General features: G+C 40.8%; 1 protein-coding gene across 1 annotated transcript; it reads left to right on the top strand.

The window, feature by feature from the left end:
* The first annotated feature begins 16,482 nt into the window (after positions 1 to 16,482).
* Positions 16,483 to 73,745, top strand: OTC (ornithine transcarbamylase). The gene is made up of 10 exons (XM_059049889.2): positions 16,483 to 16,559; positions 23,518 to 23,656; positions 25,386 to 25,467; positions 36,814 to 36,901; positions 57,643 to 57,796; positions 59,866 to 59,988; positions 65,487 to 65,540; positions 65,621 to 65,770; positions 67,667 to 67,804; positions 73,537 to 73,745. Exons 1-10 carry the CDS (start codon positions 16,483 to 16,485, stop codon positions 73,594 to 73,596), a joined length of 1,065 nt encoding a protein of 354 aa, XP_058905872.1. The 3' UTR covers positions 73,597 to 73,745.
* The last annotated feature ends 35,580 nt before the right edge of the window (positions 73,746 to 109,325 follow it).

Below are 109,325 nucleotides of genomic sequence, written 5' to 3'. Positions count from 1 at the left end.
ATGACATCTTCTTATTAGGATAATTTGAAAAGGGTTTGTTTACAAAGGAACACATTTCAAAGGGTTGGAAGGGGGTTGGGGCACAACTACAAGGCATAGTGCAAGGACCCAGGGCTAACAGCAGGGGAACTGTTGCTCTCCCTTGGTCCAAAGAGATGAAGGGTTCATTACAACTTGGAAGGAGAGTTGTGTAAAGTAGGCCATCTTGACAGGAACAGTGAATTTCTATCAAAGAACAGCCAGCCCAAGGCAACCTCATGGGAAACCAGGAGAATAAATCTTCTGACTTCCCTCTACTCCCTCCTTCCACTCTCCAGCTGGGATTCCAATGGCCAAATCCAACCAGAAGCTAGAAGACATGGGAGCTCATTGATGAAGCCCACGCCCAGCAACTTTCCTGGGTAGATATCTCACACTAGAGGCTATCAGCTGGTGCAGAGAATCAGTGGGAAGATTGGGGAATGAGGCTCATTAAAAAAGGCAGACCTAGTAGAGACTGAGGACATGGGGAGGGGGAAGGATAAGCTGGGACAAAGTGAGAGAGTGGCATGGACATATATACAACTACCAAACGTAAAATAGATAGCTAGTGGGAAGCAGCCGCATAGCACAGGGAGATCAGCTCGGTGCTTTGTGACCACCTAGAGGGGTGGGATAGGGAGGGTGAGAGGGAGGGAGATGCAAGAGGGAAGAGATATGGGAACATATGTATATGTATAGCTGATTCACTTTGTTGTAAAGCAGAAACTAACACACCACTGTAAAGCAATTATACTCCAATAAAGATGTTAAAAAAAAAAAGGCAGAGATCAAGGAAAGCTACCCAGCAGGAGCAATCTGACTAGGACACCACTGCTGGATGAAAGCCCTGCTTTCACTATGCTTCTAATCTCGTGCCTTCATCTTTCGGTTGCATCCTTTTTTTTTCTTTTTAATACCTTTATTGGAGTATAATTGCTTTACAATGGTGTGCTAGTTTCTGCCTTATAACAAAGTGAATCAGCTAGACATATACATATATCCCCTCTTGCATCTCCCTCCCCTCACATCCCACCCCTCTAGGTGGTCACAAAGCACCGAGTTGATCCCCCTGTGCTATGCGGCTGCTTCCCACTAGCTATCTATTTTACATTTGGTAGTGTATATATGTCCATGCCACATCAGTTATATTCTTGCGAGCAAAGTCCTCGGTGGGAGCATCCAATAGGCTGAGGTTAGTTCACTTACTAGCTTACCCTCTTTGCCAAGGTGTGGGGACAGGGAATATTGCCTCCTTTGGCTTCCCTGATGGGAACTGGGCTGCTACCTTCTTTTAAGACTCGCACATTTGGGGATTTCTAGATATTCAGAAAGAGCTCAAAAACAAGGCAGTTTTACTGCAATGAGAAGCACACCACAACAAAGAGAAGCCCCTGTTCGCTGCAACGTGAGAAAGCCCACGCGCAGCAGCGAAGACCCAAGGCAGCCAAAAAACAAATAAATTTTAAAAAGACAAAGCAGTTTTCTGTCTCCTCTAAAAAAAGACAAATCTCCATTAACAAGTAACCTCCTAAATATCCGTTAAAATCTGCAACAGCAAGACCGTCAGACAAAACTACAGAGATTTGGTTTTTATTTCCAGTTCTCTGTCTTTTCTCTCTCATTTCCTTCCTTCCCCATTTCCTGATCTTAGGAAGGTCCCTTTATCTCTCTAGATCTTTTTTAAAGTTTTCTTTTAACTTGTTTATTTATTTATTTTCTTTATATTTTTGGCTGCTTCGGGTCTTAGTTGCAGCACGCAGCTCTCTTGTTGAGGTGTGCGAGCTCAGTAGTTGTGGCACACGGGCTTAGTTGCCCTGCAGCATGTGGGATCTTAGTTCCGGGACCAGGGATCGAACCCGCGTTCCCTGCATTGGAAGGCGGATTCTTTACCACTGGACCACCAAGGAAGTCCCTCTCTAGACCCTTATACGAGAAAGCAGGACTAAGATTCTCAAATCTAGTTGGGGGTTCAACTGTTGGGCCGCCAAATAATATAATCAGCCCATCCAAGAGAAGGTCCTAATCAATGTCTTCCTTATAGAACCCCTTGGGCTGCTAATACCTAAACTTCATTGAGCATGTATTTCTCTCAATACAATGTTGGGTGGTTTTTTTGTTTGTTTGTTTTTGCAGCTGCTATGTATATAGGAAGTGTTTATATTTATGTCCGTAAAATGCAGTGTAGCATTTTTTAATGGACAGATTAATAAATGAGGCAGACATAAGAAGCTTCTGCACACTGTGCTTTTTGGTGTGCATTCACAAAGATCATCAATATTTCCTCTGAGAAGCCCACTCACATTTTTCTCGAAACCTCCTTGTCTCCAGTCTTTAATCTTGTTCCTTCCATGCCCCTAATCATCTGGCCGTACCATTAACTACTGCTCATGAATTGGTATAGTCCCATGCCTCAGGGCTTCTCTCCCTCCAGGTCAAATGCCAGGGAGGTGTAAGGCTTGAAGTTTTGCCTCCTGGGAACATTTCCCTTCTTCACCCCTTGGATTCAGTATAGCTGCTCAATCTACAGTGAATCTTGCATTACTGGATCCAGACCAATCCAAAATTACATTTCTCATCCTTGATCAAGCATCCTTATACTCTGTTCACACACAGATTTCCCAGAGTTGTTCCAATATAAACTAGAAATCCAGGAGTTCTTTGGCCTTCTCTGGCTTTTGACTTTGCCATTGCCAGCCCCCTCCCAGAGTCATCTGAAATCTGACAATCTTGGGGATTGGTGGGGAAGGATGAAGAGAACTGGCTTCATCTGGCAAGGCAACTCCCTCAAGTGAAAAAGCATCTTCAATCAAGAAAAGGACAGTTTCATTAGACAAGCTAGGAAAGATTTCTTGAGCTGGCAAGGGATATTCAATGAGATTTAAGGGTTCAGCATTCTTAGGGTCCTCTAAACCCTCTCATATATTTCCATGTCAATTTTCCAGCATTCAGTCTAACCCAATAATGCCACAATATGCACCTAAAAAAACCTGTCAGGGTTGTGAATACCACTGATACTGTAATTCATCAGCACACAGGATCAGACCAAAGTCTGAGTTTATCTTTGACCGTCTCAGATCAGCTGAGGCAGGTGACTTTTTTCACCATTAAGCTATTCATTATAAGAAGCAGCCATCTCATTGGCCATCACTGAACTCTTAATGCCCTTCATACTGTTCTCCTTAAATCATATTCTCAATCAGCATTCGAGGTGACCATAAGCAATGGTTTAAGCAGCTGTTTTGCCACTGTATTTCTAAGGGGGAGTTTTAATGTCATTCAACCATTCCCAATTTTATCACTTTTCCTGAGGGTCAGTTGCCTGCAGCTCACTTTGTGGTACCAATTTCTGAATCAGTCAGAGTTCTTGGGGTAAAAAAAAAAAAAAAAGACTGGGAAATCATCAGGAAACTCATAGAATTGACAGTCTGGAGAGGAATGCTTGGATAAGGTAGGGAAAGTAGGGAGGCAAGGCAGCCACCGTTGGGCCTAGTCACCATGGCAAAAGTTTACCAGTCACTGGACACAGTCAGAAATGCTGGTAGATTACAGCACTATAAATCTCACCTCCCAGGTTCTTTTTCTTTAGTCCTTCAAGATTCAAAGCCCCAGGTGAGAGCATCTGCTGGATCATGTGCCCATGACCTACCTGGCTTTTGCAGGGGGTGGAGAGAGGGAGGGAAGGTTTTTACACTAAGGCTCTACACTAATACTCACACAATGAGAAATGAAGAGGGTTTGGGATGCTGAGTAGTGAAAATCCCTCCTTGTCTGTCAATCAGTCGTGGAAAGAGCTTTCACTAAGAGTCCAGAAGCTATTTTCTATCTCTCACTCCCTCACTTGCTTTCTCTCTCTTTATTCCCTCCCTTACCAGATTTTGAGAAAATCAGTGTACCTCTCTGGTCCTCTGGAGGAGAGAGTTGGACTAAGATATTTATGGTTCATCTATGTCTAACACTCTATGATCTCAGACCTCTCACGAATCTAGTAAAAAAGGTATTATGCTTACATTAAAAGTTTAATAAATGCAGAATCTAACATCTTTTCTCTAATGAGTAATTTATTTTATTTTATTTTATTTTTTTGCGGTACGTGGGCCTCTCACCGTTGTGGCCTCTCCCGTTGCGGAGCACAGGCTCTGGACGCACAGGCTCAGCGGCCATGGCTCACGGGCCCAGCCGCTCCGCGGCATGTGGGATCTTCCCGGACCGGGGCACGAACCCATGTCCCCTGCATCGGCAGGCGGACTCTCAACCACTGAGCCACCAGGGAAGCCCTCTAATGAGTAATTTTAAATGATCACTTTTGACCCAGTTTCTCATTGTATATGAAATTTCTACAAATGTCAGCAAATTATAATATTTATGGAATTCCTCCCATAATATTAGATATTGAAGTATTTTGACCTTACTTGCCTTTTGACATTTCATGTTGATTTCAACAGCTCCCTCAGTACCCACGCCCACTAAGTTAAAATGCATGTAAAAATCAAGGTGAACCATAGGGAGAACAGTGATAAAGGAAGTTAATATTCCAAGAGGCCTTAGGGTCTTATCAAGGTTGATGCATCAGTTTTACTTTAAATCTCTTATCTATCTAATTATTTCACCACTTTGATTAAATGAAACTAAAATTGGTATTGATGAAAAGAGAAAGCACAATCAAAGAAGCAGATAAGCAAATAACTGAACGCAAATAACCTTTAATTATCCTCACTTAATAAAGTTAAGGAATAGTGTCAGGTGCCAACATTACTTTGTCAAATCAAAGGGCAGTGTCGGGATAAAAACAAAAAATTACAGAATGTTTTGAAAATTGTAGTCAATTTCAAAATTGTTAAACACTTTTATATGAATTTGGTTTCAAAACAACCCTGTATCCTGGGTCATGAATATGTTCACACCCTCTAATGAAAACCCAATTCTTTGAATCACTCCATATGTGTTACTCATTTGTAGAGTCCTACTAAAGTCCCCTAGCTTCCCCAAACACAAAGAAATAGGTGGGCTTCCAGGTATGGCAGTTATACCTGGCTAGTTTAAACTACTATATATAAAATAGGTAACCAACAAGGACCTACTGTAGAGCATAGGGCACTATATTCAATATCTTGTAATAACCTATAATGGAATAGAATCTGAAAAAGAATATATATATATGTATATGAATCACTTTGCTGTACACCTGAAACTAACACAACATTATAAACCAACTATACGTCAATAAATTAAAAAAAAATGCTGTCCTATATGGAATCATAATAGGAAAACTAGCAAACAGCTTTTTTTTTTTTTGGCTGCATTCGGTCTTCGTTGCTATGCGCAGGCTTTCTCAAGTTGCAGCGAGTGGGGGCTACTCTTCGTTGCGGTGTGCAGGCTTCTTTTTTTTTTTTTGCCTTTTAAACATCTTTATTTGAGTATAACTGTTTTACAATAGTCTGTTAGTTTCTCCTTTACAACAAAGTGAATCAGTTATACATATACATATGTTCCCATATCTCTTCCCTCTTGCGTCACCCTCCCTCCCACCCTCCCTATCCCACCCCTCTAGGTGGTCGCAAAGCACAGAGGTGATCTCCCTGTGCTATGTGGCAGCTTCCCACTAGCTATCTAATTTACTTTTGGTAGTGTGTATATGTCCCTGCCACTCTCACATCGTCACAGCTTACCCTTCCCCCTCCCCATATCCTCAAGTCCATGGTCTAGTAGGTCTGTGTTTTATTCCAGTCCTACCACTAATCTCTTCATGACATTTTTTTTTTCTTAGATTCCATATATATGTGTTAGCATACGGTATTTGTTTTTTTTCCTTCTGACTTACTTCACTCTGTATGACAGACTCCAGGTCTATCCACCTCATTACAAATAACTCAGTTTCATTTCTTTTTATGGCTGAGTAATATTCCATTGTATATATGTGCCACATCTTTATCCATTCATCTGTTGATGGGCACTTAGGTTGCTTCCATGTCCTGGCTATCATAAATAGAGCTGCAATAAACATTTTGGTACATGACTATTTTTGAATTAGGGAAGGATTATACAGTGGAGAAAAGACAGCCTCTTCAATAAGTGGTGCTGGGAAAACTGGACAGCTACCTGTAGAAGTATGAAATTAGAACACTCCCTAACACCACACACAAAAATAAACTCAAAATGGGTTAAAGACCTAAATGTAAGGCCAGACACTATCAAACTCTTAGGGGAAAACATAGGCAGAACACTCTATGACATAAACCACAGCAAGATCCTTTTTGAGCCATCTCCTAGAGAAATGGAAATAAAAACAAAAATAAACAAATGGGATCTAATGAAACTTAAAAGCTTTTGCACAGCAAAGGATACCATAAACAAGACCAAAAGACAACCCTCAGAATGGGAGAAAATATTTGCAAATGAAGCAACTGACAAAGGATTAATATCCAAAATTTATAAGCAACTCATGCAGCTCAATAACAAAAAAACAAACAACCCAATCCAAAAATGGGCAGAAGAACTAAATAGACATTTCTCCAAAGAAGATATACAGATTGCCAACAAACACATGAAAGAATGCTCAACATCATTAATCATTAGAGAAATGCAAATCAAAACTACAATGAGATATCACCTCACACTGGTCAGATTGGCCACCATCAAAAACTCTAGAAACAATAAATGCTGGAGAGGGTGTGGAGAAAAGGGAACTCTCTTGCACTGCTGGTGGGAATGTAAATTGATACAGCCACTATGGAGAACAGTATGGAGGTTCCTTAGAAAACTACAAATAGAACTACCATATGACCCCACAATCCCACTACCGGGCTTCTCATTGTGGTAGCTTCTCTTGTTGCAGAGCATGGGCTGCAGGCACGTGGGATTCAGTAGTTGTGGCACGTGGGCTCAGCAGTTGTGGCACGCAGGCTCAGTAGTTGTGGTGGCTTAGTTGCTCCGCGGCATGTGGGATCTTCCTGGACCAGGGACCAATCCCATGTCCCCTGCATTGGCAGGTGGATTCTTAACCACTGCGCCACCAGGGAAGTCCTAGCAAATAGCTTTTGCTTTAAGTTGATTAAACAGTTTCTTCTAAACTCAATAATGCGTTTACTCTTTGGCCTCTCCTAAACCAAGGTTACCCAGGTTATTTATCCTCTCTGTCCAGTGTCCTGCTGCTATGACGCAGGGTGCATAGGAACAAACACTGGGTAGTGATATAAACTAACAAATACATGCAGAAGAGATGTGAACAGCACATTCATTGCAGACAAAGATCTTGCAGGTGACGGAAGAGTCAGTAATGTCATTACTAATATCATCGTGATCATTAGAAGATGATCATGATGTGTTATTCTCATATGGACTTTGCAAAATGGATTTGCTCATGTCTCCGGAGTCATTTTATGTTCCATTGATTAGGGACACCTACTTTAGAAAATGATTGGATTGTTTTCATGTCCCTCGTGGCTTTGAACAAACAGGCTATAGTTGTAAATTTTAACTTGCAAAAAGAGTAGGGACCATAGTAGCAGAGATTTTATGATCAATTTTTATTATACTGTTTTGTTATACTGAAAGGCAATAATGACTTTTGGCATTTATAGAGTCCTTTGTATTTTCAAAGCACTTAGTAATCATTAATTTCTTTATCTCGTTTCCATCTCAAATGAGATAGGTTGGTTAGCATGGCAGGGTTTCAGAAGGAAAATACAGACAATAAAAGATTAGAAACTTGAAAAGTTAGGTAGTTGAAGTACTGAGGGTGAATAAGTCCCTGGTTTTTCCATCATTTAGGGGGAAAAGGAAAAGAGAGAAGAAAATACATCATAGGTCCTCACTGAGAAACATTGTTTTTGTTTCTTTCTTATTTCTGATTAGAGGACAATGATGAAAAAAGCAGGGCACCGCAACACTTCTATTTCTAGGAAAGTGACTATAATAAGCCAACAACTGGGACAGGCATGGGGGCTCTCACCACGTGTACTGATGCTCGTAACTGATAAAAGCTAACATTTATTGAACACTGAGCCAGGTACTGTGCTACAGCACTCTATATCCATTACCACACTTCATCTAAACAACAAAGCCATGAGATAGGGGCTGCTAGTACCACCATTTAAAAGAAGAGGAAACTGAGGATTAGAGAGGTTGAGGAATTTGCTCACAATAAACAGTAATGGAATGACTCCCACATCGCTGGATTCATTCTTCCATTGCTTTCCAGGTGATTTGCTTATTCCTTAATAGTAACACACTGTAACAATTGAGGATGACCTGGGAATCCATGAACTCCCTGGTTCTGTGGAAGAAAGGATGCCGAACTCCAGTTAGAGAATGCAGGAGGATGAAATTGGTAATGGTGAGTGCCCAGTCCACACGACCCAGACTCCAAATTTTCAGAAAAGTTCCAGGAAAAGGGCTTGTTTCTCTCTTGTTTTGGAGACAAGATTCCCATAGTTTATCTTCTGGACCCTGAGGAGGTCCCATCTTTATAAGCCATAGAGTTGTTACCAGTGGAGCACCCTTAAGAGAAGAAGGCTGTGTGTTCTTGTTTGCTTAAGGTGAGGGCAGAGCCCTTGCTTAGCAGATGTGGTCAAATACAACAATCATAAGCAGGTCAAGAGGACTTTCCAAGTAGTATCTAGAGAGAGGCACCCACCACAAAGATGATTGTAGCTTTCACCAAGAACTAGAAATAAGCAGGAAAGGCATTCACTAAACTGTGACTTTTGAGAACATACAGTATATGTGTCCCAGGCTCAAGGGGAAAATATTGCTATGGAAATTATTATTGGGACAGTGCTTCTAAACCAAGCCCTGGGCAGCAGTAAACAATGCCCACAGCCTCACAGGGCCCTCACGTCACTCAGACTCTAGAAGTATCTGGCAGTCCCAGGGAGCATCAGGGATGATTGTTGAGACAGTGGTGAACTTTGAACCTCTGTGATTTCCCTGTTTGCTTAATGCCTGATAGCCTCTGATCTGCTAATAAATCTCCTTTATGCACAGCTTGACCTCTGTGCTTCCAAGGGGAGGGATTGGAATCAGCCTATGGGGGAAGAGATGGGTGTAGGATTCTGGGTGGGAGCTTGAGCAAACAAAACTGTACTCAAGAAAGATAACCTCGCCTTTTGCAACTCATCTGCCTCTGCCATAAAGGTTGGATAATATTTATTTAGCCTTTTTCTACCTCCTAAATTGTGTGTGAATTTCCCAATCTTGTTTTCTAACGCTGACATTTACCAGAACACAAAATAAAAAGCCTCAGGTTTGAAAACTTGAGATTTTTGTCCCTATCTAAGCTCTGAAAAATTCTAGGCTCTGCTTAAAATCAACAGCTGCCAGAGTAGATGATTAACAGAAGAATGACTTCGATGGAAACGTGGTTTATATGACAACAGAGAAGAGAGATTACCCTTGAATGTGATGATCAGCATTTCACGCTCTAGTTCAGATTTTGGTCTTCATGTAGGACCCTGTCTACCTTCTTCATATGCCTCAGTTGAAAGGGTAGGGTGGGAAAGGGGGTGGAGAGGGGATCAGAGGTAGTCTTCACTAATTTCACAATTTCCCCTAGGGCCTGAATGTTTGAACAAATACTTAGCAGTGACATAGCAAGAAAACAACCCCGAATCAATATTTTGACAAAGTCCCATCACCATCTGTTAATTAAAAAGTAATTTTCAGATTATCAGGAGCTCTGTAGTTGACATATTTACAAGTGGAGAGGAATATAATAGTAGCCAGCTGATGGGTGATTTACTTCACTATCCTAATTCTAATTTATTTTCTTTTGTCAATTCCCATGCAGATCCAAGCCACATAAGAATACATTCTTACAACAGGATGCAGGTTTATAGCTTATGAAGCACTCCAGGGACATTAATACAAAAGGATTTTTTTGATTTTTCAGCAAATTAGATATGACCTAGAACATAGAGAGCTCTTAAGAAAAAGGAAATTGGACATTCTTATGCCCCAACCGCCCCCCAAAAACCTAAACCTAAACCTCATACCTTAGACAGAACTTAACTCAAAATGGATCATAGATCTAAATATAACTTGTAAGGCTATAAAATTTTCAGAAGACATAGGAGAAACTCTTTGTGATCTTGGGTTAGCAGAGAGTTCATAGATATAACATCAACAGTGTAATCCACAAAAAGAACTTGATCCAAATTTAAAACTTTTGCTCTGCAAGAGAATGAAGAGACAAGTTATAGTCTGGAAGAAAATATTTGCAAATCACATATCCAATAAAGGTCTTATATCCAGAACATATAAAGAACTCTCAAAACTAAAAAAATAAGAAAACAAACAACCCACTTAAAAAATAAAGTAGGTCAAATAGGCATATGAAAAGATGCTCATTTTGCTAATTATTAGAGAAATACAAATCAAAACTACCTCACACCAGTCAGAATGGCCATCATTAAAATGTCTACAAATAATAAATGCTGGAGAGGGTATGGAGAAAAGGGAACCCTCTTACACTGTTGGTGGGAATGTGAATTGGTGCAGCTACTATGGAAAACAGTATGGAGGTTCCTCAAAAAACTAAAAATAGAGTTGCCATATGATCCAGCAGCAATCCCACTCCTGGGCATATACGCAGACAAAACTCTAATTCGAAAAGATACATGCACCCCAATGTTCATAGCAGCACTATTCACAATAGCCAAGACATGGAAACATCTTAAATGTCCATTAACAGATGAATGGATAAAGAAGATGTGGTACATATATACAATGGAATACTTCTCAGCCATTAAAAAGAATGAAATAATGCCATTTGCAGCAACATGGATGGACCTAGAGATTGTCATACTGAGTGAAGTAAGTCAGACAGAGAAAGAGAAGTATCGTATGATATTGCTTATATGCAGAATCTAAAAAAAAATGTTACAAATGAACATATTTACAAAACAGAAACAGACTCACAGATAGAGAGAACAGACTTTTGGTTGCCAAGGGGGAGGTGGGGCGGGGGAGGAATGGATTGGGAGTTTGGGATTAGAGGATTATATATAGAATGGATAAACAACAAGGTCCTATAGTATAGCACAGGGAACTATATTCAGTATCCTGTGATAAACCATAATGGAAAAGAATATGAAAAAGAATATGTATATGTACAATTGAATCACTTTGCCATGCAGTAATTAACACAACATTGTGAATCAACTATACTTTAATAAAATTTTAAAAATAAATAAATAAATAAATAAAGTAGGCCAAATTATTAACAGATATTTCACCAAAGAAGATATATGTATGGCACATGGAAAGATGCTTGGCATCATTAGCATTTAGGGAAATGCAAATTAAAACCACAATTAGAAACCACTACATACCCATCTGTGTGGCAACTATGAAAAATACAGACAATACCAAGTGCTGACAAGGCTGCAGAGTAACTGGAGCTCTCATGCATTCCTGGGGGAACTGCAAAATGGCACAGCAACTCTGGAAAATATTTTGGCAGTTTTTTCAAAAGTTAAACATGTACTTACCTTATAATCCAGCCATTCTACTCCTAAATATTTACCCTAGAAATAAAATTTACATTCACACAAAAACCCATACTTAAATGCTTGTAGCAACTCTGTGTATAAGTTCCAAAACCAGGAAACAACCCAAATGTCCCTTAATGGGGAATGGATAAACAAACTGATATAGCCACACAATGAAATACTAGTCAGCAATAAAAAGGAACAAACTAATGATAAACACAGCAATACAGATGACTCTCAAAGGCATTATGCTGAATGAAAGAAACCAGTCTCAAAAGATTACATAATGTACGATTCCATTCATGTTACATTCTGGAAATGGCAAAAGTATAAGGAGAAAGATCAATATGCCAGGAATTAGGGGTGAGAGGAGGGTGTGACTACAAAAGGATTTAAGGGAGAGTTCTGGGGGGACATGGAACTGTTTTGTATCCTGATTGTGGTGGTGGTTACACGAATCTATACATGTGTTATAACTCATAGCACCATACACACAAAAGTTATTTACTGTATGCTAATTTAAAAACAACAAAGCATATCATATGTATTCGTTTAACCAAAAGAAAACAAATAAAGAAGAGAAAAAGAATATTGCTTTCATTTGCAGATAAGGAAACGGACTTGCCCAAGGTCATTCAACCAATGAATGATAGGTTCTGAAATAGAACCCACACCTTTGAAATACATCCTTTCCCTGTTGTTACAGGAGAAATAAACCTTCAAAAACCTAAGCCAAATTTTGTATTAGTTAGCATGCATTTGGTTGCAAGTAACAAAAATCCCAATTCAGAGTGACTTACACAAAAAGAACATTTATTATTTTACATAACAAGGTGTCCACTGGTAGGGAGAGTCATGAGGTTCATTGCTTTTACAACTCAATGATGTAATAAATGACCAACATTCCTTCCTTCTTTCACTCTGCCAAACCACAGTTCCATTCTAAGGCTGCTTCTCCTCATGGTCACAGGATGTCTACTGGTTTCAGACAGAGATACATGCTTCTTTATTCATATCCAGTGGAAGACAGACTACTGGCAACAATCCCACAGAGCTTGTAACTAATGTGTGTACCGCATGCAAATGCTGTGGATTCTTAGGATCTTAAAGACTCCAGACAACCAGATATAAAAAGTATTTATGTAATTAGTAACACTCTGAAATAAAGAGCTTCTCACTGCAGTAACAGCCATATGTCTTATTTGTACAGAGCTCAAATTTGCATTAGATCCTTGGCAATAGCTATGTCAAGGCTCTTAGACACTGTACCTCATGTTTCGTTAGCATGTTAAAAGTTTCCCAAGCAGTGTAATAGCCCATTTTTATAAAACCTTTAGTTGGACAGATGAGGACTCTGAGGGTCTTAGAGGAGTCAAGTCACTTGGCAATTCACCATCAGTTAGCGACTCAGCCGGAGATCCTATTTGATCTTCAAATGTCCTTCCCATTTCCTTTACATAACATTGATTCCCTCTTCAGTGCTTAGATTTCACTAGGGAACCACAGTAGCAATCTCAAAGAAATATTGCAAGTTCATATATGATGTTTACAAGCTCTAAATGTCAGAAAACGATCATTTTTCTATATCCCCAATGGTGACATTTGGCTATTTGGAATTTTAGACTCAAGTGTGATAGAATAAACTTGAAATCATTAACTTTTCCATCTCCCTTCCCTCACCATCCAACCAATTGTCCCAATAGGTGGATTCTAATTCCTAAATCTCTCTTGCATCCATCCCTACTTTTCTATTTCCACAGCCCCAGTATGCTCTCAGGCCCTTATTATAACACAGTAACTTCTGCCTCTTTGCCTCCATTTTCTCCCCACTGCACTTTTTACACAGTGGTGCTGGATTAAGGTTTTCAAGACACAATGCAGATAATGACATATGTCCCTTTGTCTGCCCCAGCTCTAAAACTTTAATAATCTTCCTTTAACTATAGATTAAATTCGTAACTCCATAATCTGGATTTCAAGGCCCTCAACAATCTGGTTCCATTATTCATTTCCAATCTCGAGAGAATCCTCCTTTCTGGGTGGGAGTCGTTATGTCAGGAAATTTTTTAAAAAATATTTATTTATTTTTTAGTTTTGGCTGTGTTGGGTCTTCGTTGCTGCGTGCGGGCTTTCTCTAGTTGCGGCGTGCGGGCTTCTCATTGTGGTGGCTTCTCTTGCTGTGGAGCACAGGCTCTAGGCGTGCGGGCTTCAGTAGTTGTGGCATACAGGCTCAGTAGTTGTGGCTCGTGGGCTCTAGAGTGCAGGCTCAGTAGTTGTGGTGCATGGGCCTAGTTGCTTGGCGGCATGTGGGATCTTCCCAGACCAGGGCTTGAGCCTGTGTCCCCTGCATTAGCAGGTGGATTCTTAACCACTTACCACCCGGGAAGTCCCTTATGTAGGAAATTTTTTTAAAAAGTGGCAGGTATGTAGGTGAAGACCGAATGCCAAGGAGATACAGACAGGACATGGACACTCATGGTTTTGTGCTTTTCACAGTGGTCTTGGTGGTGGCAGGGCTTCATTTAAATGGTCAATGATAGAGTGAATCCACCCCTCCAAATGTTGTTACCCCACACACCCTATTTGTTCCTTCCTCTGGGTCTACTCACAGCTTCCATCCTTTGCTGTAATATCGTTTGTAACCCCCTCCAGTTTTGACAATTCCCTAATTCTTCCCAATTCATCAAGGACCAGTGCCACTGCCTTCAGGAACCCCATCTAATCCCCAACCCCCATTGATGGAAGCTGGGTGATAGACACTCCAAGCTGGAGGTCCCATAGGGCCTGAAGCAAGGGAGCAGGGAACAAGCCCTACCCTCTTGGTTAGGATGCACAGGGTCAGGGGACAGAGACAGAAGTTGCGCTCTGGAGTCATTCCAAATGGTGAACTCCATGTGAGAAAGGACTCACCATTTCTGGTTATCACTGTATCCCTCAGAGCCTGCCCAGCACAGAGCCCCATCCTACTGTTGTTGGTGGCAGAGAAAAATGAGTAAATGAAGGGCTGGGTGAACAAAGGAAAGTAGGTCGGGAGCCAAAGCAGGCAGTTGAAGTGGAATTAAAGGAGTCATGGGGCGGGTCCATAAGAGCACCTGGACAAATTCTGAGGACTAATGGGAAACCCTGTATGGTGTTTTTCCACCTGTAACCCAGATGTCCATTGAGATAGTTTGTCTTTTGAGATTTAGTGAAATTACCTTTAAGCTCATACCACTTGTGGTGTGGTGCCCTCTCTTGCAATCTCTCTGGGGGTTATGGGGGAGGTAAGTTTTTCTTAGTCCCTTCTGGGGAACTGAGCTCTCACCTCCATAGAATGACGAGGGTTTATGAGTCACTTTGGTATCTCAGCAGTGCTGCCCACATTCCCCACCACACCACGGCAGACACTTCTTGATTTTTCCCCGAGTGTTGTTCAGATGAGTTGTTTGTGTGGGTAGCACATTTGACTGAAGATGTGGGCTTTATATTAGCATTCAGTTGAATGCAGTTTATCCTCTTCTCTTCTAGTCTCCCTGCAAACATCCAGTTTCCTTCCCTGTATTAGGTAGAGCGGATTTACTCTAAAACCTATCCAACAACTGGCCCGTTTTGCCTCTTCAACGATGCTTTAAGGTGATCTTCTCAAACAAAGCTGCCGTCTCTTCTCCCATGTGGAGCATTCATTCTCCACCTTCTCAGCCCTGTACCTCTGCGAGCAGTCTGCTTGGAATAGTCTTTCCAGAACAGATTTGCCAGAGGTTTGGAAATTGCAGTCTTTCCCTCTCTTTATCCCACCTCATCCTATGTGAGTAGAAGGGAATCGTGTCAATAAATTTCCCTGCTGATATTAATTATGACATCACGACCATCCCTGCCCCTGAAGTGGCCATAGTTGGCTTTTAAATGACACATTTTTTTTTCATTCCACAAACATCTAGCAAGTGCTTACCTTGCCCTCCCACCCTCCCCACTTAGAGTTCTCTCCCTTCCCTGTGATGTGGAGGTGCTTTATCTGGACCTCCCCTATGGGCTTGTATTATGGATATTTATTTACAGATCTATGACCCTTACTGAACTGTAAACTCTGCAAAGGTGAGATCATCTTCCTTCCCTGAAATTCCAGCCTAGCCCAGTATCCGACACAGAAGAGATTTTGAAAATATCTGATCTCTAACTGTGGATGAATGAATGAGTGTGAAGCTTTGGATGGCCCCTTAGTGATCCGGAGAGGCTGCCAGGGGAGGAACATTTGGTACCCCACCTCCCCGCTTCTGCTGAGTACGGGTTTCTGCTGGAATTAATAGGCAACCCCTTATTTATTGAAGACCTACTATGTGCAAGGCACAATGGGAGCTCCAGGACAGAGATCTTTTTACTCCATCTCCATCCCCACTCCAGCTTTTTGCCACACACACACACACACACACACACACACACACACACACACAGGTACCTTCCAGGGCACATCTTTCTATTTGTTTTTGTAGAAAGGCTGGGACTTGGAGGAAAATGATATCACTGGAAATACTCAGGGATGATCTGGGGTTTTGCACTGCCAATTCGCATTTTTGGAATGAGTTATTTATACGTACCTTCACAGCAGCCAGCACTGCAGTGTCTTGCATATATTATAAACCCAACGAGTACTTGTCAATTGATTTTGTACAAGTATGTGACAGCATAAATATATTATGAAAAATGAGGGGTCTGAGCACCAAAAGAGTCAGGATTCCTTCTCCAAGAAAAACAAAACAAAAACCAAAACAAAGAAAACCCCACAGTGGTGGATGGAGCTTGGATTAAAGTTCAAATGCTCCTGGACCCTGCCCTGCAGTATCTCTAACCAGGGGAATTTGATAAGGTAGTTGAAGGGTGATATTACCTTTGCTCTCTCACTGTAATCAAAAGGACTCTTCGCTTTCAGGTGGACCCCACTGGCTACCTTGGTGCGGCGTGTTCAAGAGCACAGAATCATCCTTTTCACTATCAAAAGAATATGCTGTTTAATTTGAGGATCCTGTTGAACAAGGCAGCTCTTAGAAACAGTCACAGTTTCACGGTTCGAAATTATCGGTAAGTGATGGCCAGAGATTTGAGTCTGACTTAGGAACCGTGGTGATAAATGAAACTCTATTCTGCAGAGAAGTGCAGCCTCCTAAGGCCTCTTTCTGCAGGGTATAGTGCCAGGTTCTACCCTTGTTGGAGAGAGTTGTCTCTAATTCCAGCTGAGCTTTCATTTCTCAGTCCTCTGTAATCAGATTTCAGGGGGCTCTGGGAGGTGACGGCGGGGTGGGGGGAGACTAACCGTGGCACGTATAACAGACTAAATGTTCTGGACATCTTCCATTTGTGTACATTCTAAAGGAGAAACTGGCTGAAGGAAATGAGGGGAACTAATTTCCACAGGGCCTTCAGCTTGTATTTGGGTTTGCCTGAAAACAATATATCATTCTGGGCCATGGGGATTGATTCGATCTTTAAAAATACAGACTCCAGAAGAACGACTACATAAATATTTACAAAGCTGCATCCTCCTCACAGCCAACTGGCCATGCCTGCGGTGGAAGGTGGTGTGGAGTGTGTCCCTGGGGAAGAGGACAAGGGTGATGGGTTAATTGGGGAAGCAAGGCCATCAAATCTGGACACTGTTGCCAGAAAGCTTCTAGTGTAACTGCCTGTTAACAATCAGAATTTTCCCAGTGCCTCTTGACAACCGAAACCAACCTCAAAATGACCTCAATGACTCTTAAAGTTAGAAGCTTCTAGTCTGAAGTTTTCTCCTACTGTTAGGAAGTGGCCCTGTGATTGTGGCCCTGGGCCTCTCTTCTCTGGGCCGCCTGACAGCTCTGGACTCTACCATTAGCACCACTCAGAAGCCAGAACAACATTGTAAATGATATTGTAAAGTTGGGACCTCAGAGCCACAGAATAATGCCTTCTCCTATTTTACAGATAAGGTAAATGAGGCCCGGAGAGATTATGGGGTTTACTAGTTAGTGCCAGAGTTAGACCATATAAACCAAGAATGGGGAGGAAAGCTCAGGTTTAGAGTCTAACGAACTGGGTTCAAGGCCTGGCACTACCACTCGCTGGTTATATAACCTTGAGCAAGTCACTAAACTTTTCTGTGATGTTGCTTCACTTATAAAATGGGAGAAAGAGTAATACCTGTTCTGCCTACATCACAGGGTGGTTCAATCATTTATTTAATAAATACTTATTGAGCACCTACTTTGTGCCACGCCCTAAGCAAGGTGTTGGAGATACAGTGGTAAATAAGGTAAATAAGTTATTTCATTCCAGACACATGAAGTCACAGTCTAGCAATAATCAGTGAGATAATGTGTGTGAAAACTGTCAAGTGACAGGCAAATGTTCATTATTTTATCATTCCATCCCACTGAGTTAAATCAGATAAAAGTGCGATGAAATTTCATTCCACAGTTTTTAACAAAGACTCATCACTGAGCTGGAAATAATCAACTGAATGAATAACCAAAGCTTGGAGCTTAAACTTACACTCTTCTTTGAAAATCACAGTGATGACTGATTTTTTTTTTTAACCATTATTACAGGTTAAATTTTTGCAAGTAAAACCTCTTCCAAATATTTAGGCATTTTTTGGTATTTACTAAGATTCTATCTTCTCTATCCAGTAGCCAGACTATGATTCTGAAAATCCCGGCTAGCCATCTCTCACAGTGAATGGGGACTGAGGCAAAAGCATGGCTAAATCAGCCCAAATCCATACCTTCTATTTGAAAAATATGAAAGCCTTGAATCACCCATGTCATTAGAAACTACAGAGCATGAGTCTCTATTGAAAAATGGCATAACACTGAAATGGTGTCCTTTTCAGGTGGCATGAGTATTTTTCTTTCCTGCTCTTTTCGTTAGCCACCCTACCTGCCAGCTCGATGATTTCAGAATTGCTGATCTCTAATAAGACCTATAATCTTTGATGACCCCTTAACAATAGAGAAAATCTCCCCATTATCTCTGCCTGTATGGTACTTTTACTTTGATTTTCAGCTTTCTGCAGAGATTCGGGTTCTTCCGCATCCCCCCACCCCCCCATTCCCCCCTCCCCTCCCCTGTCTCTTTTGGGAAAGGCGGAGGGTGCTTGTTACATACCATGTGAGTGTAGCACTAGAGAATAGTAGGAAATATGTGGTTAGGGTTTGGCAATGCCACAAAATAGGGACTGCACAGTTTTGAAGCGAGCAGCCATATCACATGGGCATGATAAAATGACTGCTCAAGTGAGGCTGAAGCCATCTACACAGGCTCCCGGATCAATCATTTTTAGTCAGTTTTTTTTTTCTTTTTTTTACAAAATCAATAGGATCAGACACCAAGACTGCCGAGAACACCCAATCCATAGGCTTTTCATCTCACAAACAAGGCTCTAGAGCCTGGCTGTGTTTGGATAATAGACAGTGTCCTCTGATTTGTTCCTATTAAGGAAACCACTTATAGCTTTTAAAGAAACCACTAAAATAATATCTTTCTTTATCAGAGAAGACCAATTTGCAAGTGCAGTTCAATTTCATCTCACAAATAGAAATTTATTCAGAGAATATTGAGCTAAGCCACCCAATTCTGTGGAGGTTATGGATTGGAGCCGGAGGTGACTGGTTTTCAGGTATTTCATTCCAGGACTCTCTAAGGGCTTACAGAACTCATTAAGTCCCAGTCATCCCACACACATGCCGATCTATACATACGTGGACATGCAGACGAAGCAATTACAGGCCATCCACGCTCTTGTGTAGAGGAGAGAAAACAGTCCTCTTTGATTATTCACATTTTCCATCATAATTGAAAATGAATGCCTTTTAAAAAACAGATTTCTTGGGGCTTCCCTGGTGGTGCAGTGGTTAAGAATCCACCTGCCAATGCAGGGGACATGGGTTCGAGCCCTGGTCCGGGAAGATCCCACATGCCGCAGAGCAACTAAGCCCGTGCGCCACAACTACTGAGCCTGCGCTCTAGAGCCCGTGAGCCACAACTAGTGAAGCCCACGTGGCACAACTACTGAAACCCGCGTGCCTAGAGCCCGTGCTCCGCAACAAAGAGTAGTCCCCGCTCACCGCAACTAGAGAAAGCCCGTGAGCAGCAACGAAGACCCAACGCAGCCAAAAATAAATAAATTAATTAAAACAAAACAACAACAACAACAAAACATATTTCTTCACTTCAGAAAATTATACAAGGCATGAGAGCAGGAATGGAATGGGGTCATGATGTTTCCCTTGGCCAACAGTAGAATTGGGGTTTTATTTCTAGTTTGTTATTTTTAGTAATTTTATAATTTAACTAAGATAAAAGAAGTAGAGGCGGCCACAGATTTTCGACAGTTTCGCGTTTCCAGCCCTTTAATAGTAGGTCTGCACGAATCCTCATCCTACTCTGCAATTTTCAGATGAGCGCAAAGTTTCACAGTTTTAGAATACTGACTATCTAAGGTATCTTAGAAACCATCTAGTCATCCAGTTATCAATAGTAATTTATACCACATATGAGCATGTGGCAACAGTAACAAAGGTTGCAAGTATATTTTTATTAATAAATTATTATTATTGTTAATAATAGATAAATTTGGAAATGATTTGTACTTTTATTTTCCAAATCAATAGGATCATATTCAAGCGTTTTGTGAAAAGAGAGTCACTCTCCCTGCCATGCGTTGCAGTACACCTTACTGAGATGGAAAGAAAGGGATGAAATTAAATTTAGGCCACTGAGAATTCAGATGGCTCCAGTATGGCCTGTGGGAAATCTTGTATTTATGAACTTCATGAGTGTTGTGGAAGACAAAGACATGAAAGGTCACTGATTTGTAGTTCATTTTCTTACCTTTTCAGATGAGGAATTAATGCCAAAAATGGAAAGTGATCTTCCCAAGGTCATAGTTGAACTAGGACTCGAATTTGAATATTTAAAACCACTGCTCTTTTCATTCTACTGCTTTGATGACTTCGATCCTTCTAAATTGATCAAATTGGCCAATCTACCCTTGCTCAATATCCCCCCATCCTCCCCCCCAACCTTTTTTTAAAAAGATATAGCCAAAATATCTCAGTAAAGAAGAAAAAAACACCAAGAAAATATACCTTTTTTATCAGTCTGCAATGTTAAAGAAACACCAAAATCTCTACCGTAAGGCCCATTGGCCCTCTCTTATGCTTCCAGAAGCTAAAGTCTTTATCTCAAACTCTCCATGGGGATCAAAATATCATTTAACACTGAATTTTTTCCTACTCTGGCAAAGTCAGTTTCTGACTGACCACATTTTACTCGAATTAAGAACTTTCTCTTCCAACAAAATACAGTTATATAAGGGAACACATCCAGGTCGCCCCTGCTACTCCAAACAATTTACTAGAGTTGGAAAATGCAAACTGTAGCAATGAGAGGTTTCATTCTGCCAATAGAGAATACTCTTCCATTTTCTAGCTAGGAAGATTATTTGATAAAGCTAACGCAAGGGTCTACTATTACCTTGGCCTAACTTCTTAGCATTCAGTGATTTGGGGTCAAGAAATCTCTGTAATTATTTTTTAAAGGGATAAAATGAATGTAACGAACGAGTCTTGCCTTTTTCAAAAGCTCTGCTATAACCGACTGCCATGACAGTTTTTACGGAAAATCTGTATGTGGTTCCCATTGTTTTCTCCAATATTGTATTCTCCCCGTTATGTGTTGGCTGAAGAATGATAATGTGGTTTAGGTCTGGTTTACCAAGGAGACACACTTGAGTACAAAGAGACCAAGCATTTTATGGGAACACTAAAATAGTGATTCTGGCCTTGGTCTGGCTCGTGAGCTAGAGTAGGCTGCTTCCAACTGAAGCACCGGGTCTCGGTGAGAACTTAATAGCCCTTTAGGCCAGCGGTTTTACCTAGCTAACTCGCGTGTGAGTTTGTCACCAGAAAGCAAGAAATGCTTGATACAGACAGGAAAAAAGGGGTCTGTGGAGGAGGCATTTCAACATGGTACAATTGTGGAGGTTTTCTACTTTTCTCTAATTTTTAAGTAGCTTAGGAAAGAGGCGTGGCAACTCCCTTTTGGAGCCAAGGGGAGGTCTATGAGGAGACAGTAAACAGGATAGGAATTTATACTGGAACCATTGTGTTTGCTTCCCTTCCAGTGATAAATTTTCCTGGTTAGCTCTTGATATCTATGAAAAACAACTCTTTTTCCCAAGACAACATTTCCTGCCCCGCCTCCTGGACAGAATTGAGAAAGGTGGTGGCTGCTCTAATGATTTTTCAATGGTGTAAACAGTACGACCCCCTTCACCAGGTGAGATACAGTTTTTTAAAAATGTTCCAGTTAATTACTCCAAACCTCACAGGCTAGTATGACAGATTTACAAGATCTACCTTTCCACTCTTTTTGTCCCCAAGAACCCAGGGGACTTACTCTGTCCAAAAGGGGTTCACGGAAAGAGGTAACCAAAATATTGGTATAGTTCATTATTAATGTACTTCGGATTTGGCCCTCATAGTGCTATGGGCAAAAACTTATCCCACCAGGTCCTCTCATCAGTTTTCCAGGTTTTTGCACTTGACACAGGCTGCTATACATAGGATCCAAGGTTATAATGCTTTTGTTTCACATGCATATGTCCAACCATTGTTCCTAGTAGTGCAAATACAATACTGGAGTGGTTGAGCCCTAGAGGATTTCAGCTTTAGCAACATACTAGACCACAGTCAAGTCTCCTCCATGACCCTTAGGTCTGGTGTTCAGCCTAGGCCACAGGCCATACTTGCTCTTGCCTCAACATTAATTCTGTATGGGGGGCTCTTGGTATCTTTTTTGTCTTCAGACTTTAGTCATGGCATTGAAAATCCATCATGGTGGATCTCTCTAAATTTATGCCCAGAAATCTGCTGAATTTCTTTTTTAAAAAAATTTATTTATTTATTTTATCTTTGGCTGAATTGGGTCTTCGTTGCTGGGCACGGGCTTTTCTCTAGTTGTGGCGAACGGGGGCTACTCTTTGTTGCGGCGCGTGGGCTTCTCATTGCGGTGGCTTCTCTTGTTGCGGAGCATGGGCTCTAGGTGCACGGGCTTCAGTAGTTGTGGCACGAGGGCTCAGTAGTTGTGGCACACGGGCTCAGTAGTTGTGGCATGCAGGCTCAGTAGTTGTGGCTTGCGGGCTCTAGAGCGCAGGCTCAGTAGTTGTGGTGTACGGGCTTAGTTGCTCCGCAGCATGTGGGATCTTCCCAGACCAGGGCTCGAACCCGTGTCCCCTGCACTCGCAGGTGGATTTTTAACCACTGTGCCACCAGGGAAGCCCTGCAGTACATTTTTTAAAGTTAAAAAAAATCATTGTTATTATTACACATGCTTTTACTGAGACTCTTTGAGGGAATAAAATAAGCAGAGGACTTTTTTTCCCCTGAAAGTTAATAGAAAAGCCACAGGGTCCATTGTATCTGACCAGGGACAATAAAGAACAAATCTTCAAGAATAGATCTGAAGGGCAGTAGAGGGAAAAGAATGAAATTGTTTTCTATTGTATGTACATAACCAATTCTGTTTGTACCACTGAATGATTTCAATGATAATAGCTAAAATTTATCAAATACTTATTATATGCCAGACACTGTCTGATTTCCATGTATTAAATCATTTCATCCTTACAACAACCCTATAAGATTATTATACTCATTTTCTAGGTGAGAAATTTAGGTGCAGAGAGAGTTTAGGTAACTTGCCTAACTAATACATAACAAAGCCACTCATATGGTTATTTCCAGCAGAGAAGAATTCAGCCTCTTTCCTCAAATTTTTCTTTTCTCTCAACATTCAGAATACTAGCTACCTAAAATGTAAACCACAGCCATATCAATTTTAGGGCATTAGCACTTTGCAGAGACACATAAGGCTACACATTTGCTATGTTGCTATGTGTTTGCTATGTTTTGTGTCAAGAATTAAACAATGAATTACCATAGGACATAGATTTTGTTTTCTTAAATATATAGTTCTCTTTTTCTTTTTTTCTTTTTTGTAGATGTGGACAACCACTACAAAATAAAGTACAGCTAAAGGGTCGTGACCTCCTCACTCTAAAGAACTTTACAGGAGAAGAAATTAAGTATATGCTATGGCTATCAGCAGATCTGAAATTCAGGATAAAACAGAAAGGAGAGGTATGTAGCATTTCCACATTACCTTCCACTGCTACCAATTAGCCTTTTTAAAGACAGCCTTTCCAGAGAAAGAGGGAAAAGAAAATACATTAAAATTCCTAAACAGTAGCTAAGTAATGAAACTACACAGGCAAGGTAATTGATTATCACTGAGTGTACAGGCATATAGAAAGCATAAAAATCAGTTATTCAATGACAATTCATTGCATTTCTTTCATGTGGAATGTTGAAAGTCATTATTAACTGAATCAGAACCTAAGGAATCATTTCTCTGGAAAGATTTTATTTTATTTTATTTTTTTTATTTATTTATTTTTGCGGTACGCGGGCCTCTCACTGTTGTGGCCTCTCCCGTCGCGGAGCACAGGCTCCGGACACACAGGCTCAGCGGCCATGGCTCACGGGCCCAGCCACTCCGCAGCATGTGGGATCCTCCCGGACCGGGGCACGAACCCGTGTCCCCTGCATCGGCAGGCGGACTCTCAACCACTGCGCCACCAGGGAAGCCCAAAGTATTATGTAACATTTTTTTTTTTGGCGGGATTTTATTTTTATACCTTCTTTCTTTTCTCTGTGTGTTTTCTATCAAATGAAAAATAAGGATGATACATTTTTTTCTAGCAACAAATTTCAACTGTGGATGAATAACAGATATATCATCATTAGGATAATTTCAAAATATTCAGGATGTGTGACAGTGTTAAAAAATGTAGATTAGCAAAGAAACAATTAAATGGTAACCAAGTAGGAGAAGAGATGGGATATGGTGCCTTTCTGGAAGCATCATTCTGCATTTTGAGCAATTTATGTTTGAAACACGCTTAATTAATGCAGCAGCTTCATTTAGACTGCTTAATTGTGGAAGTGTTTTCGTATTCCAAGCTTGTTCAGAAGCATTTGAAAGAGCTGGTTTCAGGTTGAGAAAGTTTTACACAACCTTGATTTTCTTATCTAGTTCACTAGCTCTCCAAGTTCCTAAGAACGAACTGAAAATAGGAGTGACTCCAACTGCTATGGGTTCCTATAGAAGACCTTGAAATAAGGAGAAAATGTCCCCCAAGATCCCAGGCTTTTTGTTCTTCACACTTCGTGGTGAGGAAGGTTAGCTGGCAGGAATGTGTTTGTTCTAGAACTCATCCTATCAGGAAGTCCATCTACGGAAGAGGAAGGAGGTAGAGCTCCACCCTACACCCAAACTCTCCAGATTGTTTCCACATGACTTTTAGAAACAAAGTCTTTGCACTCTCACAAGGATGCGTGATGAAAGTGTAGCTGAAACTCTGGAGCTTCATCTTTAGGAGTCTGAGTACCCCACGTTGTGACAGAGAAGCACATTCCTAGCTGAGAAAACACTTCTGAACCAAGCATCTTCAAGGTCATTGAACACTGGTAGAGGTTTCCACGGATTTAAGAAAGAAGATGGCTCCAGTATGAAATATTAATGAACTTTGGAACAAATGTTCAGGTTGAACCCAGAGCAACTAATACTACTTTCTCATTAAGTGTCAGTAAGCTGTGGGAGTTCCTGTTCCCTTCCCCCATTTGTATACAACATGAAAAAACCACTTGAAATTCACTTTTTAAATAACATCTGAACACTTGTTTGGGAACAGTGTTAATTATTCTACATTTTCTGATAATGTAAAGAATAAGTTTTAAAACATAATCCTTGTTATTGGATATAAAATGTATATTTCATTTTAACTGTATTCTTGTCCTTGACTTTCAGTATTTGCCTTTACTGCAAGGAAAGTCTCTAGGCATGATTTTTGAAAAAAGAAGTACTCGAACAAGATTGTCCACAGAAACAGGTGAGTCCATAGACAAACTTGGACTTGTGTTGAAGAGGGGGCCAGAGGGTGAGGACCTGGGAGGAGTTAGCCCAGTGCGGGGATTTGGTTGTCTCTTTGGCAACAACAAGGGGCAAACATTGTCACTGAGAGTTAGCAGTGCAAGCCTCTGAATGCTCTTTCCAAGTCTCATAGAAGCTGTAAGCAGAAGGATGAGTCTCATCTGTAGGGATTCCATGAGGACTTGGGTAGAAGTCCCAAATACTTCTTCACGTTCAGTACAGAATGTCAGTGGGCATAAATTCTCAGGCCTCCAACTCATGTAAGCAAGAAATGTGTATTTTTCTAACAGGTAAAGAACTTTTCTTTGTTTATATCAATTTTGCTGGATGATGGAAACAATCTCTGCAATGCGCTAGGCAATCCTCAGTTGTTTGTTTACTGTGTCAATTTAGGGTCTCTTCACCTTTGCCCCACAGTCATGGTTAAGTCCTGGAGAGTATCTCAACATCCAGGCATCTAGAGCTGTGGGGATCTGGTCACTGGTCATCAGGACATCTTCATCACATATCTATGCTGAAATCTGCTGAGACTTCTGGACCTTGGACCAGACCTATTTGACCTTGACTGGCTCCCATTTACTATGGAGTTTGCTTTACTTTGATCACAGGATCTGAGATATCTCTTGGTTTGGCTCTCTCAACCTCTTGGCAGCTCTGTACGCCACAGTGGGCACAGAGATATTGCAAGGCTCTCTCTACTCTATCGTTCCTTCCTCTTTCTGGGTGCTAGGGAGTTCTAGAACATTTGCTCCCTCCTAGAATGCTGTCTTGAAAGCAAGACACAGGTGTTCTCAGCTCTGGGGTTCCCCAAACTCATCTGAAATTTCCATCATGCTCCCCACCCTTCAGTCCTTGGCCTGGGGGACAGACAGCAGGGTACAGTGTCAAAAGTCTATTTCTGTTGCTTCTTCGCTCTTGCTCCTTTTCTTCCCCTTCCAGTTCCCAGGTGATAAAGCAAGAGGAAAAACTGGCTCTGACTATCCATGTATTCTTTCAAGTCTGTTGTTTGTGCCTGAAATCCTAAGCTGTTGAAACTCAAAATTTCTTTTTTCTCAAACTATGATCTCTGTAATGAGTTTCAAAAAGTCTGTTTTGTAACTCATAAGCCATACATCACCTCTTGTTTCTCTCTGCATTTCTGCTCCATCAGACCTCCCTTGAATCAATAATATGACTGCCCAAATGGGCAAATGGATAGGACTGAGGAAAAGGTACCACAAACAAAAACATGTTGGTTGATCCTTTGCATATCTTATCCTACTTACAAGCATCAGAGCTTTCTAGGGTTCAGAAGCAAACAACTACTTCATGTAATTCTTGCCTTGTAATGATCTGCAACGAGGTACCTCAAATACATAACAAAATGGAGTTTAGAGTGATCAAGTGACTTGCTAAAAGTTCATGCAGTTAATACAAATTGGCACCAGGATTCAGATCTCAAGTTTACTGTTCTTACTAATGCACTCCCCTTGCCCTTTGAGAGAAGGAAGGAGGAAGAAAGGAAACATATAAGGTGTCATCTTATCTTTAAAGTCCTAGGAAGAAAACTGCTGAGAACATTTTGCTCTTTAAAGCTGGGTTCTTTAAAAGGTCACATTGACATCTGACGTTTAGTAAAGGAAAAATGAATATTGCATAAGCCAGTCAGTAATTAGGAAATTCTGCTCCTTTTCAACACTGGTTATCATCTTTTAAAATCATTAGTACTTAAGAGAGGTGTTCTTTTTTGAAGTCATCGAAAGAATCGATTAATATATAGAAATTTCTCAATTTTAAGTTTCTTTCAGCTTATTTTTTCTTGGCTGTTAGTGTTGTCTACCACGTTTCTCTGTTCAAATGTTATTTTCGATTTAAATATCCCTGAATAAGTGATCAGTTTTGCCATGCACATATCACGTGGTAGTTAAGCTACTAATAAAACCAAGAGTGAAGCTTTAATAAGCTTTTGGGTACAGACCCTGTGCTAAGTGCTCTACATTAATTACATGGATTATCTCACTTAATCCTCATGACAACTCCATGAGGGTGAGACCACTGAGGAAAACAGGCTGAAATAGGTTCAGCAAAAGGCCCACAGACATATAGCTAATAAATGGCAGACCCAGGATTAGAAGCTATTATTAAATGTATTGTTAAGTGTCTAATTTAATTCAGACATTTATTAGCCATGTTTTATTCCAATAAAGCTGTTTCTACAGGTGGCATTAAGCATTTTGTTAAATGATGGTTTTCTATAGAGAAATGCTCTGGGACTTCCTTGGCGGTCCAGGGGTTAAGACTCCACGCTTCCACTGCAGGGGGCACAGGTCTGATCCCTGGTCGGGGGACTAAGATCCTGCATGCCATGCAGTACGGCCAAAAAAAAAAAAAAAAAAAAAAAAGCTCTGAAATCTGCACAAAATTACAAACTATAACAACAAATATATGAGAAAAGGAACATATGACCATAAAAAGTTATGGTTCACAGATTATTCATCACTATCCTCAATAAATACCCATGGGTCTCATTGCATATGGCATCCTGCCAAACTCAACAGTAGGAGAATCAGTCAGAGTAAGCAGCTGATTTAAATGCGTACAGAAATGGTAAACCTCAACCCCCAACATGGCAGAGCATTTCTACTGTGTACATGTGCATCTTAATGGTTGTCGGTTAACACAATTTTTCATCAAAACCTGTTACCTTGGTATTTAGAACGAAAATAGGATGTAATTAAAACTGTCAATTGCTACCCCAGATTTGTGTCAGCCTCTGGGATGGAGTGATCCTCAGAGGACAGTCCTTGAGGCTTCCATCCCAGGCCTGAGTTGCAAAGATACAGCAGCATTTATACTTCTCTCGGGGGGACAAAATAAAATTCTCCACCCAATAAAATAGATAACTAATAAGAACCTACTGGATAGCACGGGGAACTCTACTCAATACTCTGTAATGACCTATATGGGAACAGAATCTAAAAAAGAGTGAATATACGTATATGTATAACTGATTCACTTTGCTGTAGAGCAGAAACTAACACAACATTGTAAATCAACTACACTCCAATAAAAATTAATTAAAAAAATTCTTCACCCAAATCAAGCCATATTAATTGCCCATGTAATATTTTTATTAAAATGTAAGACACCTAGAGAAAAGTGCGCAAATCATTAAGTATACAGTTCAATGAATTATTACAGTAAACATCCTTGTAACTAATACCCAGATAGAGAAACAGGATGTGAATAGCACCCAGAAGCCCTCCCTTGTATCTTCATCCAGTTGCTACTCCCCCTGCCCGACCCCTGCTCTGCCCCAAAGGGTAACCATTATCCTGGTTTCTAACCTCATAGATTAGTTATGCTGTTTTCGAACTTTATAGAAATGGAGTCATTCAGCACATGCTCTTTTGTGTCTGGCTTCTTTTGCTCAGCATTATGTTTGGGAGCTATATCGATGCTGCTGTGTGTGTAGTTGTAGCTTATTAATTCCTCACCCACTCTTTGTGTATGCCTGCCTGCCAAACTGCACAATTCTCCTGTGTGTCTACTGATGATTATACTCTTTTATTGCAAATTAATTGAGCAGATAGGTGGATGCATTTATTAATCTTGGTAAGTGCAGTAGCTGATGGAAAAATGCACAGGGCATCCTAAGAGATGGTTCTTTTCATTATTTAACACTGGTATTTGACTTTCAAGGTGAAATGGAAGCTAGTGCTTTCCAAGCTGTTTCAAATTCATCATCTTTACAGAGGTGGCAATATAAAAAACGTGATACTATGCTGCAGGAATGAAAGTGAAGCACAGAGAGGTTAATAGCTGCCTTAGTTCTACCAGCAAGAGCTCTCAGAGCCTTTACATTTCCAGAGCGTGAATTCTATTTATACCCCTTCTTCCAAAGCTTGCAGAGATCTGTGAGGAAAAGAAACAGTAAAATAAGATGTACTTTTATTTTCCAAGACAGAAATTAAGATACCAACAGGTGAAATCCTTTGTTCAAAAATATCTGGTGTGTACGCATAAACAAAGGAAACAGATAAAAACAAACTCCTCTGGATGAAGAGTGAAGAGAGAGTAGAGACCCATCCAGCTGTCCTCCTTTTCTCAGCAATGGCAGCTCCTGGTGGCTTCTCAGAACCTCTGACACCTTCCAGAACCACTTAATGCCATCCACGTCTGATAAACTGGTGAATGCTTGACCTGTACTTTTGGACTGGGGTCTGAGGCTTCTTTTCCGTCGGTGACCAAAAATTGCAGAGGCAATTCCTTCTTAGTAGCAATGTCCTCCCATTTAATCTCCTTCAAGAACTGCTGAAGGCTTTGTCGACTGAAAAAAATTGCACAACCTAAAAGTTGAGAATTATGTTTTATTCGGTGGACTTGCTGAGGACTTAAGCCTGGGAGGCAGCCTCTCGGGTAGCTCTGAGGGACTGTTCTGAAGAGGTGAGGGAGGAACCAGGATATATAGGATTTGCAACAAAATCCAGGTAGTCGGAACATCAAAAAATTACCATTGATGAAAGGAAACAAAACATCTCAAGTTACTGAATTTAGCACTTTTCTATGTATGGGAAGATGCAAGAGACTGGGCTCCTTGAAATCATTCCTTTGATATGCACCTTAACTATCTAGGGCCAGTATCCCATTCTTTCCCATCCTGAGTCCCCTCAGGGTGCACTGCTGGGGTGGCTGTAGTGACTGAGGGCTTGGCAGTGGGCAGCCTTTTTGTCTCCATCCGGAGTCCCCTCAGGACTCACCCTCAGGGTGGTGGTAGTGGCTGATGATAGCCCACAGCATCATTTGTGTGCTGATAGGGCAGGCAACATTTTTCATTCACAGCTTCGACTCCTATTTCTTAACACTTTTCTGTAACCTCTCTTCCTACCCCTACCTCATAAGTCCAGGCTTGACGGGAATCTTCGTTATAGCACAAAGAGAAAAGGCAACAAACAAATCCTGGGTTGTCACAGCAAAATGACTTCTAGTCAAAGTAAGAGTATGACTTCAAGCAGACTTGCCAGGAGGCCTTAAACTTTCTCTGAAATCTTCCTCCACAGTCCCCAACCCTCAATGGCATTCATCCCTGTGCCAGGCACATAGTAGGTGCACTGTAAATACTTTCTTGATGAATGTGCAGTATTCATTTTTGTTTAGGTGACTTTCCCTGTTTAGAAGTAGATTAAGGGCTCAAGAGTCATTAGTGATTATAATCGTCACTAAATGGCATTAGCTCACTTCACACATAACAGAAAATTCCATTAACAAAATTAGGAGATGTTTGCAAGTGAAAAGAATGGGTCCTCTCTCCAGAGTCAAAATCCTTCCTGCATTTGTTCAGTAAGTATTTGTTGAATACTTACTATGTACCAGTATTTATTCTAGGTTCCTCAGATTGATATATCAGTGGAAAAAAAGAGAGGTAAATCCCTGCTTTCGTGGAGCTGACATTCTAGTTGGTACACAGACAATAAACAATAGACATAATACATTTTAAGTGGATGATATATCACGTTGGAAGGTGAGAAGCGCTCTCAGCAAGGAGAAGACTGCCTGGAAGTGAGGGAGAAACATGTACTCCATTATTTGGACTTTGCCTTTTACTCTGAGTACAATAGGGAAATCTTTGGAGGGTTTTGAACAGAGGAGGAATGTGATCTAACTTGCATTTTCTTTTTTTTTTTTTTTTTTTTTTTTTTTTTTGCGGTACGCGGGCCTCTCACTGCTGCGGCCCCCCCCGCCGCGGAGCACAGGCTCCGGACGCGCAGGCCCAGCGGCCACGGCTCACGGGCCCAGCCGCTCCGCGGCACGCAGGATCCTCCCGGACCGGGGCACAAACCCGTGTCCCCTGCACCGGCAGGCGGACTCTCAACCACCGCGCCACCAGGGAAGCCCCTAACTTGCATTTTCAATGGATCTCTCTGACTGCTCTGTTGAAAATAAACTTCAGGGCTGGGGGTGCAGATGAGATAGAAGCAGGGAAAGCTGTCAATAGGTAGCTATAGTACATAGAGGCTGGGGCCAGGGTGGTGGCAGAGGAAGGGGTAGGAGGGCCAGATTCGGGATATGTTTCGAAGGGAGAGCCAACAACATTCCTGATGTATCAGGTAAGAGAGAGGCATCAAGGATGACTTCAAGGTTTCCGTCTGAGCAACTGGATGCAGCAGGATAGAGCAGGTCAGGCAGGATGGAGGGGAATATCAGGAGTTCAGTTTTGGAAGTATTGAGTTTGAGATGTCTTTTAGACACACAAGCAAAGATGCTGAAGAGGCAGCTGGATATTAGTTTGGAGTAGGGGAGTGAAATTTGATCTAGAATACTTAGGAGTCATCAGCATACAGATGGTATTTAAGGCTATGGGACCAGACACAATTATAAAGGAAATGAGTGTAGATGGAGAGAAGAGGACCAAGGACTAGCCCTGGGGAATGTCGACATTAAGAGGTAAAGGAAAAGAGAAAGAACCAGCAATGGCGATTGAGAAGGAGCCACTACCAAGGCAGACGTAAAAGCAAGAGTGTGCGGTGTCCTGGATGGTGTGTGAAGAAAGTTTATCAAGGACAAGGCGGTGAACAACTCTGTTAATTGCTCCAAGGTCAAGAAAAATAAGAACTGAAATGGCCACTAGATGTAGCAATGTGAAAGTCATTGGTAACCTTGGTGAGGGGAGTTTTGGTGCCATGTTGGGGGGCCAAAGACTTATGGGAATAGATTTGAAGGAAATGAGACGAGGAACTGGAGAGAGAAAGAAAAAAAATAAGAGTTTGGCTGCAAAGAGAGCAAAGAATTAAATGGATACCTGGCAGGGGAAATAAGAACAAGAGAAAGTTTGCATTTCTTAAATTAATGAGTGAAAAAATTAGAATAGCCTATTCAAGATGCAGGTAATGTAAGAGAGAAAGGGAAGAGTTGGTAGAGCAACATTCTTGAGTAGGTGAGGGGGCATGGCTTCTAGTTCATACATGGGGTATGGAAAGTTCATCTATGCTGAACAGGAAGGGAAGCAGAATATATGGGTACAGATGCTGACAAGTACGGAAATGAGGTGATGGAATCTGGAAGTTCTCTGTTACCACTTTTTTCATTGAGGTGGGAAGTAAGATTATCAACCGAGTGCTGGCTCTACTTTCAAAACATATCAAGAATCCAATCATTTTCTCATTGCTTCAGTGGTTACTATGCTGGTCCAAGCTATCAATTCTCAGCCAGATTTTTGCAAGTCTCCTGACTGGTCTCGCTGCTCCTGCCCTTGCCCCACTATGGATGTTCTATTAAAACATATGTCCAATCATGTCATCCTCTGCTCCAACCCTCTGATGGCTTCCCATCTTACTCAGACAAAAGTCAAAGGTGTTGCTTCCTCCCCACCTTCCTTCTGCAGCCTCATCAACTATTACTCTCCTCCTCACACACTCTGTACCTTCCACACTAACTCTGTTGTGCCGTGAATCCACCAGTCATGACTCTTCCTCAGGACCTCAAGACATGGTCTTCCCACTGTCTTGTATGTTTCAATGTGGCTTCCTTGCCACGTTAAAATTATAACTCCTATTCCTTACATTCCCTATCCTCCCTCCCTGTTCTATTTTTCATGCAGCACTTGTCAACATCTAACATACAAGATATTTAATTTACTCATTCAGTTTATTATCTATCTTTCCCCCATTAGAATGAAAGTTCCAAGTAGGCAGGGACTGTACCTTGTTGTTTATAATGCTTTTCACAGTGCCTAGAACAGCACCAGGCACATACTTTTAGAAAGAATGAATAAATTTTCAAACCATGCCATGAGGCTAGGACCTGTTGTGGTCACTCCACAGAGACAAGATGTACCTCCCACCAAAATTTGGTTTGAATGTTGACAGTGAGGATAACATACTTGCACCAAGAGGGTATGAAAAGGTTTATTATTCACATAATGTGGCTTTCTGGGGAGAGTAGGGCTAGCTCCAAAATTGGTCCCAAAGTGGCATTAGAGAGCAGGAAAATTATATGGCTTGTGCTTTTATTGTGGTTGTAGGGTGAGGCTGGGGTGAAGATGCCCGTGCACAGGGCAGGAGGAGAAGGGAGAGTGATGGTGGATAGCAATCAAACATCATAAATTGAGTCAGATTCTTTATTACAAGGCCTATAGCAAGTAGGACTGTTTGTGTGTTTCATGTTCTCTCATTCTACCTGGGATGTAGCACATCAGATCTGCAAGGGATCTTAGGGCTCTAGGCAAACTGCCTGATTTTCAGATGAAGACTGAATCCAGTTCCACTATGTTGTCCTGTCTCTGTAGATCCCAATGTAAGTTGGCTTAGGGGCTGGCTCTCTTAGGAGAAAGCTCTAGGTTCTTAAAAACAATCTTGAACAAGTTTTTAGACTCTTTGACTCTCAAAACTCCTGTCTATAAAATTCTTATAATAATATCTAATATGCTCTTTGTCAGAGTGAAGGATTCAATGGAAGAAAGTTTCTGAAGTGCCAGCACCTGGTAGTGCTCTGTGACTAGTCATTGCTAGAATCAGAACATAGTGGCCTGTAGCTAAAAAACCATTTGGTCGGGGCTTTTTTTTTTTTTTTTTGCGGTACGCGGGCCTCTCACTGTTGTGGCCTCTCCCGTTGCGGAGCGCAGGCTCCGGACGCGCAAGCTCAGCGGCCATGGCTCACGGGCCCAGCTGCTCCGCGGCATGTGGGATCTTCCCGGACCGGGGCACGAACCCGTATCGCCTGCATCGGCAGGTGGACCCCCAACCACTGCGCCACCAGGGAAGCCCTGGTCGGGGCATTTTTAAGAGAATACTTTTAAGTATGAAATAGGTAGAATATAATTATTTTTTAAATGTAGTAACAGAAATGAGAACAATTGTTTTGTTGTGGATTTTCTGTTGTTGTTTTACTTAGGAACGTTTTCAAATGAACAGAAAGTAGAAAGATTAGCATAATGAGCACCCCAATACCCCTTACATCAATCAACCGTTAATATGTTGCCTTCTTTGATTTATCTGTTCATTTTTGTTAGTGAAATTTTTTTTTTTTGGCCACGCAGCGTGGTATGCGGGATCTTAGTTCCCCAACCAGGGATCAAACCCGTGCCCCCTGCAGTGGAAGTGTGGAGTCTTAATCACTGGACTGCCAGAGAAGTCCCAGTTAGTGAAATACTTTAAAGTAAATTAAAGCTACAATGAAATTTTACCTCAAAATATATCAGTATGCATATTTCAAATAAATAAGAATATCTTCTATATAGCTACAATATCATTATCACACCTCTAATAAAAATGACTTGTCAATATCATTTGTTAATATCACCTATCCATATTCAAATTGCATGATTCAAATTGCATTAAGGTTTCAGTGGGCTGTTTCATGAGACTTTGTGTCAAATTCCCCTTCATGAGTCTAAAACTCTTTGTCCCCCAACTCACCATGAGATTAATGATTTCCTCCTTTCTCATGGGAAACAAGTAGGATTAGAAAATTGTGACTGTTGCATATTTTCCAAAAGACAAAGTAGGTATATATTACAATAAGGAGGAAAAAGGTAATGTTTGCAAAATTCCTCAGACAAGTCTCTATCTTGTAATTATACTTATTTGCCTTTACATTGTATATCTAAGAAAGCCTTCCTATTGAACCTGTCTCAAATGAGAAAGTAAAGTTCCGATTGGATGTCACCATTTCCCATAATTTTGCCTCAGGGTATGTGGTAAAAGGGCTCTCCTTGTTATCACAGAGTTTAGCTATGGCTTGGGGCAGGCCCCTCTCTGTGTCATCCTCCCCAGACCAATGGAATGTGCTATGAGGGTGGGGAAGGAGCCATCCTCATCTGCTCAGATGTCTGCAATAATCTCACATCCCATGGAGGGTTGAAAAGTGGTGAGGGCAATATGTGAGTGGTGCTTAGCCCTGTCTTAGTTGGAGGATAAATACAGCAGTTGAATGACCTTCTGATCTTGCTGACTTTTAGTGACCTGAAATTGCCATTTCAATACTCACTTTATTTTCAATTTTTAAAAAATTAAGGGCTTGGGCTTCCCTGGTGGTGCAGTGGTTAAGAATCTGCCTGCCAATGCAGGGGACACGGGTTCAAGTGCTGGTCCGGGAAGATCCCACATGCCACGGAGCAGCTAAGCCTGTGTGCCACAACTACTGAGCCTGCGCTCTAGAGCCCACGAGTCACAACTACTGAGCCCACGTGCCGCAAGTACTGAATCCCGCGCACCTAGAGCCTGTGCTCCACAACAGAGAAGCCACTGCAATGAGAAGCCCATGCACCGCAATGAAGAGAAGCCCCCGCTTGCCACAACTAGAGAAAGCCCGTGCACAACAACGAAGACCCAATGCAGCCAAAAATAAATAAATAAAATAAATTTATTTTAAAAATTAACCTATAATCTATATACTAGAAGATGCACAGATCTTAAGTGTACAGTTCAATAAGTGTTAAAGAATACATATACTCACGTATATGGGTATGTAATGTACAAACTCTGTCAAGGTATAAAGTATTCCTGTAACCCCAGAAAGTTCACCAATGCTCCTTCCCAGCAATCAGCCTCTCCAGAAGCAACTAGTGTTTTAATTTCAGCCACTCTATGTTAGTTTTGCCCATTCTAGATCTTCATATAAATGGAATTATACATTATGTACTCTTTTGTGTTTAGCTTCTTTCATTCAGCATAATGCTTGTGAGATTCATCCATGTTATGTGTATAGTAGTGCATTCCTTTTTATTACTGAATAGTATTCCATTGTAATCCATGATATCCCATACTACAGTTAATTTTCCCATTTTCCTGGCAGACATCATTATATGTTTTAAAGAATAAAAATGAGGTATAGGGGCTTCCCTGGTGGCGCAGTGGTTGAGAATCTGCCTGCCGATGCAGGGGACACGGGTTCGTGCCCCGGTCCGGGAAGATCCCACATGCCGCGGAGCGGCTGGGCCCGTGAGCCATGGCCGCTGAGCCTGCACGTCCGGAGCCTGTGCTCCGCGACGGGAGAGGCCACAACAGTGAGAGGCCCGCGTACCACAAAAAAAAAAAAAAAAAAAAAATGAGGTATAGTCTCCAAATGAGAACATGCCCCATACTGCCCAGATCTGAACAAGAGGGTGGAGAAATGGGCACACATCTGAAGGAGAGTTAAGTGCTGGTACAGAAAATTTCATCTACTTCTCTCCGTTCCTCATTATGCTTTCCCTGGGAATTCCCTATCAGAGAGGCTGGTGAGATTGAAAGATTTTGACTTTTCAATGGAGATGGTGCTGATTGCTCATAATTTTGTTTGCTACTTTCTTTTTCTCAAAATGCCTTTTTTTCTCTCTCTTTTACTGTAGGCTTTGCACTTCTGGGAGGACACCCTTGTTTTCTTACCACACAAGATATTCATCTGGGTGTGAATGAAAGTCTCATGGACACAGCATGGTTTGTAAATCTTCTCTTTGAAGCTTATTTCAGAATTGATGGATAAATGTCAAAAAGAAAATATGCTTCTCTTTAAATAGTGGTTTTCCCTCTCAGCATCCTTTAGACTAGTCTCTGTTTTCCTTCGTTCCCTCTTTACCTGATGATCTGAATGCCTCCCCCTCATCCTCTGGCCACTTTCCATGGGCTAAGATAATATTTTTTCTTAGCAATTTGAAGAGGTTTCTGATTATAAAATTTCAAACTTTGGGAAATTTGGTCATCAGGCATGACATTAAAAAAAATTAATTAATTAATCAATTAATTATTTATTTATGGCTGTGTTGGTCTTCGTTGCTGCACGCAGGCTTTCTCTAGTTGCGGTGAGTGGGGCCTACTCTTCGTCGCGGTGTGCGGGCTTCTAATTGCGGTGGCTTCTCTTGCTGTGGAGCATGGGCTCTAGGCACGCCGGCTTCAGTAGTTGTGGCTCGCGGGCTCTAGAGTGCAGGCTCAGTAGTTGTGGTGCACGGGCTTAGTTGCTCCGCGGCATGTGGGATCTTCCCGGACCAGGGCTCAAACCCGTGTCCCCTGTGTTGGCAGGCGGATTCTTAACCACTGCACCACGAGGGAAGTCCAAGCATGACTCTTATGTTTTACAGTTGAAGAAATGGAGGTCCAGGGAAACTGACATGTTCAATGACCCATAACCTGCTAGCATCAGAGCAGGTAGTGATATTAATAGCTAACATTTATTGAACATTTATTCTGTGTCAGGCATTGTTCTAACTCATTTAATCCTTATAACAGCCCAAACATATTGGCATAAAGAAGTGGAACAACTTAATTAGGGACATACTAGCTTCTATAACACAAAAATCTCAAAATGTCAATGGCTTAACAGAGTGCAAATGTTCCTGATTGATAGGACGGAGTACTGATTATTTGTGTGGCCATTCAGGAACTCTGGATGAGAATGACTCTACCATCTTCAACATGTGGCCTCCAAGGTTATCGTGGGTGTCAGCATCCAGCCAGTAGCTAGGGGAAGAGAGCATGGAGACAGGATGTTTGCTTTAAAGCCACATTAGCAGGGAAGTGGCACAATTGCTTCCACTCACATTCTATCAGCAAGTACTATTAGCTCAGCCCTACCTACATGAAAGTGGAGGTGGGAAAAGGCTCTTAACCACTAAACTATAGTTAGAGACTGAAACACAGGCCCCCTGACTCCCCATGCAGTGCCCTCACTATTGTATCATGTCTGATTGAGAAATATAGAGCAAAAGTCTTTGTTTAAATATTTCCCCCTTGATATCTAAGACTAATGATTATTTTCTGAAAACGATGTGCCATAAAGCAACTCCTTGCAGACACTGGCTGCTTTTTATGGCACCTATCTTAGTATATACTAAAGAATCCACCTCATTTGAATTGCTGAAGAGATTTGAAATAACTCATCTTTAAATTAAGCCTTTTAGTTACGTTATTTCAGATGGGACAATGTTAGTATTAAGAAGTGTTGTGTTCATCTTCTGGATGCAAGGGACAAAAAGAATAAATAAACATAAATGAGTTTTTCTTCCAAATATGCTGCCACTGACTGGAATTATATCTGCCTAATAACTGTTTCCACAAAAGTGAAATATACTTTATTCAAGAGCAAATATTACAAGCTGGTTAGGGGTTGAAGCCAGGGCCACAGCCAGGAAAGAAGTTTCAGAGGGGATCCTCTATATAGGACCCAGTGAATGATGGTGAATGAGTCATGTGTGAACTCGTGGTTGGAAGAAGGTACAGCTGGAGGAACAGATGAACATCCAACAAAGAGCTAAGGAGTGCACACTGGCAGCAAGAAAGAGGTCAGGGCCCAGAAATCAGTGGAGTAGGCAGGACCCCAAAAGCAAGAGACGAATAGCCAAGCATGGGTTGAAAGCCGAGGATGAGTAATAACATATTTTTTCCGTGCTTGCTCTCCACACAATTCGCACTGCAAGTCCTTAGAGGAGCTCTACACAGATCCTAGGAAAAATAATCTGCTCACAAGTCCCAATATGATTGGGACTTTTTAGTCCATATAATTAATTCCATTGCTACATGGATACATAAAATTGGATCCATAGAATTCCTTCTGGTCATTCCATCTTATCCAAAAGACTCAAAGGAAAATAATCATAGCTCCTTCTTAAAGGGTGTATACTATGGATCTCTTGTACTATTATCGCTAAATCTTTGTAAAAACCTTACAGGGACTTCCCTGGCGGTGCAGAGGTTAAGATTCTGCGCTTCTACTGCAGGGGGCACAGGCTCAACCCCTGGTAGGGGAACTAAGATCCCACAAGCCATGCAGCACAGCCAAAAAAAAAAAAAAAAAAAGAACGAAAACTTACAAAGTAAGTATTATTGGCCCAATTATTTTATAGATGATGAAACCATGACTCAGAGAAGTAATGGAGCTTAGCAGCTAAGTCAGCATTTAAATCATGCTGTTTTTTTAAGGCCATGCTGTTTTGGTTTACCCCTACTGTCTCTTTTATACAGTCAATGAGAGTGGCAGTGAAATGAGTTATGGAAAACATTGGCTTGTGTGCTGCAAGGTCCCCAACACCACCCCCATGTATGATGATTCACTAGGAGGGTTCACAGGACTCAGCATATAGTCAGACGCGTGGCTATGATTTATTACAGTGAAAGTATATGAAGCACAATCAACAAAGGGAAAAGGCATGTGAGGAGAAATCTGAAGGAAACCAGGTATAAGCTCCCAAGAGTCCTCTCCCAGTGGAGTCACTCAGGATGCACTTAATTCCCTTAGTAAGGAGTTGTGACAACGTGTGTAAAATGTTATCCATCAGGGATGCTCCTTAGAGACTCAGTACCCAGGGTTTTTATTGGGGGATGGTCACATAGCATGCTCTGTTTGACATGTACCCAAATTCCAGACTCCCAGAAGGAAAGCAGGTGTTCATTTTAAACCATATTGTTTACAAAAAACATTTTAGGCACAGGGAGTTACTCTTATCAGTCCTGGGAATGGTGGAAACCCTCCCCACACTGAAGCTCCCAGACGCCATCCAAGGGCCAATCTTACGCTCAGGCCTTTCAAAGGACACTGGACAGGACTGCTATGTTAACTCTTTTCTGCGTGGCTTGGAAATCAAAAGACTTGAGATCTAGTCCAAACTTTGCCACTTACCTACTCTGTGACCTCCATGGGTGAAAATTTCTCTGGATCTTAGTTTCCTTTTCTATAAAATGAGGGAGTTCCGATGTCGAAGGTCCACTTTCTACTCTCAAATGTAAGCAAACGTATTAAAGTCATAGTCCTTAAACAGAGGTGTGTCCCAGTGTAAACTATGTGTAGACAGATGCAGAGTAATTTGGATCTGGATAGAGATAGAAGGTAGAGAGAGAATTCCAAGGGTTCTAAAGCTAGTTTGAGAATTATGTTGGGGAACCTGTTAAAATGCAAAATTGTATGCCCCACACCCAGGAATTCTAATTCTGCAGGTTAGGGTTCAGTTGGTGTCTGGGAATCTATATTTTAACAAGCTCCTCAAGTGATTCTGCTGCAAGGCGGGCTGGACCACACTTTGAGAGACCCCGAATTGGGAGGTTGTGTAGTAATCCTGGCTGTTGTGCTGTCAATCTATGCTAGTGTGTTAGTAAAGAAGGGACAGCTAGTAAGATATGTATATGGTTTCATGCTAACTGAATGTGAAGGATACACTGAGAGTGCAGGCAAAATGGTTTCAGATTTGTCATTCTTAAAATATATATGCATATATTAGCAGAAGCAGGAAAATGAAAGGAGTTTCTGCTTCGGGAAGAAGGTGATAGACTAGGTATTGGACATATTGCATTAAACGTTGAACCTCCACATAGAAATGTCCACGAGCCACTGGAGATAAGGAATTTGGGTAAAGTTGATAGCTGGAGAAATAGAAGTATAAACTCAGTGGTAGAAAATGAGCTGCAGAGTCTCACTGTGTGAGAATTCCAGAAGGCTGAACCTTGAGGACAGGTGCAGTTACGGAGGGACAGGAGGAAATCGTTAGGGTACAAGGTAAATAAGGTTAGTACAATATCAGAAGAGGCTGGAATGGTAGATGGGGATGTCAGAAAAGGGGTTAGAGTAGCTGTTGTGGAAACATGACTTTCTTTTGTGCATCCCATTCCTGCTTAATCTGCCAAATTCTCTGACAAACAAGATATGGCTGAGATTCAGAAATTCAGTAAATCTAAACTGAAGAAGACAAGAAAAATCCACTGCCTTGCACAGAAGTAACTGAACAGGAGATGCAAGGAAGTGAATCTTAATGACATCTACTCTGCCGATATGTACGGTACAATCCATAGCAATTGCCTCCTTGCTTTTTGTAGACCTTAAACTCTGTAAGATGCAAAGAGATTGGATGATGTTTAAATGATAGTGCTGGCCCTCTTGAATCAAGAGAAAAGTGCACACTTGACACTGATTGACGGCGTTGCTTCTCTGTCTGCCTGTCTCGCTGCTTTGGGGGCCTGGTGGAAAAAAAAAAAAGTAACTACCCAGGGCTTCCCTGGTGGTCCAGTAGTTAAGATGCCATGCTTCCAATGCAGGGGGCATGGGTTCGATCCCTGGTAGGGGAATTAAGATCTCACGTGCTGCGTGGCATTGCCAAAATAAATAAATAAATAAATAATTTTTAAATAAAAAGTGACTATCCATTGGTGAAAAAAGAACTGGATGGGGAATACACTGAATGTGGCAACAGAAAAAAAAAAAGCAAATTGGGCCATTCTCCTGAAACCTGTTAAATGCAGTTTCCAAAATGTCACTTATTTAGTCAAATGACTTAATTATTCATTTATTCAAAAATATTTACTGAATGCTTAGTTTTTCTTCCAGGATTTTAGCACTGAGAATAAAACGCTGATCAAATTAAACAAAATACTTTTTCAAGTGGAAATTATATTCTAGAGGGAGGAGACTTTGACTAAACAAAAAATAAAGCATGAATACAATAGGAGGTTGAAATAAGTGCTATGATGAAGTCAAAGCAGGGTGATCTGTGGGCGGAGTTGGGGGCGCCTTTAGATTGGGTGGTCAGGGAAGGCCTCTCAGAGGAGGTAACAGTGAAGTGGAGAGCTCACTGAAAAGACAGAGCCAGGGATGCCAAGCTGTAGGAAAAGCATCTCAGACAAAAAGCTGCTGGTACAAAAGCTTAAGGTGGGCTTCCCCGGTGGCGCAGTGGTTAGGGATCCGCCTGCCATTGCAGGGGACACGGGTTCGAGCCCTGGTCCAGGAAGATCCCACATGCCGCGGAGCAACTAAGCCCGTGCGCCACAACTACTGAGCCTGCGCTCTAGAGCCCGTGAGCCACGACTACTGAGCCCATGTGCCACAACTACTGAAGCCCGTGCGCCTAGAGCCTGTGCTCCACAACAAGAGAAGCCACCGCAGTGAGAGGCCAATGCACCGCAACGAAGAGTAGACCCCGCTCGCCGCAACTAGAGAACGCCCGCACGCGGCAACAAAGACCCAATGCAGCCAAAAATAAAAAATAAATAAAATAAAATAAAATAATTTATTTCAAAAAAAGAAAAAAAAGCTTAAGGCAAGAACAAACTTGATGCACTCAGGAACAGAAGGACAGCCAGCAATGTTTTTATATCTGCAAAGAAACATACTTTAAACTTGCAAATTTAAAAAAATGTACCCTTACAAGTTGGTCCTGTCTTGGCCACCAAAGGAATGAAAAACCAGATCAAGGAGTAAAAGACCTAAATACACATTCAAAATAAAAGGTATTTCGCTTTTCTTACTTGATTACAATAATAAAACCTGTTCACTCTTCAAAATATAGTAGGGGAATTCTCCTTAGCTAAGTCTCAGTTGAGTATCATGTAATCTGAGGGTACTGGTGGGGAGTGAAGGGGAGCACTGAGATGGAGCTGTCAACTGATATTGTGGAGGAGTTGGTATGTCAGGGCCCCTAAGACAACCCCTGGGTTCAATGATTCATTAGGAGGATTCACAGGACTCAGCATATGGTCATGGCTAAGATTCATTATAAAAAAAGGATACAAAGCAAAACCAGCAAAGAGAAAAGGCACATGGCGCCAAGTCCAGGGGAGACCAGGCACAAGCCTGCAAGGGTCTTCTCCCTGTGGGATCACACAGGACATGCTTAATTCCTCCAGCAATCAGTTGTGGCAACATGTGTGAAATGTTGTCTTCCAGGGAAGCCCATTAGAGACTCAGTGCATAAGATTTTTACTGGAAGCTGCTCACATAGGCACCCTCTGCCTAGCATGAAGCCAAATTCTAGGCTCCCAGAAGGAAAGAGGGTGTTCAGCATAATCCGTAGTGTTTATACAAACAGTTTAGGTAGTGAGCCATCCTTATTATTTCTAGGAGTGGTGGAGACCCTCCCAAAGTGCAAGTGCCAGCTAAGGGCCAACCCTGTAAGCAGGCCTTTTGAAGATAGCCATCTCAGGACTGCTATGTTAGCTCTTTTTTTGCACAACTGGGCTATCATCTCTCTTCTGGATTTTGCTAGATATAATGTAACTAGTAAGGGAGTGTATCCTACACTCATGGGAAGACAGCCCTAAGATTTGAATTGTTTCCTCAGTTCACTGTGGATCCCTGTAGGGCCAGGCTCCCATTGGAGAAAATGAACCACTGCTCACTTCCCTCTTTAGAAAAGTCTCTCTCGGCAACTCTTTTCAGAAGAGATATTTCTTCTAACATATCAGAAGACACAAAAGACATACATATATATTCAGTTAAATTTACTTCAGATTTGAGGGTGTTTTCAGATTTTGTCAATTCTCCGGTGCTCTACTGGGGTTAAGAGTTGGATATTCTATTTTTTTCCTCACTCTGGGCTTGTCTTTTTAGATGTGACACCAGAAGTGACAGTTTAGCATGACTCAGATCACTTATTCTTTGGAAGTTTAAAAACGGATGTATGCTAACACATACATATGGAATGTAAAAAAAAAAAAATGGTCATGAAGAACCTAGGGGCAAGATGGGAATAAAGATGCAGACCTACTAGAGAATGGACTTGAGGACTCGGGGAGGGGGAAGGGTAAGCTGTGACGAAGTGAGAGAGTGGCATGGACATATATACACTACCAAATGTAAAATAGATAGCTCGTGGGAAGCAGCCGCATAGCACAGGGAGATCAGCTCGGTGCTTTGTGATCACCTAGAGGGGTGGGATAGGGAGGGTGGGAGGGAGATGCAAGAGGGAGGGGGGATATAGGGATATATGTATATGTACAGCTGATTCACTTTGTTATAAAGCAGAAACTAACACACCAATGTAAAGCAATTATACTCCAAAAAGATGTAAAAAAAAAAAAGTATTACCATTAAAAAAAAAAAAAGGATGAAACTTAGCAACAGTAGTGGGACATTTTCACTCCAGTTTCAAGGCTTTCTGTTTCTTCCATAATGACAGCTGTTCATGTCTAATACTCTGAGTCCACTATTGAAAGGTGCATAATAGCTTCACAGTCATTTTTACTTTAATACAGTACTTAGTAAAACAGCTTCAGGAACCATGTGTATGAAAGGCACCATATAAAACCAAATAATGTAACATTGTTCTACTCTAATTACGTCCCCTATAGATGTAACTCACTTATGGTACTGATCGCTCAAGTGTTTTCTGCCAGTGTAAAACCAGTAGAAAGGAAAATCAGCATAAACCACTGTGTTAGTTTCCTAGGGCTGCCATACATATTTCCACAAACTTGGTAGCTTAAAAACAACACAGATCTATTCTCTCAAAGTTCTGGAGGCTAGAAGCCCCAAATCCATGTGTCAGCAAGGCCATGCTCTCCCTGAAGGCTGTAGGAGAGAATCCTGCCTTGCTCCTTCCTAGCTTCTGGTGGCTCTCAGCAATCTTTGGCATTCCTTGGTCTGTAGTTGCATCACTCCAATCTCTGCCTCCACCTTTACCTTCTCTGTATATCTCTGTGTATCCTCTCCTCTTCTAAGACGAACAACAGTCATTGTATTAGGGGCCCACCCTACTCCAGTATGACCTCATCTTAACTAACTACATCTTCAAAGACCCTACTTCCAAACAAGGGCTCATTCTGAGTTTCCTGGCAGATAAGAATTTGGGGGACACCATTCAACCCACTACACAAACACATATCCACATGCCCCTGCAGCAACATGGAAGGGTTTCAAATCATTGTCATTCTGAAAGCTCAAATAATGGAAGTTATAAAGGGATTTTTGGATGAGACACGTTTCTTAAGAGTAGCAGTGGGGAAGAAAAAGACTAGGAGTGAACTATTGTTATATTGAAAGGAATGTTTTGAAAAGCTGGAATACTGTTCTTAAGATATTTATACCAATGATATTAAGACCAAAAAAGGTAATCTTACTTAGGTTTCTTGGTAAAATGTTGTAAAATATTGGCACCTAATGGGAAATACGTACTTGATTAGGTACTAATAAATTTGTATCTAATAGGAAATATGATATCTCCAAGAATCTTCACAGAGGCCACCAAGAAACTAGCAGCATGGCAGTTGTAGGTCCTTGGGTAAATGGTAACAAAAGCCAGTTGTTCACAACATGAAATATGATATAGTCATAGTTCAGAGGCAGTTTGCCACAGCGTAAAGAGTAGGGGCTTTGAAGCAGGGTTGGGCTTCAGTTAAAGTCACCGCTCATACCACACTGGCCCTGTGGTTTGGACCAGTTGCTTCTGAAACTTAGCTTTCTCAGTTGTAAAATGGAGATACAAATACGTATCTCAATGAGTTTATATGAGGATAAATCAGATAGTGCTTTTAAAGGACAGGTCCACAGAAGAAACTCAAGTAATGTTGGTTGGATCAAGTTATGGCCTAACTCAATCTCAGGACAAGCTCTGATTCAATTCTGGCCATCTTTGTGATCTCCTAGTCAGCTTATGCTGACCCAACACTGAGATTCCTATGGCACATTTTGAGGAGGTCATTCTGAATGCCATTATGCCCTACCCATTTATCTTTGAGGTCTTCAAAACTAGGAACTAACATATAAGTCAAAAGGCTTCTGCCTTCCTAAATAAATTGCATATGGTAATTTCATTCAACATCCCTGGGCTTCTTCTAACCTTAGCCCATTTGAGAGGAGCCCACCTAGGTGTGCTGAAGGTGTTATCTTGTTTCCTCATCATTCTTCTATTGATATAACTAAAATTATAACCTGTGTAGAGATATCAGAGCACTGGAATATTCTCCCTCCCAGAGGGAGACTCAGTCAGCAAGTTTATTCCTTGGCCAATTTACATTGGGGATAAAGTCTATGTCTTCTCTAGGGCCTTGGCCTGCTTCCATAAAAAGTAAAAATAGGAAATGCCCATTTTTAAATGATTACAGGGTTCTCAATGGTGTCGTTGTGCACAACCAGAAATTCCTCCCACTGTTTGCCAACTAGCTAACTGGTTGGAGATGTCATTGATAACCAACTGGAATTTAGGGGGCACACAGTGATTCAAGGCAGGATGGGGACAAAAGGAAGAATGAATGGGAGGACCCTAAGAGAATACAACTTATGTTTGCTTTTGGCTTTTGCAACACATCTACCATGTTCCAATAGTTTAGGAACTACTCAACTCTTTCTAAGATTATCAGGATTGTTTTGTGATTGCCCATCTCATCAATATCCATGTTTGCTCTTAAGATCTGGCCCAGCACACTATTGGGGTTTGGGGTTTGGGGTTTTGTTTCTTTGTTTTTAGTATCTGTTTACCCAACCACAGACTCTGCGTCAGACCTTCCTGGAGCCATGGGAGACTTTGTTTATGGTATTTATTGTTATGTTTTGCTTTGTTTTCTTTTGGCTTTCTGAGTGTTTTAGTTAATTCCTAAACAAGTTGTGATTTCATACCAAAGGGAAAAATATTAAAGAATAATAGAAACTTGAGGTTTAAAAGATCTTTATGAGCTATTTAGATCAACCATCCTTTTCATGCCTCTTCCACACCATTCCTTCAAAATCATTCTTGAGCCTGCATGAAAATATCCAGTATCAGGGCGCTCTTTATATACAGAGCTATCTTGTTCCATTTTTTTAAACATCTTTATTACAGTATAATTGCTTTACAATGGTATGTTAGTTTCTGCTGTATAACAAAGTGAATCAGCTATACATAAACATATATACCCGTATCTCCTTCCTCTTGCGTCTCTCTCCCACCCTCCCTATCCCACCCCTCTAGGTGGTCACAAAGCACCAAGCTGATCTCCCTATGCTATGTGGCTGCTTCCCACTAGCTATTCATTTTACATTTGGTAGTGTATATATGTCCATGCCGCTCTCTCACTTCGTCCCAGCTTCCCCTTCCCCTTTCCCTTCCCCTTCCTCGTGTCCTCAAGTCCATTCTCTAAAACGTCTGTGTTTTTATTCCTGTCCTGCCCCTAGGTTCTTCAGAACTATATTTTTTTTAGATTCCATATATATGTGCTAGCATATGGTATTTGTTTTTCTCTTTGTGACTTACTTTACTCTGTATGACAGTCTCTAGGTCCATCCACCTCACTATAAATAACTCAACTTCGTTTCTTTTCATGCCTGAGTAATATTCCATTGTATGTTCATTGCGGTTCTTGTTCCATTTTTATACAGTCTGACTTTTCTGACCAGAGTTCATAGAAACTGACTGAAAGTTCTCTTTTAAATTGAGTTAAAAGTGATCTTGCTATGACTCTTCTCAATGTCCCTCTGTTTTTTAGTATCTTCATAAACTCATGCATTTAAATATATTTGAAGGTTTCAATTCATTGCAGTTATTACTCTTATTGGTGCTCAAATTGTCCCATATTTGGCCAATGTGATCTGTCTTCAAGTTGGCTACTGGGTCATTTTGACATAACTCTATTAGTCTTTAATAACTCCATTGCTTTTTCATATGGCAAGATGTTCCAGGCTCATCTTGCACATTTCTTCATTAAGGCCAAGAATTAGCCATTACTCTAAGAAGCCCTATTTCATTTTCAATTACTTTCCAAATTATGTTTGGGAGAAATTTCCTTTTTTGAATGATATGTTTTTTTTCTGGTTATTACAGTCATATTCCTTTTCGTAGAAAATACTAAAAGAGATTTTAAAAATAGCTAGAACCACCAATACTGCCATCATCCAGAAATAATCAATGTTAACATTTTATCTCTTGAACTATCTTTCCATTTAAAGTCCTACATCAGGCTTCTTTTTCTAAACAGTAGGAAAAGAGATGATGGGGGAAAAATAGATGACATTTTAAACACTTAGGCAAAATCAAGTTGAATAAATATTTTAACTTGTTAACTTTTTTTTTTAAAATCCTCATATTGGTAATTAAACATCCAGAGCAAATTGATATGTGTGAGAAACTTTAAATTTGGGTACTTTGGATTTTGCAAAAGCTGTTCTGCTACCATTGTTGACAGATGCCTAAGATTGTCTGCAAAGCTGCAGGAATCCACCGGAAGGCAAAAATAACTCTATATATTCAATGGAAATGAAAAGAGACCAAAATGAAAAGTCATTACAGAGCCAGAGAGTATTTTTAACTTGTCAACCTTTCATTTGTAATACATATAACACAGCTCTTACAATGTTTAAAGCTGGGATGTCAAATTGCTGGAGAGCTATAGAAAGCCCAGATTACTGTTAATGGGCCTGTAAGTCCAGCCTGAGTTACAGGTCTGCCATTGTTCCCAGTGACAAGTCGTTGTTTTTTAAGATCTTTAGTAGACTGGAAGAAGAAAAATAAGAATGGTGATTTCTCTATGACTTATAAACATAAAGCAGAAAGCAACATTATTGACATAATAATATTGTCTATTTAAAGGTCTTTAATATCTTTGTTTCCCCAAGTGATTCCAATGTGAAAACAGCTTAGGAGTTGTTCCTTCCCCCATATCGATTCATTTCACCTGCAGCTTCTGTGGTGAACGACTGAAGTGACATTTTCTATCAAGCTTTGTCATACTCCCTCTTGCTCATAGATGCTTTAATGTCCAAGAGGCTTTTTGTGCTATAGAAATACTCCCTACCCGTTGTACTTTGTTTACAGTCCAATATCTTAGTCTTATGAATTTAGTATTTCTATAAACATAAAAGAGCAAACATTAAAAAAAAGAGCAAACATTCCTCAGTGGTTCTCAAAGTGTGGTCCCCAAATCAGCAGCATAAGCAGTACCCTACAGCTTGTTAGAAATACAAATTCTTCTGGGCCCCAACCCAGACCTACTGAATCAGAAACACAACTGGCTGTGTTCTAATAAGCCCTCCTGGTGATTCTGATGCATGTTTAAGTTTCAGAACGATTGCTTTAAACATTCACACACTACTTATACAACCACTGAATCAAATACATATTAAATGAACAAAACAAGTCTCGTCAACCATTTAAACATTGATTGCAATTTAATCAAATGCTTTAAAACACTTAACTTAATCACAAGCCTAGCATTTCAGATTTTCTTGAACGCTCTAAATATTTTAAAAAGGAAAATATATACATAAAACACCACACTGATTAGAGAGCTGATTAATATTTTAACAATAAAACTGAGCAAAATGCTATTAATATCATAGATTTAATTTTGTTTATATTCTTACCCCTACTTTTATTCTTATTCTTACATGGTCCTGGAATTTAAATGTGTGTGTGTAATTTTACCAGACTGGAAAGAAGAAAAATCATCTCAAGAGGCTAGGAATGTAGGTTTAGTGGATTGCTGACCACTTAATTTTGGTTGGGTTTGGGAACTGCTTGCTAAGTTCAAGATGAATTAAATTCAAGCTGCCATCCACTAGCTTGAATATATTTTTATAACCTAGTTTTCACTTTTAATCACGGGATCTGATATTGGTTTCCTATTGCTGCTTTAACAAATTACCATAAATTTAGTGATTTAAAACAACACAAATTTATTATCTTACACTTCTGCAAGTCAGAGGTCTAAAATGAGCCCATAGAGCTGTGCCCCTTCTGGAGGCTCCAGGAAAGAATCCAACTCCTTGGCCTTTCCAGCCTCCAGAGGCTGCCTGCATCCTTTGGCACATGGTTCCCTTCCTCCATCTTCAAAGCCAGCAACATAGCCAGCATCTTCTCTCACTTCTGACCTACCTCGCTCGCTCTTTTTTTTTTTTTGGCTGCACCGCACAGCTTGTGAGATCTTAGTTCCCTGACCAAGGAATGAACCCGTGCCCCATTCAGTGGAAGCATGGAGCCCTAACCACTAGACCACCAGGGAATCCCCCCTCCTGCGGCTCTCTTATAAGGATCCTCTCTCTTAGATTGGACCCAGCTCAGGATAATCTCCCCATCTCAAGATCCTTAATTTAATCACATCTGCAAAATTTCCTTTGCCACGTAAGGTAACATATACACAGGTTTTGGATATTAGGACATGAACATCCTTGGGGGAGGGGCATTATTCTGTCTACCATAGGATCCTTGTTTCTGTTTTTCATATGGATTTTGATTTATTAAAGAAGTTAAAAGATGGGGTATCCTTCAATCTTTATTTGTTTTCAATCTCTGGCAGTACATGACCCACTGTAATATTTTTATGATATATTAACCTGGCCTGGTTTCCATATTTTGAAATATATGCCTTTCTGATTGGCATTGTTTTATAATTAGTTGGGTCACCAAGAGGTTTCACTTCTAGAGCGACAGGAACGTGAGTTTGAAAATTTAGATTTCTTCTTCAGGACGGTTAACTTATTGTTTTAGAATAAATGGTTGTATCATCTTTCTAATTGGAAATTGTGTGTGGCAATGGGTGCTAGTTAGCTGCAGGATTCCTCTTCTACTTCACTTTACATAAGACCACAAATGCTGATGGGGCCTTGTCCATTCATGTTATAGTTTCTACTATTTCTAGGACTATTTGGTATCTAAGTTGTGCTAATTATTTGTGGCTTACACACATTAGAAATGGCACATATCTATACTTTATGAAAAGAAATACACTTAACAAAAACCCACAAAATATCTATCTGTATCTATACAGTTATATATAAGCACTTTCCTACTTAAGTAAATAAATTTAAATGTACATAGTAATATTCATCTTTCTTTGATGTTACAATTATATTTTTGTATATTTTCTTTATATTAACTCTTTTCTTATGAGCATCATGGCCTTTTATAAGCACAACATGTTTTACTTAATGATTTTCACTATAAATGACCACAACTTGACAAATGGTTAAGCTAGTTCTTTTTCCTCTTAGCACTGCCCCTACTATTTTTAAAATCATTTTTGCTTCCTAGCAACAACAGGGTGTTACAGACCTATACTGATTTTATCCTGCCCAAGGACATGGAATTAACTATCCTCTAATAGTTTCTGGTTCCTTTTTTTTTTTTTCTGGTTCCTTTTTTGGGTATAGAACAATATTAAGACCAAAATTTGGGCACTAGGGATGCTTACAAGTATTGAGGGGAGAGAAGATTATAGCTACTGCTGCTGCCACAGGACTGCTCTTGGTAGTGACTGAGCTGAAAGGAAAATACAGTTGACCCTTGAACAACACAGGGGTTAATCCACATATAACTTACAGTCCACCCTCTGTATCTGCAGTTCCTCAGTATCCATGGATTCAACCAACCATGGACCATGTACTACTGTAGTATTTACTATTGAAATATATCCAACGTTTAGGTGGACCTGTGCAGTTCAAATCCACATTGTTCAAGGGTCAACTGTACTTCTTTTATAAGTGTATGAAATCTTGTTCTTTCCAGTACAACATATCGTGTTGTTATCCCTCACTTTTCCTATAGTATGAGATTTCAGCAACTAAGACTTTCCTCCTCTACACTGATCTATTGTTCCACCCAGCAGCAGAGTATTCCACTCTCCTCCCACCTCCTCACTCTGTTTTCTAGGATAATAGTTCTCACCCTTGTCTTCAGATTGGGATAACCTGGGGAGCTTTAAAAATACTGATGTGATCACTAATTATTAGAGAAATGCAAATCAAAACTACAAAGAGATATCACCTCACACCAGTCAGAATGGTTATCATCAAAAAATCCACAAACAATAAATGCTGGAGAGGATGTAGAGAGAAGGGAACCCTCCTACACTGTTGGTGGAAATGTAAATTGGTACAGTCACTGTGGAGAACAGTACGGAGCTTCCTTAAAAACTAAAAAGAGCTACCATGTGATCCTGCAACCCCACTCCTGGGCATATATCCAGAGAAAAACATGGTCTGAAAGGATACATGCACCCCAGTGTTCATTGCAGCACTGTTTGCAATAGCCAGGACATGTAAGCAACCTAAGTGTCCATCGATAGATGAATGGATAAGGAAGATGTGGTACATATATACAATGGAATATTACGAAGCCATTAAAAAGAATGAACTAATGCCATTTGCAACAACATGGATGGACCTAGAGATTATCATACTGAGTGAACTAAGTCAGACAGAGAAAGAGAAATACCATATGCTGTCACTTATATGCAGAATCTTAAAAAAATGTTACAAATGAACTTATTTACAAAACAGAAACAGACTCACAGACTCAGAGAACGAAGTTATGGTTACCAGCGGGGAAGGGTGGTGGGGAGGGATAGTTAGGGAGTCTGAGATTGACATGTACACACTGCTATATTTTAAATGGATAACCAACAAGGACCTACTGGGTATAGCACAGGGAACTCTGCTCAATATTATGTAACAACCTAAATGGGAAAAGAATTTGAAAAAGAATAGATATATGTATATATAAAAAAAAAGTAAGTATACTTAACCTTTAAAATTATTGTGATAATTAAATCTTATAAAGTATGTAAAGCAATTAGAAAAAAATATTGATGTGACTCACCCACCATAGCTTCTAATTTAAACTTCCAATGGGCAGAATATGGCAACAGGGTTTTTACAGCTTCATAGGTGATACTAATGTGCAGCCAAGGTCAAGAACCTCTGTTCTAGGAGGTGTTGGGCAACCTCAGTAAAGCAGACCAGTCACCATTCCATGAGATCATACCATAGAGGTTCCAGGGTTACCAACTCCACATTATAAACAGGGCAAGTAAACGCATGCTTGCCTTTTGGCTGCTTTGTTCCATAGCTCTTGAGATTGTTCAAGGGAGGGAATGACGACAACTGTCCTTTTTCAATATTCTTGAAAAACTCAAGTGTATCGGGCATTGACTTCTCCAGTTGCTCTCCTAGTGCCTCTCTCTTTCAGCCTCATCCTTCTTTATTCTTTCCTAACCTTGCTCTAATTACTTCAAGGCTTTCAAAAGCCTTGGTTTTCTCATCTATGAGGTTAAGATAACATTTATCTGTGACACACATAGCAAAACTTAACACATCGTAAAGTTCATAAAAACCATAAGAGGTTGGCAGCCCATGGTCCTAGCTCCCTAAAATTATTTGAGAGGCTGCAACTGAAGTCAGATCTGTTTTCTGACTGGGAGATTCCAGAAAGTCAACTGTAATGGTTAATCCAGATTTTTTTTTTATTCTGTCTCTATACACTGTAGGAAGTGATGCATATTTAAAGAAATCCTTTGGGGTCAAACACCCCTCTACCTCTCTCTCTCTCATAGGATTTTAGGTATCATAAAATTAACCAATTCTTCTGAAATAGGAAATTGATCATAATTATAGATCTTATTGAGATATCTACCGTCATCTAAATAACTTTCTCAAGGTGGAGTTAAAAGCCTGCATTCTGTAGTATGAAACATCAGTGTATCTGTATGGTGAAGGGAATCTGTATTGTGATTTTGAAAAAAGGGGAGAAGATCTAAAATTCTTTTAACATAATAGCCTATGTCTAAGGACAGTGGCTCTCAAATTTTGGAAGGTTATCTGAGTTATTTGGGAAACTTGGTAAAAGTACAAAGACCCAGTCTACCCTATTTCAGGAGCTTGGACCTCTGTTGTTTATTAGTTATTCACTTAGTTCTGATATACACCCAAGTTTGGGACCCACTGCCTTAGGACATCAGATAGGTCAGGCTAGCTGGTTACTGTAAAGATGCGGGCCTTAATGGAAGGGAGTAAATTATTCATTTTTCAGGATTTGAGATGCCTTTTTCTTTCAACTGAACTAGAAAGCACTCCTTGCCAATGAGACTGTGGACAAAGTCCTCTGTCTTTGTGGGCTGCCATCTCCTGATCTCTTGATTTTTGCGGGGGAGGGGAGGGGGGCTGGTTAGGTTTTGAAGAAAAGAATGGATGATACTTTCAAAAATATGGTGGCGTCAATTTTCACTTTATTAGGAGTCTCAAACTTTATTTTTTTATTTTTATTTTTTTTTGCGGTACGCAGGCCTCTCACTGTTGTGGCCTCTCCCGTTGCGGAGCACAGGCTCCGGACGCGCAGGCTCAGCGGCCATGGCTCACGGGCCCAGCCGCTCCGCGGCATGTGGGATCCTCCCGGACCGGGGCACGAACCCGTGTCCCCTGCATCAGCAGGAGGACTCTCAACCACTGCGCCACCAGGGAAGCCCCCATTTTTTTTTTTTGCTGTATGCGGGCCTCTCACTCTTGTGGCCTCTCCCGTTGCAGAGCACAGGCTCTGGACGCACAGGCTTAGCGGCCATGGTTCACGGGCCCAGTCGCTCCGCGGCACGTGGGATCTTCCCGGACCGGGGCATGAACCCGTGTCCCCTCCATTGGCAGGCATACTCTCAACCGCTGCGCCACTAGGGAAGCCCCTAAATTTTTTTTTTTTTCAAACTTTAATATGCAAATAAATCACCTGGAAACCTTGTCAAAATACAGATTCTGAGTCAGTAAATCTGGGTGGGGCCTGTGATTCTGCAGTTCTAATAAGCTCCCAGGTGATGCTGATGCTGTTGATTTGAGGAGTGAGGTTCTAGCTTTGGTTCTCGACCTTGGCTGCACATTGGAATTTCCTGGAAAGTTTTTTAAAATGTTGATCTCTAGGTCGCACCCCTAGAGATTCTATTTTCCTGATGAAATTGATAGAGATTATGGCCTGGGCCTCAAGAGTTTTAAAAATTCTCCAGGTGACTTTCATATGCAGCAAAAATGGAAAACCCCGGTCTTAGTCAACCATCAAACGTCACATGTTTTACAAGAGAAACTCTAAAGTGGCTCTTTTATTCACCTCTTTCAAACTACAACGTACAATGTGCTTAGACAGTTCAGAGCACTGGTTTCCAAATCTTGACCCCTCCACTGATGCCCTGCCATGGGAAGTTTTCATCAGAAGTTGTAAAATAAGAAAAATAAAGACAACATAGTGAATTTCAAAAAGCTAAATTAATTCAAGGATCATTTTTGAGATTAGGTCATTCACACCTTTTTTGTTGATAAAATGTCCTCTCTTACTAAATGAATATATTAACATATTATATGTGTTTATTTGCATGTTTCTCACACCCTTAATCTTCTAAACAAAAAGCTGGGAATCATGTTGATCTCCATATGTTTTTAGAAATTTTGCTGATCCATGAAATCTGAAAATCTGGGAACTATGGGCATGAGAAATCTGTGAAAATTTGAAAAAAACCCCTGAGTCTAGAAAATATTGTTACAGGAAATGGTTTTCAATCTTTGATTCTCTAATCCCTGGGAGCAAGGAATTTTTTTAGTGGTCACTGAATTTTATAAGCAGCAACAGTTTTCTACAGAATGAGTAAATAATATGTCTCAGATATATAAGAAGGACTAATTTTCCAAACATATGATGATTAAAATACAAATCTATGAAATCCTTACTAAATACTAGCTCTAGTTTTTATACATTTTCTTTTGAGATGGTAATATCATCTATTACTTTTTGATCTTTTACTATAACAAGATATCATACTATGCATCTTATATAGGTTAGCTCATGAATCCTCACAATAACGCAATGGGATAGATATTGTTATTATGGTTTTACAGATGAAGAAATTAAGTCATAGAGAAATGAAATAACATGTCCAAGGTCACACAGCTAGTAAGTAACTGAACCAAAATTACAAAGGCTAACTGGATACCTTATAATAATGACTCTATATATTTAATATAACTACTATTATGGGAGGCTTTCCCATTTTTTTTTTTTTTTTGCCATTAAAAAGAGTTCCTGGGCTTCCCTCGTGGCACAGTGGTTGAGAGTCCGCCTGCCGATGCAGGGGACGCGGGTTCGTGCCCCGGTCCGGAAGGATCCCACATGCCGTGGAGCAGCTGGGCCCGTGAGCCATCGCCGCTGAGCCTGCGCGTCCAGAGCCTGTGCTCCGCGACGGGAGAGGCCACAGCAGTGAGAGGCCCGCGTCCTGAAAAAAAAAAAAAAAAAAAAAGAGTTCCTTAAAACTAAAATGGTTAGAAGCCTCTGCTGTGGGGTTTCCCTTTAAATAAGAAGAAACCAAGATTTTAAACAAAAGGCCATCCCTGTTATTTTTGTAAGGCTGAAGCTTTAGCTGAGGAACCACCATCACTCTGACACATGACACATAGAGCTTAAAATTTGGATCCCAGTTTCTCATTCCAGGTTTTTGTTTTTGGGGGGTTTTGTGGGTTTTTTTTTTTTTTTTTGCGGTACGCGGGCCTCTCACTGTTGTGGCCTCTCCCGTTGCGGAGCACAGGCTCCGGACGCGCAGGCTCAGCGGCCATGGCTCACGGGCGGGTTTTCCCGGACCGGGGCCCGAACCCGTGTCCCCTGCATCGGCAGGCGGACTCTCAACCACTGCACCACCAGGGAAGCCCTCATTCCAGGTTTTTATCATCTGCAAATTTGAGGCAATGTGTTGTAATGGTAAGAACGTGTTCTTTTGAGTTAAACTGACTTTGGTTTGAATATGAGCTCCTCCAACTTACTTAGCTGTGTGATCTGGGGCAAGTTAACTAAACTTCTGTGTCTCAGGTCCTTCAGCTATAAAATGAGAATAGTTATATCCATCTTTGCTGCCCATCAGAGACGTCCCGTGTCAGGCAGAATGGCCCAGCTCTGGGGCCCTCCTGTGCTCCGTCCTTGGTGGGAACAGCCTGGAGAGAGTGTGGCCTCAGTAGGAATGCTGCAGCAGACTCCAAAGGTGCAGCAGCTGGGGGCTGTCAGCTAATAGCAATCCTTCCAGAAGGTTCTCTCTTGCAAAACAATCTTTGTGTGCACCTCTTTGGCTGCCACACTGCTACCTTCAATTTTATAGTGAAAGTGTATTTTTATTTATTTATTTATTTGTTTATTTTGCGGTACGCGGGCCTCTCACTGTTGTGGCCTCTCCCGTTGCGGAGCACAGGCTCCGGACGCGCAGGCTCAGCGGCCATGGCTCACGGGCCCAGCCGCTCCGCGGCACGTGGGATCCTCCCGGACCGGGGCATGAACCCGCGTCCCCTGCATCGGCAGGCGGACTCTCAACCACTGCGCTACCAGGGAAGTCCGAAAGTGTATATTTGTGGGATGATGTCCCCCTCACAAAATGCTGCAATCCAGTTCATTAATTTTTCTCAGTATATCTTGTTTTTGGTCTTGTCTAACTTTACCAACTGCCACATATCAATTATACTTCATTATCACAACTGCTAGGCTCACAATTCGTTTCTTATCTCCGTAAAAAATAGTAAAATCAGTGGTCATTGGTTAAGACGTCAGTGGAACAACATCTGGCTTCTGGAATGATTACATGTTTATTATTAGCTTTTAAATCTGTCGTGTTGATAGGTAGTTGTAACAGTAAAAATTCTAATGTATTAGCATTTCTTATTACTGTCTAAGACCCTATGTTTAGAAGGAATTATTAAGCATAATCAACTTAGATGAGTTTTTCTTGGTTTGTCACAGTGTGTTGTCTAGCATGACAGATGCAGTGTTGGCACGAGTGTATAAACAATCAGATCTGGACATCCTGGCTAAAGAAGCATCCATCCCAATCATCAATGGGCTGTCAGATTTGTACCATCCTATCCAGATCCTGGCTGATTACCTCACTCTCCAGGTTGGCTTATTTCTTTGCCTCACACAAGAGCAAAATCAATAATTCCTAACTAGTTCTAAACGGAAGCATTTAAATTGTGGTACTGGTGTTTTGTTTTCAAATAATATCTTGCCAAAGAATTATAGCATATGTGTACAACTAGATATCCAAGGAAGACAGGGCACTGCTAAAAACAGATTATAGATACTTCTGTTCTCAAACCTTTGCTTTTTTGGTGCCATATTTAACACAGTGGATGAACAGGGAATGCTGGAGCACAGAGAATAGAAAAATCGTTATGTAATCCATATATATATCAGGCTCTGTGACTTGGCAGTGAAGACTGGTGGAGTGTGCTTTGAATATTCAAAATGGTCAATTACTAAATGACTTTCTGAGGAGGCCATTTTCTATCATTTTAATAAATTGCTTAAGACTGCAGTTAAGAGCATGCAGAATTTATAGAATTGAGGCTCAAATTTAGCCATGTCCCTTCAAATTAAAAACTTGAATAACTTTGAAAGATTCATCCCATTGGGTTTGCCGCAGCCAATCTACACAGTCTTGCCACTGGGAATCCTAACAACCACGGTTTCTGCGTCTATGGACTATTCTGGGGAGACAGGGTAAACTGGATAGGTAGGTCTATCTTCCTCCTCAGTTGAATAAGCTACACACATATACATGTGAGGTTAAACTCAAAATGAAACTCTTTGATGATGAAGGTAAGATTAATGCAGAGAGGATGACACGATGTTAGATACCAAGTGGCTGTTTGTAGTTGTGGCTTTAGATATACGCCAGATAATTTAATGCTTCGCCTTGGGGCTTTATCATTACTAGATTATACATTCATCAGGGAGAGTGAAATGTTCTATTCATCATATTGTCCCCTGCAGGACCTGGTGCAATGCCTTCATAAAGGAACTTCTCAAAGTAGGAGCTGAATGAATAAATAGCAGCTTATTAAGGGTGTGGAATCTAAATCAGATGAACCTGGATTTACATCCAAGCTTAGCCACCCAGTAGTTCTGTGATCTTCAAATTAGTTAGCCTTTCTCTTTTAAAAATCTTATCTTTATAAATATATAAACGTATAAAATATATGAAACCTACAGACACTTCAAGGAAAGGAAAACAAATATCCATGTGCCCATTATACAGTTTTGTCAAATCTTACTTTAGAATTTTTTGTTGTTTTTATTTTTTATTTATTTATTTATTTTTTTTGGTATGCGGGCCTCTCACTGCTGTGGCCTCTCCCGTTGCGGAGCACAGGCTCCGGACGCGCAGGCCTAGCGGCCATGGCTCACGGGCTTAGTTGCTCCGCGGCATGTGGGATCTTCCCGGACCAGGGCACGAACCCGTGTCTCCTGCATCGGCAGGCGGATTCTCAACCACTGCGCCACCAGGGAAGCCCTGTTGTTTTTAAATAAAATGTTACAGATAAGAGTTGAAGTCCACTGTGTAACTATTCCTGATGCCATTTCCTCCAACCCCGCAAAGAAATTTTTATCCTGGTGTTTGTATTTATAATTTCCAAGCATGTTTTTATACTTTAACTGTACATGTCAATATCTATAAACAGCCAAATGTATTAATGGTTTTTTAACTTTATATAAACAGGAACTTACTCAACTACCATGCTACACTGTTCTAGGTGCATTGTGTTTCCCCTTTCTTATACCAACAAGTTTAAGATTCATAAGGGCAGTGATTTTTGTCTCCCTTGTTCATTGTTCTCTCTCCAGGGCCAAGGACAGTGCCTGGACATTGATGGTTCTCAGTTTGTTGAATGAAAGAATAAATACAACAAAGATTCAGATTTGAAATATATGAAAATGAGTCTCCATATGAGTTCATATGATGTCTTGGCTTAAGATATTAGGACATATTGCTATTTTTTTGTGATTGTACCTTCATGTTATTGAACTGCTCTGTAAAATGCAAAAAAATATTAGTAGCTTATTCTTTCCAAGAAACCATTTAAAATTGAGATGTAGACTGTTTCCTTTATTGTAACCCTAATAATTGTTTCACATAAGTGGATTTTCTCCCAGATGTAATCTCCTCCATCCCTTGCCTTTCAGGAACACTACGGCTCTCTGAAAGGCCTTACCCTCAGCTGGATTGGGGATGGGAATAACATCCTGCACTCCATCATGATGAGTGCAGCGAAATTCAGGATGCACCTTCAGGTGGCTACTCCAAAGGTAGGGAAAATTTCTGCCTTGAAACTAACCCCCTTTGAAATCATTCCCAGATGCAATTACCTAGTGAAAAACAAACCTCTCTTCCATTCAAGGAGAGGACAGGTGAGGCCACAAAATTTAGGTTATGTTACTAGCCCTACTATTATAGCTACCCGGCCTCTTGAGTTTCCAATTTCCCATCTCTACAAAAAGAGATAGTCTTGCTTGATGCCTTTCACCCTGTCTGTGTTAAAAGCATGTCTGAATTATCCCTTTGAGTACCCTGAAACCAGCCATTATGATGACTGGCATTCTTGTGCATTGCTACCACAAAGGCTGAAGAAAGTAATGAAATCCAGACAGCGTAGAAATCCCAAAAGGCATGGGGAAGATGCTGCCATTTTATGAGTATTACGATTTGGTAAAAAAAAAAAAAAAATTCACTCTAATGTGAAGGACACAGCAATGGCATGTACACCAGCTTAGTGTTTCAAAACTCAAATCCAGGGGCCCTTCAGCCTTTTAAATCTGAGTCCTGGCTGTGAAGCTACCCCCACTTACTTCCTACCCTGCTATTAATCTCTCACAGGATGTATGGGAAATGTGACTTCTTTTATAGGTCCAAAGTAACACTTTTGATACACGAGAAACTGGTAGTAATTGTTGTCTGTGAGAAGTGAAACTGGGCGATTCAAGGATAGAGGTAGGAGGGAGACTTTATTTCCACAGTATATCCTTTTATGTGGTTTGAATTTCTTAACATGTAAATGTTCTACCTACATATTAAGTCCGTAAATAAATACACCAAAATAAAAAAGTGCAGATCCCCCTAGGAGAAGCCCTATGTTAAGATACTCCCAGCCTCGAGTTTGGGATTAACAGATGCAAACTATTATATATAGGATGGATAAACAACAAGGTCCTACTGTCTAGCACAGGGAACTATATTCAGTATCCTGTGATAAACTATAAGGGAAAAGAATATGAAAAAGAATGTATCAATATATATGTATAACTGAGTCACTTTGCTGTACAGCTGAAATTAACACAACATTGTAAATCAACTATACTTCAATAATTTTTTTAAAAAAAGATACTCCCAGCCTCATACAAAATAAGTAGGCCTTTTAGAGGATAAAAACGAATTCTACAAGAGACTCATACACAAATCAGTCCTGAAGGATCTCCACCGAACCTTTTACATACCCCCTTTCTACTGAATTCTTTTCACCATTCTGTTTCTCATTAGTTACAATTTCCTATCGGGAGTCTTTTGAAGGGAAAGCTCCCCTAAATAGAAGCCATTTCAGAAACTAAGTAAAAGATAGAACTGATCTTCTCATTAAGGGATGATGATTCACAAAATTGTCCACCAGTGTTTCTGACTGAGCATGTGTTTGCTGTTATCTCAGTAGCCACTGCTGTGGTTCACTCTGATAAGCTAAGACATTCAGAGGTGAATATGTGAGGCCTAAAAATTCCTCCTTGCTTCTGCTTCTTGAGTTTAAGAGGGACCCAGGGCTTTCTGGGGACATGGGACTATCAATGCTAAAAGTGGGAGGGTCCCAGGCAAGCTAGGGTGATTTGGTCACCCAAGTGCCATGTCAGGCACTGTCCCACAGAAGGGGGCTGCAGCCTGATCCAACAAGTAAGCTCTGGAGTGTAGGTTATACCCCAGAGCTGTCCCAACCCAAGGCCAAGGAAGATGGGCTTTTATCCTTGGAACCAGTCGTTGGCCAAGGGCAGAGTGGGAGGTAGGGTGGTGAATCCCCTGGCACGTTTGGCAGGAAAAGCAGTCGGAGGCCAGAGGGCCACCTTCTGAAGAAGAGCTGTGACCGTTAGGTGTTAAAAGCACACTGAAATGGGGAGAGGGGGCAAAAGATGTAAAACAGGATCCTCTGAGGGCATCTGGGTAGAGCACTAGCATTGCTGCCTCCTGCCAAAACCAAATAAAACAAATAAGACAAAACAAAACGCCTTTCCCTAGTGTTCTTGCTGAACCAGTTTGAGTCAATGCACCTGCTGCCTTAGTTTCCCAGGACTGCCACAACAAATTCCTACAAACTGTGTGGCTTAAAACAACAGAAATGTATTATCCCACAGCTCTGGAGACTAGAAGTCCAAAGTCAAGGTGCTGGCAAGGCCACAACCCCTCCAAAGCCTCTAGGGGAGGATCCGTCCCTGTCTCTTCCTACTTCTGGTCGCCCCAGGCATTCCTTGGCTTGTGGTGGCATCACTCCAATCTCTGCCTCCACCTTCTTCCCTTTATGTCCGTTGTTTCTTGTCCAAATGTTCCTCTTCTTATGAGGATAGCAGTCATATTAAATTTAGGCCAACCCTAATCCAGTATGACCTCCTTTTAACTAATTACATCTGCAAAAACCCTACTTCTAAAAAAGGTCACATTCTGAGGTTCTGGTGGGGAAGGAATTTTTGGAGGACACTATTCTACCTAATACACTTGCCATAGAAGAAATGTCAGGCATAGGGAGCAGCATATATTGGAAGCCACTCTATTATAGTAAACTTTGGGGATGCAGAGAGCTAACCCTTACAACAGATAATCCTCTTTCATTGAGCATGAACTGGAATAAAGGGTCGGATCTGACGTGTGAATAAGGTAGTTCTTCTTCACTTTACGGGAAGAGTTAGCACATTCTCACTACAAATCTAGCTTGAAGAAGGGCTCTATATTAATGCAAACTCTTACTGCATTTGGGTTTTACAGATAAAACATACATTAACAATAGTTATTCCCTGCTATACGGTGTTTTCAGAAAGGTTTTATTCTGTTGGAGAAATACATGATTTAAACATTTTATTGCATGTCAAAGATGTTTTATTAACATCAAAGGAAAAAAATCCCAATATTACTGAGGAATTTCAGTATTGTTCTTATGCCGAAACTCATTTAAATGATAAAGAGTACTAAAACCTGGTTAAATTTTGGTGGGAGTAACAGTTTTTAAAAGTCTTCTGGAAAGTCTGAAGTGTAGAAGTTGTTCCATCAATTTATAAGTAGACCTATTTCCTTTAAAGATAAAGCTAGGAGACTTAGTGTAAACTTAAGAAGCACTGAAAAGTTTCCAAGGCCACAGTTAATCTATTTCCCCATTCTTCAACCAAGAATAACTTACATGTTCAAGAAAACATAATTTTGTCCTTGATTGTAAAATTGTTCCATAAACTATTGATGGTAATGATTTTAACATTGTTCTAAGTGAATACTTAGACTGAACTGGGTCTGTTAATCACCTTCTTCGTCTGGTTTTAAGATTTATGTAAAAGCCAATGAGTGATTTAGTATTGAAAGCTGAGCTGTGAGTAAAGAATTCCTCTTCGTATTCTCAGTCATGGCCCAGCGCATGCAAGGTTGGGTGATTTTCTAATTTCCAAACCTCTCTGTTGGTTCTCTAAGTGCTTATTGATTCCTTCTCTAAGCATGATTATACTTAGGGAGTATAAAACCTGCTTTCCAAAGGGAAAGCTAAATTTTCAGGGCAGGAGGTACATGGGGTAATATAATAGCCAAGCCTCTGCATTGCTCTTTACCAGTGTGAATGGTCACAACATTAGTTACTAAATTAGCAAGCCTTACTCAATTAATTACCTTCCCCAAATCTCAGTAAACAAAGCTCCAGAATTTATGGCTATTTGAGAATGATACGGCTGCTAAAATGTCTGCAGGTATCATCGTCATCTGATAGTTTCTTTCCTCAAGAATTTTTTAATGAGAGAAGGAACTATTATAGATAATTATCTGCAAATAAACACAATTTCAAATGAATAAATCTGAACATGCCTGCTGTGGGTTGAGTTTCCTGGGAAGCAGATTCTGAGTGTTTGGCATGCAGGATGTGCAGGATGTTTATGACAGCATGCCCTTGAGAAGGGAGGGGAAGGAAGCAGGAGTGGGCAGGAGAAACCGAACTGCGATGCAGGCCCAAGAGCAACCTCAGCTGACCTTATGAAGAATTCTAGATCTGAGATGGCCATTTAGGGCTGTCCCAAGTTGGGAGGATGGAGTCAGGTTTTTATGTCCTCCTGTCAATCAGTCACTGGATGCAGGTGGCCTTGGAAGGGTACGTGACCCTGGGTGAGTCGGCTTCTGTGCAGCTGAGGCAGTGCCCGAAGAGGGCTGACAGCTGAAAGCTATCTTCCGGCGCACATGCAGCAGCTGGGACAGTAAGTCTTTTATTCATGAAGGGGGATGTGGGTGACACATCACTGCACCCATCGCAATGTCCTACTGAGAATTTATAAAACCGAGTCAAAAATAAACTCTAAGAATTCAGAAAAACAAGAAGGATGGAGGATGATGAGAATAATTATGGTGTTTGGACTGACAGGCCTTCCACATGGAGGGTCCAGAGGTGAGGCTGGCCTAGAGTTTTGATAAAGGAGGAGCTGACATGTTCCAATGAAGACGCCCAGAAGGGGACAAAGGGGGAGATGTGCAAGGGTGAAAGGCTGTGATGGCAGAAAAGGGCAAGACGTGTACAAGGATGACAATGAGATTGGCTTTCCTGCAGCAAGATGTTGAGCAAAATTAAAAGAGACAGAAGCAGGAGATGTCGGCGGGGTGCCTTGATACTCTTAATCGGCTTCGACTTAGGAAACAAGTAGTAAACATTGAAAGGCTTCGGAGAAAACAATTCTTTCTGCTGTGTATAGAGCAGATTGGAGGGTGAGGATGGAGGCAGAGGGGTTATCTGTGGGGTCTGGAATAGCTTGGGGGACTTCAGCTGTTCACATAGTGTTGCCCCCCACCTAGGGTTCAGACCAGACTGAGCAAGCGAGGTACCTAGGGTTCAAAATTCGTGTTTGCACGACTGACAGTGAGCGCTTGCCTCACCCAAGTCCCAACAGTGCCCTCACCAAACCAACCCAAACGAATATATTTCAACAGTATACTTCCTGTGTAAAGGCCATTTCAAAGCAAGCTCCCTGCACACAGGACCCTGGCCGGTGAGCGCACAAGAGTAAGATGTGTGCATGTGGGCTCTGAGTATTTAGCTCACGTGGTGAGGGAAGGTTTCTCTGAGGAGGAAACATTTGAGCTGAGACCTGAAAGCATTATCCACGTGGCGTGGGTGGGAAAAAGCATTTCAGACAAAAAAAAAAAAGCATTAAAAAAAAACAGCTTGTGGAGAGACTCTGCAGCTAAAATGCGTTAAGTTGTAGAATTATGTATATAATCCTCTTAAACTCTTAGAGGACAAGAAGAGGTGCTACCAAGAGCTGGAAAGCACCACACCCCATTTGTCTTTATGACGAAAGAGGTCAAAGATAATAAAAGACAAACGGGGCAATTGATTACCCTTTTTAAATTCCCCAAAGGACCATTAAGGTTTGAAATTCTAGATGTCAACATCATATTCTACTGAACATGGTTGAGCTACAATTTAGAGCAAAAACAGGAAGGAGAGCAGGGATGTTGCTGAAGGGAAAATAATGCATGTATAAGAAGGCATTTATAAGAAAACTACCTAAATAACAGTTCATTCTTCCCCCTGCAGGGTTATGAGCCTGATCCCAGCATAATCAAGTTGGCAGAGCAGTATGCCAAGGAGGTATGCTCCTTATATGTAAAGGTGTAACTGTCTTTCCCTGTCCCGTGAAGTTCTTTAACCGGCTTGCTCGTGTATGCCAGAACGGTACCAAGCTGTCACTGATGAACGATCCATTGGAAGCGGCTCGTGGAGGCAATGTATTAATTACAGACACTTGGATAAGTATGGGGCAAGAAGAGGAGAAGAAAAAGCGGCTCCAGGCTTTCCAGGGTTACCAGGTTACAATGAAGGTACAAACTGATGCCTCTCTGAAGGTTCATTAATTCCATTCATAAAGGCCAGAATCATCTAATCACTCATTCACTTTGGGGAGAACAGACTGTCCCTTCATTCCCTATAAAGGACTCGCTGACTGTATCCCCAGTGATTTCTCTCCTCCTGAAGATTAGCTCTGTCCTTTGGAAAGACACTTTTGTCTTGGATGAAGGAATTGAAACCCAAGCAGAAGAGAGAAGCAAGCTTTTCCCTCTCACAGTGGTGGAGGCATCAGAATTCTTTGCCCTTTGTGTCTCTTTGCAGACCTTTTCTGTGTATTTACGTAGTCCTACACACACACACACACACACACACACACACACACACACACACACACACACACCACACACCTCCACCCCTAATGATTTATCATAAATGGTAGATTAGACATATTATTGTGACTTATTTTTTCCACCTAACAAATCTTAGATCTTCTTGTCCATTCATTCAGATATTTTTCATTCTTTTTAATGGCTGCATGGAATTCCAAAGTACGAGTGGAACATATTTTACCTAAAATGTTTCCTGCCTGTTGAAAAATTAGGCTATTTTCAATTATCCCAATTACAAACAATGCTGCAATGAAGATCATTTTATATACATTTCTTTGTGCAGGTATTACTAGAGAATAGAATTCTCCTTCTAGGGAGAAGAATTTCTGGGTGAAGTGGTATATACTTTTTAAAATATGAGAAATGCTGCTAAACTGCCCATCCAAAAAGGATTGACAATTTATACTCCCTCTACACTCTCTCTGTTCTTAGTTGTAATTTACATTTTTAATTTTTAAAAATCTGTATCTCATGCTTTTTAAAATTTGTATTTCTCTGATTACTAATGAAGCTGAACATCTTTTCATGTTTATTGGCCATTTCCATATTGTTTCTATAAACTATAATATTCTTTCATATTATATCACATTATCCTTTGCCTATTTTCTATTGTTTTTTTAACAAAAACAAAAAAAAATTTAGTACAAAGGCAGTAATTTTGAGGTAATAATTTATGAGGGAATGTAGTTTTGAATCTGTACGTGAACGATGAAAATGGATGGGAAAATGTAATTTTCAGGAATTAACTGTTAGAGAAAATTAAAATTACTAGGACGTTTGCATGAAGAATGAACCACCTAGTGCATAGAGCCCATAATCCTGTTTAATGCACTTCTATCTCAGAGCTCTTTTTTTTTTTTTTTTTGTGGTACGCGGGCCTCTCACTGTCATGGCCTCTCCCGTTTTGGAGCACAGGCTCCGGACGCGCAGGCTCAGCGGCCATGGCTCACGGGCCCAGCCGCTCCGCGGCATGTGGGATCCTCCCAAACCGGGGCACGAACCTGTGTCCCCCGCATCGGCAGGCGGACTCTCAACCACTGCGCCACCAGGGAAGCCCTCAGAGCTCTTTTTCAGAATTGTTTTAACTAGTAATGAAGTATGCTTCAAGTGCTAAAGACCATAATTTGGAGATAAGCTAAAAATATAACACTATCATGTAAAGGCAACCTTTAAAATACATTGGGGCATAACTGGTGACTTTTGCTATCAGCCACATATTACCCTAGTAGAGTTCTTTACTGAAGTGTCCATCCATTATCTCACTAGACAGAGTACCAGAAAACTGAGTTAGTGGTTTAATTTGCAGTGGTGATCTCCCAAATTAAAAAAAAAAATGACTAGAAAGTTCCATAAGTTGAAAGTACCATATACATTTCCGATGGGTGCCTTGAGCTTAAACCCTCACTCTGCCCCTTTATCTCTCCCTTTGCATTGACCTTTGACCCCGGGTCAGAGTCAGAGACTCTGACTGTGAAGAAGACAAATGTGATAGCCACATACAAGAGCCAAAACACAGTCTTAACCCCATCTCTTCTTTAGATGGCTAAAGTTGCTGCTCCTGACTGGACATTTTTACACTGCTTGCCCAGAAAGCCAGAAGAAGTGGACGATGAAGTGTTTTATTCTCCACGATCACTTGTATTCCCAGAGGCCGAAAACAGAAAGTGGACAATCATGGTAAGCAAGAAATGGGGACTGGAGGATAGGGAATTCTCTGTGTGGCCCCCTACTCGGTCATTCATGCCTTTTGGTAAATAATAAGCAGCTGGGATTACCCACATACATTACTTGCTCAGATGGCATCTACTTTTTTCTTTCAGAAAGTTCATAATAGATTATTATTGCTTAAAGCATTTACAGTGTATTTTCAATGGTGTAAAACTGACCCCCATCGAAATATATCTATTTTAGTCAAAATTCTTACTGTTCTTGATCAGTGTGAGTACCAGCCACCATTGCCTGCCAACCATGATAAGTTGTATAATTCTTATATAATAATTTTAAAATCCCCTTGTTAATGTTTACAGAAGCCCCTAATACAGTGCCTGGCACAAAGTGGGCCTTCAGAGAAATCTTATTTCCTTTCTTCTCTCTTTCTTCCTTTCATTCCTTGCCTAGATAATTGTTTTGGTTCTCTATTGGCTTTAGCCCCACAGACACGTTTGTTTTTAGGTACAGAACATTTCCAAAATTGCAGCAAGACTAATCTTACAAATTATTAGTCCCTTTAACAAAATGCCACTAGTTTCATCTTCATCACCACTATTCTAGGACATATTAACCTCACATCTCTGCTTTACAATATCCCAAACACCATTGTCTTTTCTGGAAAACGGAATACTCCAGTGCCATAATTTAGTACCACCATCTTTTAGCTTTTAGTGATTTAACTGATCTCAATTACTATACCAGCCAGGGTCTTACTGGCAAACAATAGAGTCCCCTTCAGGTAGAGAAATAAAAAGGAATTTGTTAAAAGACATTAGGCATCTCCCAGAATCTCTGGGGAAAGAGGGTGCAGCGAATCATTCTTGTATACCACATATTCAGAAACAACACAGGCAGGAAAATTGCCCAGCGACACTGGTTCTTTTGTAACCAAAACACCACTGACACAGCCACCCATAGCCTGGTACCTAATGCCCTGGAAACGAAATGCCACATAGTCCATTATAGTTTCCCCCACCTGCATATGAACCAGAAGATCCAATCTCCCAGAGATGGCTTTCACTGCATGTTGTTCACTTATGGCTGCAAGATGCAGCCGAGTGGCATGCCTGCACCCCAGCTACAAGGGAGTCTGGGAAATGTAGTTTATAGCTTTCAGTATATGGAGTTGATAAAAACAAGCTGGAAAGGACTATCTGCTAATTATTTATATAATGTATAAATGGATATAGATAGGGTTATTGTGAGCATTAAATAATGCATGTAAAACATTTAGTATGTTATCTAATGCACTGTAAATATTGTCATTATAATTATCATCACCATTATCATCTTCATTGTTGATCTAATGCAGTGACCAGCAGAGATTTGAGCTCTACTGTAGCTGACTGGAAGACAATCATGACTCCCTTTGCAATGAAAAGTTGTGTATCAGGCCTAAATTTGTCATATCTAACAAGAGGGATGATTTTTTTTTTTTTTTTTTTTTTACTGTACCTTCCAGCTTGCCACCTCAGGACACTAACTTTGGCCAAAATGGCAATTGTCATGTCATTTAGACCAGTGCCTCTGAAGCTTTAATGTCCATTTGAATCACCTAGGGATCTTGTTAAAGTGCAGATTTAGATTTGGTCTGAGATGGGGCCCAAGATTCAGCATTTCTAACAAGCAACCAGGTAATGCAGATGCTGCTGTCCTGTGGACCACATTTTGAGGAGCAAAGATCCAGATGATGAAAAAGGAAATGTGAGCTCTCCAACCATATACCTCAGGAAGAAACATAGCAAAGAATTTGCCTCAGGCTCTATACTTTATCAGAAGTTGACTGAAGTTACAAAGATAAATTTTTTTTCAACCCAAATCTGTTAAAATAGGTCCTTTGTTGAAATTCAGAGGGGGAAACTAAAAGTAAGCTTTCTAAAGTATCATTTATGAAGAGTCTCTGCACATCTGAATTTTTAAAGAGCTTATTATGCATATCTTTCAATTGAATTTACTTAAAAAATTAAGTACTTAATGCATTCACATAATTGAAATGTTTACAAGAGTGTATATATTATACATACACACAGTGAAATCTTATGCCCACCCATTTTCCACCATCTAAGTCCTACCACCATCTCTCCATCTCCCATCTTCCTTTCCCTAATGGGAAAATATATTTTAAAGAAAACAAGAGGCATAGTCATATTAAAATGAAAGTAGAGAATCTAAAATAGAAAGAATACTCGACTGGGAGTGAGGAGACTTGAATTCTATACGTGTCTTTGATGTCACAACTGTCAGCTGTGTCATCTTGGATAAGTGTTATCTCTCTGGGTCCCAGTTTCCTCACATATAAAATAAGCAGATCAAGCCATATAGATGGCAAATGATTTTTAATCTTAGGTCCTCAATCTCATTAACAGGCTACTTAGAGTCCTATGTTCAGAAGGTTCTAAGCCTGCCTGTGGTCTTGGAAGGAAACAGTGGCATAACTGACTAGTGAGACCTGACATGGATTCTGGAAGGGGGTTGGTGACACACATGCTGTCCTCTTTGTGTCTCTGAGCCAGATGATTTGGAAGTCCCATTGAATTAAGTTCATTTCAGCAATCATATACTGAGCATCTACTGTGTGCCAGGCCCTCTGGCAGGCACTGGAGATTAAAAAAAAATGAATACTGTGCATTCCCCACATAGCCTGTACAATTCATAGAAGCATGGCATTTTCAAGAGGAATGAGACCTTAGAGATTGTCTAGTCTAAATTCCTATTTCATAGGCAAAGAAATTATTCTTAGACAGCTTATTTAGAATGGCATTTAGGCTCAGCATTGCTGTGATAGAGTCTTCTGGGATGTTCTAAAGGCACAATACTTGTTTTCCTCTAGAATTGCCCTATCAATACAGTAGCCACTAGGCACATGTGGCTATTTAATTTTTTTTTTTTTTTTTTTTTGGCTGTGTCGTGCAGCGTGTGTGATCTTGGTTCCCTGACCAGGGATCGAACCGGCACCCCCTGCAGTGGAAGCGTGGAGTCTTAACCACTGGACTGCCAGGGTAGTCCCTAAATTTAGACTTAAGCTAATTAAAAGATAACAAAATATTAGATTCAATTTCTCAGACATACTAACCACATTTTAAGTGCTCAAAAGCCACATATGGCTGGTGGCTACACTATTTGTATTGGACAGCACAGACACAGAACATTTCTATCATGGCAGAAAGTCCTATTGGATAGCACTACTGTCTAGAGAATGATTCTCACAAACACAATTTCATTTACAATCAGGACAGAAGAAGGAAGGAAAGATACAATCTATCCTCAGGTTCTGAGGTGCCCATAATGACTAATGTAATAACTAAATAAGGTGAAGGGCTTGTTCTAAAAGCATATAACATTTTTAAAGCAAAAGTGTACTCTTTCAGCACTCACAGTAGCTTTTTAAGGCCTTCGTGCTGGGTGATTTCCAGCAGTGCTGTTCAGAACACTCCAGTAATCACATCATTCTCTCCATAGGGCACAGGCCTTTTGATCTCTCTGTTTAAAACACACACACACACACACACACACACACACACACACACACACACACACACACACGGACATGCACCCTCTCCTTCCCACAAAGCTACCTTTTGTATTTTGTATTTTTCAATAATTACTAAGGCTGTAGGACTCATGAAGAGTCAGGTGGGTTTCTTCCTCTGCCTACAAATTTTACTGTGGAGCTGAAGTAACCTAAAGGGATCCTGCAAAAAATCTGCCACTTCAAAGCACTGCTATCATGATGACCCTTAGATACACAACACTACTGTGAACGTAGTTCATAGTATTTCATCGTCTCTTCTCTCCAAGTTAGGGGTGCCAGATGAAATACAGGATACCCAACTAAATTGGAGTTTCAAATAAACAATAAATAATTGTTTAGTATAGATGTGTCCCATGCAATATTTGGAACATATTTATAGTTTAAGAAAAATTATTGTTTATCTGAAATGCCTATTTATTTATGTATGTACGTATGTATGTGTCTAACTAAATCTGGCAACTCCATTCCTAACTGACTTTCTAAGATGTAATATTTGAAAATAAGTTTGACATATGCAGTGACCATTAAAAACAAAACCAAACCTGAGATGTGATCCCAGGAACCCATAAAAAAGCTTAAAATATTTTCCTGGAACATGTTCTTATCCCAGTGTTTGACCTTTCTATTTTCTCCTTGTCATTCAGATCTCAACTTAAATATCATTCTTTAACAAGATCTTCCCTGGCCACCCTCTCTTAAATGGTTCCCCAGCCTCCTTTATCCTTTTTTTTAATTTTCTAATGACATTTATCACTCCTTGATATTTTCTTTTTTGTTTCTTGCCTGTCCCCTCCCTATAATGAAAACTCCTTCATAAGAGCACTGATCTTGTCTGTAATGTCCTTCATTATACCTAGAAGGGTACCTGACAAATACCCTAAATATGTGCTCAATACATTTTTGTAGCCTGAAGGCAATACAGAGTACTGGTTGATTCTAGAACATAGGCTTTGGAAATCAGGTTAATATTCTGGCTCTCTGTGTGATCTTGGGAAAGTACCATAACTCTTCTAAGCCCAGTTTATTCATATGAAAATGGTGGTCAAGGTCCAGAACAGGCAAGTCCAGATCCACCCCTTACTACCACCACTCAGGAAAATACCTATGCTTCAGTTTCCTCATCTGTATTTTATATCTCTTCCTACCTCACATAGTAGGAATGGATAATAAATAGTACGATGCACATAAAGCAGTCAGCACAGGGCCCAGCACATGGTAACTCTTCAATGAATACTTTCAATGGGCACATTTGAAAGACAAGACCTGCTCTTGCTTGGTCAAAAAGCAAGAGCAAGCGCCTGAAAGGCAGTAAAACTACCTCTTAAGAGTGGAGTCAGAGAAACCTGGGTCCAAACCCAATTCTATACTCTGTTGTTTCCAGGATTGAGTTTCTCATCTATAAGTGATAATAACACAAGCTGCCTTAGAAGGTTGTTGCGTTACACGAGATAATGCACAAACAGTTCTCTCTACCTCACTGTAGCACCTAGCACAGTACCCGGCAAATACTTCTTAACTGATGAACACATGATAAGGCACTTAGTCTGGTACATAGTAAGCACTCAATCAACATTTGTCATCACTGTTTCTGATCTTATTACTATTGTCATTATTGTGGAAGTTGGGAAGAGTAAAGGTGAAAATTCCCATTTGTAGCACTCTTGGTTATAAATACTCTTTCATGAGGACCCAGATTCGGAGAGACATTATTCATTAACCTAAATTATTTACCTTAACTACTCTACATCTGATTTATTCTCAACTTCTCTAGGTTACAAGTAGCCAAACCACAGTGTAAACACAAGGATGGGAGGGATTCTATTTCTCTAAAACCAGCCAATACCTAGGTTTCACTTATGACTACAAAATCCAATCATGGCTACCACCTTGGGATCTCACTTCAGCTCTCTCCCCCACTAGTCCTGGAATGAGGCCTAAATAAGCATGGTGTTTGTGTATGTATTTGGGTCATCCTGATCCCTCCTGACCTCCCTTTATCCAAATAAAAATAAATATTCGTTCAGAACCGTCCCCTTATCATTTCCACGGGAAAACACATTTCAACCATAGGCCTTCAAAGCTGCAACCTGGATCCTCTTCCGTAGGTCCCTAAACAGACTCTTGCTAATGTTTACCCATTTCTTTCTTTCTCTGTGTGTCATCCCAGGCTGTCATGGTGTCCCTGCTGACAGATTACTCGCCTCAGCTCCAGAAGCCAAAGTTTTAATGCCGTGATGCTTCTCAAGAGAGAAACCATGTCCTTCAGTAACAGAATGAGTCAGTTTATGAGGGAAGGAGAAGAGAATCTAAGAAATAAACAAATCTTGATACAGGGTATAGGTGAATGACATATTGCTTTGCCATCGTGAAACCTTCCTGAAGCCCTTAATTTAAGTGCTGATGCACTGTAACACGTGGCTTAACTTGGTTTAAACTCTCTAATTCACAATTTCTGAGTTGCATTTGGGTACCATATTCATAATCATATACATTTGCTTCAACTAAACATAAAATACTGTGTTCATAACACATAATGCCTAAGCCATTAAATGTAATCTATGCTTATTATCTTAATAAATTATCACCCACACTAATTTATAAGTAAACATTTACCAGACAGTCAGCTGCTGGTAGATTTGTGGGCTGTGCTCATATCCCCTAGGACCAACAAGGGAGCCAGATGACCCATCTTGCTTATGTAATACAATTTTCAGGCAAATGGGGTAGACAGACATTCACTTATGGAGGCAAATGATGAAATTCTTAGAAAAACAGCTATAATTATGTCCAAACTCTGGAGGTTTTTCTAGTCATTTGTGGAAGGAGGGTCCTTCAAGAGCACACATCTCTTTTCTGTAATAAATACGTAATGTTACAAGCCTACAGAAGCCTTTGGGAACAAGTGGTAAAACCATGGATACCTAGCTAGGAATATAACATCCATTAGTGACATTTTTGTAGGTTCAAATTCTCCAGCAGGACCAATTTAATTTTTTCACGTTTGTGCTTTGTCATGCATCTAATCACACCACACACTGGATAGTTCCATAAAACTACTACTTGCTACATTTTAGTCCATTTTTTTCCTCTAATTTTTCTTCAAGATAATAAAATTTTTCATTACTGGATTATTATGTAATTAAAGCTAGATGTCTCTTGTGGGTGAACACAATGTGTATTGTTGAATTATTATGATATAATTTGAAATCTTTAGTTCAAATGTTAAATAACTGAAACTTTAAAAAAGTAACATATTTTACAGAGGACAAGAACAGTAATTACCTTTATATTCCATTTCTACTATTGGAAGAATGTTTCCAGGCTGGTTGACTGATATTCTTCAGCAGATAGCTATGGCTTAAATGAGGGAGCATGAGATGAATTACAAATCAGATGTGCAATGAAGATGCAATAAAACATAAATTTAGTAGGGAGATGGGGGAAGGCTCATAATATTACAGGAAAAAAATAAATTTTTCTAGTAAATATCAAAGGTGACTTTCATGTTTATGGTAATTTATTGGGAGCACTTAAGAAAGAAAGAGTGGAGTTTCATGAACTATCTTCTTTCAGCAGAGGATATAAGAACAATTTAACTAGGAGGTGCCATGTGTCTACACACAAAGGACGTAATCCTGAGTGTCACTCCACTTTCTAATTAGTCTCCTATGGTAATGAGCTCTCATCTCTTTACTGGCTATTCTCTGAACCAAATAGAAGGTATAATCTTCTTCCCTCAATCAGAAAGAACTTGTATCATTTTCTTGCCAAAATGTAGTCACCTTACCTCAAAACGCCCCAAAGCTTTCTTTTTTATGAACACACAGATTAACACTGCTTTCAACCTAAGCCTGTAGGAATTTATTTGCTTTCTTTTCATCTTAAGAAGACATTATTTATATTGTCAGGAATAAAGAAAACAGGGAAGGAAGATTTAGTATTGATATTAATTTTTCCAAAGCTATTTTATCTCCTGTTTCTTTTTACCCTTTCCTCCCTCACTCCCTTTCCTATGTAACTACTGTAATGACAGAGATGAACAAAAACTCCAGCAATGACCCTTGGGTTGCTGGTGTAGTAGATCCTATCAACTTAATTAATATAACTAGTCAAAGAGTTCCTTTCTTCCAGGCTTTCTCCACTGTAACACTGGAAGTAAAAACACCATGTGATTACATTGCAATGATTTCCATGTACGGGAAGAATTATCAGTTGTTTTCTTTTTTTCTGCAGTGATGTTTCTAGGAACTTTAGAAAAATAATTAAATGTCAGATATTCGAACAAATATTGTGCTAACAATTTGACTATTGTAACACCCCCAGGCAGAAAGATCTGCATAGATTAGCACGGCAATGCCAACATTAGAGCTCCTACACAAATAAGCTACCCTAGAACTTCAGTTAAAATGGTGAGGGCCTCTTGGTCCAATGCCAAAGTTCCAAGGCAAATCTTCTCAAATGATAAAAAGGAATGAAGAATACATACAGAGAGGGTGTCCAGAACATTCATTTTTGGGCATTTTTGTCTTGGACATTCTCATCAATGGAGATGAGCTGGTGCTACTCAGCAATTTTGTAGGATTGATGACAAATATGAAAGGTCATATCAAAGAATGGAAAACCGGTCAAGTCACAATGATTGGACACCTACAACCAGGAACACTATATACTGACATGCAAGATGTACTCTGTGCAAAGGTCTCAGGTAAAAGGTGTGAGTAAGGGTTAAAACTTGGTCTGCACTTCAGATACCAAGGCTTGTGCCTCCTTATAGGCCTTACAGCCAGAAGGAAGGAATGACATTTTTTGTAAGTTGTCCAGCAAGAGGGGACACTTTTCAGTGTTTGATAAACCTGAATAGGTGCTTTGTTTTAAGTCACACAAAAGGCCAGTATCTGGTCGGGGTAGACCTACTTTCAGTTATTTACATCAGGAATTTTTTTTCAATATCAGCTTGTACTTGATTAAAAGGAGACACACAGGGACACTTCAGTGATACTTTTGCAGTTTTGCCTCAGTTTCTGCCACAGTTTCAACGATATATTGCTTTGTCATTGTGAAACCTTCCTGAAGCCCTTAATTTAAGTGCTGATGCACTGTAATACTGGGAATGGAAATGATAGTATCTGTGCATTTTTGTGTGGCAAACACATGACACAGATCATTGAGGCAGGAATTTGCAATCAACTCTGCAGTTCCTTAATATTTTAAAGTAATTCATCCCTAATAATTATCCAGTAAATTTAATATCAATTATTGATAAAAAGAATCGTGGTCAGAACAAATGGAAGTGCATTCCTTTATATGGACTAAATCTTTTCACAGTTTGAACAGTGCCTGACTTGTATCAATGACACTGGACTTAGTTTCTAATCCATGTTTTTGTGAAACTCATTCCCAGAGGCAATGCAAGTACAACAGCTGCCTTCTGGAGAAAAATCGTTAGGCAAGTGAATTTTTAAACTGGAATGAGGCTTAGAAATGATCCAGATCATCCCTTCATTTTACAAAAGAAGGAAACAGGAAATAACAACAAAATGTTCCTAGGATAGAAAGATATTCTACAGGGAGGAATAATGCATGTGTTCAACACCCCTCTGCAAACTAGCTGGGATCCTACAGATGTAGCCACTTGATTTGATTTACTTCAATGGCTGAATAGGGAACAGGAAACTGGCTGGTCCAGGACTTGGATTCTATGAGGCCAACAGATGAGAGGAGAGTTCACACCTAAGCAGAGATAGATACAGATTTCAGGGATGTGAACAGTGATCCAAAAAGCATTCATGGGGCTTCCCTGGTGGCGCAGTGGTTGAGAGTCTGACTGCCGATGCAGGACACACGGGTTCGTGCCCCGGTCCGGGAGGATCCCACATACCACGAAATGGCTAGGCCCGTGAGCCATCGCCACTGAGCCTGCGCATCCGGAGCTTATGCTCCGCAACGGGAGAGGCCACAACAGTGAGAGGCCCGTGTACCGCAAAAAAAAAAAAAAAGCATTCATGTAGTAGATGCTGTTGGTATCTCAACCAGACGTCTATTAACCTGGGTTCGCCCACCCCCCAGCTGCTGTCAGGGTTGGATACTAATGGCTCACAGCTGCCCCTTTTGCCACCCTCAGCCATCAGGAACCACTTAGCCCAGGAGGTTACACTCTCACCCTCATCCCACTACTGGCAGTCCAAAGTCAATGAGTAACTGATAGAAAGGTGTACAAAAACATGGCTCTCATCCTTCTAGGCAGGACCAACCCTGTGGTGAAATTCATGCTCCAGAGCTTCCCTGGGGATTAGGCTGAAGCCAGTATCTGAGACCACATCCTTGGTTAGCTTCCCCTGATGCTTAACCTCCTTCCCTTGCTTCTCTTCTCCTGAGAGTGCTTCCTCAATAAATCGTTTGCAAAGGAATCCCCAACTCAGGCTCTGCTTCTAGGGAATCTGATCTAAGAAGATCCATGAATAAGACTTTTCAGAGGTCTGTACTGTACTGCTGATCCTTCAGGCATCAAGGGAGGAGTAGGAAGATAAGAGGCCATTAGACAAATGGTGAAGAGCTCGTGCATAAGCAAGCAAAAACTTTTCTGGTTACCAGGATCAGCCTTCCTTAAGAAGGAAGCAGAACATTATAAATAACAAATATTATTGTCTTGTCACATGTTGAAATTCATAATGAGGAATTTATTAGCTGCATGGAATAGGAGACCAATTTGCTTTCCCCAGAGAAGAGTACACCTGAGTTAACTGACAATATTGCAGGTTTATTTCTGTCACAGTTAAACACCTTTATAGGTCGGCAACTCTGGCAGCTGGTCTGCCCTTTGCATTGCCTTCCTCACTTCCCCCAAAGCTTCTTATTCAGCAGGTCTGGATTGGGGCCTCAGAATCTGCATTTTAACATGTTCCCACGGATGCCAATGCTGCCAGTCCAGGGACCACACTTTGAGAATCATTGGTATGAGGTAATTCTAAAGAATTATTTGAGGTGTCTTTATCCCCACATCCATAAAGCACCACCATAAAGCATTTGACATAACCCAGATCCTCTATTAATCTGTCTTTGGAGCCACTGAGGCCTGGGTTTTATCCCTCCTCTGCTATATAAACAGCCATCTAATCCTACTTTCCTTATCTGTAAAATGAGAATAATAATGCCCATCTCACAGTGTTGCTGAAAGGATTAAATGAATTAACATATATAAGAGTATTTGGCTTAAAGCAAGTGCTAAATAAATATTAGCCCCCCTTTTTTTTTGTGGCACTTGGGCATCTCACTGCTGTGGCCTCTCCCGTCGCGGAGCACAGGCTCCGCAGCCATGGCTCACAGGCCCAGCCGCTCCGCGGCATGTGGGATCCTCCCAGACCGGGGCATGAACCCGCGTCCCCTGCATCAGCAGGCCGACTCTCAACCACTGCGCCACCAGGGAAGCCCTTACCCCCATTTTGATTGATTGTTTCTAATACTTTATATTTTTTCTTTGGCCCTTTGTAACAAAATAATTATATCCTGCCATCAGAAACACTCAGTAGAATAGCTTTTTGCCTAAAAAAGGGCAAAGAGTGAGTTTGTCTTCTGAAGTTGGCAGAACCCAGCAGCTGATGCTTCAGTTGAGCCATCTCTTTCTAGAAGCTGCTTTGTGAATACCTATGCTACCCAGGTGAGTGGCCTGGCTCTTTGCCAAACAGAATCATGGAAGCCAACAAGTACAAAAATCTAATCAAAGTTACAACTCTTTTTTAAAAATTTAATTTATTTATTTTTTATACAGCAGGGGTTTTTTGTTGTTGTTGTTGTTGTTGTTGTTTTTGTGGTACGCGGGCCTCTCACTGCTGTGGCCTCTCCCATTGCAGAGCACAGGCTCCGGACGCGCAGGCTCAGCGGCCATGGCTCACGGGCCCAGCCGCTCCGCAGCATGTGGGATCCTCCCGGACCGGGGCACGAACCCGTGTTCCCTGCATTGTCAGGCGGACTCTCAACCACTGCGCCACCAGGGAAGCCCTATACAGCAGGTTTTTTAAAAAGTTTATTTTATTTATTTTTGGCTGCATTGGGTCTTTGTTGCTGTGCGCAGGCTTTCTCTAGTTGCGGGCTTCTCATCGCGGTGGCTTCTCTTATTGTGGAGCACGGGCTCTAGATGTGCAGGCTTCAGTAGTTGTGGCACATGGGCTCAGTAGTTGTGGCTGGCAGGTTCTAGAACACGGGCTCAGTGTTGTGACACATGGGCTTAATTACTCTGCGGCATGTGGGATCTTCCTGGATCTGGGCTCAAACCCATGTCCCCTGCACTGGCAGGCGGATTCTTAACCACTGTGCCACCAGAGAAGTCCCTGCAGGTTCTTATTAGTTATCTATTTTACACATATTACTGTATATATGTCAATCCCAATCTCCCAATTCGTCCCCCCTAGTGGCTGTACCAAGTTACATTCACACCAGCAGTGCAAGAGGGTTCCCTTTCCTCCACACCCTCTCCAGCATTTGTTGTTTGTACATTTTCTGATGATGCCTATTCTAACTGGTGTGAGGTGATACTTCATTGTAGTTTTTTAAAAATTCAATCATTTTATTTTTTTTAACATCTTTATTGGAGTTAATCGCTTTACAATGTTGTGTTAGTTTCTGCTGTATAACAAAGTGAACCAGCTATGCGTATACAAATATCCCCATATCCCCTCCCTCTTGCGTCTCCCTCCCACCCTCCCTATCCCACCCCTCTAGGTGGACACAAAGCACCGAGCTGATCTCTCTGTGCTAAGCGGCTGCTTCCCACTAGCTATCTATTTTACATTTGGTAGTGCATACATGTCCATGCCACTCTCTCACTTCATCCTAGCTTCCCCTTCCCCTTCTGCATGTCCTCAAGTCCATTCTCTATGTCTGTATCTTTATTCCTGTCCTGTCCCTAGGTTCTTCAGAACCATTTTTTTCTTTTTTACATTCCATATATATGTGTTAGCATACGGTATTTGTTTTTCTCTTTCTGACTCACTTCACTCTGTATGACAGACTCTAGGTCCATCCACCTCACTACAAATAACTCAATTTCGTTTCTTTTTACGCCTGAGTAATATTGCATTGCCACATCTTCTTTACCCATTCATCTGTCAATGGACACTTAGGTTGCTTCCATGTCCTGGCTATTGTAAATAGAGCTGCAATGAACATTGTGGTACATGACTCATTTTGAATTATGGTTTTCTCAGGGTATATGCCCAGTAGTGGGATTGCTGGGTTGTATGGTAGTTCTATTTTTAGTTTTTTAGGGAACCTCCATACTGTTCTCCATAGTGGCTGTATCCATTTATATTCCCACCAACAGTGCAAGAGGGTTTCCTTTTCTCCACACCCTCTCCAGCATTTACTGTTTGTAGATTTTTTTATGATGGCCATTCTGACCAGTGTGAGGTGATACCTCATTGTAGTTATGATCTGCATTTCTCTAATAATTAGTGATGTTGAGCAGCTTTTCATGTGTCTCTTGGCCATCTGTGTGTCTTCTTTGGAGAGATGTCTATTTAGGTCTTCTGCCCATTTTTTGATTGGGTTGTTTGTTGTTTTAATATTGAGCTGCATGAACTGTTTATATATTTTGGAGATTACTCTTTTTTTTTTTTTTTTTTTTTTTGCGGTATGTGGGCCTCTCACTGTTGTGGTCTCTCCCATTGCAGAGCACAGGCTCCAGACGGGCAGGCTCAGCGGCCATGGCTCACGGGCCTAGCTGCTCCGCAGCATATGGGATCTTCCTGGACCAGGACACGAACCCGTGTCCCCTGCATCAGCAAGTGGATTCTCAACCACTGCGCCACCCAGGAAGCCCGGAGATTACTCCTTTGTTCGTTGATTTGTTTGCAAATATTTTCTCCCATTCTGAGGGTTGTCTTTAGGTCTTGTTTATCGTTTCCTTTGCTGTGCAAAAGCTTTTAAGTTCCATTACGTCCCATTTGTTTATTTGTTTTTATTTCCATTACTCCGGGAGGTGGGTCAAAAAAGATCTTGCTGTGATTTATGTCAAAGAGTGTTCTTCCTATGTTTTCCTCTAAGGGTTTTATAGTGTCTGGTCTTACATTTAGGTCTTTAATCCATTTTGAGTTTATTTTTATTCATGGTGTTAGGGAGCATTCTAATTTCATTTTTTTACATGTACCTGTCCAGTTTTCCCAGCACCACTTACTGAAGAGACTGTCTTTTCTCCATTGTATATCCTTGCCTCCTTTGTCATAGATTAGTTGACCATAGGTGCGTGGGTTTATCTCTGGGCTTTCTATCCTGTTGCATTGATCTATATTTCTGTTTTTGTGCCAGTACCATATTGTCTTGATTACTACAGCTTTGTAGTATAGTCTGAAGTCAGGGAGGTTGATTCCTCCATCTCTGTTTTTTTCCATCCAGATTGCTTTGGCTATTTGGGGTCTTTTGTGTCTCCATACAAATTTTAAGTTTTTTTGTTTTAGTTCTTTAAAAAATGTCACTGGTTATTTGATAGGAATTGCATTGAATCTGTAGATTGCTTTGGGTAGTCATTTTCACAATATTGATTCTTCTAATCCACAAACATGGTATATCTCTCCATCTGTTTATGTCATATTTGATTTCTTTCATCAGTGTCTTATAGTTTTCTAAGTACAGGTCTTTTACCTCCTTAGGTAGGTTTATCCCTAGGTATTTTATTCTTTTTGTTGAAATGGTGAATGGGATTGTTTCCTTAATTTCTATTTCTGATCTTTCATTGTCAGTGTATAGGAATGCAAGAGATTTCTGTGCATTAATTTTGTATCCTGCAACTTTACCAGATTCATTGATTAGCTCTATTATCTTTCTGGTGGCATCTTTAGGATTATCTATGTATGGTATCATGTCATCTGCAAACAGTGACAGTTTTACTTCTTCTTTTCCAATTTGTATTCCTTTTATTTCTTTTTCTTCTTTGATTGCTGTGGCTAGGATTTCAAAACTATGTTGAATAATAGTGGTGAGAGTGGACATCCTTGTCTTATTCCTGATCTTAGAGGAAATGCTTTCAGTTTTTCACCATTGAGAATGATGTTTCCTGTGGGTTTGTCGTATATGGCCTTTATTATGTTGAGGTAGGTTTCTCTATGCCCACTTTCTGTAGAGTTTTTATCATACATGGGTGTTGAATTTTGTCAAAAGCTTTTTCTGCATCTATTGAGATGATCATATGGTTTTTATTCTTCAATTTGTTAATATGGTATATCACATTCATTGATTTGCATATATTGAAGAATCCTTGCATCCCTAAAGTGACAACTCTTTTGCTTAGGAAAGCATGACGGGAATGTACATTTATGTGAAATAAATCTGAGGCACTTGGCAATTGTCAGACTTGGGGTCTAGCTGATAAAAGGGGAAGGGATTAGGAAGAACTCATCAGGGTTTATTTATCTTTGAGGCTAGAACTGTTTAAAGGAAGAAGTTTTCAAATTGTTCTTAAGGCAGCAGTTCTTAAATGGTTTGTTCTCAGGACCTCTTTATACTCTCATAAATTATAAAGATCTCAAAGATATTTGTTTATATGGTATATATCTATCAGTATATATCACATTAGAAATTAAAACTGAGAGATTTTCAAAATATTTATATATTATTTAAAGCTAACAATAGTAAACCTATAATATTTTATGAAAATAACTATATTTTCCAATACAAAGTTAATGAATAGAGTGGATGACATTGATTTGTATTTTTGCATGCCTGCCTTAATAGAAGACAGCTGTATTCTCATATCTGTTTCTGCTTTCCATCCATGGTACTATGTTGGTTTGAAGTATAGGAAGACTATCCAGCCTCACAGATATAAGTAGTTAAAAAGAGAAGTAGCCTTTTCAAATAATCATGAATATTCTTGGATGTTACACTGAAACTCTACAAGTGATAGCTCCTTAAAGATTAGTTGCAGTGTGGAATCTAAAACCACATCAAGAACTTTTCTACACTGTTACATAAAACTTCACTTTGAATAAATCTTTTGCCTATGTGTGATTCTACATTGGTCATTTGGAAAATATTAGTTCACTGAATTATGCATATCTTCCAAATGATGGCACATTACATTATGTAAAATTTAAAAATCGCATTTGTTAATACCACCACTGCTATGGTCTGAATGTTTGTGTGCCCCCAAAACGCATATGTTAAAATCCTGGCACCCAAAGATTATGGTATTAGGACATGGGATCTTTGGTAAGCACTTAAATCATGAGGGTGCACTTAAGTCATGAGGGTGCACTTAAGTCATGAGGGTAAGCACTTAAGTCATGAATGAGATTAACGTCATATAAAAGGGACTGCCCAGAGTTCCCTAGCCCCTTGCACCCGGTAAGGACACAGCTAGAAGGCGCTATGAACCAGGAATAGGGTCCTCACCAGAACACAACTGTACTGGCACCTTTATCTTGAACTTCCCAACCTCCAGGACTGTGGGAACTAAATGTCTGCTCTTTATAAGTCATCCAGTCTATGGTATTTTGTTTACAGCAGCCCGAATGGGCTAAGACAACCACCTATCTCATTAGAAAAATCTTTTAAGTATTGCCAAGAAGATAAAAATTTTACAAAATTCTAATTTTCTCTTGAAAGCTCATATTTTATCTTTGGCAACAAATTTTGTCAGTTACTTTGCTTGAAGTGAAAGGTTCACCTTGTTCATTTTCAAGATGTCTGCCAAATACCCAAGTCCAAATGACCATAGTTTGTGAGTTTTTTTTTTTTAATTAAAACTTGTGTACCATGCAAGGGGCTTCCCTGGTGGTGCAGTGGTTAAGAATCCGCCTGCCAATGCAGGGGACACTGGTTCGAGCCCTGGTCCGGGAAGATCCCACATGCCGTGGAGCAACTAAGCCTGTGCGCCACAATTACTGAGCCTGTACTCTAGAGCCCGCGAACCACAACTACTGAGCCCACGTGCTGCAGCTACTGAAGCCCGCGTGCCTAGAGCCCATGCTCCACAACAAGAGAAGCCACTGCAATGAGAAGCCTGCGCACCACAACGAAGAGTAGCCCCCACTCGCCACAACTAGAGAAAGACCACGCAGCAATGAAGACCCAACACAGCCAAAAATAAATAAAATAAATAAACGTAAACAAGCAAACAAAAAACTTGTGTACCATGCAAAAGGCAGCTAGTTCAACACACAACTCAAAGAATCGCATATGTTCTTATCTTCAACATATCTTATCATCATATTCTGTTATACAACAGAAAGGCTTAATGCTTACTTCTCATGTCATCACACAGAATATTAGAGACATGTACTCAAGGGTTGAAATTTAATATTAATAATTTTTACTGCTTCATCAAGGACATTAATAAGTGAATGAATCTGGCTTTTAAAAAAAAACCTGCCTGGATGTGATAGTGAAGAATAAAATGACTTTTGGTTCTACTGCCTTGATTTGTGCTATGGTGTCAGCAGTCTTACCCACCATTCCTTTTGTACCATTTGCTGATGCTGCTGGTCCAGGGACCACCCATTGTGAAGCAAGGTCCTATACTGCCTTCAGGGATACAAGGGAGGCCAAGTGGAAAGAACTCTGGAACATCCATTCCTGATTTAACCAGAACAGCTGACTCTACTCTGATTTTATCTGTAATATTTAGTGGTATCCCCCCAAAAGATTCTCATGAAAAATAAAAAGTTTATGACTCACTTCTATAAAGCAAGTCTTGGGTGCACTATGAACAAAAATCCATTTCATTCATCCTATGCATACTGAGCCATCTATTGTTTTGACCCCCAGTTTTGTGCCAGGCACTGTGTTGTATGCTGGGGATATAGTCATTGACAAGACATGATCCCTTCCCTCATGGTGTTTATAGTCTAGTAGGGGAGATAGACAACCGCATGGAAATAGATATTGTGATGGGAGCTGGGAGGGAAACAAACAGGACGCTCTAATAGAGAATAAAGGGACAAAAGGAAGAGTACACATTTGGATCAGTAGTTGTCAAACTTCAGTGAGCATCAGAATCACCTGGAGAGCTAATAAAGAATACAGAGGCTCTGGCTTATGGAAATAGGGAGGGGCCGGGTATCTGTAGTTTTACCAAGTGATTTTCCAAAATTTTAGTAGTGCTGCTATAAATACAGTGCCCAGAGAAAGCCTTTCTGAGAAGGTGACCTTAAAACTGAATCCTAAGTGATGAGAATAATTGGGGGGACCCAGGCTTTTCACTGGATATGCAGCAGATTTGTCTGAGGTGATGGCAGTTCTTCTATAGCTATAGGTTGAGCCACAGGGCTTGTACGTTCATTTACTGCTTAAGTGAGCCCATTCCATTTAATATTATGAAATTATTTTATCCCTGAAGTGAATAACTACAAGTTCCTATGACAAACCTGTTTTATGAGCAGAAGTGATTACACTAGACATTTGATGTTTACAAGTCTTATCATAGAACATCTCTCTGAAGATCTCATCTCACTAACAAGGAACAGAGCACATATAATGTTCAAAAACGTATGTTCTTACCGGCTACTTTTCCAACAGTGCCTTTTCACATGGTCACTAGAATTTAAATGTCCTCTGAGTTCTCTTTGTTATCTTCCTGAGAGTTGTACAAATATGACATTTTGAATTAATTCTCAAAGTGCTTATGCTAATAAGATTAGCTCCCCTCAAGACTTTTCATTAAATATAACTGTAAAAATTACATTTCTTTAACTAAGGTCAGTAAAAGAAATTAAGGTATTTAATTTCTGATCCCCATATAATTAAGTGAAGAATGGAGAAGATTACTCCAGCTAGAGGGAGTAGCGTACAGGTTGGTCCCGAGGTGAAAAAGTGCTTGGCTTCTTCAAGGAACTGGAAGAAGGTGCGTATAGCTAGAGTTTAGTGAGCAAGGGAGAGAGGAGCACAGGACAAGTCTGGAAAGTTCAACAGGGGTTAGCTCATGTAGGCCTTTGAGGCCAAAGCAAGAATTCTGGTTTTTATTCTAAGCACAATGGGAAGCCATTGATAGGACAAATCCATTAGGAGTGTTCTGTGAAGACAGCTATGAGTCGACTGTATTGTAAAATAGTGGCATTGTACATGAATATACTGTTAGCAAGTAATGTTGGTTGAAGCAAGTTATGGCCTAACTCAATCTCAGGACAAGCTCTGATTCAGTTCTGGCCATCTTTGTGATCTCCTAGTCAGCTTATGCCGACCCAACACTGAGATTCCTATGGCACATTTTGAGGAGGTCATTCTGAATGCCATTATGCCCTACCCATTTATCTCTTAGATATTTGGTTGGTATGAGCTCGTCCTCAAAGTCTTCGCAACTGCTGACAAGCCAGTAAAATGGCATTTCCACAGCTTTAAAGCTAGGAACCAAATGGCTGACTGAATATGAGCCATTTAAGAATCTACAAATCTTCAACTTCTTTATAAAAGGAGGATCCTGGAAGACAAATGTTGACAGAGCTAGCTCCAGAATCCTAAGCTCCATTTTATTGGCTCATGTTTCAGTCCATCTTTTTATTTCTCTTTTGTTAATTCTTGCCCTCCTCTGTTTCTCTGTATTCACCTTCCTACTAGTCTTCCAATGTCTTACATTCCCTCAATCTACCTGTCTTCTTCCTGGAGCAAGTGGAACTTGAGATCACATCTTAAGTGCACTATACCCTAAGGGATAAGATGTTAAAAAAAAAAAAGAATATGGGAGATTCAAATGCTCCCTCTCCCCTTATTAGTTGGATGATCTTGGCTACGTCCTATAACATATCTGAGCCTCAGATTCCTCAATAGTAAATGGAGGATAATAACAGTGCCTACTTATAGAAATAAATGGGCAAGTCCAGGGAAAATAGTGCATGGCCTACTACATAGAACATGCTCAGAAATGCTACTAACATATCTTTAAGTTCCTAATTAAATTTTCCATTTATATCGTTATCTCACATTTTGAGCTCTTTCAGTTCAAGGAGTATATAATTTATTTTCAAATCTACCATGCCACTTTTCAGCCTGTTGTCACTCTATAGATAATTTACTGTCTCCTTAATACAACTATGAAATGCCACAGGAGTTCAGAGAAGGGAGAAAATACCTGATAAGGGAACCCCTCAGGTCAGTGGATGGATGTCTATCATTGAAGGCCTGGCAACATTTGATTAGGCAAAGAAAAAGGAGAAGGGCATTCAGGTTGGCAGGTCTGCAAGCAAATGTGTGAGACTGGAATTCTTATTTGATGGTCAGTAAGTAGTCTGTATTGTTTGAAATGGAGGATTTGTGTGTGAAAGTATTTGGAAAAGTATGCTGGTGTAAAACTGAGGAACGCCTTCACCAAAAGGCTACTAATTTTGGAATTTTCCCTGCAGGCTTTGGGGAGCCATTGAATAGTGTGGCAGGAGAGAGGAACATAATGAAAGCAGTGTTTCATCAAGATTGATATGGTGATACTGTGTAGATTTATTTGGGAAACCAGTCTTGTGGCTATTTTGTTCCCTGAACAAGAGCAGCAGTTGTGGAAATGGAAGCCTTCATCCAAGAGAAAACTGACAGAACTTGGCCACTTGAATCTAAAAGTGAAAGAAAGAGAATAAGCTCTTTGAACTTGAAATTATAATGAAACATACAAAAGCAGGTCATTTCACCTCTTTGCCTTAATAGTTTTATCTTTAAAGCAGTGTTAATAAAATATAATCTCTTAGCTTCACAGGGGTGAGAAGAACTTAAGCAAGATACTTGGTGTGAAGCATAAATGATAATAGATGCAAGGACCCCTAGCCATTTACCTAGCACAAGGAAAGCAATTAATAAACATTTGTTCATTTTTAATTATTGTGAATTAAAATAATTTAGAAATAGAGCCCCACAGACAAATCAAGGCAGTTTTATAGGGTAAGAATAGTTAAGGGAAAGGATTAAAGGAGATGATGAATCTATAATTCTTATCTTCAAATCCTGATTTACATATTAATAAATCAGCCATATTTCCTGTCCATGGATCTGAGAGTAGAATAAAGTAGGGAAACTACTTAGTTATAATTATTAATGGCTCTCTTGTCCTTCCTCTTTCATCAGTGAAAGCTCAAAAACAGCAGAACCTTATCGATGTAAACATCGCTGTTTCTCTGACCTAAAAAAGTCCAAGTTGGGGCTTCCCTGGTGGCGCAGGGGTTGAGAGTCCGCCTGCCGATGCAGGGGACGCGGGTTCGTGCCCCGGTCCGGGAGGATCCCACATGCCGCGGAGCGGCTGGGCCCGTGAGCCATGGCCGCTGAGCCTGCGCGTCCGGAGCCTGTGCTCCGCGATGGGAGAGGCCACAGCAGTGAGAGGCCCGTGTACCACACACACACAAAAAAAAGTCCAAGTTGTTTGATAATTAAATTATGAATCCTTTAAATACCACTGAGAAGTTATACACATTTAAGTAAGAATGGACAGTTATTCTCAGTAATAAAATGCATGATCCATTCCTTCCTCTGGAGCTAACCTCTTCTCTGGTCCCTGAAGAGGCCATTTCCCTCTTTGTACCACTTCAATTTGGGCCATAGACTAGACTTTCAGTTTCCAAGAATCATTTCCAGTGCCTTTTCTTTTTTTTTTTTTTTTTTTTTTTTTTTTTTTGCGGTATGCGGGCCTCTCACTGCTGTGGCCTCTCGTTGCGGAGCACAGGCTCCGGACGCGCAGGCCTAGCGGCCATGGCTCACGGGCTTAGTTGCTCCGCGGCATGTGGGATCTTCCCGGACCAGGGCACGAACCCGTGACCCCTGCATCGGCAGGCGGATTCTCAACCACTGCGCCACCAGGGAAGCCCTCCAGTGCCTTTTCTAAGGGCCTTTATAATTATAAAACTTCTTTTGTTATTTCTATAGGTGTGCTTCCAAAGAACCAAGAATACTGTAATAAATAGTCAGTAAAAAAAAATCTACCTCACAACCTTGTGTATCCAGTGGGGTAAAACCATCCTAGGCTCTTTTTTTTTTTTTTTTTTTTTTTTTTTTTTTTTTTTTTTTTTCAGTATGCGGGCCTCTCACTGTTGTGGCCTCTTCCGTTGCAGAGCACAGGCTCCGGACGTGCAGGCTCAGTGGCCATGGCTCACGGGCCCAGCCGCTCCGCGGCACAAACCCGCGTCCCCTGCATAGGCAGGCAGACTCTCAACCACTGTGCCAGCAGGGAAGCCCCGTCCTAAGCTCTTTAAGAGGTTCTGAGAACACTGACATGCCTTTTCCCTGAGTAATAATGGCTCAGTTCGTCTTACTTAAAAGTGGAAAATGCCCACCAGAATGACCAAAATTTAAAGGAATTACGATACCTACTGTCTGTGAGGCCAGGATAGGATAGGGAACTGCTAGAACTCTGACACCTTACTGATGGGAGTGAAAGCTGGTAGTGCAATCACATTACAGAACTATCTGTAATGGGCAATATCTAGCAAAGCTGAACACACATATTTCACTGACACAGCAGTTTCACTCCTGGATATGCACTAATGAGAAATGAGTACTTATGTCCATTAAAAGACATCTTCAAGATTCCACAGCAGCTTTTGTCATAATAGCCCCAACCTGGCAACAACTCTAATATCCATCAACAGTAGAATGGGCCAGTAAATGATAAGATAACCATGCAATGGAATACTATAAAACAGTGAAAATAAATGAAGTACAGTCACCCATAAAAACATGGATGAGTCTCAGACATAATGCAGAGTGGAAGAAACCGGGTACAAAGGAGCTCATGAAGTTTAAGGACAGGCAAAATTAATCTATTGTTATAGAAGTCAGAATAGTGGTTACTTTTATGTGTGGGGGTGGGGTGCTGGCTGGGAAGGAACACGAGGGAGCCCTGGAAATGTTCTATATCTTGACCTGATTGGTGGTCACATGGGTGTATGTAAAAATTTATTAAGCTGTTCTTTCAAAATTTGTGCACTTTGAACTATGTAAATTTCATCTCAATTAAAATTATAAATATTTATATTTTTAAACATTAAAAAAGGTAGGGGAATCCAACACACAGGGATCAGAGTTGTGCAAGATCATCCTTTGCTTGGATTTGGAAATGTATTCCACTACAATGCTTCAACTGCACTGCTTACAAAGGACGAATAACATATTGAAAACATTTTATTTGATTGAAGAAATTGGGCATCTTCTTTATTAGAACGAAGTTCTAAGCCTTCTGAAATTGGTGGATTCATCAACCTTCTGCCCTGCTAAACTATGAGACAAGAGAGGGTTTCAAGATTGAAAAGCCTTTGTTGCTTCCCAATCCTACTGTTAAAACTCCCCCCAAAATGGGACTATTTTGGCTGGGATCCTTATTGTATACCCATCCAAGATATTCAGATTAGCTACAATGTATATAGTACTGTACATGATATTAAGAGGATACAGGCCCTCCTTTTAATGAAGAGACTATAATACATCCTTAAGGAATTTACGTATCTTTTGAAGATGTGTTGTCTTTCAGATAAAAACCCACAGCACTCTCTTCTCATTAAATGGCATCAGCAGTAAATTCTGAAAACAGGTGTTCTTAACTACCCATACCATCCAACGAGTAGACTTGAGAGGGTCCATGAACCCTATGAAATTACACACATTTTTACTTGGCATATTAGTATTCTTTTTTGTGAAGGCAAACAAACCTTCCTGGCAGCCATGAAAATAGACCTCTCTGATCCCCTACTGCAAGGATCATAAGTGACTGATGGTCCCAGCTGCTGCACTCTGAAATATATCATTGTGTAGATACCAAGGCCATGCTTCCCCACAGCCTGCTCCAAGCCAATGATGCAGGACTTCTCTGATGGCACCTCTGGCTCAAGGACTCCCTGATGGTCTTGCAGACTCCTTCAGAACTGTGTTGCAGTCTAAGATGCTTCCACCCAACCTTCCTACTTTCTTCCTCCCTTCTCTCTCTCCTTCACCCAGAGTCAGACCTGCTTTGAAGTATCCAGCCTCCCCCAATTCCCTCCCCATTTTCTGTCTTAGGCACTGTCCCTAAGAAATCTCTTGCATGGCTAGTTCTGTTGTGGCACCTACTTCTTAGAGGACCTGGATTTACATAAGTGGCACCAGGAGTGGTCTCAGAATATAGGCAGTAAGATGTGGAGTTGGAACTCGATCATTCACTTCCCTGCAGGTGAAGATGACACTATCCTGGTTGGTAGGTGAGACACAGATAGTCCTTGGAACAAAGTAACAACTTACCTGCTAAAGATTTCATTGGTGGTGATCCCAGTGGAGGAGTCCAGGGGTCAGGGGCATGCTGGAATACCCCTCCAAAGTAAAAAACAGACCTGAATCTCACATCCCCTACCACAGAGAGGAAGCAGAGCATCTTGTAGGCCTCTTTGGGTCCTAGAGGCAGCCCATTCTACTCCTGGAATATTACTCTGGCATGGAAGACTTCCAGTTTTAAGTAGGGGCCAGAGTAGGAAAGGGTTTTGCAGTAGGTCCAGGTTATGGTACAAGCAACATTGCCACGTGAGCCATACAATCCAGCTGACCTTCTGGATACAATCCAAGGTGTTACAAGCATCAGTGGTGGAAAATGATACAGTGTGGAGCTTCTGGCAAGCTCCAGTGGGAGAAAAACAACGTAGGCCCTCAGAATCTGGAGCAAGGGCATGCCATCCACAGCAGAAAATAATATGCCCTTTAAGAAACAGGTCCTGGTAGCTTAGTGGGCCCCGGTAGAGACAAAATATTTGATCATGAGCATCAACATGCAGCTGGAGCTACACATTATGAGTTGGGTTCTTTCTGAACTGTCAAGTCATAAAGTAAGACAGGCTTAGCATCAGTCCATAACAACATGGAAATGTTACATCCAGTATGGGGCTCAAGCAAGACCAGAGGACACAAGTTAACTGCATGAGCAGGTAGCCCAGATCCCCATCTCACCCATAAGAGTTGTACCAGTGTCCCACCAAGGCTTGAACCTGTAGACACATGGGGGAGGGTTCTCATACAAACAGCTGAAGGAGGAAAATAAAGCTCTTGCTCAGTGTGTGAGGGAAAGCTGAAAATGGATGGTGGTTACATTACATCACATTCGAGAGTGGCCCTGAATGAAAATGGGAGGGATAATCTTCCCAATGGGTGGAGCTGAAGTGGTACATCTGGTCATCCACTTTGTGCGGAAGGAACAGTGGTCTGAGGTAAGAATATTTAGATTCATGGGCAGTGGCCAATGGCGTGGAAGGGAAGATTAGAAAATCAGATACAAGGAGTCCTGGGGTAGAGGCATGTGGATGGAAGTATGGGAGTGGGTATAAAATGTGAAGATCTTTGTATCACACATAAATGTCCACCAGAAATCATCCATCACAGAAGAGGCACCTAACGACGAAGTAGACAAAATGACTCAGCCAGTTGACATCAGCTAGCCTTTGTCATCAGCCACCCCAGAATTGGCACAATGGGCATATTCACATAGTGGCCATGGTTGCCAAGATGGCTACAATAACATGGACTCCCACTTACCGAAGTTGATCTAGTTTACTGGTGCCTCCAAATGTCCAACATGTTGGCAGTAGAGACCCAAACTAAGCTCCCAGACCTGGCACTATCTCTTGGTCACTTGGTATCAAGTCAACAGCAATGAGTCCCTTCCATCTGAGAAGCATCAGTAGCTTGTCCTTGCAGGTACAGATACTTATTCTAGACTCGGGTTTACCTTTCCTGCCTGTAGAGCCTCAGCAAGTACCACAATCCAGGGGATTATGGAAGGCCTGGTCTACAAGCATGGAATCCCATGCAACATGGCATCTGATCAGGGGACACATTTTACAGCAAAGGAGGTGAGGGACTGGGCCCATGACCATGGGCTCCACTGGTTGTATCATGCACCACACCATCCAGAGGCATCCAGCCTCACAGAACACTGGAATGGCTTTTGAAAGGAATAATTAAAGTGCCAGTTTGGGGGCAATGCTCTGAAAGAAGGGGGTGCTCTTGAGGACACAGTATATATATTAAATCAGAGACCTGTATCTGGTGCTGTGTATCCTAGTAGAAAGAATATATGGATCCAGAGACCAAGGGGTAGAATCATGAGTGGTCCCACTTACCACTGGAGGACTCTGTGTTTCCAGCCCCATCAACTCTGGGCATGACAAGGATGGTGGTCATGGTCCTCAAAGAGGGCACACTCTTGCCAGAGGATGTGGGAAAGGGTCCCACTGAACTACAAGCTATGGCTACCACCAGGACACTTTGGACTCCTTGAGCCCAGAGACCAGCAGGCAAGAAGACGAGCCAATTGTGACAAGAGTAATTGGTGCTGATCATCAGGAGGTAATAAGGCTGCTTTTACATTATGGCAGCATGGAGAATGTGTGTGCTACCCAGGTGATACACTTGGGCACCTCTTGGTACTCTCTTACCCAATTATGACTGTGCGTGGGCAAGTGTAGCCACCCCAGCCTCAGAAGGGTATGACTCCCAAGGGCTCAGACCTCCCAGGAATGAAGGTTTGGGTTATATAACACCATCAGGTCAAGCCAGCAAGACCTACAGAGGTGATACCTGAAGGTGAGAGAAATTTAGAATGAATAGGAGAGAGGATGAGCACCAATTGTAGCTCCAAGAGCAACTGCAGCAACAGGGGTTGTAGTTCACCCCACTAACTCCTCTTTCATGAGTTTTCCCCTCAGGAAGAGTGGCCCATTGGAACCACAGAGGATCTATTCCCTGAATTTGTGTCAAGTAGCTCTGTGCAGTGCAAGGAATAGACTGGTGGCCATGAAAATGTCCCTCTGAGACCACTGACTTTTGGGAGTGTAATTGACCAGTAGCCCCAGTGGCTTCCAGCCAGTGAGCGAGTAAGTCAGGGAAACTAAGGCAGGCGTGTTCCTGGAAGACGTGGGACTCTTCTGATGGGCGACTGGTTTTTGTTTTTAATTTTATTTTGATTCTTTTCTCTTTTTAAAAAATTAATTAATTAATTAATTTTTGGCTGCATTAGGTCTTCGCCGCTGCACGCGGGCTCTCTCCAGTTGCAGAGAGCTGGGGCCACTCTTTTTTTTTTTTTTTTTTTTGTGGTACGCGGGCCTCTCACTGTTATGGCCTCTCCCGTTGCAGAGCACAGGCTCTGAATGTGCAGGCCCAGCGGCCATGGCTCACGGGCCCAGCCACTCCGTGGCATGTGGGATGTTCCCGGACCGGGGCACAAACCCGTGTCCCCTGCATCAGCCTGCGGACTTCCAACCACTGCACCACCAGGGAAGCCCAGGGGGCCACTTTTCATTGTGGTGTGCGGGCCTCTCACCCCGGTGGCCTCTCTTGTTGCGGAGCATGGGCTCCAGGCGTGTGGGCTCAGCAGCTGTGGCTCGTGGGCTCCAGAGTGCAGGCTCAGTAGCTGCAGCGCACAGGCCCAGTTGCTCCACGGCATGTGGGATCCTCCCGGAGGGCTCGAACCTGTGTCTCCTGCACTGGCAGGCAGATTCTTAACCACTGTGCCACCAGGGAAGCCCTGATGGGCTTTGGCTCGAGGACTCCCTGAGAGCCTGACTGAACTCTTAAAACAGCACTGAAGTCTAAGATGCTTCCACCTAACCTTCCTTCTTTCCCTCTCTCCTCTACAGGGAGTCAGATCAGATATCCTTCTCAGTCTGAGGGCTCTCCTAGCCTCCCCAGTTCCACACTCCCCTCATTTTTCCTCACAAGCTTACAATATATCTCTTGCATGGCTAATCCCATCTTAGAGGACCTGGATCAACAGAGCTTTCATCAGATACTCAAAAGGTCTGTGACCTAAAAAAGGTTATGACCCATTTGCGAGATGCTGAGTTTGCATTCCTGCCTTAGAAGAACCAGAACAGAATTTAGAAGAGTTCTTGACTCGGATCAATGGTCTCATTCTTGCCCTATCCTTGATCAAGGCAAATAAGATTGTGCTAATGCATCTGGGAAGACGTGTCAAGCTTAGGAATAAGTTTAGGCCCAACAATGATTTCTCTTGCCTCTGGCCAGGCAGGTCACCCTTCTAACAGAATCAGCATTATTATATAAACGACAGGGACTCAGTGGGAATGTCACAAAAGCAATTAGGCTGGAAAAAACAATTTGCCTTAAATTTACTTACTAAAATAATACATTAAAGAGAATTAAAAATCCTCCTGAATCATCCAAGTTGCAGTGCTATCATTCACTCCAAGAACTTGAAGTGTACCACAAACACAAAGGCTTTCTCTATCAGGAAAAATGCAGTGATGAGGGAAGATGATTGCAAAGCATTTCTGGGGAAAATGAAATACATACATTTCAGGTTTTAGACAGTTAGGCTTTTTTATAAAATGTGCATTTCCCAGCCACCGTGGAGCTTTCTCCATGACATTAACCGTGTTCTGCTGACAAGGAGCGGGACAGTATCTACCTAATAGATCTGTTACCCATGGGGGAGTGTTTCAGAGGCTGGTGACATCCTCCTCTCTTCTTGGTGACAGGACTGATTCAGAGTACTCCTCCTTGACCCATTTATTCATGGGTATGTTATCAAGAATAATCTTTTTTTAACATCTTTATTGGAGTATAATTGCTTTACAATGGTGTGTTAGTTTCTGCTTTATAACGAAGTGAATCAGTTATACATATACATATGTTCCCATATCTCTTCCCTCTTGCGTCTCCCTCCCTCCTACCCTCCCTATCCCACCCCTCTAGGTGGACATAAAGCACCGAGCTGATCTCCCTGTGCTATGCGGCTGCTTCCCACTAGCTAGCTATTTTACGTTTGGTAAATGTATTTATGTCCATGCCACTCTCTCACTTAAGCTTTCTATTTCACGGCTTAGAATAAACTGAAGCTAAATTCATACTCTGTCCTCTCCTGTCCCACTCTTGTCCTGGTAATATTTCCTGGGTCTTTGTTCCTCCAAACAGCAAAATAAAAACCTTATTTTCTAAAAGTTCAATGTCTGAAATCCCACCAGATTGCAGCCTAACTTAAAGTAACTGAAGGTATGACTCTCCTATGTGGGGAGAGGAGAGGCTGGAGGTGGAGCCCAGGATATAGTTGGCAGTGAAGCCTTTTTAAAAGCACAGAAAGTCCAAATTATCCTTCCTTGAGAGTGAGGTCTCTGGGGAGCACTCTGGTATTCACACAAGATAGTGTAACTGAGCAGGACCCTACGGAGCCTTCCCAGAGCAGGACTCCTCCCACTCCATGTCCTCCACCTGCCTTTTGTCTGTAGAAAAGCTTTAGGCAAAGAATAAGTTTAATCACTAACACAACATCGTTAATCAACTATACGCCAATGAACATTAATTTAAAATTAAAAAAAGAATAAGTTTAATCAGAGAAGTGAGAAAATGCAGAAAGAAAGGAAGACAATAAAGCAAGACAAAAGAATAATACGTTGGCCATTAAACAAAGTCAAGGACCTTTAGTTCCTCCCCAAGGGCTATAGATAACATTCGGAGCCAAATCCTTTGAGCTGTTTTGCAGACACTGAAACCACCAGGTGGAAGAAGTTAACTGTCTGCTGCCCACAAGCACGCAGACCCCAGACCAGCTGGAACCAGAAGGTTGATGATGTTGACTCCTGATGACCTCACCACCAACCAATCAGAAGAATGTCCACCAGCTGATCACATACCACAGAACCTCCCGCTTCCTCACCCTGTCTTTAAAAACCTTTCCCTGAAAGCGTTTCAGGGAGCTTGGGGAGTTGGGGTCTTTTAAGCACTAGCTGCCCTGGACTCCTTGCTTGGTGCCCTGCAATAAACACTGCACTTTCCTTCACCACAACCTGGTGTCAATAGACTGGCTTTACTGCACACAGGCAAGTCGACCCAGGTTTGGTTCGGTAACAGTATTAAGATGAAGAAACTGCTGGAACATCAGTAGGGTGATCAGATATTCCCCTCATTCTTATATCCGTAGCTGATCCAGTTGCCAAAATCATTTGGGCATTCTTTTAAGCACAAAAATTTACTGGACGTCCACGCCAACTCTGCCATTTAATTAATCAGGAGACCCAATTCACCAAGTGACCCTAGAGCAAGCATCTAATCTCTTGCACCTCAGTTCATCCATTTGTAAAACTAAGATAACATTACTTATCTCTTCCTCATTCCATAGGTTCTGATGAAGGGGAAGGATGATCCAATTTTAATTGAATCAGGTTATAATGGTCAAGATAAAGTGACAAATGTGTGATTCATGGCAATCTTTCAACATTATTCATGCTAGTTTTGTGTTCACCAAAAGAAAACTTAGTAGCTCTGACAGACTCTGAAGGTGCAGCTTCAAACATCCTTTGAGTACCTTGACTGGGAAAGGCACAAAACGTCACTACAGTAGTCAATATTACTAGTTCAAACACAACAATATTAATACTATAAAACCATTCCTCACATGGTGTTGGTTTTGAAAGAATGTATTTCATACAACTAAAGGTATGTTTTAAATAGGTTAATTTTTTTCTTATATTTCGGCAACTCCACGAAGGGAAACACAGTGCTCAGCAATAAGCCTTAAAATGCCGTCTTTTAGTCATCTCCCATACACTCCCATCACACACCACAGGCGCTCCCTTATTCCTCTCCTTCCAGTCACACTTGGACATTAGCAACCCATGCTTACATGGATGTCTTGTCCACATCTAACAACTCTTGATCCCATGAAACCCTCGTCCACACACTCTGCTTCGCCATTTTCTTCTGACTCTAGCACAGAAACTCTCAAACCAGCTTGCCATCAGAAGTCCCTCCTTGGAGGGCAGAAAAAGGAGAGAGAAAGAAAACAGTTCATTTTAAAGCACATGGGGAGGGTAATGGCCAGAAACTCTCAAGTGTCAAGAATTTTTACTCCATCACATTATGATCTGGCTCTCATCAACCATCTTATGTATTTATACATCTTAAAGTATTTCCGAAATGGTTTTCACTACTAGCTTATAAAGAGTAATGGTTCTGGTGGTGGCCTACACCCCCCAGCACCCGAATTACCTGAAGGCAGCCCAACCACACACATGCCGGCCCTCCTGGCCCCTCCAGCAACCCTGTCATTAATGGCAAAGAAACCCAGAGGAGAAGCAAGAGATAGCAAGACATTCTTCTTCCCGGCCACCAGCCATAACCCAGGTGTCTGCTAGAGAACACAGCTTTCTACTGGGCTGCTGGCTTCGGGGGGCAGGGGGTGTGTAGGAGTATTTTAGCCACTAAACTTCACTGGAGGGGTGGTGAGCAGTGGCCTTATCCGTCCTCAGCCCATAGTCCCCTCCTTGTTCAGCTGAAGCGGCCTGACCCCTGGGAGTCCGGGCCCTCTGCCTCCCCTCCTTCCTCTTTAGAAACGACTGTTACAGTCTGTTTCTTGTGTGTGTGATGTGGAAGTCTAATTGAATCCCTCCTTCCTAATAAACGTTACCAATGTGAAAAACAAACAAAAAAAAACTGGAGAGAGAAGTAAACTATTTGACATTGGAGCAAACTATTTGACATTGGAAAAAAATTGACTTTTTTTTTTTCTTTCAAGTGTCCATACGTACTTTATTCACACAAAGAAAGTGTTGTCATCTCTCGAGTCCGTGCGTCAGAGCGAGAGGCTGTGGCCAGGCCTCCCCCCAGGGGACACCGGGCCTCGGCAGGGCTGGGCTTTTTTGTTTTTAATAATAAATAAAAACTCAACTCTAATATATATATATATATGTATATATAAAACCGGGGAGAAACTGGAGAGAGAAGCAAACTATTTAACATGCAAATAACAATAGCCTCTAGCACAACATTATAAAGCAACTATACTCCAATAAAAATGAAAAATATATATATAAAACAAATAAATAAAATTATTAACAAAAAAATAACAATAGCCTCTGTCTCTAGTTGATCAGCCCCAGCTATAGCAGTATATCAGTTGGATGTTTTCTAAGTCTTCATTCACCAAAAATTGTTCACAGTGATGTCTATGAGAGGACCTTTGTCCTCTAAATTTCACAGAGCACCTTTCAAAACAAAAAAAAGATAGAAAAATTTTGTATATATACATATATACACACACATATAGGTACATACGTGTGTGTATATATACATATATACACATACACACAGATTATTATCAAATAAAAAGGTTTTAATAATGGTTGATATACATTAAATAATTTCTTTGGATGTGGAATATCTATATCTATATATCTCAAGCACAATTGGCCATTTCAGATAGATAGGTCAAGTTTGGGAAAAATATGTTCATGTGCTATGAACTAGTTTTTGTATTAGAGCACATATTGCATTCTACCTTGTATTATTATTTGTCAACAGGTCTGTCTCCATTAGCTCATAAACCTCTTGAATACAATGGCAGTATCTTTTATTTTTTTGTATTCTCTAAAGTAGTGCTTCTCAAAATGTGGTTGGTCCCTGGTCTGTGAACTGTTCGTTGCCAGTCCGCAACAGGTAAGTACATAAACTGAGAGTATGTATTTATAATCTTTTCTAGAAATGTAATTAAAATTACTGTATTGTTTAAGTGCATGCTCACTGTACTCATGTTGTTGAGCAAGGCATAGGTCCGATTGGCTGTTGCTGAACTCGCTAGGATGAGTTGCATATGGAGTGAACTGTATACTTGTCCTGGGCAGGAATAAACCAAAACAAAAAACTGATGCTTTACCACAGATAGTTTGAGAAACATTTGCTCTAAGTCAGGAGCTGGCAGACTATGGCCTGTGCGTCAAATCCTGCACGCCATCCACCTGTTTCTGTGTATAAAGTTTTATTGGAACAAGCCACGTCCATTCATCTTCATATTATCTATGCTGCTTTCACCCTACAGAGGCAGAGTTGAGTAGTTGTAGCAGAGACCACATGGCCTTCAAAGTGTAACAAATTTCCTATCTGACCCTTTAAAGTAAAGGTTTGCTAATCCTTGCTCTAAAAGCTATGTTTTTTTTTAAACTTTGACTGTAATCAACAGTAAGAAATGCATTTCACTTTGCAAACATATATAGACATATATGTATCTATCTATCTGAGATGAAAGTTTTACAAACAATATTTACTCATATTACATGTGATGCATTCTGATATTTCTGTTCTATTCTGCTTTGTTCAATTTTATTAAAAAATAACATTGGATACAACATAATAAATTAATAATATAACCTTTTATAAATTTTTACCCACAGTTTGAAAATTACTGCTTGAAATCCCCTAGTACAGTGGATGGCATATAGATGGCATAGAGGAAATATTTATTGAATAGTTTATTGGTATTTACTAATATCAGAGTTATTTTCCTTCCATGTCATATAGGGTTTACTGATATTCAGTATCATCTCCACCTTTAAAGCCTGGATACTATACTTTCTAGATTGCTTCACCATCAAGGTTCCAGTTAGATTTTGCTATGAGAGAAATTAAAGACAGAATGAAGGAAGAGGCAGTAAGCATAGGATTTTGCCACACACCTCTGGTCATCCACCTAAGAATTATTTCCTCCAGGGCTACAGTTAGCTGAGGTAATTGGTGACAGCTTCACTGTGATTCCTGTACTTCAACAAAAGGAATTTAAGGGGAAAATTACAGAAATGAAGAGTTATAGTCAGTGGTGTGCTGGTAAATGTTTAACAACTGGCTCTTTGATTTGTAGGATTTACCAATTTCCATGTGTAAATTTCAAGCTATTGATGTGGCATCAATGAATGTGGAATAAGGAAGAGATGCACGGGATCAGCTCTGTAAGCTAGTGGGGGCTGGCTGCAACACACTATAGTATTATGAGTCCCGATTTTCACCTGCTGTCTAGGCATTCCATCTTTCTTTTTTATTATTATTTTTATTGAGGTATAGTTGATTTACAGTGTTAATTTCTGCTGTACAGCAAAGTGATTCAGATATATATAGAGAGAGATATAGATATAGATATAGATATATACATTCTCTTTCATATTCTTTTCCATTATGGTTTATCCCAGGAGATTGAATATAGTTTCCTGTGCTATACAGTAGGACCTTGTTGTTTATCTATCCTGTATACACTAGTTTGCATCTGCTACTCCCAAACTCCCAACCCATCCTTGAATTACCAAATATTGAACCGGTGCTCTTAGCGAAAATACAGGATTAGGTTCCTGCAAACTTTTAGTCATAGCATTTTCATAAATCTATCAATATATAACTTTGTTTTAGCTGCATTTCTGTTTCAAGATACGTGATTTCATATACACTGTTGGTTCCTTAACATTAAACTGATGGCCCAAAGCATTATAATTCATGCCTGAATGAAGCTTACCTAATACAGGTGTTTTCTCCATGTAGCACATCACAGCCCTCATGTGCTTAGGAATGCTAGGCAGCACTCCAGTGCTACCTGTTTGGGGACCATTTTAAACAGAAAGATCACCAACAAAAGCACAAAAGTTTGGAAAATGTGGCACTAAATAGACCACAGAATGGACTCTTGTTTACAGTACGAGAGCTGAAGCAAGAAGGCAGAGCATTGCCACGTTCAACCTCAGGTGGGAACATGCACATGCATGAGTAACTCGTTGTTTTTTTTTTTACCACTCTGCGCATGTATGTGTATGACAACAAAAGCACCATGAGTTTTGATTTTCGTGTTACAAATACAATTTAGTGAGTAGGCAAATTCACAAATATGGTATCTGTGAACCATGAGGATCAACTGTATATTATGGTCACCCTAGTTACTAAGTGACAAAAATCATTAGGTCTTTTCATGGATAGAAAGAGTAGGCGCTCTGGAAGAATTAGTGGGAGAGGAAGGAAGATTTGGAGTTTTGACAAGATTTTGTTGAAGCAAATTAATGTGTAAAATCAACTTAAAGAAACTGCAAGGGGCCAGAGAGACTGGATTTGTTGCAGATTTTATCTTTCTCTAGAGTCGCTGGAGCCCAAACCAAATCTTGAATCTCACTATGGATGTTTTAGTCTGCCAGCTGGCAAATGGGATGAACAAATAGGGTCACTGCAGCCTCCATCCTGAGGACTCTGTTGGAATTTATTGCAACACCAGCCTGCTTCTCACTGGTTTTCAACATCAGGGAGAAACTGAGAAATTCTGAATGCTGGGTGCATCCTTATGAAGTCTGGTCTTTTTTTTTTTTGCGGTACGCGGGCCTCTCACTGTTGTGGCCTCTCCCGTTGCGGAGCACAGGCTCCGGACGCGCAGGCCCAGCGGCCATGGCTCACGGGCCCAGCCACTCCGCGGCATGTGGGATCTTCCCGGACCGGGGCACGAACCCATGTGCCCTGCATCGGCAGGTGGACTCTCAACCACTGCACCACCAGGGAAGCCCTGAAGTCTGGTCTTTTGTTCAGGTCTGTTAAAGAATTAGATTGGTGCTGAAAGGATGTATTATTTGTGTGTCAGATATTCTCTATTAATCTCCCCAGTTCTATCTCCACTCTTCTCTATCCTGCTCTCTGCTCCAGGAGCTGACTTTTATAGACTCCATCAACAGACTTCTTTGTCCTCTGGCTCCTGGTTTTCCAATGATAGACACCCATAGATCATAGGATGGGTAGAGAGTAAAGTTGAGGTATATATCCCCGTGGTTGCTTCCCTGCTGAGCTGTCAAAGGTTGGCAGTGGTTACGCTTCTCTAACAGAGGCCACAGATCCCATTGTGTGACCTTCTTTTAAAGCTACAGTTCTCTTTTAAGGTTATGGTAACTGCTCCTTCTCTTTACCCCTTCAGGCCTAGAGTTAATGTCCCCGGCTCATGTGAATCCTAGGGTACTTCATCCTTCCATGCTGGTTTTCCTTAACCATGTCCACACTTTGGTAAATAGTCCTTTAATTAAACTGTCCTAAATTATCTTATTTGGCTTATATGACAACAAGGTCATACTGTTTCCTTTTGTGGCTTGACTGATGACATGGGTTTCAGGTGTCGTCAGGGTGATCCGTCCATTATAAAGGTCCCCATTGACATCCGCCTAATGATTTTGACAACTAATGATGATTTCTGCTAGAAATGCTGTGCATCAACTATGGAATTACCTGAAAATATAGTTTGTACAAGAAACAGAATATTGGATTCTTTCTCTTTAGTAAGCAATTTTTAGAATAATGAATTGACGTTCTAGTAACTTCCAAAGAAGCTCACTTTTTTTCAAATATTGTAAAATCATGGATATTTATGTATTTGGTGTGCTTCATTTTTCTTTTTGATGCTCAAATTGTCCCATCTTTCACCAGCAGGAACCTTTCTGTCATGACCCCAACAGACTTTGATAGATTCCTTACTTTCTAGAATAACATGATGTCTCAGATTTCTTTTATATACTCCCTGCTCCAGACTTGGAACTAAACATTACTCTAAGGACCTCTGATTCCTTTTTGTAGCAAATACTGTTTAGAAACCATAATTGGGATATTACGGTCCTCATTCTTACTGGGCTTTCATCAATTCTATAGTTTTTCAGTGAACAGAATTAGGAAATATGTATATTTTTATTGATTGATTTATTTAAAATATTTATTTATTTATTTAGGCTGCACTGGGTCTTAGTTGTGGCACACAGGACCTTCTTTGCCATGTGTGGGATCTTCACTGTGGCACGCAGGATCTTTTTTTTTTGGTTGCGGCATGCAGGATCTTTTAGTTGTGGCATGCGAGCTCTTAGTTGTGTCATGCAGGATCTATTTCCCTGACCAGGGATTGACCCTAGGCCCCGTGCAGTGTGAGCGTGGAGTCTTAAATACTGGACCACCAGGGAAGTCCCAGAAATATGTATATTTTTAGAAAATGCAAAAGAAATCATGTGTTTATACTGAGATTCCCAAGGCAAATTTAAGTTTATAGAGCTCTTAACTTACTTGACTTTATATTTGTATCCCTTTTCTCTTACAGTGAAAAAATTTATTCTTTATTATATTAACATAATTAATAATTTGATTTATCCTACTTTGCATACCATAGTCTCAAAAATAACAATATTATTATTATTTTTTTAAACAATATTATTATTAAGCATAAGACTATTAAGCTAGTCACTGAGTTCCAATAGCTCTGTAATGAGAGTTCCTGTTTCCCCACAGCCTCACCAATGGAGTATGTTGTTAAACCTTGAAAATTTTTGCCCCTCTGATAGGTGAGAAGTAGTATTTCAGTGTAGTTTTAATTTTCATTTCTCTTATCATAACCAAGGTAGAGCATCTTTGCATATGCTTAAGAGCCATTTGCATGTCTATTTGTATAAACCTCTGTCTTTATGAGACAGGAGAGATTTAGATGTTCTTCAAATTATGTAACATTGAGTGTCTTAGGTTAGGTTGCCCAGAGGCAGACCTTGAGACAAGGATTCATGTGAAAGTGAATTACTAGGAGGTATTTCTAGGAAAAAGCAGAAGGCAAAAGGAGAAATGAGACAAGAAAGAAAGGAGGCCAAGCCAGGGTACGACAGAAAGCAAAGTTCCAAGGAATATTGCTTTGAGTCCATCTCAAAGGGGAGTTATGGAGACAGTGGAAAACACATCTAAGAATTGTCCCCATCAGGGGGCAAGGGAGCTGGAATATTAATTCTCTTCACTGTCAATCACTGGTTAAGGGCTGCTCTCAGGGGATACAGACTCCCAGGCACTTCCAGCTTTCCATGTCTCTAGGCAAATCAGGCTCCAACTGCCTGAGGGTAGTCAGCCGACTAAGAGATGTAGGTGCTGGTTGTTGGGAGTGAAAACCCACATAGAGCCAAGACGCATGGAAATGGTAAAGGGATGGGGGGTGTGGTTATGGGAAGAACACTGGCAGCATCTACTTCAATGAGTGACTATCCATCCCATACTCATTGGGGAGTGGGTGGTAAGCACTGTACAAATGGGACGTTTATCAGGCATGATTTCAAAAGCAACACCAGTGTCTATGATAAATGAGACAGCATCATTGGCATTTTATTTACTTGATTTGACTTCATAAGTATTTTCTAATCACACATAGTAAAAGAAAATTACGGTGTATTTTGTACACCCAGTTTTCCCTAGTCACACTGTGTTGAGTCAGATGGTTCCTAGGAGACTGCCTTAGAACTTTCACAGACGCCTGAGCTAATCCCTTTATGTGAAATCAACACCTAGACCTGTGTTGGAATTAAACCAGGATCCCCCTGGCACTAGCATGAGGAATAAACAGAGGGTTGTTTTCCCAATTAATGAGAGCAAACAGTTCTATCCCAGGTGGCTTTCCTTAGAGGTTTTGCAACTGTAGGATAATCACATGCAGGCCAGAGGTACAGTTCAACAATCCTGAATGAGAAACCAGGAAAGGAATAGAAAATGCCTTGCTTGAGACTATCAATGTATTAACCCTGTGGCAAGCAGTTTACAGACAAAGCAAAAAGATTTTACATCTTAGACCTTTCACTCTGGACTCCATGTCTTGAGTCACAGGAGGACCTAAAGAGATGTAAGATTTCAACATCTCACAGAACAGAGAGCTATTCCACATTTCATTTATTTTCATAATGCTTAAAATTAGTGAGTGGAAGCATAGACTATAAAAGAAGAGCTAACATTAACAGACATCTAACCAGAATATAATTTCCTCATATCCTTAGTTTTTTTTCTCTTCAATTCTAAAGTTGAAGTTTGGTCAATTTTAGAGTGACTAATTCATCTTGATTTGCCTGGGACTTTTTTGGCTTTAGCACTGAATGTCCTAAATCCAGGGTAATCTCTCGGTCCAGGGAAAACTGGGAGAGTTGGCCACCTTAGCAATATCTTGAATAATTCTAGCAACATTGATGACTTAGGATAGGGCTTCTCAAACTAAAGTGCAGCCAAATTCCCTGACATTTTGTTAACATGTTAATTCTGATTCAAGAGATCTAGGGTGGAACCTGCAAGCCTGCATTTCTAGTTCACAGGTGATACTGATGCTGCTGGTCTACCCACGTAACACACTTTGAGGGGCAAGGGTCAAGGGCAGGCATAATACTGATGTCATAGTTTTAGTGCAGATCTCCAACACTTGAAACTTAATTGTAGTTCATCTCTTCTTTTAACTTAAGGAAGGAAAAGTATTTGTGTAATAATATTATTCCTTTATGAGTATTCATAATGAAGAGAAAGAGATTAATTGCCAATAGTTCAATTGTGTTTATGAAAAACAAGTTTAAAGGAAGGGTGCTCAACTTGCAACAGAGCAAATTTTTAAAAAAATATTTATTTATTTATTTGGTTGCACAGGTCTTAGTTGCGACTCACCGGCTCCTTAGTTGTGGCACATGGGCTCCTTAGTTGTGGCATGCGAACTCTTAGTTGCGGCATGCATGTGGGAGCTAGTTCCCTACCAGGGATCGAACTTGGGTCCCCTGCACTGGGAGTGCGGAGTCTTATCCACTGCACCACCAGGGAAGTCCCACAACAAAGCAAATTTTAACTGATATAAAAATTACAGATGATGGTTGTTGCTCTACTTTTTATACTGTACTATTCACCTTTTATTTAGTTTTGTTTTTTGGATTTTGAACAAATTTTAAACTTGATATTTTTAGATAATTTAAAAGTCATTAACATATCTGCATTGCCCATTCCTATCACAATCACATACAGGTACCATCTGTACCTACAAATGGAGTTATGTGGTTTTTAGCCTGATTTCCTTATTCCTACTTTATAGGAACATAGTTCTTTATAAATCTTGCATATTCTATATATAAGACATGAAAGTGCTTAATAAGCCTTCTTTGTAGATTTATTTCATCAATTCCTTATCTAAAGCTTCATTTATTTACTTTTCTTTGGGCACATTTCCCAATGGCAAACCTCCTTTGAACAAAACGCTTCATCAATGCCATGAGACAGTTTTGATTTTAGGAAAGAAAAGCTGATTTTTAGTATTCCAAAATACCACAGCAAGGCTATTAATCTCCATTGCCACCATTAACATGATAAACAATATCTAAATCAACACTATACTTTTCCAATGGATTGTCTAGAATTATTTCTTGCCAACTTTCTCAACTACAGGGTGTCCACTATTAGTTCATATTTGGTCAAGGTTCTATCTATTTTAGGAGAGGATTCATAGAAACAACAAACATTTCATTTATTAGTCCTAACACAGTTAAGGACTATCCTCTCAAATCCACCAACTTTATTGGATTTCTAAATCTATTAATGGTTAGTAATTGTGTGCATGTGTGTTTGTGTGTACTAGTAAGTGTATAAGTATAGTGAGGAGAAAAAAAACATTATTTTGGTCTATAATAAAAGAAACCCAAATACGTTTATTTTAGTTTTTTAAAAAATTATATTCTACCTTGTACTAGAAAGGATTTCACATAACTTGCATGGGTGCATCTCAACATAAAAAAAATAGTAAGCATTAAAAATGGGGTGAAGAGATAAATCAGAGGATAAAGTGGAACTAGGAGAAAAAAGGAGAAGTAGATACAACAATAATATTTATATCTAGAGTTTAAGCTTCTAGTATTCGATATAATGTCCAAGAGATGAAAGCAAGCCAACTGATCTATATCTTGAACGGGACTAGTTCAATGTAATACTTCATCTTGTTCCACCGGCATCAGTGCCAAGAACAAACTGTTTGTCCTAAGAAAATGAAACTTAAAAAAAATAAACTAAATTGACATGTTGTTTACCTACACTAAAATTAATCTATTTTAAGTGTATATTTTGATGAGTTTTGTTGAATTTATAAACCTGTGTAACCACCACCACAATCAAGATGCAAAGCATTTCCAAAACCTCAAAATGTGCCCTTGAACATGGTTCTAGTCAATCCTCCCTACCTCCAGCCCCAGGCAACTGCTGATCTGCTTTCTGTTACTATAGATAAGATTTGCCTTTTCTGAAAGCCACAGAGTATATGATCTTTTGTGTTGGGCTCCTTTACTTGAATGTGATGTTGAGATTCATCTATGTTTTTGTGTGTATCAAAAGTCCATCTCCGGGCTTCCCTGGTGGCGCAGTGGTTCAGAGTCCACCTGCCGATGCAGGGGACACGGGTTCGTGCCCTGGTCCGGGAAGATCCCACATGCCGCGGAGCAGCTGGGCCCGTGAGCCATGGCTGCTGAGCCTGCGTGTCCGGAGCCTGTGCTCCGCAACGGGAGAGGCCACAACAGTGAGAGGCCAGCATACCGCAAAAAAAAAAAAAAAAAGTCCAACTCCACACACCAACTGATGGACAAATAGTTGTAAAAGAAGGAAATCTGAAACAAACAGAATTGTAGACCTGCCACTTTGACTTTATGAATAACAGAAGATATAAAGAGAGTGGGATTCTTGCAAAAATATTCTTTACCTCGACAACTAAATTTCTGCCTCCTTTTTTCTCTCTGGGCCTGTTGCTTTTAAAATAATTAGTAATAATTTTATTATACAAACCTAAAATACTTTAGATTTATGTAAATTGTCATTGGCAGAAATCAAAGCATGTCATATTTATCACCTTTGGCTCACATATCATTCCGGAGTGGCAGGCAGATAGCAGAATCAATTATCCTCCCGCAAATGTAAAGGAAACTTCTGGAAGTAAACTAATATTTGAGCTGTAGCAGAAACCCGGGACTGAAATTGGGAACACAATATAGATTTCCCAAGTCCGAAGTTCCTCCTCTATTCTCTTGTTGCTCCCTTATCCTGAAAGGGTGGGGATGAGGGGTGTGGACTGAAGAGGCAAACACAGGCCCTGTCCCCTCACCCTCACCCCAATCACCTCTCCTCACCTCAACCCAAGCAGCTGGCCTTTAGCTTGTTTTATCTACTGAATTTCCACATAAGATTTCATATGCTAAAATTGTTTTGAGGTTGAAAAAGAAAATTGAAAACCCATTGAATCAAATCATCCCAGGAAAATGAGGATTCCCTCTGTTTTATTTATTTATTTATATTTTTGGCTGCGTTGGGTCTTCGTTGCTGCACACGGGCTTTTCTCTGGTTGCGGCGAGCAGGGGCTATTCTTCGTTGCCGTGCGTGGGCTTCTCATTGCGGTGGCTTCTCTTGTTGCGGAGTGTGGGCTCTAGGTGCGCAGCCTTCAGGAGTTGTGGCATGAGGGCTCAGTAGTTGTGG

The sequence above is a fragment of the Kogia breviceps genome, chromosome X (genome assembly GCF_026419965.1).
Source record: "Kogia breviceps isolate mKogBre1 chromosome X, mKogBre1 haplotype 1, whole genome shotgun sequence".
NCBI lineage: Eukaryota > Metazoa > Chordata > Mammalia > Artiodactyla > Physeteridae > Kogia > Kogia breviceps.
This window is presented reverse-complemented; position numbering and strand designations above follow the sequence as displayed.

What these genes read in the sequence shown, in the direction of transcription:
- OTC (XM_059049889.2), top strand. Translation starts at nt 16,483, where the DNA reads ATGCTGTTTAATTTGAGGATCCTGTTGAACAAGGCAGCTCTTAGAAAC. An exon ending in AGTCTCATGGACACAGCATG is followed by an intron (nt 36,902 to 57,642) that starts GTTTGTAAATCT and finishes GGTTTGTCACAG; the next exon opens with TGTGTTGTCTAGCATGACAG. An exon ending in ACAGAAAGTGGACAATCATG is followed by an intron (nt 67,805 to 73,536) that starts GTAAGCAAGAAA and finishes GTGTCATCCCAG; the next exon opens with GCTGTCATGGTGTCCCTGCT.